Source organism: Medicago sativa, chromosome 5, assembly GCF_051527215.1.
Source record: "Medicago sativa cultivar Bolivia chromosome 5, Bolivia_mono, whole genome shotgun sequence".
NCBI classification, from domain to species: domain Eukaryota; kingdom Viridiplantae; phylum Streptophyta; class Magnoliopsida; order Fabales; family Fabaceae; genus Medicago; species Medicago sativa.
This window is the reverse complement of record NC_140753.1, coordinates 32,237,034-32,381,212: the sequence shown is the minus strand read 5'-3', so window position 1 is coordinate 32,381,212 and position 144,179 is coordinate 32,237,034. Positions and strand designations below refer to the sequence as shown.

The 144,179-nt window shown below is 36.3% G+C and overlaps 5 protein-coding genes, 5 long non-coding RNA genes and 1 pseudogene across 11 annotated transcripts; 7 read left to right on the top strand and 4 right to left on the bottom strand.

The window, feature by feature from the left end:
* The first annotated feature begins 1,744 nt into the window (after positions 1-1,744).
* On the top strand, positions 1,745-3,958 carry LOC146921834 (F-box/LRR-repeat protein At4g14103-like). The gene is made up of 3 exons (XM_085711394.1): positions 1,745-2,706; positions 2,819-3,115; positions 3,725-3,958. Exons 1-3 carry the CDS (start codon positions 1,747-1,749, stop codon positions 3,956-3,958), a joined length of 1,491 nt encoding a protein of 496 aa, XP_085567520.1. The 5' UTR covers positions 1,745-1,746.
* A 1,416-nt stretch (positions 3,959-5,374) lies between these two features.
* LOC146921833 (uncharacterized) lies at positions 5,375-7,468 on the top strand. The gene is made up of 3 exons (XR_015010804.1): positions 5,375-5,685; positions 6,901-7,021; positions 7,374-7,468. It is a non-coding gene; the product is annotated as an uncharacterized LOC146921833 (long non-coding RNA).
* A 6,622-nt stretch (positions 7,469-14,090) lies between these two features.
* LOC146921832 (uncharacterized) lies at positions 14,091-16,969 on the bottom strand. The gene is made up of 2 exons (XR_015012248.1): positions 16,765-16,969; positions 14,091-14,418 (listed from the first exon to the last, which is right to left on the bottom strand). It is a non-coding gene; the product is annotated as an uncharacterized LOC146921832 (long non-coding RNA).
* A 2,684-nt stretch (positions 16,970-19,653) lies between these two features.
* Positions 19,654-24,464, top strand: LOC146921831 (uncharacterized). Of its 2 annotated transcripts, XM_085715093.1 has the most exons (9): positions 19,654-20,323; positions 20,411-20,631; positions 20,863-21,175; positions 21,815-21,908; positions 22,044-22,158; positions 22,681-22,895; positions 23,157-23,333; positions 23,416-23,481; positions 24,058-24,464. In XM_085715093.1, exons 7-9 carry the CDS (start codon positions 23,211-23,213, stop codon positions 24,256-24,258), a joined length of 390 nt encoding a protein of 129 aa, XP_085571219.1. In that variant the 5' UTR covers positions 19,654-20,323; positions 20,411-20,631; positions 20,863-21,175; positions 21,815-21,908; positions 22,044-22,158; positions 22,681-22,895; positions 23,157-23,210; the 3' UTR covers positions 24,259-24,464. The 2 variants fall into 2 exon arrangements, with proteins under 2 accessions (XP_085571219.1, XP_085571218.1); XM_085715092.1 differs by lacking the exons at positions 23,416-23,481; positions 24,058-24,464 and having other exon boundaries at positions 23,157-23,294.
* A 22,460-nt stretch (positions 24,465-46,924) lies between these two features.
* LOC146921830 (uncharacterized) lies at positions 46,925-48,203 on the top strand. The gene is made up of 3 exons (XR_015012247.1): positions 46,925-47,200; positions 47,347-47,547; positions 48,066-48,203. It is a non-coding gene; the product is annotated as an uncharacterized LOC146921830 (long non-coding RNA).
* Positions 48,204-48,836: 633 nt separating this feature from the next.
* Positions 48,837-49,936, top strand: LOC146921829 (uncharacterized). The gene is made up of 3 exons (XR_015012246.1): positions 48,837-48,944; positions 49,104-49,196; positions 49,512-49,936. It is a non-coding gene; the product is annotated as an uncharacterized LOC146921829 (long non-coding RNA).
* A 14,709-nt stretch (positions 49,937-64,645) lies between these two features.
* Positions 64,646-101,821, bottom strand: LOC146921828 (uncharacterized). The gene is made up of 3 exons (XM_085711392.1): positions 101,680-101,821; positions 72,616-73,322; positions 64,646-64,753 (listed from the first exon to the last, which is right to left on the bottom strand). Exons 1-3 carry the CDS (start codon positions 101,819-101,821, stop codon positions 64,646-64,648), a joined length of 957 nt encoding a protein of 318 aa, XP_085567518.1.
* Positions 101,822-105,656: 3,835 nt separating this feature from the next.
* Positions 105,657-107,833, top strand: LOC146921827 (F-box protein At4g22280-like). The gene is made up of 3 exons (XM_085710794.1): positions 105,657-106,619; positions 106,726-107,022; positions 107,340-107,833. The coding sequence occupies exons 1-3, from the start codon at positions 105,660-105,662 to the stop codon at positions 107,358-107,360; spliced, it is 1,278 nt and encodes a 425-aa protein (XP_085566920.1). The 5' UTR covers positions 105,657-105,659; the 3' UTR covers positions 107,361-107,833.
* Positions 107,834-112,016: 4,183 nt separating this feature from the next.
* On the bottom strand, positions 112,017-113,071 carry LOC146921826 (uncharacterized). Its single transcript, XR_015010803.1, has 2 exons — positions 112,836-113,071; positions 112,017-112,380 (listed from the first exon to the last, which is right to left on the bottom strand). It is a non-coding gene; the product is annotated as an uncharacterized LOC146921826 (long non-coding RNA).
* A 3,745-nt stretch (positions 113,072-116,816) lies between these two features.
* On the bottom strand, positions 116,817-117,701 carry LOC146921825 (uncharacterized; annotated as a pseudogene).
* Positions 117,702-129,294: 11,593 nt separating this feature from the next.
* LOC146921824 (uncharacterized) lies at positions 129,295-130,887 on the top strand. The gene is made up of 5 exons (XM_085711391.1): positions 129,295-129,572; positions 129,737-130,174; positions 130,224-130,364; positions 130,612-130,762; positions 130,852-130,887. Exons 1-5 carry the CDS (start codon positions 129,295-129,297, stop codon positions 130,885-130,887), a joined length of 1,044 nt encoding a protein of 347 aa, XP_085567517.1.
* The last annotated feature ends 13,292 nt before the right edge of the window (positions 130,888-144,179 follow it).

Here is a 144,179-nt window from a genome sequence, read left to right as displayed (position 1 = left end):
CTTAGCATCTCGCTCCAGGTCACACACGAGCTACCGAATACTTGGGGAAGGTGCAAGAGACATCTTTGCCAAAATCAGAGACAAAGAAGCGAGAGGATTTTGAGATACTACCAAAATGGCACCTTTTGCACTAAGTCTATGAATGATAAACACCTCACCCGCATATAGATTTTATTGACAATCGTCAACAATGGCGGATCCAGGTCCCCAACTCAGGGGGTGAGAACTTTTTAAGTTAAGTTAATATTTATTGTTAAACATATAAATTTAAATTATATATATATATATATATATATATATTTATATATATATTAAATTTGAATTATTAGTGTATGAATATTATATTTAGAGTAAACCCTCAAATTACTATCAACTAAGTATCTAATTTTATAAATATTTTTAAAAAGTCTCAGACTCTATTAAAATTTACTCATATTGGGACTAAATTAATAGTAAATGGGTAAAGTTAGAGATAATACTATCTATATTAACTATGGAATTCGAATCTGAACTTTGCTTACGATTCAATTTTTCTATCTCATTAGTTCTTATTTTTTATTTGCTCAGCATACATAGGATTTATACTTAATATATTTTTGTTTACCTATTTTTCTTTTCGTGGGCGAATTCTATCCATTTCTTCATCTAAGATTTACATATACAACATATATCACTATTAAGCTAAGGTCAAGAGTAAATTGTGTTTTATTTAGATTAAAAAAGTAGGATATTTTTTTTTTTAAGAAGCTAAGCTAATTCTCCGAAATTGACACTGGGAGAATCGAATAAGAGATTCTTGAGAGGAGCATAGTCCAAAGTCCCAAGCCAAGATCACTGAGACAAGCTAAGTGATTGTCCAAGCCAAGATCACTAAGACAAGCTAAGTGATTGTCCGTTAGTCAAGATATCTTACCCGACTCAAGTTTGGATCTATAAGACACATTTGAGGACAAAAATTACTATAAAAAGACACATTTAAATAAATTTTTGTAAGTTTAATACATTAAAATACGAACGTGACAACGCCTCTAAATGACTTCTAAAACTTTGTTAATTCAACCTACACCATTTAGATTAGGGTCTTTGTTTTTAATTAAAACTATTTTCTATCATGTAACAATTATAGTAAATGTTACATTTTTTTTTAAATTTTTACTACTCATAACAGTAAATGTTGAATATGTTTTACAATAAAATGTGAAAAGGTAGTACAATACTTATAAACAATAAATTATTATTTTTTAATCCTAAAATAGAAAAATTGACAAATAGTTATCTGGTTTATTTGGTCAAAGAAATAAATAGAAATTCTTTAATTCATAAATGAAAATATTGACCCATAAATTTTTTTGATTCATAAATGAAAATGTTGACCCATGAAAGTTCTTTGGTTCATTGAATGAGATATAATATTTTTAATTAATAACTAAATATTAAAATTAAAGGAAAAAATATGTATTTAACATTCCATTTGTTTCCTTCCCCCCCTAAATATTCACTCGAACACTAGAAATCATGGAACATATTTCCATCTATTTTGTGTGAGTTCTTGCCGTTTGAAATTTCAACCCGCCACAAAAATCACCACTCAACAACAAGGTATTTCTCGTTCACGTTTTTTCTTTTTCTAATTTAAAGCTCTCTTTATAATTATTCATTTGTTTTTTGTTTCGTAGTATCACACTATATAATGCAGTTTTGTTGTTTCTTTTTAATGCTTCACAAAGGAAATAAAGAATATGCCTGATGGAGAGAAGGATTCTTCGAAGTACAAAGAGAAGAAGGATCTATGAGGTTAAAAACGATAAAAAGGATGAAAATGGAGAAATTGAAGACATGCTAAGTAATTTTCCTGATGGCATTCTCCTTCACATTTTGTCATTTTTGGACACAAAATATGCCGTTCAAACTTGTGTTTTGTCCACAAGATGGAGGTATCTTTGGAAATTTATTCCAACTCTTATTTTACATTCTTCAAAATTTTCAACTGTGAATCAATTTTCCAAATTCGTGTCTAAGATTTTGACTCTTCGTGATACCTCAATTTCATTGCATGCCCTTGATCTTGACCGTCATGGTCGTATTGAGCCTCGAATCCTTAAAAAGATTTTAAATTATGTTTCCTCACATAATACCCAGCTCCAAAAGTTAGAAATCTCTATACGTGGTGATCATCGCCTCATTATGAGAACTGTTTCTTCATGTCATGCTCTTACATCTCTTAAACTTTCAGTTTGGAATAGAGGTGGCTTTTGTGAAAATTCTGGAACCCGTTTTCCAAAATCTCTGAATTTGCCATCATTGACTAACTTAATTCTAAAAGAATTTATCTTTAGTTGTGATGAAAACAGTTGTGCGGAGCCCTTTTTCGCCTTTACCAAGTTGAATAGTTTGGTCATTGATCGTTGTATGTTTTGGGATGCGAAAATTCTAAAGATATCAAGTGACACACTTGTAAATTTAACTATGCACAAAAATACATTTTACTTTGACAAAATTGAGTTATCTACTTCGAGTCTTTGTACCTTTACTTATACTGGTTCTCTTATTCCGAGAATATGTGGGAGTGGTCTTTCTTCTGTTAAACAAGTATATATTGCTGTAACAATGCGTGAATATAGGGAGAAGCCTGGTATGGTCCTACGCAGTTGGCTACTAGATCTTGCCAATGTAACATCATTGACCATTTCTTCAACTACTCTTCAGGTATTTTGTCATGTTTTCAGGTTTTTTTTTATTTTACTTTCTTCTTAATTTTGTTAGAATTTAATTGACTTTCGTAAATGATCCTGATTCACCCTCATTCCTCATTTCTTAGATTCTCTCTTTAGTTCCTGAATTATTAGAGGTTAAGCTCCCTTCTTTGTGCAACTTAAAGTCTATGGAAATAAAACTGGAACCACTTGAAGGTTCTTGGGGATTATTCAACAAAGTGAAAGAGGAAATGTTAAAGAAAATTGCTGCCAAGTCAATGAAACAAGTTGCCGAGTTACGAAGAGCATGTTTGAAACCACCTCCCATACCAGATGGAATAGTAGCCTTCTTGCTTCAAAACTCGCCGTCCGCAAAAGTTCACATCACAACAAAGTACCCGGATACTTTTAAGATTAAGCAGGTAGTTATTAAAAAATTCATTGTTATTGTAATTATTTTTTTAAAAAAAACATAAGGTTTTGTTGAAGAGTTTATCCAATATAATATACAATATTCTTTATACTTGGTCATGGATTTGTTATGTGATTTGCTTTATCATTCTCATATTGGAAGTTAGGTTGCTTTGTTTTGTTTTTCTTGCAAATCACACTAATACAGTTTCAAAATAAAAGCATAGCTTTCATTATAGTTGATCTTGAAATTTTGTTGATTATATTTGATTAACTGATTATCATTAAAATTATTGAATTATTTCAAATTAAAAAAATATATCCTGTAATTTGTAAAATACACAAGCATTTCCAATAATGGATTCTATATTTCTATTCTTTTGTCGTGTGGTTCTGGGTACATCTTAAAATTGATCAGAATAGCTTGCACCGTTGTTCTTCATAAGTGGTAGATGAAATTTTTTGTGCAAATATAGGATGATAAATTCTTATGAATTATTTCAAAGTGAAAATTGATAATGTTATCTTTTCGTTATTTAGGATGATAAATCATCAAATTGATAAGGTGCAGAAGGTCCAAGAATGAGCATGTTTCCTACAATGTGTTTGAATTTATGAAGAGTCAGTGTTACAAGACAGATGTGGTGGAAGACTTATTAAGAATCTTACTCAACAAGACTATGGTGAACTCTATTATTCCTAGAAATCTCATGTCTGAAGATGAAGATTGTGTGCTTGAGTTGGAAGCATCTCAAGCTAACAACTGTGGACAAAAGAAAGAAGTGTTTAACCTCTTGGAGATTATGATGATCTATCTCATTCCTCATTGTCTAGATACTATCATCACTTCTTGATTTGATAGATATTATGTGTCCTTCCTTGTGTAACTCGAAGTCATTGAAAGTAAATAAAATACAAAATAATACATCATTACCAAAACTCCAGAAGTATTTAAATCACGTTTTCAATCACCTTCCATACCTGATGTGTTTGTGGATTTCTTGCATCAAAACTAGATGTCTTAAAAAAGTTGCCATCAAAACAATTTATTAGTGCTCTTTGAAGATTGTATTTAACCTAGTGTACTTTATTCATTAAACTTGATCATTGAAGGTTATTAATTTGCCTACTTTTTAGATACTTTTTAGCATCCTTTGTTTTAGTTGACCGATAAATTTTAAATATGTTCACTGCTTAGAGTCTATTTGAAAAATGTATTTGAAAAAGGTAATAGCTCTTTCAAACACGCATAGTTAAAAAAAAAAATCTTCGAAATATCAGAGGTTGATAAACTTTTGGGAAAATATACAAATACTTACACTTGATAAATTGGACAGTCATGAATATATTTAAGGACTGATAGAATGATATTCTAATAATCCATCATCATGTTTGTTGTGATTGCTAAAATATGACTTGAGAAATCACTTGTAGTTCTCACTTTTAGAAATCACTTGTATGTAAATGTAAAGTAAAGACGATGCATACTTAGTCAATGCATTAAAAAGATAGAGAAATTTGTAAAAGGTCAAATGCATCTAAAGGTCCTTTAAGTTTTTCGTTTTTCCCAAAGTGGTCCTTTAAGTTTCAAAAGTCCCAAACAAGTCCTTTTAGTTTTTGAATCGTTTCAAACAAGTCCTATTGTAGATAGCATAGTTGGTAATTGCTTCCTTGAACTCATCTTTGGTACCAAATCTGGCTCCTAACACCCACTTAAAACTAGTCATCTTTTTAGGCATGGCAAATGGTGGATAATGCTCTTTGTTGCTATCATCTGAATCATCACCATCATCCTCTACGGACTTGTTTGAAACGATTCAAAAACTAAAAAGACTTGTTTGAGACTTTTGAAACTTAAAGGACTTGTTTGGGACTTTTGAAACTTAAAGGACCACTTTGGGAAAAACGAAAAATTTAAAGGACCTTTAGATGCATTTGACCTTTGTAAAAACATACAATCTTCGTTCACTACAAGAAAAAGTGCAATTAGCCAGGAAACTATGCCAGGAGTAACAACTCTAGGCAAATTTACCAGGAGCAATGCCAGGGATGCCCCTGGGAAAATGACGTGGGACCCGATTCTCATAAAATAGTGGTTTGCTCCTCACAAATTGAAATAACCCCTGGCAAAATGTAAAGTGGGAAAATTGAAATTTAAATGGAGACAAGAGCACATGGAAGTGGCAGTAAGTTGCAGGGGATTTGTTTACTTTTCACTCTCTTATTTACTAGTTCATTTTTATTTTTCTATTGAAGCAACCACACACCACACATTTATCTCTCCCACAATCCAATTACACACTTCTCTCTAACTTCTCTCTAACCTTATTTTTCTCATCCTCTCATATTCCAGACTCATATACGATTTCACACCACCACAGTCCATTGGATTCTCTCTTTTTCCCTATGACCGCAACTCAATTTCGTGTTCGATATGCAACTCGCGATTCCCTGTTTCATCTTCTCCTCTCTCCTTCAATTCGCGATCTGCAACTCAGTTATTCTCTCTGTGATTTCGTGTGATTTCGTGTATCATCTTGTCCAATCTTTCTTCAACTCGCGAGTCTCTACACACAGTAAGGTAATGGACCTTAATTTTAGGGTTTTCTGAAATTTTCAATTTGGATCTTAGGATTTAGGGTTCAATTAGTTAATTAGTTAGTGTGAGATATTTTGATTTAGGGTTCAATTAGTTAATTAGTTAATGTGAGATATTGTGGTTTAGGGTTCAATTAGTTTTGTTCTGGGTTCAATTTCAGCTTTGTTTATTTGAAGTTATTCATTTGATTTTTGTGAACCTATAAAAGTGATGAAACTTACTGATGTTCAATTTGTTTTTTTTCCTGCTTCAATTTGATCTGTTTGCTACTTCAATTTGATTTTTGCTGCTATTCAATTTGTTCTGTACAATCCTCCTATTTGTGTTTTGTACACACTAACAAATTCACTAGATCCCCTCTTAATTATATGCCCCTAATTTTGCTTGTTTTTAGTCCATAGTTTGGACTTGTAATGCTGTATTTTGTTCCTTTTCTTGTGTTTTGCTATATGTTGGATGATTGATATGTTGAGCATTGTTGTTGATCTCTCACATGTCTTGTTTTTGTTTTTACATGAGACTATTGAAAGATTTTTTAAAAGAAAATCCCAACCAAGTGAGTAAGAATCTAGTTCTTACAACATATTCAATTAAATTTGTCGTTGATTTAATGAAATTCATTGTTACAAGGGTTCTCCCTTCCAAACCCTGTAATAGACACAAGAATTAACGGATTTTGCCAACTAGCATGACCTTTTGAGGATGATCTATGTTTTACAAAATATTCACTCATAAATCATTTATACGAACTATTACATCCCCTTTCCTCTGTTCACCTTTCTTGCAGTTGTAATTCACTTTGACATAATTTTTTCTTATTGTCACTTTGACATAATTGATTATGTGGTTTGTTGGCTCTGTGAATCCTATCAATAAACTGTTAATAGATTTGTGTGATTTTAGTTGTGTCATCTAGTCAATTACTTATACTAGTAGACTAGTGATTCTCATTTCTGGTTAATTATATGGATAGATGTACATGAATGCATGTTATTTTAATTTGAATGTTAGTTGTTAATGATAACCGTGAGCGAGCATTTATGTAAACAAATATATTTTAGATAACTAAAAATGTGTCATTTTTTTAGGAGTAAATGTTATTTTAATTTGCTGCCTTGGTGGAGATTGACCTTTGTCTGGTGGCACAACAACTGTTTAGCTCTTTTGAGGGCTGGTTTTTGTCTGTTTTGGCGATAGGTCTTGCTGGAGGCGTGGTTTCTGGTGTGGTTTTAGGGGAATAACAGTTGTTCATTTTCCGGTTATATTACCGCTGGCTTGAAGGATGATATGGAAAATTTATGGCTATTAGAATGAAAAGGTATAAAACATTATCAAGTGTGTGTTTGTACAATTTCTTTTACATTTTGTTAGTTATCCAATAGAGAAACTAGGATAGCATTCTTGCAAGAGGACTGTCTCACATAATGGTCAACTTTGTTTCAATATGGATTTTGAGAGTTCTATGTCTGTGAGTGTATAGGGATGGAATTGTGTTTTCTTGGTGTTTAAAGAAATGTGCTAGAGTTGATGTATGAGCGATGAGCTAATTGTTATGCATTTTATGAAGTGTCAAAGGAAATTTAAGAGATTGTAATTACTCTTCATTGCGATGAGCTAAGAGTTTGAATTAAATGTATTTTGATTTATCTAATTTTGAACTATGTTTATAGGAACTTGGATCAACTTGAGGTGTTATCGAAGAAATAGAAGAAGCTTAATCAAAGACTATAAGAGCCAAGGGTCTTCACAATCCATTGCTGTAACTAGGTTATCTGATTCTGTTTTTGTAACACCCATACTAGACGTATCTAGATAGCCTAGCATGTGCGTTAAATTGATACTGGATACATTAAAAATATACAACATAAAAATTTCCTGAATGAATAATATTTACATCAAGTCATGTTCGTATAAATAATAATACAACACAACTCATCCATACATAAAAATACATCCTTGATGTCCATAACGTCCTGCAGCTTTACGAACGAACCCTTGAAGTAATATCCATCCGGCTACGAACATGCATAACATCCGGCTTATCTGAAACAATAAGGATTGGGATGAGACATAATGTCTCAGTGAGTTCCCCTAAATCCTAGGCTATAGGCAACCTCAAGGGGAAACCTACGGTCACCACGTGTCTACATTACAACCTGACGGTTGATTATACGTGTGTGGGGACTTGCATGCTTAGACGGTAGTGCATACTAGAGCCGTCATAATCTTATCTTAACTTGTTATAGGCTGCACTTCCTATACGTGTCATGGCGGTCGAGGGGGAACCTAAAACAGCAATACCAAGAATACACTCTATGTATCGAGGCCTAAACATAACATAATCATGGCATGATACTAAACCGGACGATTAGGGGAAACCTAAGATCGTCATCGGTATCATGTTCATAGCTTGCTCTATACATAACTTGTTCTTGCTTGTAGCATCTAATGCTCTTGTTCTTAAACATAAACGTACATGGATTCATTCTTGCTTGATCATGAACATAATCATAAACATAACATACATAGTCGTATCTAAGTTCATTCATTAGGTTAGCGTTGAACAAACAGTCATTATCTTGATTCATTTTATTGATAGTCCCGAGTGGAGTAACCCCGAGATCAATCCCATACATGACCGATGTACGTACATCGGACTCCATCGGTGTCGTGCGGGTCCCTTGCGGATTGAACCGTTCCCCTTAGGTCGAGAACCTCCCGTATCCCCCTGGCGTGGATAACAAGAGACACGAGCACCTACGTCTTGTTCACTCAGTGACATGCGGGTCCCTTACGGCTTGAATCGTTCTCATAATGAGAACCCCTTGTATCCCCCTGATGTGGATAGCAAGAGACATGTCACCTACACTTATTAATCATGGTCTTGTCGTGCATATAAGTTAAACTTAATCGTACATACATGTTTACCTCGGAACCTTGATCGATCCGATTAGTGGTAACTTATACTTGTTCTTAACATGGTGGAGAGAAATAAATTATCAATCCACGACTTACATACTAGCTAAGTCATCCTAGCTCATGTGCGAAGAGATCATCATTCGCGTCTTACCTACATATGTATTCATATTCCTATACTTGACATACTTAGTAATTCATGCTATCCTGCTAGTTCTCAACAACTATGTCGAGGCTCTATATTCATGCCCTTTCTTAATTCATAGCTATCCGAGTAATATCGGCTTGAACTCTCTTGATTCACTCTTGTCATTCATGTTAAGATTGCCATGATTTTCATTTCAAGAATCGTTTGATGTTATGTGCATTGCCTAGATGTTGTTTTAGGGTTATAAAGTTATAAAACGTTAAAAAAAGGCTTCAGAACGCACCACCGACCCTAGGATGGACCAACAAGCCAAAGCATGTTGGCCAAAACCAGAGGGCTGCGCTAATAGCTCAGCTGGGGTGTGGCTCATCCTGAAGAATTTCGCTATTAGCGTAGATTTCGCTAATAGCGTAGTTCTTCGGGTCTGTGGCACAAAATTTTCAGTTTTAACCCAAAACTTGTTCAGTTTGATCCTACAATGCACCATAATCATCCAGCAACATATATATACATTTATAAACAAATTTCATGGCAATTTAACATCAAATCAACAAGAATTTATCAAAAGTCCATTAGGGTCCTAAACCTCTCATAAACATAAATCAATGCTTTCTAACATGAATTTACACAACCAAGGGAAGGTAAACTATCTATGGAACTCACCTAATCATGTTTGCTTGCTTTCCTTCAAGTTCCAAGCTCAAACCCTAGATTCCTCTTCATTCTTGATTCTTGACTTTCAACCCAAACCATGCTTAAATCCCTTCTTTCACTTGTTTCTTGCTTGCTAAGCCATGCTTGTCATGTATTGAAGAAGTTTGGATGACTTAGAGAGGAGAGGGAGGGCAGTTCATAGAGAGAAGGAGGAGAGAATTATCTTCCCAAAACCTAGAGAGAGAAGTGAAATGGGAAATGAGAGATTTTGGTGCCAAAATCACTTATATACTCCCTTGCGCGCAAATACTTAAATGCCCTTCATCTTAACACGTGTTTGCCTGACACTGACACATAAGTCCGTGCTTGACTGATATTACATAATAATATCATCCGTCGTACTTAACATTCTTCACCATATTCACTTTCCATGAACCTGAGTCCTCTGATACATTTAAGAGATAAAATTTCCATTAGCTGACGAGCGGGATATTACATTCTACACCCTTAAAAAAAAATTCGTCCTCAAAATTTAGTGATCGACTACCAATCATCATGGCAAAACTTATCATCTATGGTCTAAGTCAAACATTTTTCCATTCATACATATCCAAAGGGTTTACCGCATCATGTCTTCATCTTGTTTCTTAATCCACATGTAACTGAACATAGCCTTCTTGATCTCAATATCACTCAAACTTAGAGTTATCTTAGTATATCATGACTTGGAACTTACCTTGCTACACATAAACTTCTTGTCTCAGACTCGTAGCTTACCCACTTAACATAAACCATTCATAAAGGTATCTTATCATAAACATGAACATTCAGGATTTGCCTTTTTAACTGGAATCCTATCGGATACCAGGTTTGCCCTGCAGTGCTTACTTGCAACATAAAACATCTTGTCATGCATACATAATCTTATCGGGTAAACGTATAATTCATACATCAGTTACTCATGGTACCTTGAGACATGTGCCTCATTCTGATATTACTTATCTTGACGATTCAACGAATCTCTTGTCTCTTTTCAGAGTCTAAAAAAAAATCTTTCGATCTCATTACCATTCTCCTTGCACCCAAATTCATGGATGATTCATATAACTTGTCGTAAAGAGGTGAAATTAATTACGCCTATACATATAACATTCATCAACTCATCTTGTAACTTACATGCTCTTAAAACTTCCGACTTAGACCTCTTGCATTTGAATACTCTTATCATATACTTGTACATCTCATAAGACTTTTCGAAAAACTGTTGTTTACTTCATCAAATCTTACCTTACATGGTACCCTACATACTCTCAAGTGTCGCATCTTGTGAGATAATAACGATACTTGTTCTTACATCTTGATTAAGAAAATTTTCTAAACTTTGGTAATTGGGTCCTTGGAACGAATAATTGTATAACTTAAAAGAAAACATTACGAAATCATATTTTTAAAATAATCATCGTTCCAAAGTCCCTTACTACCCATTTTAACTTTAAAAGTTATAAATCGTAATTCGAAATCTTCGTAGCAAGTATCATGATCATTTAACAAGTTTGACATAGGAGAGTATGCACTTCCTCGTGCATAACTCATGGTTTATATCTCCATCCATAATGAAATTCTTGAACTTCAAAAGTAACTTCTTTCTTATTCTTTCTTGTCTTACATACATATCTTGGAGACTCACATAAATGCATAACATATATCTTATAGGATCCTTGATCCTCATATCATTATCTCATTCTAAGAACAATAAACTTGAAGTTTCAAAACATCATATCCGGTAACGATCACATATTATTTCTTATCATGCATAACACTTCTTCTTTTAATACCGGTTCCACACTTGATAATTCAATCATTACTCTGAGTCACAAAAGGAACCTTTCAACTCTTACATGTATTTCTCTTGTCATAGAGCATACTCTTACATGCATCTTCCTTATCATAGTACATATTCTTCATTTGTTGCGTCTCTAGCCTTTCTTATCATACTTGATGAAAATACATCCTTATACCTTTACCCTTTTCATGACTGATTATATAAGTCTCCTTTCTTACTTAACATTTCGAGAATTTCTCGCTTGTCCCATAATGCTTCTAACGAAGGCTCTTATTATCACATTCCATGTTCTATGATTTCTGTTAGCAACTACACCAATTAACTTTCGTTGCGCCACTCTGATTCCCACCAATTGGCCTTAACCGATACTCTAATCCATTGAGACGACTGAACTTCACATTCTTTTTCTCATATAAGCATCATCTTCTTGAACCTTTCTCAAAACCTTTCATGTGGCAACCATTGCCATAAACATGCACCTCACAATACCTTGCAAGATTGGATCTCACGGTAGACTTGTCGAATTACCATACTATTTTACTTGAAAATAGACCTTACCTTTTCACTGGTTGAGTTTACCTTATGACATATACTTATCATACTTAACTTGTTTCCGAGTACATCTCGAATTCCCATAGGGGACTCATCATAAATTCATACATACTTTTCTTGATCATACTCCATTGTATTCTTGTATTCTCACGTACTATGTTTTGCGTAATCAAACAAATGCTTGCTCGTTAATTTCTTTCTTTAAGAAAACATCATAATTTAACACACGGGTCATCGGCGTTGACGATTTCTATTTATATAAAAACGTAATAAGTTTGGCCCCAGTCGTTACTCTAAAATCACGGAATAAGTTGACAACACAACTGTGTCATCCAACCTTAGTTCCGGTGAGTTTAGCCCATTCTACGTGAGTCGTAACAACCGGTACCTACAAAATTTCTTTTAAATCCAAGAACGCCATCTCCAATCACCCATATGCATGTATTCATTTTCAAAATTTTGGCAAACTTTAGAATTCATCATCATAACGAGTCTTAGCAATTCGATTAAGCGAAACATAGATTCGGGGGTACTCATGACTTCATAAAACCTGAAATTCTTGTGACTTCACTTAACTCTTTATCCATTTACTTTATCCGTTCCATAAGCCGAAATCTTAAAACTCTTGACCCAAGCTCTTCGTCAGCTCTTGCCACATGTCGTTAACTTCTAATGTTACCTTAAACCGGATTGATTCCGTTAATACTTGTCCATGCATTCTCTTCCTTAGAATTTATAGGATGTGATGTGCTTTCGATACTTGATGTTATAGAGAATTTTTTTGTTGCATAAAAGATTGTGAAAACAGCTCCCAATAGCTACTAAGGCCCTAGAGAAGAAATGACAGTTTTTGGAAAAACTGAAAATTTCGCTCCAGGTTCGCTATTAGCGAAATCCTCTGGAGAAATTTCGCTATTAGCGAAATTTTCGCTATTGGCGTATTTTCTTCAGCTCAGTTTTCCAAAAATCATATTTTACATAAAAATCTTATTTTCTCAAGTATTCCAATGCATATCATTCCTTCCAAGTTTCTTAAAACAATTCTATAACATTTGCATGGCAAGCATTAACATCAATCGATTCAGTTCACAACACATTAGAAACTGATATCTTGTTCATCATAGCACATAACATAAACTCCCACATAAAACCTCCACTTCGTCCGCTAAGAACGACTTAACTTATTTCTCTGCCAACTCATTCATTGTTAGAACCTTATTCTCACTAAACACATAAATCTTTATCTTCCGTTCTCATATCTCAATCCCTGAGAGCTTACTAATTCCATCAACACATGTCGAATTCTCCTTAACTTGTAGTCTTGTACTTACGTTCCAGAACATATATTTCCTTTGCGTACAATAAGCTCGTTCCAACAACAACTCTTACCGAAGTTTCCGATCATAGTTAGATATTCCAAACTCTGTACTTACGGGCATACGACATATTACTAGCATCTTACCCAACGTTGTCGGAACATCCTGTCTTAACATAACTTTACATTCCCGGAGGATTCATACTTCTACTTACTTAGTTCACCGGTGATGGGCCAAACCGCAAGTGCACGGCCTATCGAAGTAATAGTAGTAAGAAGAGTATCGTTCCGCTAGGGAGTTGTGAATTCAATTAACTTTTAGAGAATGATTAGAAGAGAGAAAAGTTTATAAAAAGGGGGTTTAATTGCTGAAAGTAAATAACAATAATATAAAAGAGCCTTGGGATCATTGGTCCATCATAACAACAAACCCTTCACTAGACAAGACTTAAACATCTAATTTCATGGTTTACACCTTAATTTCTAAAGACCGGTTTCCCTTAGCCCCTCACCTTTCCGATGAAAGTCCGGTGAGAGTTTACTTCTAGCAACCAAGCCTATTTCGCTGACTTGATTACTAGAGGATGCATAGAGGATTGAAACTACTCTTGTCTCAATAATTGCAAAGACTATTTCACTGTTTTGCAATTATTGTCTAGATTCACTTGTTCCAACATCAAAACTCCGCTCTCGCTTTATGAATTGATGTTTGGGATGATGGATTAACGATTATCAAACCCTCCGCTTTCGCTTCCACAGTTTGATAATTGTTAATCCACGTTAATACGGTGAATCTAGATTAGAAATTAGGGTTACATAAAATTAGGGTTTAAGCTTGGTTTGTTTAGGATTACGTCAGTAGACTTATCCAACAATCCCAAGACAAAGAAGAGTCTACTCACTAACGTTCATTGTAGACATGGGGGAAGAAGAGAGAAAGCAATAAAGTAAAAGAACAATAATATAAAAGTGAACTTTTATTCCAAGAACAAAAGATGAATGTTTATGATGGAGTGCTACTCTATTTATAGCTTTACAATTGACTTAAAATCTAAGCAACTATAAGGGCAAAGCAGTAAAACTACAACAGAGTAACTTGGGCTTGAAGAAAAGCAGCAAAAGAGTATCCTGGAGGGTGGCACGGCCGTGCCACATGTTGGCACGGGCCGTGCCAAGCTTCTGACTTGGTAGAGACATATTTTTGTCTCGTATCTTCGTATTCTTGTACTGTATTTGCTCCAGTCCTCTTTCTTTTGCTCCAAGACACCTTCCACCATATATTCGTTCCTAAAATAAAATAAAAATCAATTTAAAGTAAAATATTCAAAAAGGAAATAAATATGCAATAAAATAAAATCAAATCTAAATAAAACTAAACTAAATAAAGCATTAAAATAGACTAATTTATGACTCATCAACCGGCCACCTACTGACATGATCAACCTCTTACTAATTTAATCCATGTTCTTACTTCTGAGTTCACACTTTCCAGTGCATCTTCATCACATACTTCGTTCCTCCTGGCTCCTATTCAGCTCTCAGGCATCCGTTCTAATCATCGAATGCTAAATTGAGTTGATCAGGCTCAACTAACATCAACAACAAGAACATTTAACCGGAACCCAATGGTCCCACTACCTTAGTTGTAACTTAATGACCCAAGGCACGGTCTGAATCGACCTGCTCTGATACCAATTGTAAAACCCATACTAGACGTATCTAGAAAGCCTAGCATGTGCGTTAAATTGATACTGGATACATTAAAAATATACAACATAAAAATTTCCTGAATGAATAATATTTACATCAAGTCACGTTCGTATAAATAATAATACAACACAACTCATCCATACATAAAGATACATCTTTGATGTCCATAACGTCCTGCAGCTTTACGAACGAACCCTTGAAGTAATATCCATCCAGCTACGAACATGCATAACATCCTGCTTATCTGAAACAAGAAGGATTGGGATGAGACATAATGTCTCAGTGAGTTCCCCTAAATCCTAGGCTATAGACAACCTCAAGGGGAAACATACGGTCACCACGTGTCTACATCACAACCTGACGGTTGATTATACGTGTGTGGGGACTTGCATGCTTAGACGGTAGTGCATACTAGAGCCGTCATAATCTTATCTTAACTTGTTATAGGCTGCACTTCCTATACGTGTCATGGCGGTCGAGGGGGAACCTAAAACCGCATTGCCAAGAATACACTCATCGAGGCCTAAACATAACATAATCATGGCATGATACTAAACTGGACGATTAGGGAAAACCTAAGATCGTCATCGGTATCATGTTCATAGCTTGCTCTATTCATAACTTGTTCTTGCTTGTAGCATCTAATGCTCTTGTTCTTAAACATAAACGTACATGGATTCATTCTTGCTTGATCATGAACATAATCATAAACATAACATACATAGTCGTATCTAAGTTCATTCATTAGGTTAGCGTTGAACAAACAGTCATTATCTTGATTCATTTAACGGATAGTCCCGGGTGGAGTAACCCCGAGATCAATCCCATACATGACCGATGTACGTACATCGGACTCCCTCGGTGTCGTGCGGGTCCCTTGCAGCTTGAACCGTTCCCCTTAGGTCGAGAACCTCCCTATCCCCCTGGCGTGGATAACAAGAGACACGAGCACCTACGTCTTGTTTACTCAGTGACATGCGGGTCCCTTACGGCTTGAATCGTTCTCATAATGAGAACCCCTTGTATCCCCCTGATGTGGATAGCAAGAGATATGTCACCTACACTTATTAATCATGGTCTTGTCGTGCATATAAGTTAAACTTAATCGTACATACATGTTTACCTCGGCACCTTGATCGATCCGATTAGTGGTAACTTATACTTGTTCTTAACATGGTGGAGAGAAATAAATTATCAATCCACGACTTACATACTAGCTAAGTCATCCTAGCTCATGTGCGAAGAGATTATCATTCGCGTCTTACCTACATATGTATTCAAATTCCTATACTTGACATACTTAGTAATTCATGCTATCCTGCTAGTTCTCAACAACTATGTCGAGGCTCTATATTCATGCCCTTTCTTAGTTCATAGCTACCCGAGTAATATCGACTTGAACTCTCTTGATTCACTCTTATCATTCATGTTAAGATTGCCATGATTTTCATTTCAAGAATCGTTTGATGTTATGTGCATTGCCTAGATGTTGTTTTAGGGTTATAAAGTTATAAAACGTTGAAAAAAAGGCTTCAGAATGCACCACCGACCCTAGGATGGACTAACAAGCCAAAGCATGTTGGCCAAAACCAGAGGGCTGCGCTAATAGCTCATCTGGGGCATGGCTCATCCTGAAGAATTTCGCTATTAGCGTAGATTTCGCTAATAGCGTAGTTCTTCGGGTCTGTGGCACAAAATTTTCAGTTTTAACCCAAAACTTGTTCAGTTTGATCCTACAATGCACCATAATCATCCAGCAACATATGTATACATTTATAAACATATTTCATGGCAATTTAACATCAAATCAACAAGAATTTATCAAAAGTCCATTAGGGTCCTAAACCTCTCATAAACATAAATCAATGCCTTCTAACATGAATTTACACAACCAAGGGAAGGTAAACTATCTATGGAACTCACCTAATCATGTTTGCTTGCTTTCCTTCAAGTTCCAAGCTCAAACCCTAGATTCCTCTTCATTCTTGATTCTTGACTTTCAACCCAAACCATGCTTAAATCCCTTCTTTCACTTGTTTCTTGCTTGCTAAGCCATGCTTGATCATGTATTGAAGAAGTTTGGATGACTTAGAGAGGAGAGGGAGGGCGGTTCATAGAGAGAAGGAGGAGAGAATTATCTTCCCAAAACCTAGAGAGAGAAGTGAAATGGGAAATGAGAGATTTTGGTGCCAAAATCACTTATATACTCCCTTGCGCGCAAATACTTAAATGCCCTTCATCTTAACACGTGTTTGCCTGACACTGACACATAAGTCCGTGCTTGACTGATATTACATAATAATATCATCCGTCGTACTTAACATTCTTCACCATATTCACTTTCCATGAACCTGAGTCCTCTGATACATTTAACAGATAAAATTTCCATTAGCTGACGAGCGGGATATTATAGTTTTTCAATTTTAATTATTTATAGAAGTATTGTATGATTCTGTTTTTAGCTATCAATGAACTTTTGGTGCTGAGGCTGGTGATGGAGTACCATTGAATCAATTGATCATTTTGATTATTGAAATTCATTCTCTTACTCACTAGCTTGATTTAATTCTCTTTATTTCATTTTGGCTATGTTTTGAAAATTAGGACAAAATTGTAGTATAAGCTTATAACACAATTTTTGATTGAAGATTCTGACTTTTATTTTTCTCCAATTTGAATTCCACTATATTCTTGAGATAGATTGGTTGATGTTACTGTCAAATAAAATTTTCTACTATATTTTGTTATGGGAACAGAATTGGAGCTAGAACTTAGTCCCCAATTATTTTTGTCATTAAAAACTGAATAGTTAGATAATATTATTATTTACCTCAACAAAAAAAAGATAATATTATTATTAACCTCAACAAAAAAAAAGATAATGTTTTTTAAAATTATTTAAATTATTAAATTTTTAATATTTTGATTTTTTTAACAAATAAAAAACGATTTATAAAAAAAAATTGTACACAATTTGCCAGGGGTTAACCCCTCGCAATGTCCCTACATGTTTTGAAAATGACTGATGTGATGCTGACGCTGTCTGCAAAAGCCTGAATTGACCAGAATGCGTCAGAAAAGCCTGCAATCATGCAGACACAATTTGCCAGGGGTTGAGTCAGGGCCTTTGCCAGGAGCTAAACCCCTGGCAGGGTCATTTGCGATGAGCAGATTTGCTAGTAATTCTGCTTCTCGCAAAACTCCTGGCAAACGTCCAATTGCCAAGGCTTTTAGCATTTTGCCAGGGCTTCTGCCCCTGACAAAATGCAACATTTCTTGTAGTGGTTGTCTGGTATTTGAGGGCAAAGACAATTAATCATTATGTGGTTTGTGTTCTGTGAGTGAAATCAATGAAGGAAACTAAGATAGGCTGTAGTTGAAGAAAAAAGTTTCGGAGTCTAAAGTTACGCAAAAATTCAGAATCGGATGACATGTTTTCCTGTAATATATTAGGATTACCTATAAAGATCTACTTGTTCAAACTGGCCTATGACTATTGAGTGTTCAACCTTTTTAAGGCTGGGTTTTTGAGTTTTAGGTTGAATGCACTAAATTATTTTCGGCTTACATTATGTGTATTTGTTGCTTTCATATAAGAAAACTTTTTTTTTGGGTGTTTGGATCCTCAAAAGTCGAGTTGTTTACTAAACGCCCACCACACTTATGCACAACGCCTAAAGGAACACACCAATAACAGTGCACCGCATCACATTCGAGCACGCCTCTGCGCAACAATCACCATACACGTGTCCTCTGACCGCTCCCTAATCACACGCCGCATATCCTCGAGACGGTTATTCTTATGCGCGCCTCTATAAGGGTGACTTAGCTTCACCCTCGAAGGACGATTTACTTTTCACCAAACTTTATTCACCCTCTTTCTCAGTTCCGTTACTGACTTAAGCGTTGGAGAGCTAACGTGCCTGCAGGCACCTTCCATTCCACCGCGAAGACTCGTCGCCACCGTACCGGAGCACTTTCCGTCACCGTTGCCTCTCATCCATCCTCACCTGACAGATCAGTCACAAATTCTGATTATATAATAAAATGTGTCACCATATGGACTACACGTGCTCTAATAAATTGTTGTAATGAGGGATTTGGCACAATTCAAAATATATCACTACAAGAAATTTAATATTTTGCGACACATACTTTACGACCCTTGCCTCAAAACTGCCTCTAATTATACCTTTGCGACTTTTTAACGGTCGCAAACAGACTTTTTTCTTATAGTGTATAATCCAAACTATTAATATATTTTTTCGATTATTTTTTCTGAACCGTTTTGAGATAGACATTAGAAGAACCTTGGTAATTTGTTGGAGTTTTGTGACTTTTAAAGGATTCAGATTATATAATATATATCATAGAAATCATTAAGAATCGATAATGTGAACATCGGCAAAATTGATGAGGGGGAACGAGAGATAAATAGTGTGGAAAAATAAATTCTCTTATAGTGTAAATGTATATTGAATTTGACTGTGGGATCCATTTTTTTATCCATTTTCTTACAATCCCTTATTCTTAAAGCTTATTAGGTCTATCTATAACTAAACCTAAAAATTTCCCTCTAATTACCTATCATCCTTATTATATAATCCTAAGCTACAATGTAAACAAAACTTGCAAACCCTAATCCTACCATTTGAGCGGGAAAATTCTGCTTTAACTACACTTAATGGAAAATTCGAATTTCAAATCCTTTCCCTAAACCTACATAATGGGCGGTAATTGTGCTTCAAATGTTCATTTATTGCATATTTCAAAATTCAAATCTATCTCATTGTAAATCACAACCAATTAATATCATTTATTTTCAACACTGGGTATTGCATATATCTCATTGGGAACCATAAATCTGACTTAACCCCTCTCTCTCTCTCTCTCTCTCTCTCTCTCTCTCTCTCTCTCTCTCTCTCTTCCCTCACACTCATTCTCTCAATTCCACCATCGACCCCTCCCACCAGAATATAGAAGAGCTCCGCTGTATCACCACCATCACCCGTGGCGGCACCAACTCTGGCCATTTTTTCTCCGCCGCAGCCGGTGTTAATTTCGACCCAACCCTTTCTTCTTGCTCAAATCACAACCCTACTCTTCTCTCTCAATTTTGCTCTTCTCTAAATCAGAATATCTGCTTTTCTACTTTAGGGTTTAAATCCCATCTCACATGGTGTCGAAATGGACGGGAATGAATATTGAAAGATGCATACCTTCACATGTTATCTTCCGTACAACAGAAAGTTCATGGTCCTTTCATAATTCTTTCCAATACTATAGAAAATAAACACAAACCGCGAAGAATTGCGTTGTTTCAAATTCAAATCACAGCAACACTATTCACTGCAAAAAAACAATGAACGCAAAAAGTATCTCATCGAAATTGAAGAAATTGTCGATTCCAATCAGTGATGCAATTTCCAGAATTCAATTTGCGCCTAATTCTAAAAACCTTCTCATTTCATCTTGGGATTCAGTAAGTTTCGTATTATTTTTTTGTGTTAATGTGAGGTTTTTTCCCATTTCGCTGAATTGAATCGAATTTGCAATGTGGGTTTTTCAGAATCTTCGTTTATACGATTTGGATGCTTCTGTGGTTAGATTAGAAGCGAATTCAGAAGCTGCTCTTCTTGATTGTTGCTTCTCTGAGGATGATTCCGTTGCTTTCTCTATTGCTTCCGTTTAAACTCTCACATGTACAGTGCCAATGAATATTGAAAATGACTACAAAGTGTATGGTGAAGCTGTGTACATATCATATAGAATTTCATATCTGGAATGTAGGTGAGAGTTTTATATATATGTGTATGATTTTGTTAATGGTAATGATTCAGGTGTATATAATGAATTGAATATGAGAAGTGAAGTGAATCGCCCTCAATCTTTCTCTCTATTCTTTTTGTTGAACTTGAAATCTATGAATCAAATCTTTCTCTCAATCTGGCCGCTTACTCAGTTGTTGAACTCGAATTTCTGACAAAGGTTCCCTAACTGTTATTTTTACGGTTATAGCAGATTCTTCATCACAAGGAATGATGTTTTCCGTAAGTCAATCGAATCTTCTAGCGAACAAGAAATGGAAGTTCATTCTATCGTCAACCGTTAACAAATGAAGCGACAGTTCCGTTAGTTTAGATTGGGCTCCGTTTCCTGTTGAGATGAATGGAGTATCTGTTATGGTTCCGTCCCCGTCGGGTTCAAAGCTTTTGATTGTGAGGAATCCGGGAGGGGATGGTGGTTGTAGGTTTGAAATTTGGAGTAATTATTCTCTTGAAAAGGAATTTTGTGTACCGCAATTGAAACATGGTTCTGTGTATGCTGATGGATGGTAAGTTTACTATCACCATTACTTCACATGTTATTCAGTAATCGATCTTAGTATTTGATATGGAATGGTTCAGATTACACATTCACTAGGCTTTGTTTGGATATACAATTGATAGCATAAGAGTTTATCATCACTTATATCAGTTTTAATTTTAAACAATATCGGTTGAGGTCAGTTAATACGTGACAGTGTTACAAGTTATTGAGCTGAGGCCCTATTTGGAAATACAACTTAGTTTATTTTGGTTCTGAATTGAAAAGAATTGATTTTGAGTAAATTGATGCTGACTAAAAGTGAGTTGAGAGTAAAGAAATGTGTTTGGATACATTCGTTTCAAAGTGGGTTGAACTATAAATTTGTGTAAAAATCAATTCAAGAATCAAAAGCTACTTATCTCAGCTTCAAGTAGAATTAACATGTCGGAATCAATCAATTCTACACCTTCAGAATCAATTTTGACCCCTCTAGAAGTTGAATCAAACATACAATTATTTGCAGCTTATAGCATAACACAATCACATAGTTATCAATTTTTTCTTATGTTGATACCATCTAATTTCTAAATTTAGATTGATATACTCGCTTCCTAATCATGATTTTGAGATTTTTTTAATACTCCATTTTTCCCTATGATGACAGCTCAAGAGAATGCTTGGAACAAGAAATATTTGTATTTGGAATGCTCTAGATGTTGCTCCATGCAAACCATGTTCTCACGCAAACCATGTTCACCGTAAGTTCATCATTAACGAATTTTATTTTTCGGTTTCGATTTTCTTTCATCAATGGTAATTTTTATCTCTGATCTCAACAATGTTGTAAACAATTTCTATATTTTTTAATACTGTTATTATTAATTAATCTGTAGGTTCAAGGTGCATCTGCAAGTAATGGATCACACAGGGTGTACGAGTTTTATTGTGTTTGACCGCAATGTGCAGACTTATGTTGGCATAAGCGTTCAGGATTTAATTGATGCACTGGTATATAAGATTTAGTACTTTTCAATGATTCACTGATATCAGCATCGCTTATGTTTATCTGATATTTTGATTTTTTTTTGTTTATACTGAATGTGAAAATGACAAAGTTGAAATGGTTTATATGAATGCATTTCATTTGATTGCTATGAATGTTATTTATGAATATCTCAATTTCAGTTTTTGAATAAGCTTAACTGTGAATTTGCTATAAAGTTATCGATTTACGGCTCATTGTATTTTGCGACAACGTTTATTTCAACCGTGATTAGACTATGATATGCTTAAAAATAGTTGACATTTGGAGATTGAAAATATATGATAAGTTGTGTAAACACCGCAATTTAGGAGATGCCTTTTATGACAGGTATTAATCACGGTTAAATCCTCGCTATTTAGAACGAAGTGCTACTAAATAGCGGTGATTATAAGTTTAACGAATACTAAACTTTGTATTAATTTAAATGCGGCTGTGCTATCGTTATCTGATATCATATTTGTAACCTTATTCCTGTGTATATGCAGCAAAACAATGCCGCTGATTTTCCTTCTGAGCTGGATATTTTCTATGGAAAACAGATGTTGTTCAAAGTTGAAGCAGCTGATGGAAATCTTATACATAATTGGCGTAGCGATGTTGTGAAGCGAATCACTGATGATGGGGATACGATAAAAAGGCTCATGATTCTTCATAATATCGTTATCTGATATCATATTTGCTATCTCGATACCATATCAAGGTGATTAGACTATGATATGCTTAAAAATAGTTGACATTTGGAGATTGAAAATATATGATAAGTTGTGTAAACACCGCAATTTAGGAGATGCCTTTTATGACAGGTATTAATCACGGTTAAATCCTCGCTATTTAGAACGAAGTGCTACTAAATAGCGGTGATTATAAGTTTAACGAATACTAAACTTTGTATTAATTTATATGCGGCTGTGCTATCGTTATCTGATATCATATTTGTAACCTTATTCCTGTGTATATGCAGCAAAACAATGCCGCTGATTTTCCTTCTGAGCTGGATATTTTCTATGGAAAACAGATGCTGTTCAAAGTTGAAGTAGCTGATGGAAATCTTATACATAATTGGCGTAGCTATGTTGTGAAGCGAATCACTGATGATGGGGATATGATAAAAAGGCTCATGATTCTTCATAATATCAAGGTGCTATCTCGATACCATATCAATATTCTAATCAACCTTTTTTACGAGGACTGTTTATAATCATTGCCTTTATTTTGTGCAGCCTATTACTGATGATGGTGTGTATGATGACAATGTTGTGACTTTGAGCGATTCTGTTCCAACTCAGGTATATTATTTGCATTAAAAATAATACGATCAACATGCAATGATAGCAAAATAAAGGTTGCGGTTTAGGAATTGTTGTTTACTGTCTTATTAATCAATGAAGAATCACCGCTATTAGGAACGAACAGCCACCAAGCAACTTTGCTGTTATGTTATAGTGTTGATTACAACTGTGTTTATAATGTGATGTCGCCACTCTACTTTTACGGTTATAAAATCTGCAGCTTATGTACAATTGTAGAAACACTGTCATATAGTCACTGATTTATACAGTGATATTATATAATCTAACATTTAAGGTATATAGAAACTTATAATAAAAATGTGGAACTGTTATTCAAGTCTGTAGCATTTGTTTTTAGTGTTTCATCAGTCAACGTAACAGCTGAGCTACTCAGAATTCTTTGCTAAGTTTTGTCTTATAGTAATCTTTGCAGATGAACACTTAATTTCCTAATGTTTTTTTTATTTAGTTTAAAATCACCGCAATTTTAAATTAAATTTTTTTGTTGTGTTTCCTATACTTTCAATTTTGATCTGCCTATGACAAACTAATTTTGTTTATCGTATCACGAAGGTTGAGGGCGTTGATTCATCCAAGTCTGCTGTTAATCAAAAAGAAATTGATGTCATCCAAGTGAATGATTGTGAGAAAGAGGATGAACAGACACCTTGCAGCAAAGTGATGGGGAAAAGATCAGCTGAGAATGGTGTTTTAGAACTGACGGCTTATGAGTTGGATGGCGACGAATCTGCCACAAAATCTGTCAAGCTCTAAATATTAGGAAGGAGTGTCATGTTGCAGTCCGTTACTACTATTATTTTTATCATTGTCTGGATGTTATTGTTTATGTCTTCTTCCTTATTTTTTTTGTTTCTTGAAGTACTCTTTGCTCGTGTTCCTTTAAGCGTCGATTATGGTGTATGACATTTCGTATCCGTATTCTTTTTAATTCGAATGTTATCGTTTCTTGAAGTATTCAATTACTTTAGTGTATGTCTTTTAACTTTATAAGGCACCATACCATCGTAAACTACGGCATCTATTCAATTTTATGACAAGGTCTTTTTATAAGCATACTACTAACTTATATACTTTTTTGTGCATTTCAATGTCGTTTTTTAATGCAGTTGTATATAACATCAATATTGATAATGCCACTTAATGTTTGTTAAGTACAACTAATATCCTCAATCGCGGTGATTAGGCATATGTCACTAATGTGATCCCATACAAAACCACTTCCTAAATAGCGGAGAGCATCTAAAACGAATGCAGTTTTTCTTTATGAGTGCATTTTCAAAAACACCTTCTCTTTTTATGCTTCCACTACCAATATTAGTTTAAAAGGAGATTTTCTACAATCTACCGACCTAAGGTTTTTTTTATTGTAATTTTATTATAAACATTTTATTTTGTACCACAAGCACATTAATTTCAATATATTTGCATGTTTTGTTTCCAATCGATATGACCCGTGCGGCAGCACGGGTGCAAGGTCTAGTTTATCCTTATTATCTTTTATATCTAATCCTAGCAGTCATCCTAACCCTAATCCCACTTACATAACCTAATTTTTTGGCTCCAAATCTTTTCAGCCGTTAGATTAATCTCTATTGCTTAATTAAATTGGCTCCAATTTTATATAATTAAGAGCCTTGCTGTTTCTCCCGATAGTTTTCAACCCGACAATTTCACGAGAGTGACTTGGCTCTTTTTTTTATAAAATATTAAAACAATTAATTAACAAAATAAAAACAAAACAAAATAAGCTGTCCCCATCCACCGCAAATTAACCAGCATCAAAACAAATTCCATGGTAGTAACTCCATAAGCAATTATTCACTCTAAATTAAGCAACACTCATATCCTTTTTATCAACAACATACACACAAGCAATAATTCTGAAGCAAACTTCCCTGTTGCTATCAACAAAGCACTTCCCTGTTGAAAGAGATAATTACCCAAATTCCATAGAAAATCGATTAAGGAGCAGTGACAGCAAAAGGAACAGGGGCAACGAAGTACGGCAAAGGAACGGTGTGACGGCGAAAGGAACCATGGCAGAGTCACGACAAAGGAACGAAGTTGATGAAAGAGAACACAGTGGAATTGGGAGAAACACGATGAGTGGTGGGTGTGGTGGTCGCCAGATTCATAGGGAGAGAATTGCAGGTATTGCGTGTGATGAATTGGGGAAGATTGAAATTTCATTTACATTCATGGACTCGTCATGTACACAGGTCATTCGGGAACCTCTCGGGACACTTTTATCGGGATGTTTAGCATTTTTCTATAATTAATTATAATCGATCAGACTACATTCTCTTTGTAACTTCCCCATGCCATTAATAACGATGTTGCATTTTCCATGCACTTTTCCAATTATCAACTACCTGTTGTGTCTATATATATGCAGTTTTCCATGCAAGCATTCTTTCACTCCTCGGTTCACATACAACACTGTAAGGATGACCTTTTTCTTTTTTTTTTCAATTACTGATTACCATTTCCAATAACTCACTAATTATCATTACACCCATTCATATTCCCTCATCGTGATTTTAATACCAAAACACTCAAACTCCAACTTTCATCATATTCTTCAAAAATTTCAGAATAGTAAGCGATCCCCTTTTATTTTCTTTCTTTTGCTTCATCTTTCTTTTCTCAATTTTGTTTGTTTCAACCATTCATTTGTGTTTTTCCATTCTGCAGTGAAAGAGACTGAAGAGGTTCATCAAACTTCAGGTATGGACATGATTTTGGGATTTCCAATCCATTTCATCAACAATGTTGGTGATATTTGAAGGGGTTGCTTCAAACATTGATAAAAGTTGTGAGAAGGTACCACCTAGAATCCCATTTATATGTTTATTTATTTCATATTATATTACATGATTTGTTTGAAGCTAATTTAGACTGATTTTTGATTTAAATCATTCAGAATGATGTTGAGGATAAGACTCCATCCACGTTGTGCAAATTAAAGGAAAGAGGATGTTTAGTGATTTTGATGTATCCACCACCATTGAAGAATGTTCTACTCAGCCCTTCAACCACAAAAATGCCGAAGTTTGTTGAGATTAAGAAGGAACTAACTGAGTAGATGTTTTTAATTTTGAATGCAGTTGCAATGGGATGTACTTGGGGTTTGATGTTGTGTACTCATTTGGATGTTTAGACTTTTTTTTTTTAAAAAAAGTATTTGGACTCTTTTTAATTCCATTCTGCTCAAATTGCAGCATCATGAGTTTTAGTTGAGTCTTGGGACTCATTTTTGGTTTAATTTCGTTCGGTTCAAGTTGCAGCCTTGGTATTATTGCAGTTGTTTTTCATTTTTTTTCTCCACATTAATTAATCAATTATGCTACACTATTATATTTAATCGATCCATTGATGCTAATTGTTTCTATTACAGCTGTGGTTAATTAGATACACTGCTATAATAGTTGAAGTTCATGTTTAGATTGAATGGGATTAAGCTAAATCATGACTTGCTAAATCATGACTTTTGTATGGCTTTTCAACTTTTATGCTCGGTAATTTATCAAATCACTTTTTAAATTTTTTAACTTTTTAACAAGTTGACAATATATATAATTCTTTTATAAAAACAAATTTTATACTTGAACATACTTAAAAATAACTAATCTCTATTGACGATCAAATTTTATTGATGATCGAATTCTCATTCAAAAGTTTAGAAGTCTTTCAAGTTTTCATATTCACTTAAAAATAACTAATCTCTATTGGGAAATTTGTGGACTCATATGGGTTATCTTCTCTCGACCGAAAATCTATAACTTTGTGATTTGAAAACTCATTTTTTTAATAAAAACATATATCTGTCCATACTTCCATACTTATTTCTAATCCTTATTTCTAATCTTTGAGTACAATGCAAACCTAATTTGCACACCCCTAACCCTAACTCAATTTGGCACCACCTAACCTGAATTAAATGTGGTTTACACATTTTGCTTAGCAGTTTAATGGCATCAGTTCATTATCCTTTGCTATGTTAAACTTACACAACATGATTTACGCACACTTAATTGATCTTTATGCTGACAAATGTACTGCCGCCCCCCTATATTTTACACACATGTGGTTGTAAACAACAAGATAATTAATATTCTTTTTTGTTTACCAATGCCCCACCTCTTGCACCTCTTGGAATTTTAGCCTTGAAACTGTATCAGCATTTAATTTTAAATTTTGAAAACTATGAGTTAATGCATTGAAAACGGTTGAGGCAATGACTGATTGTTTCTTAGTGTGCTCAATTCATCTTCTTTCAGCACATGAAGCAATTACTTTTCTCATGGTGCCATGGTGGTATCTTTCTCTTCCGTCCACTGTACCCACTCGCTCTCTAAATTTATTTTTATAAATTTTTTTTTGAAATTATTCATTCATTTTTTTCTCAAACACAGAGGTTGTTCAACCTCTTATCAAATCCAAATTTTGCTTGATGAACTTTGTCAACCTCACTGTCCAATCTCTTTTTCTTTTCTGATTAATTTAATATTCTGATGATAGTTATGGTTGAATTTTTTGTTGTTGATTTATCTCATCCCCCTTATTTCCTTTTTTCCTCCTTCTCCTGCCTCTAGGTCCATTGCGGTCACACTGCGAAAGGCCATGAATTGAGGTTGACGAAGCCAGGATGGCGGTGAAGTTTGAAGAGTGCCACCCGTGGAAGATCAAAGTCCCTCATTTTTTCATTCATCTCTATTTCGCATCTATATTTCCTACGATTGTGAATCCTCTTCTGTTTTGAACTTTTCTTCATTATTTACTCTGTTTCATATTTGCTTTTCTTTATTTTTGTAGTTGGGGGGACTCATTCCGCTTCTCTAAGATGCAACCAATTAGATGATAGATTTGTTTTTCTATATATCCATCTTCATGACCTAAGCCTTTTCATCAAGCCCCCATTTGCACAATATGTCATTTATGATTTTCAATTTTATTGTTACCCTTTATATGGCTCATATATTTGTTTTCATTTGAATCATTCTTTATCTCATGTAAACAAGTTGCATTGAGTTTTTCATTTGATTATTTATTTTGTTGTAATAAGTAGAGTGTTGATAAGATAATTTGAATTTTACATAGAAAGTCACTGTTACAATCTGTACCGAGATTGATTTTCTCTTTTCTAAGAATGTTTTGCTTTTACTTTTTTTTTTTTTTTACGATGTTTTGTGATACATAAACATATCTATTGTCCCTTCCTTCTTTGTCACACTATGTTCTTTTAATTCACCACAATGGAAATTCAATCCGAAGAGGAGCAAGTGAAGGATACATTTTTATCTCATTTTTCTATCTTAAAATGAAAACTTACATGCACATCTTTAAGATTAGTTTTTTTTTTGGTCAAACATCTTTAAGAATAGTTAATTGTTGGAAGAGTTGGAAAAAATGAACTATGTTTAATATTGGTATAAGTTAATGATTTGTGATGTCATTATCATTTTGATTAGTGTCTGGCTGTCTGCATGTACCTATCTACCTCAAGAGATCATTTTAAATTTGAAGCTTGAAATGGAAAGATTTGGTTGAGAAACTAATGTTGTATAACTTGAATTTATGGTCAAATTTCTACAAGTTTTTTTTTTCTCTCACTATATTTGCAAAGATGTTTGGAGTTTATGTATGATTATTGGGCAAGCTTAATGAAGCATTGTCCATGAATTCCTTACTACTTTCCTCTTTTTATTTAGTATATTTGTAGTTTTTGGAACTCAGTTCATAATAAAGATAGATTTTTTATATTAGTATGTCTATATTTTTTTGTGATAACACAGTTAATGGTAACAATAATGGCTCTTAGAGTCTTATTGTCTGTTACGTGTGTTTGTGGTTTTAATCCAATTATTTTTCGAAATTTGAAAATGATTATAGCAACTCTTATGAATAGTGTCATGGTTAAGACAAAAGTTTACAATAGCTTTGCTTTGTATTTCTTCAAAAAAAAAAAATAGTCTTGCTTTGTATTTCAACATGGTAAGACTCATTAAAATTGTTTTTGGTTTGAAGTCTAAAGTGATATTTTTTTAACCAATTTTCATTCAAGGTTTATATCTGGAACTTTTGAAAAATATGAAAGACATAAGTTATTTCCAAAATATTTCTAAATTAGCTCCTCAAAATACATTTTTTTTTAAAAAGAACAACGTTTATATGTTGGACTAGGTGAAGAGAAAACATATTTGAGTAACGATACTCCATATTGGTGCAACTTGGATAGTGATATAGTTGATGATGTTCATAAATTGTTGAACACAATTTCTACTTCAGGAATTCCAAACCGTAAGTTTAGATTAAAGTTTGAGTGCAAGTCATGCTATTAAGAAATGTAGATAAAAAATTAGGATTATCCAATGAAACAAGGTTCATAATAAGAAGGACGGGAAAAATATGTGCTTGAATGAAATGTGATATCTGAAAGCAAAATTTGTGACAAATTTTTTTTCCCATGCTATCTTTGACACCTTCTGATATAAGAAATTCTTTCAAGTTTCAATGAAGAAATTTCTTTCAGTTGTTTCATTTGCAATGACTATTAATAAGAGTCATGACGGTTGCTTAGACATGTTGGAATATATCTACCAACTTCTGTATTTTTTCTATGATCAATTATACGTTGCAATTTCAAGAGTTAGTGCAAGAGAATGATTGAAGATATTCATAACTGGTGAATACGGTAAAGAAACTAATGTAACTTTGAATGTGGTATATAAAGAAGTATTTCATAATTTATAATAAAATAGGTTAAATTCCTAAAAAAAAAATAGGTTAATGTTATACGACTTATTGTTATACCCTAATTTTGGACCTAAAAATACTAATCAATTTCTTCTTTTCTTGCATTTCAAGTCATTTGAACTATCTCTGATCAATTGCATCTTTCCTTGCATTTTATTTCAATGTTATTTGCAAAATTTACATGTAAGGGCATTTTAGTCATTTCCTATGTCAAAATTACTTTCAGTCTTGTAAAAATTTGTTTGAGTCTTTCCATTTGGTTAAAATAAGTCCCTGTTTCATTCGATGTCAAAATCCATTTCAAAATTTGCATGAGAAGTCATTTTTATGCCAGTTTTGCCCCTAGGGGCATTTTAGTCATTTCAAGTGTCAAGTCACTGTTTAAATCTCAAAAATTGTCTCTGGGACTTTCAGATTGGTTTAAATAGGCTTTTGTCTCAATCCCTTGTTAAAAATCCATTTTAATTTGCATCTGAGTCATTTTCAGTCACTTTTAGCCCTAGGGGCATTTTAGTCATTTCACACGAAATTTCGGCAGAGAGGTACTTTAAAGTACCTCATTTAGGCCATTTGTTCGTTTTAGTCCGTTTTGTCAATTTTAATCGTTTCACTTTACGTTATTTTCCGGTTACCAATTTTAATTCATTTTATTTTTTATTTTTAAGTCCTAAATTTCTAAGTTTGCATTTTAGTCCATTTTTGTCCAAGTCTTAGTCCAGTGCCACATGTCAGTCCTTTATTTGTCCACAAGTTAGTTACGCCACATGGCAGATTGCTATTGGTCCATGCAGTTACACAGTCAGCTATAAAAGCTGACTCAATGGTCAAAGGTCAGATTCACCAATCATTTTCTGCACAATCAGCAAAAAACACTTTCATTTCTTTCTCTCTCCAACTTTTCAGATCAAAGTCCACAAAATTCCAGAAACTGAGATGAATGTTCAAGAACATTCATCCCCTTCCTGAACCCTAACCACCCCAAACACCATAACCGAATCTGTAACCGCACAAAACCACCACAACAGAATCGCACAAACCACCGCAACAGTCACAAAGCCACCGCAAACAGTACGAATTTGAAGCAAAATTCACCAAAAGTTCACGAACAACATACATCCATCACCACCGAACCAAAATTCACAAGATTCATCATCAAAACAGAATCAAGGACGTGGATCACGAACTCCAGCGAATCAAGTTCACTGAAGCCGAATCCAGACTATCAAGCAACGTCTCAAACACAAACAGATCCGAATCGGTGAAAAGAGAGGGATTCGAGCAAACAAGAACTGCAACGAAGCTAAACAGAGGCAAAACGTTAAGAAAAGAAGTGTAGAAGGCCGATTTAAAGCTCAAGAGGTAAGAGTTCGTTCCTTTTGTTTATTGTAGATCTAGCGCTTTCAGTTCGTTGTTTGTTGAAAATAGTGGTAGATCCGAACAAAGGAGAAGAAGAGGGAGCTGTTAGCGAAAAAAAATTTTAAGAAAAAAAGCTCTGACGCGGCGGCGCTATGGCCGACCACCGCGTCGGAGCAGCTCAGGCCGCCGTCCTCCACCTTCTTCTCCGTTCGTCCTTTTTGCAGAGTGTCTCTCTCTAAACTCATGGTTAGAGAGAGAAGTGTTCTTAATTGTGTGGTTTTCTTGCAAGTTTGTGCTTATATATATGTTGTTTGATCTCACGCGCGCGCGTACACCATGGTAGCGTGCTCCCCTGGCCTTTGAACCATCAGATCTAGGTTTGAGAGAGTCTGGATCAATCCAACGCCCCTGATGCGTTTGGATGATCCAAGATCCATCTCTGTATGGGCCTGGATGTCTGTTCTTCACAGATCTATCGTTTTTGCCTATTTCCTGCTATGTGCACCACTGGATTTCGTTTTTACACCCTTGTTTGTCCAAAAATTGTTCACAAAAATCCTAGAATTTTTCACATGTGTTCTTGATATCTTTCTCAACATCTTTGTGATATTTTTTTGTGCTAAAGCCTCTGAAAAATAATTGAATCATTTTTTCCTTATTTTTGTTAGAATTAATAATTTTCTTGCATTTTTTAGTCAAAAAAAAAAACCTTTAAAAAAATTCCTAAGAAATTCATATAGGTTTCTTGATAATTTTGTAGCATTTTGTGGTAATTTTTACATGTCAAAATTGGTTAAAAAATGAAGTATTAATTTTCTTGCTATTCTTGTCATATTTTAGGCTAAAAATAAGTGAAACTTTGCTTGATTTCAATCCAAATTGCTTGTTGAATTTTAGTGACCTATGCCACTTGTTTTCATAAGGTTTTAGCTACTGTTTGTGTTTAATTTTGTTGCATAATTGTGAATTTTGGTATGTTACTTAGCTTACAAGTCATTAAGTAGTTAAATAATGTAAATATGCTTCAAACTTGTTTTAAAATGTCAAGTAAACCATGTAGCCTTAATTCCCATTCCAATACTTGTTTCTAAACCTTTAAAATGTAATTGGAATGTGAGAATTATAGGTCACTTGGTTCTTGCATCTTATGAACAAATTTTAAGCCATGTTTGCACTTATTTTCTACCTTTTACATTCTAATATTTCCTTTACTTCACTTCTTTGATATTGCCTTATGCTACTAACCTTTTCCTTTCATATTTCATATTCACCATAAGCATCATCATTGCATCCCATTTTCATCTCTATTTTCTTTCTTGCAACTTAATTTGTACCAAAAGTTAGAATGTAAACACTTAGGAAATTTTGTAATATTTTACTTTCATGCTTTTAATTTTCTTGGCAAAGAGGCCATAGAATGTATCTAGGGTATGATGTAAAGGACAATGGACTCTAATAATGTACACCGACACAAGCACCGACACATGCACACACATCACTATATAGTTAGAATATGCATGTTTAGATGTATGTTTAGGATTGTATGTTTAGATGTATGTCTAGGACTCATACTTAGAAAAAACCAATCTTCCAAACAAATGTGAACAACTTCACACAAAGCTTTTCCAAATAAACCTTGGGATCCAACATCCCATTGAATTTTCCTTTTTGTTTTCTTAATCAAAAATTCAATGAACTCTAATCCTACTTTGACCATATTTTGCAATTCACTAATCCAACCTCACTATTTCCCAATCTCATGCCCTTGAGGCCTCTTTCTATTCTTCCAAAATCCATTTTCAAACTTAAAATCAACCAACAAAAACAAAAACATTTTTGAGAGAGAACTACGGTGGATTTGATCCCTTAAACGGGTACGTAGGCAAGGAACAAAATTCCTTCAATTCAACTAAAATAAAAATCCAAAAACATTCTTCTCCCTCCAATTCTTCATTTAGCAACTCTTAGGTGTAAATAACATTTTCAAATAGCATTTAAAAATAAAGCGCGCGCGTAGAAATTAAAGACGGTTCCTATAGGTTACTATAGTCGTTATGGGTGCCTAACACCTTCCCGTAGCGAAAACAACTCCCGGACCTCGATTCTCAAGGGTTTTGCTTACTTTTTCCCTTCCCAAGAAAAAATAAGATATCACCGGTTTAAAAGGTTCAAACGTAATCAATGTTTGACACCCAAAAACCAAGATAAAACAGCTGGCGACTTCACTGGGGAGTTTCGAGAGTTACGCCTAGTCTTTATTTCCACGCTTGCGCTTGTATTTTTACTTGCTTCTTTTACTTGCTTTCCTATGTGAATAAATGTTTAATTTCTTGCAAACGTGTGGGGTGAGAATATCAAAAGTCCTGCACCCGGGCTGAGTGAACTTAGGATTTAGGAGGGATATAATCGACAATTCATTCCGGGGGTTGCCTCGTGTTTTGGATTATGCGATCAATCCCACATAGCTAAGGCATTTTGGAGGTGATGTTGTCGGCGCGGGTTGTCGCGTTTAGGCACTTTACTTCTAATTGTTCTATGACGCTATGAACCGTAGATAACCAAACCCATCCATGGCCATTTTCTAGGATGTAGTGCGGAGGCTAAACCGGGTGTTGTCTCGAGTTTTAGTCGTCACGCGATACTACACTCAAGTTAGACCTTCCACGTATAATCATGGAGCGAGGGTTGTCTCGTGACACCGTGATATACGTCAGAGAGGTTGCAGCTTGGGAACCTTTTTAGAACCCGGTTACTATTATCCTAAAGCCCTAGTTCCACCGGACACCGTGTCCACCCATGACTCCTCGACTTTGAACTTCAACCCACCATGTTTTCTCCGAACTTGAACATAATCATGCATACATGCATACATGCGTAAAACTTTTTCCCATGCATTTATCAGAAGACTTAGACAAGTCATCTTTTGAACATCACGGATGTGAACGCCAAGTGATACCATCTCAACTAAACTTTTAGTTTTGCTCAAGATTTTCAAATAAAACCGTGTTTCTCCGTGATGTTCACAACCACTTTGAAGAAGTCCTCTGACAAAAAAGAGTCTTTTCGCATTTGCATATCATGCATCATATGCATCACTCGTCGGTCACAAATGGCTTCCCGTGCTCATTGTCTCCTGGTTTTTCCGCCGCAGTCTGAAAGGTGGCTCGTGCTCGTAAGGTTTACCAACTGGCTAGAATTCTTCAAACAAGATTGTACAAGAGAAGAAACATGGCTAACCTTGAGGAAGAGAATGCCAGCCCCTCGGGCCAGCCCATTAAAGAGTCTAATCTGGACAAGGTTTTGAGGCTCATCAAAAAGAGTGACTATAAGATTGTTGACCAGCTGCTGCAAACTCCGTCAAAGATATCCATCTTGTCTCTGCTCATGAGCTCAGAGGCTCACAGGAAAGTGTTGATGAAAGTACTTGAGCAAGCTTATGTTGATCATGAAGTCTCTGTGGATCAGTTCGATGGAATAGTGGGTAGCATCACCGCTTGCAATAGCCTAGGATTCGGTGACGATGAGCTCCCCGAAGCAGGGAAGCACCACAACTTGGCTCTACATATCTCAGTACACTGTGGATCTGATATGGTATCCAACGTGTTGGCGGACACTGGATCATCGTTGAATGTAATGCCTGAATCCACACTAAGGCAATTGAGCCATCATGGAATTTCTCTGAGAGGAAGCAGCTATCTGGTTAAAGCTTTTGATGGATCCCGCAAAGATGTTCTCGGGGAAGTGGACTTGCCCATTACCATTGGTCCTGAGACCTTTCAAATAACTTTCCAAGTCATGGATATCAATGCCTCTTACAGCTGTCTCCTCGGAAGACCATGGATCCACGACGCTGGAGCAGTCACATCCACTTTGCATCAGAAGCTCAAGTTCATGAGAAACGGTAAGGTTGTCACCGTATATGGTGAGGAGGCATTTCTGGTTAGCCAAATATCATCGTTCTCTTGTGTTGAAGCAGGGTCCGCAGAAGGGACGTCATTCCAAGGCTTGACTGTTGAGGGTGCAGAGCCCCGGAGGGCTGGTGCTAGCATGGCTTCGTTGAAAGACGCCCAGAAGGCTGTTCAAGCAGGGCAAGCTGCTGGCTGGGGCAAGGTGATTCAGATCTTGGAAAACAAGCGTAAAGAGGGCCTTGGATTCTCCCCGACATCTGCTGTTTCAAAGGGAACTTTCTACAGTGCTGGGTTCATCAATGCTATTACTGAAAATGCTGTTGGAGGTGGTCACGTGCCTACATTTGTTATACCAGGAGGCACTGTGAGAAATTGGGAAGCCATTGATGTTCCTTTAGTCATGCATGCTTCCATGTAATGTGTTTTGTTGCTCATGTTTTTTGTTTTCAAAATAACAATCCTTTCGCTCTGCCCAAGGCGAAAGTGATATCCTTGTAAGGGCGTGTTTGTTTCGGCATTGCCGTTAATCAATAAAAGTTGTCGTTTTTCTCACGACTCTTTGTTGTTTTTACTTTTTAGTGCCTTTTTTCTTGGAAATAATGGTAATGCCAGAAAAAACCAAAACATCTGTATTTTTCTTATTAATTTCAAAAATCTGCATAGAAAACATTTTTCCTAAAAATCATTCCAATCATATTATGCAGATTGAACCATAATAAACCCGTTGAACACAGTGACCCTATGGTTCCTCCAAATTTTGAACTCCCTGTATATGAAGCTGAAGATGAGGATGATGATGATGAAGAGGTACCGTATGAGATCACTCGACTGCTTGAGCAAGAAAGAAGAGCCATTCAGCCTCACCAGGAAGAGATTGAACTCATCAACCTGGGTACTGAAGAAAACAAGCGAGAGATCAAGATTGGTGCAGCACTTGAGCCAGAGGTGAAAAAGAAGATCATTCAGCTTCTCCATGATTATCCAGATGTCTTTGCATGGTCCTATGAAGATATGCCGGGTCTAGATCCCAAGATTGTAGAACATCGGATACCGACAAGACCTGAATGTCCTCCCGTCAAACAGAAATTGAGAAGGTCTCGTCCAGACATGGCTCTTAAGATCAAAGCAGAGGTGCAGAAGCAAATTGATGCGGGTTTCCTCATGACAGCTGAATACCCTGAGTGGATTGCCAACATCGTACCAGTACCAAAGAAAGATGGGAAAGTTCGAATGTGCGTTGATTACAGAGATCTGAACAAAGCTAGTCCAAAAGATAACTTCCCATTGCCTCATATTGATGTGCTTGTTGACAGTACTGCTCAATCCAAAGTGTTCTCCTTTATGGATGGTTTCTCTGGCTATAACCAGATACGAATGTCCCCTGAAGATAGAGAAAAGACGTCCTTCATCACTCCGTGGGGAACGTTCTGTTATAAAGTAATGCCGTTTGGCTTGATAAATGCTGGTGCTACCTATCAAAGGGGTATGACCACTCTGTTTCATGATATGATTCATAAAGAGATTGAAGTATATGTTGATGATATGATTGTGAAGTCAAGTGATGAAGAGCAGCATGTTGTGTATTTGAAAAAGATGTTTGAAAGACTGAGAAAGTACAAGCTGCGGTTGAACCCTAATAAGTGCACATTCGGTGTAAGATCGGGAAAGTTGCTAGGCTTCATTGTCAGTCAAAAAGGCATTGAAGTTGATCCTGATAAAGTCCGAGCCATCAGAGAGATGCCGGCCCCTCAAACTGAGAAGCAAGTCAGAGGTTTCCTCGGACGTCTGAATTACATTTCAAGATTCATATCTCACATGACTACTACTTGTGGTCCAATTTTCAAATTGCTCAGAAAGAATCAGCCTGTTGTATGGAATGATGAATGCCAAGCAGCTTTTGATAGCATTAAAGAATACCTGTTGGAGCCACCTATCCTTGTCCCGCCAGTGGAAGGAAGGCCTTTGATTATGTATCTGTCAGTGTTAGACGATTCAGTGGGTTGTGTTCTCGGCCAACAAGATGAGACTGGTAAGAAAGAGCATGCTATCTACTATCTGAGCAAGAAGTTCACCGACTGTGAGACTCGGTATACAATGCTTGAAAAGACTTGTTGTGCTTTAGCTTGGGCTGCCAAACGCCTGCGTCACTATATGGTGAATCATACAACTTGGTTGATCTCCCGAATGGATCCAATCAAGTACATCTTTGAAAAGCCTGCTGTTACTGGAAAGATCGCACGTTGGCAAATGTTGTTGTCTGAATATGACATCGTGTACAAAGCTCAGAAAGCAATCAAAGGAAGCGTCCTTGCTGAGCATCTTGCTTGTCAACCTCTTGATGATTACCAGCCAATTAAGTTTGATTTCCCTGATGAAGAGATTATGTATCTGAAAGCCAAAGACTGTGAAGAGCCACTGATCAATGAAGGGCCAGATCCCAATAGCAAGTGGGGATTGGTGTTTGATGGTGCTGTTAATGCTTATGGTAAAGGAATTGGAGCCATCATTGTAACTCCGCAGGGGCACCACATTCCTTTCACCGCTCGAATAACCTTTGACTGCACAAACAACATAGCTGAATACGAAGCATGCATCTTGGGCATCGAAGAAGCCCTTGATTTGAGAATCAAACACCTCGACATCTATGGAGATTCTGCACTTGTTATTAATCAGATAAAGGGTGAATGGGAGACTCATTATGAGAAGTTGATCCCTTACCGTGACTATGCAAGACGTCTGTTGACATACTTTACAAAGGTTGAACTGCACCACATCCCTCGGGATGAAAACCAGATGGCTGATGCTCTCGCTACTTTGTCTTCTATGTTTCGTGTCAATCACTGGAATGATGTGCCTGTAATCAAAGTGCAGCGTCTTGATAGACCCGCTCATGTGTTTACTATTGAAAATATGCCAGATCAAGTGGATAGAGATGTGAATGATAAAAAGCCTTGGTATTACAACATCAAGCGATTCTTGCAGAACCGTGAATATCCACCTGGTGCTTCCAACAGGGATAAAAAGACTCTGAGACGATGGGCTAGCAAATTCCTTCTGGACGGAGAAATCCTATACAAGAGGAACTATGATATAGTCCTGTTGAAATGTGTTGACAAACAAGAAGCTGAGAAGTTGATGCATGATGTACATGATGGTACCTTTGGGACCCATGCTTCGGGTCACACCATGTCAAGAAAGCTGTTAAGAGCCGGCTATTACTGGATCACTATGGAACGTGACTGCAACAGACATGCCAAAAGATGCCACAAATGTCAAGTTTATGCTGATAAGATTCATGTGCCTCCACATGCTCTCAATGTTATCTCTTCCCCATGGCCTTTTTCTATGTGGGGCATTGACATGATCGGAAGAATCGAACCAAAGGCTTCCAATGGACATCGTTTCATTCTAGTGGCAATTGACTACTTCACCAAGTGGGTTGAAGCTGCTTCCTATGCAAATGTGACCAAACAAGTGGTTGTCAAGTTTATCAAGAATAACATCATCTGTCGATATGGTGTTCCTAACAAGATCATCACTGACAATGGTTCCAATCTGAACAATAGTATGATGCAAGCTTTATGCGAAGAATTCAAAATTGAACATCACAACTCTTCTCCTTATAGACCTCAGATGAATGGTGCAGTTGAGGCCGCTAACAAGAACATCAAGAAGATTGTTCAGAAGATGGTCACTACTTACAAAGACTGGCATGAAATGCTACCGTTTGCCTTGCATGGTTACCGTACTACGGTACGCAGTTCAACCGGGGCAACTCCTTTCTCTCTTGTATATGGTATGGAAGCAGTTCTCCCTCTGGAAGTGGAGATTCCATCTCTTCGAGTAATCATGGAAGCAAAGTTAACTGAGGCTGGATGGTGTCAAAGTCGGTATGACCAGTTGAATCTGATTGAAGAGAAACGTATGGATGCTATGGCTCATGGACAGTTGTATCAAGTGCGAATGAAGAATGCTTTTGACAAGAAAGTCCGACCTCGAGAATTCAAGGAAGGAGAACTTGTATTGAAAAGAAGAATAAGTCAGCAACCCGACCCAAGGGGCAAGTGGACACCTAACTATGAAGGTCCTTATGTCGTCAAGAAGGCTTTCTCTGGTGGTGCTTTGATCCTTACACACATGGATGGTGTTGAGCTTCCAAATCCTGTTAATGCCGATATAGTCAAGAAATACTTTGTCTAAAAAGAAAAGAACAGCGTGGTAGGTCGAAAACCCGAAAGGGCGGCCTAGGCAAAAATGCGCTTCCCGGTGGATCGAAAACCCGAAAGGGCGATCCAGGCAAAAGTTAGGGACAAAAAAATGATGAATATGAAAAAGCTCGCTGAGATTGTACGCAACTCAGGCAAGAATGAGCGCCTCGATGAGCCGAAAACCCGAAAGGGCGGTTCATGCAAAAATGAGGTTGACAATAAAAGACAAGTAACTATATCTGGCAAATCACCATCACCCCTTGGGGCATCTGCAACTGTCAATGATCATTCTTCATCAGAGGCTTCTGTACCTGTGAATTCAAAATTTCTATGAAATGTAGCGGTCATCGTGTTCAATGTATCACCAACCAATAAAATTACCATGTTCCAAGCTTTGTAAATCCGGGAAGTCACGCCTTTGGCTGACTTTCACTCTTCTACATCAATTTGAGCCTTTCTACTGTTTGCAATTCTATTTTCCCTTCTACTTTCAATGCTTTATACAAAATATTTTCCTTCTATTTGATAATGACAATGTCTGAAACGAACATTTTTGAAAATTGAAAATCTTTTTCTGTCTATTTTGAAAGCAAACCTGAGCAACAGGGTACATTTCAATGAAACATGCATGAATGAATGAGTATCAATGTCTATTTCAATACATGTTACAAGCAGGTTACTCCCCAGGATGATCTCTGGTCAATGGCAAGAATGAAAAAACAGAATGAAAATGAAAGTGAAAAAATGAAAAATGAAAGTGAAAAGCTCGCTAAGTTGAAAACCCGAAAGGGCGGCTTAGGCAAAAATGAGCACCCCGCTGATTGACAACCTATGAAGGCAATTCAGGCAAAAATGGGGCAATGAAAAGAAGTTATTCCCCGGTGAATCGAAAACCCGAAAGGGCGGTTCAGGCAAAAGTGGGGTTTGAAAATGAAAAAATGAAAGAATGAAAAATATAAAAGCGTTGACCACAGATGCGAACATCCAATGTTCACCCAGCACTGACACGCCTAGCAACGGCGACCTGTATCCAAGAACCTTCCAAGGGCCCTCCTCTACAAGTTTTATTGCCCTCAGCCATGGTTTTGATACGTCTTTCAACGACGGTCTCTCCAAAGAGGTTTTCCCCTGTGAATATGTTGCAGCGCGAGCCACTACGTGCCCAACCTTCCAATGTCTCATCTGCCTTTGTGAAACTTCTCTGTCAAACTGCCAATCAATCATGCATTTCAAGCATTCATACATGCATAATCATGCATTTTATGTGCTCATACATCCAATAATCTTGCTATACCATACATACATGTTGCATATCCAATTTTCAACTGCCAAATTCAATGCAAGTTTCAACTCTCCAACTTCAATTCCAATCATGTCAACTGTCAAATTCGAAGCAATTTCCAATCTCCAATGTCAATTCCAATCTCAACTTCAATGTCAAACTGTCAATTTCAACTCAATTTTAAATGTCAAATTCGAAGCAATCTCAACTCCAATTCCAATGTTGACATCCAATGACAACGTCAATGTCAACTCCAATTCCAATTCCAATATCAATCTCCAATTCCAATGTTGATATCCAATGACAATGTCAATGTCAATCTCCAATTCCAATATTGACATCCAATGACAATGTCAATGTCAATCTCCAATTCCAATGTTGACATCCAATGACAATGTCAATGTCAATCTCCAACTCCAATTCCAATGCCAATTTCCAATTCCAATGTCAATTTCAATGTCAATTTCCAATTTCAATCCAATTCCAATGTCAATTTCCAATTTCAATCCAATTCCAATGTCAAATTCCAATTTCAATCCAATTCCAATGTCAATTTCCAATTTCAATTCCAATTTCAATGTCAATGTCAATATCCAATGTCAATGTCAAATGTCAATGTCAAATGTCAATATCCAATGCCAATGTCAATGTCAATTTCAATTTCCAAGCCAATGTCAATGTCAATGTCAATTTCAATGTCAATGTCAATGTCAACTTTCAATTCAATCCAAACCAATGTCAATTTACTCTTGGGCCAACAAAAATGGTCATGTCTACGTTCAAATCAAGTCAATGACAATTTACCCTCAATTGGTATCTTGTTAAGCCAGACTTTCAATTGGTATCTTGTTACTGGTCAAGTGCCAGGTTCGATCCAAAAAAGAACCACTTGTACCTACTTGTATACCTATGCTTCCGGACAAACGGCAAGTTCGATAGAACAGTTTGTACCCAGCTTATGCTTTGTTATCGGTCAAACGACAAGTTCGATAGAACAGTTTGTACCCAGCTTATGCTCTGTTATCAGTCAGACGGCAAGTTCAATCTAAAGAACAGTTTGTACCCCAGCTTATGCTTTGTTATCGGTCAAACGACAAGTTCGTTCTAAGAGAACAGTCTGCACTCCCCCACATGATGTGGTGATAATCCAACAAGCAAGTTCGATCCAAAGAAACAGCTTGTATCAATCCTTTTGTCTACGTTTCCAGCCAAACAGCCAGTTCAATCCAAAGAACAGTTTGTGTCTGTCTATCTGTTTGTGTTTTCAACCAAGCGTCAAGTTCGATCCAAAGAACCGCTTGTATCTGCCTATATGTCTATGTTTCCGGTCAAGTGCCAAGTTCAGTCCCAAGAACAGCTTGCACCTATCTCTTGTTTTGTATTTCTTGGTCAAGTGACTAGTTCGACCCAAAGAACAACTTGCACCTTAGTATTCTACTCCCTGGTTTGTCTACCCTGTCAATGTCTATCTGAATCCCCAGTAACATGACAGGTTCCATAGACTCCAGTTGTTTGTCTTGCATTCATAATCAAGCATTACATAGCATTCATAACTTTGAAAATCTGAAAGCGTATTTTTACGTCCAAAAACAGTGCAAATGTTAATATTTAAGTATCTTCGTCCCGTCAACTCTAAGACTTCGTCTCTTGACTCTCCGGACAAAGAAACTTAAATAGGGGCAGCTGTTATACCCTAATTTTGGACCTAAAAATACTAATCAATTTCTTCTTTTCTTGCATTTCAAGTCATTTGAACTATCTCTGATCAATTGCATCTTTCCTTGCATTTTATTTCAATGTTATTTGCAAAATTTACATGTAAGGGCATTTTAGTCATTTCCTATGTCAAAATTACTTTCAGTCTTGTAAAAATTTGTTTGAGTCTTTCCATTTGGTTAAAATAAGTCCCTGTTTCATTCGATGTCAAAATCCATTTCAAAATTTGCATGAGAAGTCATTTTTATGCCAGTTTTGCCCCTAGGGGCATTTTAGTCATTTCAAGTGTCAAGTCACTGTTTAAATCTCAAAAATTGTCTCTGGGACTTTCAGATTGGTTTAAATAGGCTTTTGTCTCAATCCCTTGTTAAAAATCCATTTTAATTTGCATCTGAGTCATTTTCAGTCACTTTTAGCCCTAGGGGCATTTTAGTCATTTCACACGAAATTTCGGCAGAGAGGTACTTTAAAGTACCTCATTTAGGCCATTTGTTCATTTTAGTCCGTTTTGTCAATTTTAATCGTTTCACTTTACGTTATTTTCCGGTTACCAATTTTAATTCATTTTATTTTTTATTTTTAAGTCCTAAATTTCTAAGTTTGCATTTTAGTCCATTTTTGTCCAAGTCTTAGTCCAGTGCCACATGTCAGTCCTTTATTTGTCCACAAGTTAGTTACGCCACATGGCAGATTGCTATTGGTCCATGCAGTTACACAGTCAGCTATAAAAGCTGACTCAATGGTCAAAGGTCAGATTCACCAATCATTTTCTGCACAATCAGCAAAAAACACTTTCATTTCTTTCTCTCTCCAACTTTTCAGATCAAAGTCCACAAAATTCCAGAAACTGAGATGAATGTTCAAGAACATTCATCCCCTTCCTGAACCCTAACCACCCCAAACACCATAACCGAATCTGTAACCGCACAAAACCACCACAACAGAATCGCACAAACCACCGCAACAGTCACAAAGCCACCGCAAACAGTACGAATTTGAAGCAAAATTCACCAAAAGTTCACGAACAACATACATCCATCACCACCGAACCAAAATTCACAAGATTCATCATCAAAACAGAATCAAGGACGTGGATCACGAACTCCAGCGAATCAAGTTCACTGAAGCCGAATCCAGACTATCAAGCAACGTCTCAAACACAAACAGATCCGAATCGGTGAAAAGAGAGGGATTCGAGCAAACAAGAACTGCAACGAAGCTAAACAGAGGCAAAACGTTAAGAAAAGAAGTGTAGAAGGCCGATTTAAAGCTCAAGAGGTAAGAGTTCGTTCCTTTTGTTTATTGTAGATCTAGCGCTTTCAGTTCGTTGTTTGTTGAAAATAGTGGTAGATCCGAACAAAGGAGAAGAAGAGGGAGCTGTTAGCGAAAAAAAATTTTAAGAAAAAAAGCTCCGACGCGGCGGCGCTATGGCCGACCACCGCGTCGGAGCAGCTCAGGCCGCCGTCCTCCACCTTCTTCTCCGTTCGTCCTTTTTGCAGAGTGTCTCTCTCTAAACTCATGGTTAGAGAGAGAAGTGTTCTTAATTGTGTGGTTTTCTTGCAAGTTTGTGCTTATATATATGTTGTTTGATCTCACGCGCGCGCGTACACCATGGTAGCGTGCTCCCCTGGCCTTTGAACCATCAGATCTAGGTTTGAGAGAGTCTGGATCAATCCAACGCCCCTGATGCGTTTGGATGATCCAAGATCCATCTCTGTATGGGCCTGGATGTCTGTTCTTCACAGATCTATCGTTTTTGCCTATTTCCTGCTATGTGCACCACTGGATTTCGTTTTTACACCCTTGTTTGTCCAAAAATTGTTCACAAAAATCCTAGAATTTTTCACATGTGTTCTTGATATCTTTCTCAACATCTTTGTGATATTTTTTTGTGCTAAAGCCTCTGAAAAATAATTGAATCATTTTTTCCTTATTTTTGTTAGAATTAATAATTTTCTTGCATTTTTTAGTCAAAAAAAAAACCTTTAAAAAAATTCCTAAGAAATTCATATAGGTTTCTTGATAATTTTGTAGCATTTTGTGGTAATTTTTACATGTCAAAATTGGTTAAAAAATGAAGTATTAATTTTCTTGCTATTCTTGTCATATTTTAGGCTAAAAATAAGTGAAACTTTGCTTGATTTCAATCCAAATTGCTTGTTGAATTTTAGTGACCTATGCCACTTGTTTTCATAAGGTTTTAGCTACTGTTTGTGTTTAATTTTGTTGCATAATTGTGAATTTTGGTATGTTACTTAGCTTACAAGTCATTAAGTAGTTAAATAATGTAAATATGCTTCAAACTTGTTTTAAAATGTCAAGTAAACCATGTAGCCTTAATTCCCATTCCAATACTTGTTTCTAAACCTTTAAAATGTAATTGGAATGTGAGAATTATAGGTCACTTGGTTCTTGCATCTTATGAACAAATTTTAAGCCATGTTTGCACTTATTTTCTACCTTTTACATTCTAATATTTCCTTTACTTCACTTCTTTGATATTGCCTTATGCTACTAACCTTTTCCTTTCATATTTCATATTCACCATAAGCATCATCATTGCATCCCATTTTCATCTCTATTTTCTTTCTTGCAACTTAATTTGTACCAAAAGTTAGAATGTAAACACTTAGGAAATTTTGTAATATTTTACTTTCATGCTTTTAATTTTCTTGGCAAAGAGGCCATAGAATGTATCTAGGGTATGATGTAAAGGACAATGGACTCTAATAATGTACACCGACACAAGCACCGACACATGCACACACATCACTATATAGTTAGAATATGCATGTTTAGATGTATGTTTAGGATTGTATGTTTAGATGTATGTCTAGGACTCATACTTAGAAAAAACCAATCTTCCAAACAAATGTGAACAACTTCACACAAAGCTTTTCCAAATAAACCTTGGGATCCAACATCCCATTGAATTTTCCTTTTTGTTTTCTTAATCAAAAATTCAATGAACTCTAATCCTACTTTGACCATATTTTGCAATTCACTAATCCAACCTCACTATTTCCCAATCTCATGCCCTTGTGGCCTCTTTCTATTCTTCCAAAATCCATTTTCAAACTTAAAATCAACCAACAAAAACAAAAACATTTTTGAGAGAGAACTACGGTGGATTTGATCCCTTAAACGGGTACGTAGGCAAGGAACAAAATTCCTTCAATTCAACTAAAATAAAAATCCAAAAACATTCTTCTCCCTCCAATTCTTCATTTAGCAACTCTTAGGTGTAAATAACATTTTCAAATAGCATTTAAAAATAAAGCGCGCGCGTAGAAATTAAAGACGGTTCCTATAGGTTACTATAGTCGTTATGGGTGCCTAACACCTTCCCGTAGCGAAAACAACTCCCGGACCTCGATTCTCAAGGGTTTTGCTTACTTTTTCCCTTCCCAAGAAAAAATAAGATATCACCGGTTTAAAAGGTTCAAACGTAATCAATGTTTGACACCCAAAAACCAAGATAAAACACTTATTTAACATCAACATTTTAATATGGTATATTTTATTTTTATAAATTATAGTAAATTCGACCCATATGCAACGAGTTTGAGGTATTGGTGAAGAGGAACAACATATGCATTTACTTGACAAAAGGATGACATGCTCTTCGAGATTTTTATAACATTTTTTGCATGAAGATGGTGTCAAAATATTGCTGGTAGATGGTGTATGCGTTAACAGTACTTCGAACGTAGTATTTAAAGAAGTATTCCGTAATTTGCAGGCATGTAAAAACAAAATGAATATTTGTACTAAAAAATGATGACATTAACATTGTAAGTCGTAATTGAGATATTAAACTTTTCTTTCGTCTACTACATTTAGTATGTATATGACCCGTGCGGCAGCACGGGTGGAAAGTCTAGTCTAATCCTAAAGTACAATGCAAACAAGACCTAACAAACCCTAAACCTAGATTATGAGCGGGAAAATTCTGCTTTAACTACACTTAATGTAAAATTTGAATTTCAAATCCCTTCACTGTTACCCATCAAACATTGGTATTCCATCAAACATTCAATGCTCGCTTCTTTCCAAGGCATGCACATGGCTCAAAAATTGGCTTCAATGTTACCCACTCTTCTCAATCCAAAGGCATCTGAACCATCCATAACAAAACTATTTCCTTGCCTTTTGTTCTCTCTATCTCCTCTCCTCTCACGCCCATTTTTCTCAGATATTCATCTTCCATTTTCAGTCCCTCTTCTCTCTCACTCCAGTTACTCTTCTAAAAAACCAAGTGACGATATCACAAGTGACGAATCCGGAGAAGACGAAGATGGATAAGATTATGTTTTTATTGTGTGCCTCAACCTCTAAGGAACTGATTCTGTGGTTCTTGCTCAGTTCTTATTCCAATGATTAATTTCGTTAGCTTTTGTCGTTACCTGCTCAATTCACCATGTGTTTCCGGCAACAGCGTTCTTCTCGACACACGCTATTTTTTTAAGGTAAGACTAAGAGATGACCACCATTTTCAATTTCTTTCGGGTTCTTACATGATATTTGTTTTGTCCTTCCTTTAACCAATTCTAATCAACAATTTTAATTTGGTTATTGTGCAAACTCCTAATCCTAAGATTATTGTTTTTGACAGGAAAGCAGTCAGCAAGCAGGATCTTATCACTGCCCCTACCGAGAGTCGATTTCAGATTGATATTGAGAAGAATTGGGTAGAGTCATGCAAGGTAACTGGTCTTATGAATGAACTTGAAAATCTTCGCTCATCAGGATTTAAGAGCATTGTTTTCTGCCAGTCGAATGCTTTTCTAGACCTCTTGCAGATTCCCTTTACTCGGTAAGATTCTTTGCTGGTTTATTCGTTTTTTTTGAGAATTTGAGTGAATGTAAAATCATGAAAAGAGCTGTTCCCAAAGTCAGTCATGATTTTTTTTTTCTACATTGCGTCTTAATCATTCCATTGAAGTTGATATCAGCTTTAACGATTGTTGTGATCTTGCTACGTGCTTTATCTGTTCCTTTCTGTATCATGCTTAACCATCGGTCTGGTTTGCAGATCAGGGTGGTATGGTCCAGTTTTTAAAACTATGATTACGTGTTCAGGTTTCTTTTTTGATTCACTTTGACAAAAAACTATTGTTGGAAATTCCGCCTTCATTGCAGTCCGCCCCTAGCCACTTAATTGCGGCATTTTGGTTGCCTTGTGTTGGGAAAAAGTAATCAAACAATTCTCAGAAGACAGCGACATACATGCCTTAACATATTTTCTCATGTTTATCTGTTACCTAATCAGTGTAGTGAACTGTTTCAATGCTTTGACTATTAATAACCATCACCAGTTATTTCTTGCACCAGGTGTTGTTGATGTCACTTAAAGCTGGTGGAGTTGGTATAAATCTAACAGCAGCTTCCAATGCTTTTGTCACGGTAGGTGCATATCAGTTTTGTGTTGCTTAAACTGATTTGTATTTTTCTAGCTTCAGCTTTTCTAACACAGGGCAAATGAAGTATTTGAGTTTGTTGAATGAGAAAAAATAGGACATATGGTGAGACCGTGTGTTTCAACTACACAATGAGCTCTCTTTATATACACATCAAAGCAATTATAACAATAATATTTACAGGATATTCTGTTCTTTTTTACACGATATGATAGGATACGATACGCCGATCCTATATATATATATATATATATATATATATATATATATATATATATATATATATATAATAAAGTACATACATGGATCCTAATCTTATTTTCAATAGGATTCTTTTGAGGTTTTCTAACAAGGTTTCAGTTGATGCTTGGTAGAAACACTGCCTGAAAAAAACTGAAATCTAAATATGGATCTTTGATTAATTTGAAGCTGGGAGATAAATTAATGTAACAACGCAAATTTAAGTTAATATATCCACAATACTTTTACTGATTTCTATATAAATTTTACAGTTCTGGTATTCCTTTCAAAAGCTCTATAGATCAGTAGTCCTAAATTCATAATGCTAATTATAGTTAATCTGTGTGGATGTATGATTTTTACTCTATGTTCCTTCACAAATACTAATATAACTTATTTTAGTAGCTTGCTTTGGTAAATTATTCGAGACATTTGTTTTTCTTAGGTGAGATCTCCTCAAACCTTCCATTTTCCCCTGCAGCACATGTGGTTGTTTTGGTAGAGATAATATTTAAAATGTGGGAGCTGAAGTTGGTCCTGATTTTTTTTGTTGGTATTTTCAAGTCTCTGTTGAGTATTGGTTATTATCTTTGTAGATTTTATAGTTGGTCCTAAAACAAATTCAAAATATTGTCACACATTGGTATTTACATATTTTGTTTACTTCCTTTTGATGTGTTTACTTAATATCGTTTCCTTTCTCTCAAATCAGATCCCGGACCAACCGAAAGTCAAGTGTCATGTCAGTTCTATTATTGAGCTTTCAAAAGGAAAAACAAGTGATAAAAAACAAGGGCTACAAAATGTGAGTTTTTATTATCTAGATGAAATAATGTGAGTGAACTTATAACTATGGCTGCATGTATATTCTGTGCGTTTCTGTTTTGGTTGTAGGTCTCTTTACTTTTTTTTGAGTGTTGGCTGCATTTTGAGTTGTTTCCTGCAGCTCTGTGTTGCGCCCTGCAGGTCCGTTGTGAAATTTTTCTGGAGTTGGTTTTCCGGTTGGTAGCTGTTGTGTTTTGCATGGCTGAGTTTGCTTAATATTTGTTGAGGTTGTTTTGTGTTCATGTTGCAGTTTCACTTGGCACTGGTTTTTTAGTTAACAGTCTGTTGTTTTTAGGTTCTAGCAGGTTTTAGTTAACAGTCTGGAATTTCACCCTTGCATTTGTCCATTCCCGTGAACCGCATTACAAGACCGAGGGTGAATGGAAGCAATTTTGTTCAAACCGAAGACTAACTGTGGGGTCATTTATCAGGATTGGTGTATCAAGAATATTGGAGCTAATACTTCTTTCTTTATCACATTGGATTTTTAGATTATGCATTTGGTTGTCGAAGTGTATCAATTCTGAGCGTTTATTGTCATTTTCATTCAGATGTGATAAATTATGTACTTTGCCCTTATGAACTGATCCCAGCATGGCTTATGTTATTTGACTATTCTACTTTCATTTTCTTATTATGAAAATATGATGCTCCATTTTGAACTATATACAATGTAACGTAAAATCATTTTATAATTGTTGATTTACAATGACTTCAAAATGTGACAATGTTGATTTCAACCGTAATTATAATATGATATACTCGCTAATAGATGACAGTTATTCATTGTACAAGTTATGATCAATTGTAGAAACACCGCGATTTCGGAGCTGCTTTTTACTGTGCTATTATTCAATCTATAATCACCTCTATTTAGAACGATATTTTTACGGTGTCATTGTTCGATGTATAGTCACCGCTATTTAGAATCACAGCTATTTAGGACGAGATTTTTATTATTTTGTTCTTCGATGTAAAATCACTGCTTTTTAGAACCAACTGTCTTAACTTTGTTATTTTTCTTCACTTTAAAATCACCACTAGATGAATACAGATTTTTAATTGTCATTGCACAACTATTTAGTAAAATGTTTTACCTGTTCTATTCTTCAATTTAGAGTAACCCCTATATAAAACGGGATTTATATTTACATTATTCTTTGAGGTATAATAACCGCTATTTTCGTTTATATTTTAACTGTCTGATTCTTCGAGGTAAATTTATGCTATTTAAGACGATATTTTTACATTGCTATTTTAAGATGTAACATCGAAGCTATTTAGAAACGTAGTTTAACTGTTTGAATGTTCTTCAATTTAAAATCTGTCATTAATATAGCGTATATTTTTACTGTGTTATTAGTCAATGTAACATCACCACTATTTAGAAACATATGTTAAATGTGTTGTTATTCATCAATTGTAGATCAACACTAAGTTCCTCAATTTTCCGACTGTGTTATTATTAAGTGTGATTTCACCGCTATTTAGAAACATATTTTTACCGTGTTACCGCAGAGTTCAAATGGTAATGTTCCAATGCATCAATTAGATCAAGGATGTTCAGGGAAGCACAAAAAAATGCACCAGCACAACTACTCATTTTATGGCACTCTCAAGCATAAAAAAATGCATCAGCGCAACTATCATATTAAATGCGACGGTTCCCTTTCCCTCTCAACATCGTAATGTACCAACATGAACTTTTTTTTATTTTTTGTATTTTTACTATTAACATTGTATTTGCACCAAAAGCACATTATTTTCTATTTATTTGAATGTTCTATTTGCCGTCGATATGACCCGTGCGGCAGCACGGGTGCAAGGTCTAGTTTAATGCTAATCCTCTAAACCCTAAAATATTTCCCTCCTTCTATATGTTCAATTTGAAATTCAAATTCTGCATGTCATGTATTACGTTGATTCCACTTCCATTTTTCTCACAAATACTTGCATCTCCCATAATCAGACTAATTAATGCGCACTAATATTTCTCCTTTTTCCAATATACATTTTCATTCTACCGATGCACCTATTGTTTTTCTCATTCCCCACAATACTCATTACTGCTTCGGTCCTTCTTCCCATTGATTTTGTTCCTATTCTACTTGACACCTATTTCATTCCTTCTTCTTACAAACCTTTCCTTCAATACTACCTTCTTCAGTTTCTCCTATACACCCATTACTCATTCAATATTCCCTTTATTCGAATTTTGTACCTCTTTTCACAATAAGGTAATTTATGCTCAATACTCCTATGCATAGAATCTCTGTGATTCTTATTTTTAGTTTTTTTGGTTGTGGTTTTTCCGTTTCCTTCTTTCTTTGCCATTTATTTATCATTTAAGTTTGTTGTTGATCTCTCTTTCCCAGATTTACCGTTGTTTGTGGTAAGGTCATTAGTTTTGGGTACTTTGGTTCACTAGAATTTGGATTTTTTGTTTTTTGAATATGGCTACCATGTGTTAGATTGACGCATGTGTCAGTCTGTGCAAATCAAACTCAGCATACTCTTCAATTAATCAATTAAACTAATTTAGACATAGATTCTCCTCAAAAATTTAGTTGCTACAATTTTTTAAATTTCTCGTAAAGCATGATCTCAACAGCAAAATTGTTTGTACTAGCTCTCTATCTAGGTATGTAGTTTAAATAAAATCGTGATGAGTTATGGATTTTTTTCTCTACACGACACAAATATATGGTGTGACCATGGTCTTTCATTCACTTATAAACTTATGTCTAATTTGTAAGAGCTATTCTCACAGGTTCTTTCTTAATTAAGCGGTTTATTTTCTTCAACAAGAAATGAAATTTGACATAGATTAGATTTTACATATACATATATTTGAAAATATTAAACGGAGAATTTGTTAAAATTAATATGCTGATAAGAAACAACTTGCAAAAATCAGGTGTGCTCATATGTATACACTCATGGGCTGCTTTGGTATAGTGTGCTCATATGTCTACACTCATGAGATGCTTTGGTATAGTCTATGCGGATGCTAATTGAATATGAGGGTGATATATTTTCCAATGGCTGGAGGTTTGAGTCAACCATATGAAATGTTACAATTTTTTTACATTGTGCATATCAAGTTTCTAACTGGAAGGCTTATGATTAAGGTTGTAATGGACTAACCGTGGCCAACACATGCAAGATGGAGGCTGAGTTTCTGACAAGTAACACGTCAATTGATTTTAAATTTTGTGGTTTCATTTATTTTCTTTTATTTAGAGACATCTCATGAGTAGATGATGTTATGGTTTACTTAAATGGGGTTCATTGTATTAAATTGAAAGTCCCATTTTTTTATATTTTGGGAGTCTTTTAGAGTTTGATTTTATGATTATTTCTCTCAACTTTTTACATGTGAAGCATGGGCACCTATCTTTGATTCCTCATTGCCAGTTTAGAATGGTATGTTGCATTATATACTAAGTAACTAAACCTTTTATCTTACCTTTTTCTAATATTGTTGCTTAAGATGAACCCTAGCAAAACAAACTTCGTTCTATAATGTTTCTCTTTCCACTATTTTTTTTGTTTGCAGGCTATATGTTAAGTTGAATTTGATATAATCCATTTGTTTAGTTGAGAGTTTAGAATGATTTATGAATTTAGTTGGCCGGATTTTAACTTGCAACAGAAATGTTGCCTTTTCATAATTATGCATTGCGATTCGATAATGAAGCATATTATGTGTTTGTTTAAATCTCTAAACATGTCTTTTACTCATACTTTTGTCTCTTTGTAGTGTCTTGCAGGCGCTAACAACTTCAGATAGACATTGTGGTTGTGAGTATAATTAAAGGGTGAATTTAAGGTGTTTCAAGCTGGAATATGTGATTAAATATGTGATTAACAAACAAGGAATAGATGGAAGGGAAGTTACAACATGTGATCAATAGAAAAATTTAAACCATTATTACGTCTTCTTCTATAATCTAGAAAACACTAGATTTGCTTATTTACTTTGCTAAAGAAAGTGTTCACAAATATAAACAAAGTTGTCAATGATTTTTCTGGTGCAATCTAAGTTGGGATTAGTAAAAATCAATGAGAACTCACATATTTTGTTCTCTGCCCATTTGTGTTGAGAGACTTCATTTTTGCATAACTAATCCACATCATGTATATTGAATTTCATATTTATTAGTGTATATAAGTGATAAAATAATATCTCATGATTGTCATATATGTCTAGGTTCACTAATGCAATTTTTGGAGGTTTATATTGCGAGAGAAAGATAGGTTAATTTTTGGAGTTTCCGAAGTGGTGTCTTGGTATTTTACGCTGCTGAGGGGGTGTTTTTTTTGGGTGCTATCGTGGTTCTGCCACAGTTGGTGGGTGCTGTTGCTGCATTGACAATAGTCCGCGCACTGAGTGAGTTTTGTTGTGCTGCTACTGCTTCTGGCTGCTGATGCGGTTTGGTGTTTGCTTTAGGAGACCTGCCAGTTTTTTGTGGTGTTGGCTGTGTTGTTTCTGTTGTTTTGGTCCCTTGTTCTGTTATGGAATTAGGACTCTAGGGGGTTTTTATCGAGTCTTTGTCTTGGTGGAGAGGTGTCATATGTTATAAGGCCCTCCTTGGTGGAGAGGTGTCAAGGCCCTCATTTTGGTGCAGATCATGCAATACATAAGAGCAATGGTCCAGGCGACAAATAAATATTACAAGTGTTTTTTTTTTTTTACAAGAATACTATAAGTGTTTATAATTATGTATGTATAGTTTGTGATACATTGGTGTTGTACTTCAAGTATTTGGTGTAATTTAAAGTTGTAAATATACGCGGGGAAAAAGGTGTATGATGTAAACCTCATTATACTCATTATTGTGCCTTAACTTAATGAATTTATTTGTTGTTTTATTAAAAAAAAAAAAAATAACAAGTTTGATTGTATAATGACAGAGACATGGAATAGACTTTCAGGAAAGCAAATGTTTTCAAATATGAGACCTTTATATTTAACCAAAAATAATGAGATCTTTTTATCAAGTAAAATTTAAAAATAAAAATTGGGGACCTTATGTGATTGTTGTTTGGCCTTATTTAACATCAACTTTTATTTTTTATTTTTATTTTTATGATATACGTTATACAATACAAACTATATTATACAATCAATACGACCCGTGCGGCGCACGGGTCATCAATCTAGTAAATTTACAAGACATTGGGATCACAAGTCCCATGTTAGAATCACCTCAATAAAAAAAAAGTTCCATGTTAAAAGAGACTGGTCTTCTTTGTGTTCCAAAAAAAAAAAAAAAGAAGCAAAAAGGACGAAATAAAAAATAAAAATAAAGAAGAAAAAGAACATAACTGGTGCGTCTGAGCTGTGCTCAGAAACCAGATAGAAACCCTTAATCCATGGCACAACGAAAAACCATACAAATAGAGGAGTATCGATTATAAGTTTCAACACATTATATGAGTTCATTCTCTTTACCTTGACTGTAATGATAATATCATCCAGCCTCAACTCCTCAAAAAGATTTTCAAGTATGTTTCCTCTCATAATTTCCATCTCTGGAAATTTGGAATCTCTGTTAGGGGTGATAGTGGTTTCATTCACTAATGTGTTTCTTCATATTAAGCTCTTATATCTCTTAAGCTTCCGGTTTACCCTAAAGGTCGTTATATATAGTTTAGAAAAATCATTATTTCCGTATGATATTGCCAGCATTAAGATACATTAACTACCTTAAATCTAACAAAATTTTTTATTTTGAGGTGATGAAAGAGGTTGTGTTGAACCCTTTTTGGCCACTAAATTGTTGAATAGTTTAGTCATTTGTAATTGTGAGGTAAGGGATGTACGTGCACCAAGTCTTTGTATCAAAGAATACGTGGGAAAGGTTTTCCTTATATTTCTATATGTACTCTTGAGGTACGTGTTAAACTGTATTACTTCTTGTAACATTAGATAGCTTGCAGAGCAAGTTACTAACATTAGATAGCTTGGAGAGCAAGTTACCTTGTGATTCCATAGAACCTTATCATGTACTAGCTTCACTTGATCCAAAAGTTAGTTAGAAGTTTGTTAGGTTCATGAACTGCTATATATAGCATTGTTGTAACAGTTCACAATTCAATTGAATGAAACTAGAATTTTCTCTCACTTTCTCTCTTTCTTCTTCATCAAGATTTAGCTTTTTCTCTGTTTTCACCATGGATATGGTGAAGTTTAAGATGGTATCAGAGCTCCTCTGAGCTCTGCTTCGCATCGCCTCTTTCTTTCTTTCGGTTATTTTTTCTTCTTCTCCGATGGTGCGTGGTAATGCCGGTAACGCCGCCGCGAACGGTGGTGCTCATGGAAGCGCAGTTGTTCCTCCGCTTCTCGATCCGTCACAACAACCTGGTAATGTCTATTACGTTCACGCTTCCGATGGTCCTTCCTCTGTTGCTATTACTCCAGTATTGAACAATTCGAATTATCATTCTTGGGCGTGTTCAATGCGAAGAGCGCTAGGAGGAAAGAATAAATTTGATTTTGTGGATGGATCAATTCCAGTTCCTACGGAGTTTGAACCAAGTTTCAAGGCATGGAATCGTTGCAACATGCTTGTTCATTTGTGGATCATGAATTCTGTTGAAGAATCCATTGCGTAGAGTATCGTTTTTCTTGAGAATGCAGTAGATGTTTGGAACGAACTCAAAGAAAGGTTTTCTCAAGGCGATTACATTTGAATTTCTGAATTACAGTGTGAAATCTTTGGATTGAAACAAGATTCACGCTCTGTTTCTGAGTTTTTCACTGCTTTGAAGGTTTTGTGGGAAGAACTTGAAGCTTATCTTCCCACTCCGGTTTGTGCTTGTCCTCATCGTTGTACTTGTAATACTGGTGTTCTTAATGCTAAACATCAACATGAGATTACACGTTCTATTCGTTTTCTCACTGGCCTTAATGATCAATTTGATCTTGTGCGTTCTCAAATTCTGTTGATGAATCCTTTACCAACTCTCAACAAGATTTTCTCAATGGTACTACAACATGAGAGACAGTTCAAAGTTTCTATTCCTGTTGATGAATCTAAGGTTCTCATCAATGCAGTGAATTACCCTACGTCCCAAGGAAGAGGACGTGGTTATGGAGGTTCTTCATCCACCTCTGGTTCAAAACGTGTTTGTTCATTTTGTGGAAGAAGCAACCATATTGTTGATACTTGTTATAGGAAACATGGTTTTCCTCCAAATTTTGGCAAGAATTCTACCATTGTTAACAATTCCTCTCTTGAAGTGCATGAAGAAAGGGAGGATATGTATGATTCAAAGAGCTGCAAAGGGAGTGATTCTTTTGGTATCACAAAGGAGCAATATGAACAGCAGGTTAATCTCCTTCAAACTCAACAGAGTTCTTCTAGCAAGGTGAACCATGTCACTAATCATGTGACTTCAGGTATATCCAGACTTTCTTATGCTCTGAATCAGTCCAGTTTTGGTTCATGGATAGTTGATTCTAGTGCAAGTGATCACATAAGTTCATCTATTAGAGTCTTTGATTCTTATCAGTCCATTAAACCTGTTCATATCAAGCTACCAAATGGTAATATGGCTATAGCAAAATTCTTTGGGACAGTTCAGTTTTGTCCAGGACTGATTGCCAAGAATGTGCTATATGTTGCTAAATTCAAATTGAATTTGTTATCTGTGCCTAAACTATGTGTTGATAGTGACTACATAGTAAATTTTGATAATGATAAATGTTTAATACAGGAAATCAGGAACTTGAAGATGATTGTTTTGACTGATTTAATAGAGGGATTGTACTTTCTTGCTACACAAGCTTCCCCGTCAACCAAGCCTCAGCCTGTCATAGCCTCATCTCAAACCAGTTCAAAAAGTTCTTCTTTTCTGCCTCAAGAAGCCTTATGGCACTTCAGATTAGGTAACTTGTCCAATTATAGGTTACTTAGTTTGAAACAATCTTTCCCTTGTATTAAGATTGATGAAAATTCAGTCTGTGATATATGTCATTACTTTAGACATAGAAAATTACCCTTTCAACTCAGTGTAAATAAAGCAAACAATTGCTATGAAATGTTTCATTTTGATATATGGGGTCCTGTTTCTATTCAATCTATTCAGGGTCATAAGTATTTCATTACTGCTCTTGATGATTACAGTCGTTTTACTTGGATTATTCTATGTAAATCAAAATCTGAAGTTCAAAATCATGTTAAAAATTCCATTATCATGATAGAAAATCAGTTCAATTGCAAAGTTAAAACTATAAGGACAGATAATGGTCCTGAATTTCTTATGTCTGATTTCTATTCTTCTAAAGGTATTGAGCACCAAACAAGTTATGTTGAGACTCCCCAACAAAATGGGAGAGTGGAAAGAAAACATCAACACATCTTGAATGTTGCAAGAGCCTTACTTTTTCAATCAAAATTACCTAAACAGTTTTGGTCTTATTCAGTTTTGCATGCAATTTACATAATCAATAGAATCCCTACTCCTCTGCTGCAAAACAAATCTCCATATTTTCTTAGATTTGGTCATAATCCTGATCTAAACGGTTTTAAAGTCTTTGGTTGTCTTTGTTATGCTTCTACTCTTCAAAATCACATAACAAAATTTGATTCTAGAGCCAAAAAATCTCTTTTCTTAAGTTACAAGCAAGGTGTTAAAGGAGCTGTTCTTTTTGACCTCAACACCAAAATTATATTTGTGTCTAGGCATGTAACCTACCATGAACATATTCTTCCCTATACTAATCATAATCAACCTTTTCAATGGCAATACTATTCAAACAACCCTACTACTTCTGTCATTGAACCTGAACCAGTCAACAACACAAATCTTAACCAACAACAACCAGACACAATCAATGATACTAACCCTGACATTTATGAACCTGAAATAACCCCTAACATAGAAATTGACAACCATGATCCACCACCTACACATATTTTACCTAACCCTGATTCATTACCACTTAGAAGGTCAACCAGAACCATACAAATGCCTACCCATTTGTCAGATTATGTGTGCAATTCCTCTAAAGAGCAAGCTAATTCATCATCTTCAGGTATACTTTATCCTATTAATCATTTTCATTTACTCAATAGTTTGTCCCCTTCTCATCAGAAGTTTGCTTTAGCTGTTACTAATGCTCCTGAACCTACAAGTTACAATGAAGCAAGCAAACAAGACTGTTGGGTTAAGGCAATGGACTCTGAACTTAATGCTTTGGAACACAATAAAACTTGGATTTTTGTGGATCCCCCACCCAATGTAAAACCTATTGGAAGTAAATGGGTGTATAAAGTAAAGCATAAGGCAGATGGGAGCATAGATTGGTAGCAAAGGGTTATAATCAAGTTGAGGGGCTTGATTTTTTTGACACTTTTTCACCAGTAGCTAAGATCACTACTGTCAGAACTCTTCTTGCTTTAGCATCCATTAATTCATAGCATCTGCATCAATTGGATGTGAACAATGCTTTTCTACATGGAGATTTATCTGAAGATATTTACATGTCTGTTCCTCAAGGTGTTGTAAGCCCTAAACCAAATCAAGTATGTAAATTGTTGAAATCACTTTATGGTTTGAAACAAGCAAGCAGGAAGTTGTATGAAAAATTGACTGGCTTCCTAATCAGTCAAGGGTATAAACAGTCTACTTCTGATCATTCTCTCTTCACTCTTCATTCAGATTCCATGTTCACTGCACTACTTGTTTATGTAGATGATGTTATAGTAGCAGGCAATTCAATAACCGAGATCCATAGAATTAAACACACTCTTGACACAGAGTTTAAGATCAAGGATCTTGGCCAACTTAAATATTTCCTTGGCATAGAGGTGGCACATTCTAAGATTGGAATCAACATATGCCAAAGAAAATATTGCCTTGACCTTCTTCATGATACTAGATTACTTGGTTCAAAACCAGTATTAACACCACTTGATCCATCTATCAAGTTACATCAAGACACTTCAAAACCCTATGAAGATATTCTCAGCTACAGAAGACTTGTGGGAAAACTCTTGTATCTTACCACAACAGACCAGATATAGCCTTTGTGACTCAACAATTAAGTCAATTTTTGTCTGCTCCAACTATTACTCATAATGAAACAACTTGCAGAGTTGTCAAATATCTTAAGGGAACTCCTAGTCAAGGTTTGCTATTCAGAAGAGATTCAACCTTACAATTACTTGGTTTTACAGATGCAGATTGGGCAGGGTGCTCTGATACCAGAAGATCAACCTCTGGCTATTGTTTCTTTCTTGGGTCCTCACTTATTTCAAGGAGAGCTAAGAAGCAGCAAACAGTTTCCAGAAGTTCATATGAAGCTGAATACAGAGCCCTTTCATTTGCCAGTACAGTGGCTTCCTTATTTGTTGAAAGATTTGGGAGTATCATGCATTAAGTCACCTGTACTATATTGTGACAATCAAAGTGCAATTCATATAGTTGGGAATCCTGTATTTCATGAGAGAACAAAGCACTTGGAGATAAACTGTCATTTTGTTAGAGAAAGATTGCAGCAGGGTCTCTTCAAATTGCTTCCTATCAAATCCCAATCACAACTTGTAGATTTCTTCACAAAGCCATTGCAACCTAAAAGCTTTCATTCCTTTATTCCCAAGCTTAACATGTTAGATATATACCATGCTAAGCTTGAGGGAGGGTGTTAAACTGTTTTACTTCTTGTAACATTAGATAGCTTGCAGAGCAAGTTACTAACATTAGATAGCTTGGAGAGCAAGTTACCTTGGGATTCCATAGAACCTTAGCATGTACTAGCTTCACTTGATCCAAAAGTTAGTTAGAAGTTTGTTAGGTTCATGAACTTCTATATATAGCATTGTTGTAACAGGTCACAATTCAATTGAATGAAACTAGAATTTTCTCTCACTTTCTCTCTTTCTTCTTCATCAAGATTTAGCTTTTTCTCTGTTTTCACCATGGATATGGTGAAGTTTAAGAGTACGTTCTCATGTTTTCACACTTCTATTTCAATTTCATCTTAAGATTCTTTATTTTGTTTCTAAATTCCGTTTAAAATCAATTAACTTGCGTAACTGATCCTATTCACCATCATTCTTCATTGTGTAGATTCTCTCATCACTTCCTTATATATTAGAGGATAAGTGTCATTCTTTGTGTAACCTGAAGTTATTGGAAGTAAATCAAATTTACCAAAAGCATATAAAGCTTCTACTTAACCACATCCTTCCATATCTGACGGGATTGTGGATATCTTTCATCAAAATTAGCCATCTCAAAAAAAGTTGTCATCAACAACAATTTATTAATGCTCTTTGAAGAGTCTATTTAACATAATGTATGTTGTTATTTAAATTTGATCTTGGATTTTCAATATAGTTTATTTGTTTTTTATTTAGTCAAATGATGTAAACTTGGTGAGAAGAACTATCTGTTAGAAGTTTGAAGCAAAGTAAACATCAAATCAATAATGAAACCCATTTTTTAATGGTTTTTGTGCACATATTGAGAGTTGTGGCCACATGTTTCTTTGGCTCGTAAGTCATTTTGACCCGGTTTTAAAGTAAAAGTGTAATTTCAGTAAACTTGATTTAGTTACTTTTGAGCTTCTATTATTTAAGTTAAGTGATAAATTTGAAAAAGACCTATTGCCTAGAGCCTATTTGGAAATCGTATTAGATTGAGGTTGGTTATATCTCTTTCAAACATCCATGGTTGACAAAAAGTTTTCAAAATATCAAAAGATGATGAATTTGTGGGCAAATATACATATGCTTGTATTTAGTTAATGGGTTGTATGTGGTAAGATAAATTGAACCATGATGAAAATATTCAAGGACTGATAGCATAATTTTCTAATAATCCATCATTAGGTTAGTTGTGATTGCTAAAATATGATTTGAAAAATCACATGTAGTGCTCATTTGAGGACAATACTAAGGAGAAAAGTATTGTATGTAAATGTAAAGCAAAAATCATGCATACTTGGTTAATGTATTAAATAGAGATAGAAAAAATCGTATAAATAGAAGCTTAAAGAGAAATTCTCTTATTGATTTTGTTTCTCAACATTGACAAAGATAAGAAGTTAAGTTTATTAGTTGCACGGTGGAAATGTTCGTCCATGTTTGGTATGTAAGGTTCAAGTGTCGATCAAGTAGTAAGTAACTATATTATATTTGCTAAATACATCTGATCCAAAATGGGTCAAGTTTCAAATTTTAATATTTATAATTGGTAGCTTTGAATGGACAATTTACTAATGCCATAGGCTAGCATGAGTATGACATGTCGAGCACGATACATTCATAACTTTCTAAGGGAGCATACACTACATCTGTTTTCTTATCTGATTTTGCAATGGTGACTCAATCAATCTAGTCTTAGATTTCTTATATTTAAAAAAATTGTTCATGGTTTCATTATCCAAACTTACTGCAAATGAAAAAATTGAATGTAATGAGATTTAGTTTTTGTTACATTTATTGGTCTTTGGACGGAGAGTTAAAGGTTAGAGAGAGGATTTAAGATGATTTTGAGAAGTTTCTAAATACATCAAAATAAACATAATTGAAGTAGTAATAATGAGGAAATTGTACTTTTTGTTTATCCGCGTGTTGTTTTTTGAGTAAACCCTCATTTGGGTTCTTGAAAGTGTACCTCATTATCAGCCACGTCTCCAGAACAAGGAAACACAAAAAAAAAAAAAAAAATCCCCCAAAGTCTCTTCCGTTAGTCATTAACATCCAAAACGTTAACTGAGCGTTAACTTTGCAGATCTGGCCATTTTTCTGCCATCTCAGCTGCAATGAAGGCTTTCCACGCTGGAGGGACTAAATTGGAGGGTGAATAGAAAGATATCAACGGTCAAATTCCGTCCCTCCTTTATTGTCACCCATTTCATCTGCATTTCTCCCTCATCTCTGTTTTATCCTGGTTTTTGGGTATCAAACATTGATTAGGTTTGAACCTTTTTAACCTTTGATATCTCATTTTTTCTTGGGAAGGGAAAAATAAGAAAAACCCTTGAGAATCGAGGTCCGGGAGTTGTTTTCGTCATGGGAAGGTGTTAGGCACCCATAACGACTATAGTATCCTATAGGAACCGTCTTTACTTTCTACGCACGCGCTTTATTTTTAAATGCTATTTGAAAGTGTTATTTACACCTAAGGGTTTACTAGGTTAAGAATTGGAGGGAGAAGAATGTGTTTGAATTTTTATTTTATTGGACTTGGAGAAGTTTTGACTTCTTGCCTACATACCCTTTTAAGGGATCAAACTCCATGTAGTTCTCTTTCAAAAAATGTTTTTTGTTTTTGTTGGTTGATTTTAATTTTGAAAAAGGAATTTTGAAGAATAAGAGAGAGAGGCCTCATGGGCATAAGGTTCGAAAAATGTGAGGTGGAATTAGTTATTTTGCAAAGAAAAAAGCCTAAGTATGATTAAAATTCATTAAGATTTTTGTTTAAGAAAATAAAGGGAAAATCAATGGGATTTTGATCCCAAAGTTTATTTAGAAAATTATTTGAGTGAAGTTGTTCATATTTTTTTTGAAAAGAGAATTTTTGTCTAAGTTTCAAGGCTCCTAAACATACATCTAAGCATACATTCCCTAAACATACATCTAAAGTATCCGTGTGATGTGTGTGCATGTGTCGGTGCTTGTGTCGGTGTACATCATTAGAGTCCATTGTCCTTTACATATGCCCTAGTTTACATTCTATGGTCTTGCAAGAAATTAAAAGCATAAGGTAAAGTACAAGAATTCCTAGGTTTTACATTCTAACTTTTGCATGAATTTTAAATTGCAAGAAATATAAATCTAAAGAGATGGGATGAGAATGCTATGAATGAACTATGGATGAGAGGGTTAGTAACATAATATGGCATAATAGAATAGAAATTATAAGAAAAAGAACCACTAAAAACTTGACAAAAAGTGATAAGATCCTTAACCTAAAAGTAACAACATATGCCTAAAGTTTATCATAACATCAAAACAAGTATATGACCTATAATTCTCACACCAAAACAATTTTCTAAAGGTTTTATTACAATCAATGATGTGAGGATTATAAGAACACATTCAAGTCAAGAATTATGATATGTTTAGACATATTTGGCACTTTATCTTCACAAACAAACATTAAGTTGCCTTGTAAAGCAAATAATTAACCACACATATTCACATACAGCAAGAAGCACATCCAAACAGTGACAAATCAATCCCTAATCCACACATCCCAACTCACAAGCATACACTAAAAATTGGAGTCAAAATTATGCATATTTTCACAAGTTCTAACACTAAACATCACAAAGAAGCAAGAAAATCATCACATTATTTTTATTAACTTTTGATATGCAAAATCACCACAAAAACATCACAAAATGGATAAGAAACATGTATGAAATTTTCTAGAATTTTTAAAGGATTTTTAGGCTCAAGAACATGCAAAACTTCACAAATTTTAACAAGAAATAGTACACAACTAACAAGAAATACCACACATATTTTTAATCAAGATTTATCATGTAAAACAGATCAAGAATTACAAAAAAAATACAAGAAAACAACTAGGAAATTTTTTAGGAAGTTTAACAAAATTTTCAAGTGAAACAGGGGTGTAAACAACAATATGCAGTGTTAAAATAGCAAGAAAATAGGTAAAAACGAAATCCAGTACAGAAAGTAGGCCCAAGCCCACACACATATGGATTCTGGATCTCAAGGGAGCTTGTGGAACGTAGGATTGATCCAGGAAGGCTAACCCTAGATCTAACGGTGGAGATTCAAGGTCCATGGGTGAACCAGACTGGTTCAAACGAACCAGTCTGGTTCATACACCTATATAAGTATAACAGACCTGTCTAAAGTCATTTCACTCCTTTCTTTCTCTCTCTACGCCTCAGACTTCTCTCCCTTCTCTCTGAAACTCCGTCATCTTCTCCGGCGGATTTGACCACCGCCGGCGACGATCCGGTGACGGAACCCTAATCTTCTCCGATCTACATGGATCTAAACCCTAAACTACTCTATTTTTCATGCTGATTTCGAATACGAGCTTAGATTTGAGAAATAAACGGTGGAACTCTGTAGATCTACGTTTGATGTTTCGGTTTCAAATCTTTTTCAATCTTTTTCAACTTTTTTTGAAAGAAAAAGTTCTGGAATTTGTTGATCCACCTAGTTTCACCATTTATTTATGTTTATGAGCCTTCGATGAAGATTTGAAATAGAGACGAGAAGGTTTTATGAGTTTACCTGTTGGAAATTGGAGATTCGAACAAAGAGAATGGTAAGAAGGATGTTGATGCTTCCTTTTCGTCTCTGATGAATATTTTGATTCAAACTTCGAAAATAAATCGAAGTTTCTTCGTCTTCTCACTCTTCGTCTTATGCTTCTTCTCTGTGAATTGATCGAACTGGTTCTTTTCTTCGGTTCCTCTTCTTCTCACCTCTTCATCTCTGTGATCACACTGATTCGTCCTTGAGATGGATCGGTGTTAGAATTGCAGAGAACGTAGTTCGATGATGAAGATTCACTTTGAATCTCTAAGAACTGCGAGAAAAAAAAGCTTTAATTCGAACTGATTTTATTTCGCAGTTGTTGGATTGAGTTTTGTGTGATGAAATTGATAAGGATTTGTGATGAATTGGTGTGAATTTGTGTTCTGGACAGTTAGGGTTCGTGATTTGGGGATGAAGTTCTTCATGAACTTCATCGTGTTCTTGGGGATTTTCTGGGTTTGATTTGTTTGATTCTGGAGAGAGAATGAAAAGGTGTTTATTGAGTTGGCACTGAATGAATGGTCTTTTTTCTGACTTGTACAGTGATGTGGCCTTTTATAGGCTGCCATGTGTATCCCTAGACCAATAACAATTTGACACCTGGACTGGATTGAATAATGGCTCGGCCTTGGATTGTTTTGGACATAGGGACCTTTCTGCAAATTTTGGAACTTTGGTACTAATCTTTAATTTTAAAAAAATAAAGGACAAAAATGCAATTTGCAAAAAAGGACTAAAAGCAGAATTAAAAACCTAGAGGGACTAAAATGCAAAAAAGGACCAAAAAATAAAATAACTAAAATTGAATTAAAATTGGTAATTTTGACTAAACGTAAAGTGAAACAAATAAAAATAACAAAACGGACTAAAATGAACCAACTAAATAAATGAGGTACTTCAAAGTAACCTCTCTCTGTCAAAATTTCATGTGAAATGACCAAAATGCCCCTAGGGACTAAAACGACTCAAAATGACTCAGATGCAATTTAAAAATGGTTTTTTAACAAGGAGTTAAAGCAAGAGTTTATACAAGCAAATTAAAAGACTCAGAGACAATTTTTTAGAGATTAAACAGAATTTTAACACTGGAAATGACTAAAATGCCCTTAAGGACTAAACTGACTCAAAATGACTCAAATGTAATTTTTTTAAAAGGGATTTTGACATGAATGAAATCAAGGACCTATACAAACAACTTGAAATGACTCAGAGGCAATTTCAGAGATTAAAATGAAGTTGGGCACATGAAATGACTAAAATACCCCTTTGTTATGAATTTTGCAAATAATATTGAAATGAAGTGCAGAGAAACATGCAATTGATCAGAGACAACTTCAAAATGACTTGATATGCAAGAAAAACATTTGGATGGTTTTAAATGTAAGAAGACATAGACAAATTCACAGTTTTAAAAGATTTTTGAAGCTAAATTGGGAGATAAAGCAGAGTAAAATATCAATGCAAAACAATAGCAAATTGGCAATCTTTCAAGAGTAAGAGACATATATATATCAAAGATGAAAAAATAATTTGAGCAAGTATTTTTAGGTCCAAAATTAGGGTATAACAGCTGCCCCTATTTAAGTTTCTTTGTCCGGAGGGTCAAGAGACGAAGTCTTTGACTTGACGGGACGAAGATACTTAAATATTAACATTTGCACTGTTTTTGGACATAAAAATACGCTTTCAGATTTTCAAAAACATGAATGCCATGCAACATTTTGATTATGAATGCAAGACAAACAACTGGAGTCTACAGAGCACGTCTCATCACTGGGGATTTAGGTAGACATTGACAGGGTAGACAAACCAGGGGACAAAAGATAGGTACAAGCTGTCCTTTGGATCGAACTCGCCACTTGACCATGTAATACAAACAGAAGGTGAGCACAAGCTGTTCTTTGGATTGAACTTGTCACTTGACCCGAAACATAGGCATATAGGGAGATTCAAGCTGTTCTTTGGATCGAACTTGTCGCTTGACTGAAGACTCAAACAAATAGGCAGGTACAAACTGTTCTTTGGATCGAACTTGCCGTTTTACCTGGAGACATAGGCAAAAGGCTGATACAAGCTGTTCTTTGGATCGAACTTGCGGCTTGATCAATATCACAACATGTAGGTAGGTGCAAACTGTTCTTTGGATTGAACTTGCCGTTTGACCTGGAGACATAGGCAAAAGGCTGATACAAGCTGTTCTTTGGATCGAACTTGCAGCTTGATCAATATCACAACATGTAGGTAGGTGCAAACTGTTCTTTGGATCGAACTTGTCGTTTGACCGAACACATAGGCATATGTAGGTACAAGCTGTTCTTTGGATCGAACTAGCCACTTGACCAAAAACAAGACATATAGCAAGATACAAAATGGAAGTTTGATTTAACAAGATACAAATTGAGGGTAAGTTGACATTGACTTGAAAAATGGGCATGACCATTGTTGCTGGCCCAAGAGCAAATTGAGAGTGAATTAACACTGATTTGAATTGAATTGAAAATTGATATTGAAAGAGACATTTGAAAGTTGAACATAATCAGAGATACAAACATAGACATAGACATGGAGTTGAATTGAGAGTTTAACAGAGACGTAGACATTGAATTGGAGAGTTGAAATTGAGTTGAATTGGGAATTGAAATTGAGTTGAATTGAAAGTTGAGATTGAACTGAATTGAAAGTGGAGATTGGAGATGCGACATGTATGTATGGTTTAACAAGATCATTAAATGTATGAGCACATAAAATGCATGATTATGCATGTATGAATGCTTGGAAATGCATGATTGGTTTACAACTTGGCAGGAAAGCTTCACAGGGACAGACAAATCATTGGAAGATTGGGCACGTAGTGGCTCGTGCTAATAACATATTCACATGGAAATCCTCTTTGGAGGGACCGTCGTTGAGAGACATATCGAAGCCATGACTGAGGGCAATATATCATATCACATACAAAACCTGTAGAAGAGGGACCTTGGAAAATTCTTTGATACAGGTCACCGTTGTTAGGCGTGTCAGTGCTGGGTAAATATTAGAGGTTCACATCTGTGGTCAATGCTTTTCATATCATTTTCATTCTTCAATCCCATTTTAGCCTGAACCGCCCTTTCGGGTTTTCGATTCACCGGGAATAAATTCTCTTCATTGCCCCATTTTTGCCTGAATTGCCTTCATAGGTTGTCAATCAGCGGGGTGCTCATTTTTGCCTAAGCCGCCCTTTCGGGTTTTCAACTTAGCGAGCTTTTCATTTGCATTTTTTTCAAATTTTCATTCTGTTTTTTTTCATTCTTGCCATTGACCACAGATCATCCTGGGGAACAACCTGCTTGTAACACGTATTGGAATAGTCATTGACACTCATTTACTCATGCATGTTTCACTGGAACTGTTGCTCAGGTTTGCTTTCAAAATAGACAGAAAAAAGTTTTTTCAATTTTCAAAGATGCTCATTTCAGACATTGACATTATCAAATAGAAAGAAAACATTTTGTATACATTATTGAAAATAGAGTTTCAAACAACAGAACAGGCTCAAATTGATGTAGAAGAGTGAAAGTCAGCCAAAGGCATAACTCCACGGATTTACAAAGCTTGGAAAATGGTAATTTTATTGGTTGGTGGTATATTGAACACGATGACCGCTATATTTCATAGAAATTTTGAATTCACAAGTACAGAAACCTCTGATGAAGATGATCATTGACAGTTGCAGATGCCCCAAGGGGTGATGGTGTGTTGCCAGATATAGTTACTTGTCTTTTACTATCAATCTTATTTTTTCATGAACCCCCCTTTTGGGTTTTCGGCTCATCGAGACGCTCATTCTTGCCTGAGTTGCGTACAATCTCAGCGAGCTTTTTCATATTCATTTTTTTGTCCCTAATTTTTGCCTGGACCGCCCTTTCGGGTTTTCGATCCACCGGGAAGCGCATTTTTGCCTAGGCTGCCCTTTCGGGTTTTCGACCTACCACGCTGTTCTTGTCATTTTTAGACAAAGTATTTCTTGACTATATCGGCATTTACAGGATTCGGAAGTTCAACACCATCCATGTGTGTAAGGATCAAAGCACCACCAGAGAAAGCCTTTTTGACAACGTAAGGACCTTCATAGTTAGGTGTCCACTTGCCCCTTGGGTCGGGTTGCTGGCTTATCCTTCTTTTCAATACAAGTTCACCTTCCCTGAATTCTCGAGGTCAGACTTTCTTGTCAAAAGCATTCTTCATTCGTACTTGATACAGCTGTCCATGAGCCATAGTGTCCATATGTTTCTCTTATATCAAATTCAACTGATCATATCGACTTTGACACCATTCAGCCTTAGTTAGTTTTTCTAACATGATCACTCGAAGAGATGGAATCTCCACTTCCAGAGGGAGAACTGCTTCCATACCATATACCAGAGAAAAGGGAGTTGCCCCAGTTGAACTGTGCACTGTAGTACGGTAACCATGCAAGGCAAAAGGTAGCATCTCATGCCAGTCTTTGTAAGTAGTAACCATCTTCTGAACGATCTTCTTGATATTCTTGTTAGCGGCCTCAACTGCACCATTCATCTGAGGTCTATAAGGAGAAGAGTTGTGATGTTCAATTTTGAATTCTTCACATAAAGCTTGCATCATGCTATTGTTCAGATTGGAACCATTGTCAGTGATGATCTTGTTGGGAACACCGTATCGGCAAATGATGTTATTCTTGATAAACTTTACTACCACTTGCTTGGTCACATTTGCATAGGAAGCAGCTTCAACCCACTTGGTGAAATAGTCAATTGCCACCAGAATGAAACGATGTTCGTTAGAAGCTTTTGGCTCAATTCTCCCGATCATGTCAATGCCCCACATAGAGAAAGGCCATGGGGAAGATATAACATTGAGGGCATATGGAGGCACATGAATCTTGTCAGCATAGATTTGACATTTGTGGCATCTCTTGGCATGTGTGTGGCAGTCATGCTCCATAGTTATCCAGTAATAACCGGCTCGTAATAGTTTTCTTGACATGGTGTGACCTGTAGCATGGGTCCCAAAGGTGCCTTCATGTACATCGTGCATCAATTTCTCAGCTTCTTGTCTATCAACACATCTCAATAAGACCATATCATAGTTCCTCTTGTATATGATTTCTCCGTCCAGAAGGAATCTATTAGCCCATCTCCTCAGGGTCTTTTTATCCCTGTTGGAAGCACCAGGTGGATATTCATGATTCTGCAAGAACTGTTTGATATTATAGTACCAAGGTTCTCCATCATTCACATCTTCATCAGCCTGATCTGGCATATTTTCAATAGTAAACACATGAGCGGGCCTATCAAGACGTTGTACCTTGATTACGGGCACATCATTCCAGTGGTTCACACGAAACATGGAAGACAGAGTAGCAAGAGCATCAGCCATCTGGTTTTTATCCCGAGGGATGTGGTGCAGCTCAACCTTTGTGAAGTATGTCAACAGACGTCTTGCGTAGTCACGGTAAGGGATCAGCTTCTCATGATGAGTCTCCCATTCACCCTTTATCTGATTAATGACAGGCGCGGAATCACCATAGATGTCAAGATGCTTGATTCTCATATCAATGGCTTCTTCAATGCCCAAAATACATGCTTCATATTCAGCCACGTTATTCGTGCAGTGAAAGGAATGTGGTGCCCCTGCGGAGTTACAATAATGGCTCCAACCCCTTTACCATAAGCATTAACAGCACCATCAAACACCAATCCTCACTTGCTATTGGGATCTGGCCCTTCATTGATCAGTGGTTCTTCACAGTCTTTTGCTTTCAGATACATAATCTCCTCATCAGGGAAATCAAACTTAATCGGCTGGTAATCATCAAGAGGTTGACAAGCAAGATGCTCAGCAAGGATACTTCCTTTGATTGCTTTCTGAGCTTTGTACACAATATCATATTCAGACAACAGCATTTGCCAACGTGCAATCTTTCCAGTAACAGCAGGCTTCTCAAAAATGTACTTGATTGGATCCATTCGGGATATCAACCAAGTTGTATGATTCACCATATAATGACGCAGGCGTTTGGCAGCCCAAGCTAAAGCACAACAAGTCTTTTCAAGCATTGTATACCGAGTCTCACAGTCGGTGAACTTCTTGCTCAGATAGTAGATAGCATGTTCTTTCTTTCCAGTCTCGTCTTGTTGACCGAGAACACAACCCACGGAATCATCTAACACCGACAGGTACATAATCAAAGGCCTTCCTTCCACTGGCGGGACAAGGATAGGTGGTTCCAACAGGTATTCTTTAATACTATCAAAAGCTTCCTGGAATTCATCATTCCATACTACGGGCTGATTCTTTCTGAGCAATTTGAAAATTGGTCCACAGGTAGTAGTCATGTGAGATATAAATCTTGAAATGTAATTCAGGCGTCCGAGGAAACCTCTGACTTGCTTTTTAGTTTGAGGGGCCGACATCTCTCTGATAGCTCGGACTTTGTCAGGATCAACTTTAATGCCTCTTTGACTGACAATGAAGCCTAGCAACTTTCCCGATCGTACACCAAATGTGCATTTGTTAGGATTCAACCGCAGCTTGTACTTTCTCAATCTTTCAAACATCTTTTTCAAATACACGACATGCTGCTCTTCATCATTTGACTTCACAATCATGTCATCAACATACACTTCAATCTCTTTGTGAATCATATCATGAAACAGAGTAGTCATACCTCTTTGATAGGTAGCACCAACATTTATCAAGCCAAACGGCATCACTTTATAACAGAACGTTCCCCATGGAGTGATGAAGGACGTCTTTTCTCTATCTTCAGGTGACATCCGTATCTGGTTATAGCCGGAGAAACCATCCATAAAAGAGAACACTTTAGACTGAGCAGTACTGTCAACGAGCACATCAATATGAGGCAATGGGAAGTTATCTTTCGGACTGGCTTTATTCAAATCTCTGTAATCAACACACATTCAAACTTTCCCATCTTTCTTTGGTACTGGTACAATGTTGGTAATCCACTCAGGATATTCAGCTGTCATGAGGAAACCCGCATCAATTTGCTTTTGCACCTCAGCCTTGATCTTAAGAGCCATGTCTGGATGAGACCTTCTCAATTTCTGTTTGACGGGAGGACATTCAGGTCTTATTGGTATCCGATGTTCCACAATCTTGGGATCTAGACCCGGCATATCTTCATAGGACCATGCAAAGACATCTGGATAATCATGGAGAAGCTGAGTAATCTTCTTTTTCACTTCTGGCTCAAGTGCAGCACCAATCTTGATCTCTCACTTGTTCTCCTCAGTACCCAGGTTGACAAACTCAATCTCTTCCTGGTGAGGCCGAATGGCTCTTCTTTACTGCTCAAGCAGTCGAGTGATCTCATACGGTATCTCTTCATCATCCTCTTCATCTTCAGCTTCATATACAGGGAATTCAAAATTTGGAGGAACCATAGGGTCACTGTGTTCAACGGGTTCATTATGGTTCAATCTGCATAATATGATTTGGGATGATTTTAGAAAAATGTTTTTCATGCAGATTTTTGAAATTAATAAGAAAATACAGATGTTTTGGTTTTCTCTGGCATTACCATTATTTCCAAGAAAAAGGCACTAAAAAGTAAAAACAAAGAGTCGCGGAAAAGACGACAACTTTTATTGATAACGGTAATGCCGAAACAAACATGCCCTTACAAAGACATCACTTTCGCCTTGGGCAGAGCGAAAGGATTGTTATTTTGAAAACAAAGAAAAGCATGAGCAACAAGGCACATTACATGGAAGCATGCATGACTAAAGGAACATCAATGGCCTCCCAATTCCTCATGGTGCCTCCTGGTACAACAAATGTAGGCACATAGCTACTCTCAACAGCATCTTCAGCAATAGCATTGATAAACCCAGCACTATAGAAAGCTCATGTTGAAACGCCCGAGGTCGGGGAGAACCCAAGGCCCTCTTTACGCTTGTTTTCCAAAATCTGTATCACTTTGCCCCAGCCAGCAGCTTGCCCTTCTTGAACAGCTTTCTGGGCGTCTTTCAATGAAGCCATACTAGCACTAGCTTTCCGGGGATTTGCACCTTCAACAGTCAAGCCTTGGAATGACGTCCCTTCAGCGGACCCTGCTTCAACACAAGAGAAAGATGACACTTGGCTAACCAGATACGCTTCTTCACCATGTACAGTGACAAGCTTACCATTCCTCACAAACTTGAGCTTTTGATGCAGAGTGGAAGTTACTGCCCCAGCGTCGTGAATCCACGGTCTTCCGAGGAGACAACTGTAAGAAGCATTGATGTCCATGACCTGAAAAGTGATCTGGAATGTCTCAGGACCAATGGTAATTGGCAAATCTACTTCTCCAAGAACATCTTTACGAGATCCGTCAAAAGCCTTAACCAAATAACTGCTTCCCCTTAGAGAAAGTCCATGATGACTCAACTGTCTCAATGTGGACTCCGGTATTACATTTAAGAACGATCCCGTGTCCACCAATACATTGGATATCATGTCAGACTTACAGTGCACTGAGATATGCAGAGCCAAGTTATGGTGCTTTCCTGCTTCGGGGAGTTCATCGTCACCAAACCCCAAGTTATTGCAAGCAGTAATGTTACCCACTATTCCATCGAACTGATTCACGGAAACTTCATGATCAACATAGGCCTGTTCCAGTACCTTCATTAACACTTTCCTGTGAGCTTCTGAGCTCAGGAGTAGAGACAAGATGGATATTTTTGACGGAGTTTGCAGCAGCTGGTCTACAATCTTATAATCGCTCTTTTTAATAAGCCTCAGAATTTCGTCTAGATTAGATTCTTCAATGGACTGGCCTGGTGGGCCGGCGTTCTTGTCAATAGGAGCAACTGGTGGAGTTATTGTGGCAACAGGTGTAACCACCTTCTTTTGGAACAAGGGTGGACGGACCTTTCCGCTCCTTAGAGTTGTAATTTCTCCAGCAACGTTATCAACCGTAGCTGGGGATATCAAAGGCACTTCCACCCCATTCTCAATCATAGTTGCATCATACTTGTAAGGGATTGCTTTAGTAGAGGCATAAGATACTGGGCCAGGTAACCTGATCACTAAGGGTTCAACATCCCTTGTCTGAGATACCCTTCCAGCAGGAGAATCATGAAACACTGGCACAATCACACAAACATCACTGGCAATCAAGTGTTTATTATCCATTAGGCTCTGTATATCATCTTGCACCACACAACAACCCATAGGATTTTGAATAGATTCTGAACAAGAAGCATGATTGTGATTGAACAAACAAGCCTGACAAAGTTTGACATGTAGTGGCACCAAAGGAGTAGCGACATTACGGACATCTAAAGTAGGAGCTTCTCGAGGAACACGAACTCTTTCGAAAGCCTCGATCATGTTAAGGACAGCGTGGTTTGGAAGTGGATTTTCGAGAACATGAGGAACACTATTTTCAAAAGTCAACCGTCCTCTGTCTATCAGATCCTTTACGACATACTTCAGAGCATAGCAACCCTCCACATCGTGGCCTTGAGCGCCCTGATGGAATTCACATGTGAGATCCTGTCGGAACCTGGGAGGCAATGGCGTAGGCGGAGGCTTTCCTGGTCTGGTGACGCAGTGGCCTTTAGCGAGTAGAGTTGGGAGCAGATTAGCATACCGCATTGGTATTGGTGGAAAATAAGTCTTGGGCCGAGGACCCTGTTGTTGCTGCTGTTGCTGTTGAGCAGGAGGCTGCTGTTGTACTTGCTGAGCGATGGCATTAACGGGCACTGATGATTGACCCGGTGGCAGAGGATATTGCTGGTAGAATGGTGGGAAGAAAGGATGTTGAGAGTACTGCATATATTGGTAGGGTAGAGGTAACTGAGTAGCAGCTGTAGACTGGTTACCAGATACCATCCCTACTTCGGATTCTTTCTTCTTATAGTGGCCATTACCATACTTCTTAGGTGCACTAGCTGAAGATTCCCCCTTTTCAAGAACAATGATACCTTCTCTGACAGCCTCCTCTAGGCGAGTCCCCATAGTAACCATGTCGGAGAAATTATTCGGAGCAGAGACTATCATTCTTTCAACATATTCCTTCTTCAGAGTTTTCAGGAATGTCTGTGTCAGCTCTTCCTCATCAAGCCGAGGAGAAACACGGGCAGCTGCCCCTCTCCATCTCTGAGCATATTCACGGAAGGTTTCATCTGACTTCTGAGACAAAGACTTAAGAGAATCCCTATTTGGCTTCAAGCGGGTGTTAAATTCATAATGATTTTCAAAAGCAGCAGCGAGTTCCTCAAAAGTATGGATATTGTCTTTGCTTAAACCAGTGTACCAGTCTGCCGCATCTTCCATTAAGCTATCCTGGAAGCAGTGGATCATCAGCGCATCATTATCTGCGTAGTTGGCCATCTTTCGGACGTACCGAATGACATGGCTATGTGGACAAGAAGTTCCATTGTATTTTTCAAAATCTGGCACTTTGAACTTCTTAGGAACCTCAAATCGGGATACCAAGCATAGATCACGAGCCTTAGCAGAAACGCCGTTCCCACGGCTAGCTTTGACCTCGCGGAGTTCTCCAGCTAACTCTCTTAACTGTTTTCTCACAGCCTCCATTATAGGGTCTTGTCCACGCGGAGTGTCAACATCGATTACCTATTGCATAGTGTGTACAACAGGATCGGTAACAACAGTAGTCACTTGAGGCATAGAGGTAGGTGTAGAGGCAAAAGTTGTCACAGGAATCTGTCCTTGATTGCCAATACCAGAAATACCAGCCGCAGTATTAGGAGCATAGAAAGCTGAGAGTCCATAAGGGCGTCCATTGGGCATAACAAACCGAGCATCAGAAACCACAGTAGACAGTGGGATAGATGGAATCATTTCAGTAGAAGCTGGAACAGATGTGGCTGGTTGTTCTTGTGCAGTCATCATAGTAGACATAGCGTCATGAGCCTTAGCCAAGTCTTCTTTCATAGCAGCCAATTCGGCACGGAGCTGAGCGTTTTCTTCTTCAAAGTTAGCCATGTTTCTTCTCTTGTATAATCTTGTTTGATGAACTCTATCTGGTTGGTAAACCTTACGAGCACGAGCCACTTTTCAGACTGCGGCAGAAGAACCAGGAGGCAATGAGCACGAGGGAAATCCTTTGTGACCAATGAATGCATATGATGCATGAGATGTGTAAATGCATATGCAAAAAAGACTCTTTTTGTGTTATCGAAGGGTTTTAGACAAATTAGAAATTTGTAAACATTACTTAAACAAACGGGAACATTCAAACATCACCAGGTCTTACAAGATAACTCCCTTTGAAATACTAAGCCAAGGGATAGACTTTGAAATGTAAAACAATAGTAACAACTGGGAATAACAACAGGAAACAGAAATCCTCAGGCATAGGAAGTGGAAGAATCATCCTCAGACTCAGACTCATAACTGCAGTATCGGGCATAGAAGTTACGGGCACCCCTAGCCCTCTTGGAATCCCTCATAAGTAACTTATCCTTTTCTTCAATTTCTCTTCTAGCTTTAGCCAACTCTTTCTTCAATGTCAAAACCTCATGAGTCTTCTGTTCATCTTTTCCATCCAAAGTCATGATCAAATTCTCAGCCTCATAGTATCTAGTCTTCCACTGATGCTTCTCCCGGCTCTCCATAGCTAGATGCTCCTGATACATCTCCTGAGTAGGTGGGAGTAAAGGCAAAGACATGGTTGGAATAGATGCAGACACATATCTCATGGCGGGGTAAGGCATGCCAATCTTCTCGGCCTGGTTTATCACCCACTGAGTATAGGCCTCATGAGCATTAGAGTGGACCAAGCCTCTATGAAATCTTCTCTTATTCCTGTGGGAGCATTAGAGTAATGGAAGAAATAAGGAGATGTAGCAAGATAGATAAGCTTCTCTTTCATCGAGAAACCAAATTGTCGCAAGGCGAGCTCCGGGTTATAGTTGATTCCACCCCGGGTACCAAGAAGAGGTACATTAAGAAACTTCCCACCACCGAAGATGATTTCTTTGACTCTAGCAGCGGGAGTGAGCCAAACCACTTCATTGGGGGTGAGAGCCATGATCCTCTGTGAAATAGTCCAATTCTCTGGATTATCATGGAAAGACTTCGGAAGGTGCGAAATAAACCACCTATAAAGGAGAGGTACACAGCAAAGAATGTATCCACGACCCTTGCCGGATCGATCGTGAATAGCATGGTATGTGTCAGCTAGCAAAGTAGGAACCGGATTCTTAGAGTGGAAGATCATAATAGCGTTCATGTCCACGAAGTCATCAAGATTTGGAAAGAGGATAAGCCCATAGATGAGTAGTGCAAGAATAGCCTCAAGAGTGTCCTGACAAGTGGTTTTGAGGTTGTCTTTCTCAAGTAAATACTCCAAAGTGAACCCTCGGATGTGAGCCTTAGTGACAAGATTCTTGGAGACATCGGTGGTCTTGAGATGAAGATCACGGGCAATAACCAAAGGAGTAGGAGGATTATCAAGTCCCGTGAAAGGTACCCCCTTAGCAATAGATAGATCCATCAAGCAAGAATAAGCCTCGAGTGTGGGCACCAACTGAAAGTCGGGAAAAGTGAAGCACCGATAGTCCCGATCATAGAATTGCACTAGAGTGTGCACAAGCTTCTCATCCACATTAGTCCGGAGAATAGTAAGTAAATCGCCATAACGGTGTCGGAAACCAATCGGATCCTAGACCTTGAGTGCCAAATCTCTCAAACTAGCCAAATCCACTTCCTTGAACTTGTAGGACTTAGTCTTCCCCATTCCTACAATGTTTATAAATTCAATTCGTCTAAGCCCTTCGATAAATGCATGGAAAAAGTTTATGCATGTATTCATGTATGCATGTATGCATGATCACATTCAAGTACGGAGAAAACATGGTGGGTTGAAATTCAAAGTCAAGGAGTCATGGGTGGACACGGTGTCCGGTGAATCTAGGGCTTTAGGAGATAGTAACCGGGTTCTAAAAAGTTCCCAAGTCGCAACCTCTCCGACGTATATCATGGTGCCACGAGACAAACACTCGCTCCATGATTATCCGTAAGAAGGTCTAACTAGAGTGTAGCATCGCGTGACGACTAAAATTCGAGACAACACTTGGTTTAGCCTCCGCACTACATCCTAGAAAATGGCCATGGATGGGTTCGGTTATCTACGGTTCATAGTGTCATAGAACAATTAGAAGTAAAGTGCCTAAACGCGACAACACGCGCCGACAACATCACCCCCAAAATGCCTCAGCTATGTGGGATTGATCGCATAATCCAATACACGAGGCAACCCTCGGAATGAATTGTCGATTATATCCCCCCTAAATCCTAAGTTCACTCAGCCCGGGTTTAGGACTTTTGATATTCTCACCCCCACATGTTAGCAAGATTTTAAACAAATATTCACATAAGAAAGCAAAAGAAACAAGTAACAACAAAAGCGCAAGCGTGGAAATAAAGACTAGGCGTAACTCTCGAATCTCCCTAGTGAAGTCGCCAGCTGTTTTATCTTGGTTTTTGGGTATCAAACATTGATTAGTGTTATACCCTAATTTTGGACCTAAAAATACTAGCTCAATTCTTCTTTTCTTGCATTTCAAGTCATTTGATATGTCTCTGCTCAGTTGCATTTTTCTCTGCATTTTATTTCAATATTATTCGCAAAATTCATGAAAAAGGGCATTTTAGTCATTTCCTATGTTAAAATTTCTTTCAGTCTTTGAAAATTTGTTTGAGTCCTTTCAAATAGTTTGAATAAGTCTTCATTTCAATTCCATGTCAAAATCCATTTTAAAAAATTGCGTTTGAAGTCATTTTGAGTCAGTTTTGCCCCTAGGGGCATTTTAGTCTTTTCATGTGTTAAAACCCTGTTCAAATTCTAAAAATTGTCTCTGAGTCTTTTAATTCGCTTGTATAAACTCTTGCTTTAATCCCTCGTTAAAAAATCATTTTAAAATTGCATTTGAGTCGTTTCGAGTCATTTTAGTCCCTAGGGGTGTTTTGGTCATTTCACATAATATTTCTGATTCATTTTAATCTGCTTTGTTGTTTTTAATCGTCTCGCTTTACGTTAATTTTCAATTTACTTTTTCAATCCAATTTTAGTTTTAATTTTCATATTTGTTCTTGTACTTTTGTTATTTGCATTTTAATCCTTTTTAAGTGTGTTAAGTCCAAGTGCCACGTGTCCAAATGCTATTAGTCCACAAAAGTTTGTTAGAGTCCAAGTGCCACATGTCTCTATCCTATTGGTCCAAGGCCAATGAGCTAGCCTATAAATTGGTCAAAGAGTCAATTAATCATTCATTCAATCATTTTTTCTTTTCCACAAAAATTCCAAAAAATCACAAAACTATTCTTCTTTTTTCCCTCTTTCTTTCTCCACCGTAACTAACTATTTTTCCACCACATTCTCATCCCTAACCAACCTCTACCACCCTAACAAACTCCTTCACCACCACAAACCTCCATAACCACCACTCAAACCACTCTAACAAACTACTTCCACCACTTTCTTCATCTTCAACCTCTAACAACCTTCAACAACTCACAACAACCTTCATCATTTCATTTCTGGATTCATCTTTTGGCATCAACAACATCTTCAAAATCTGCATCCAACTCTCAGCACACTCAACCGTCCATCATCATCTTGACATTTCCGTTTCTGAACGGTTTCAACACCATAGCAGAAGCAAGGCGCGAAGAACCAAGCTCCAATCTGAGCTGTTAAAGAATCAGAGATTCAATCGGCCTCCAATCCGATCCTCGCAAGCAGAACAAACAGAATTCAAACCGGTTTCAACACAAGCATAATTCGACGTACCATTTCGGACTCATTCCATGAACCACAGCTTCAACCGGATCGGAGAAATGAGTGGAGTAACCACGTCGGATTCGTGAGGAAGAACGAAGTGGATCCAAAGCTTTCCGTGCGTTTCGTTCACCTCCGATCCAAATAGAGGTAAGTGTTTTACGAATCATAAATTGATATCCCTGTTTGTAAATTGCTATTACGATTTCTGCAATTATTATCATGTAAAAAACGTTCTTGCTAGTGTAGATCTAAAGGTTTGACAATTCTTCCCTCTTAACCTTGTCCGTGAAAACTCTTTGGATTTACGCGTCTGTGCTCGTTTCCTTTGGAATCCAAATTCAAGTATGAACATAGAAGAAGTAGGAAATAAGAAGAGGATTATGTGTTGTTGTTAGAAACTGGAAAGAAGAGAAGAAGAGAGCAGTGATCTTAGAGAGAGAGTAAGGTATAGCCGTGTTTTTGGAAAGAAGAAGAGGGAGTTTTTCTTGCGTTGGCTTTCCCTCAGGAACGCATATGTACTTCCTCCAACCTTATTTCACTTGACCCATGGCACTTGACCCATAATCCATGAACCTACCCGCCCCAACAAGCTGGGTATGCCTTGACCCAGATTTTTTCCCTTAGATATGGGCTTGGGCCCTTATGTGTTGTCACTTTCTTTTTTTGTGACTTTTTTGCTACTTGCATACTGTAAACTGTGAATGACACCTCCTACCATGTTAATCTTGCATAATAAAAATCCTAAAAATGCCTATTAGTTTACTTTGATATTTTGATTCTTGATATTTCTTGCATGTTAAATTTTGGTTAAGAACGTATGGGAAAAATATTTTGTTCATTGTTTGTTTTTTTTTAAAAAATGTTGCTAAAAATTTGTAAAAAATCTTTGAAGATTGTGTGGACTTTTCTTGTAAGTAATTTTGGTGTTTGAGGACTATCTTTTGGAAGGCAATTACATGTAAAAAATTCATTTCAAAAACATGTAGGATATATTCTTGTTTTGCTTGTTTTTTATTAACATTTTTTGTGAAGTTTTGATGTGGTTTTGAACTTGAAATTTTGTTACATAATTGTGGCTTTGAACATGTGATTTCTTGGAGTGAATTTGCCTATTAAATGTGGTATGTACTTGCTGTTTTGAGTTAGATTTTTGTGAACTTTGTGTTGTAAATAATGTGAAATGCTCTTGTGAAATAAAGTGCATAAAGGACTTGAAAATCTTATAATCTTTGGCATGTCAATTTTCCTTGATTCTCATATTTCTTTCCTCGAAATAAGTCACCTAAAATTTCCAATGTTGTGAGGATTTAGGTCTCAAACTTGCTTTAGAAGTATATTGAATTTCAAGTCCCTTTGTCACTTTTTTTACTAAAATTGTTAGTTTACTTTACTTGCAAGTTATATTTGTTTTACTATGCATTTGTCATTTTGTTTCTATATCATTGGTTCTACTAACCCTTTTGTTTCATGTTTCATAAGCATACTTCATTCTTCCATTTTAGTTTCATTTCTTGCATATTAATTTTTACCAAGGCTTAGAATGTAAACACTTAGGATTTTTTGTACTTTACTTCTTATGCAATTTTAATTTCTTGCAAGACCATAGAATGTATCTAGGCCAATGATGTAATAAGGACAATGGACTCTAATGATGTACACCGACACAAACACCGACACATGCACACACATCACTTTAGGTATATGGCTAGAATATGCATGTTTAGATGTATGTTTAGGATTGTATGTTTAGATGTATGCTTAGGTTTTACACTTAGAAAAAATTCCAATTTTCCAAACAAAAAAAACTTGAACCATCTCACTCAAATTTTTCTTTCAAATAAACTCTTGGAACACATTCCAAGTGATTTTTTTCTCTTTATTTTCTTAATAAAAGCACCAATGAAACTAATTCCAACTTTGACTTGTTTTTGCAAATAACTAATTCCACCTCACATTTTCCAAATCTTATGCCCTTGAGGCCTCTCTCTCTTATTCTTCAAAGTCCCATTTTCAAACTTAAAATCAACCAACAAAAACAAAAATATTTTTTGGAAGAGAACTACGGTGGATTTGATCCCTTAAACGGGTACGTAGGCAAGGAATCAAAATTCCTTCAATTCAAATAAAACAAAAATTCAAACACATTCTTCTCCCTCCAATTCTTCACTTAGAATACCTTTAGGTTTAAATAAACACTTTCAAAATAGCATTTAAAAATAAAAGCGCGCGCGTAGAAACTAAAGACGGTTCCTATAGGATACTATAGTCGTTATGGGTGCCTAACACCTTCCCGTAGCGAAAACAACTCCCGGACCTCGATTCTCAAGGGTTTTGCTTACTTTTTCCCTTCCCAAGAAAAAATAAGATATCACCGGTTAAAAAGGTTCAAACGTAATCAATGTTTGACACCTGAAAACCAAGATAAAACAGCTGGCGACTTCACTGGGGACATTCGAGAGTTACACCTAGTCTTTATTTCCACGCTTGTGCTTGTATTTTTTACTCGCTTCTTTTACTTGCTTTCCTATGTGAATAAATGTTTAAATTCTTGCAAACGTGTGGGGTGAGAATATCAAAAGTCCTACACCCGGGCTGAGTGAACTTAGGATTTAGGAGGGATATAATCGACAATTCATTCCGGGGGTTGCCTCGTGTTTTGGATTATGCGATCAATCCCACATAGCTGAGGCATTTTAGGGGTGATGTTGTCGGCGCGTGTTGTCGCGTTTAGGCACTTTACTTCTAATTGTTCTATGACGCTATGAACCGTAGATAACCGAACCCATCCATGGCCATTTTTCTAGGATGTAGTGCGGAGGCTAAACCGAGTGTTGTCTCGAGTTTTAGTCGTCACGCGATACTACACTCAAGTTAGACCTTCCGCGGATAATCTTGGAGCGAGTGTTGTCTCATGGCACCATGATATACGTCGGAGAGGTTGCAACTTGGGAACCTTGTTAGAACCCGGTTACTATTATCCTAAAACCCTAGTTTCACCGGACGCCGTGTCCACCCATGACTCCTCAACTTTGAACTTCAACCCACCATGTTTTCTCCGAACTTGAACATAATCATGCATTCATGCATACATGCATAAACTTTTTTCCATGCATTGTTATCGAAGGGATTAGACAAGTTGAATTTGTAAACATTGTAGGAATAGGAAAGACTAAGTCCTACAAGTTCAAGGAAGTGGATTTGGCTAGTTTGAGAGATTTGGCACTCAAGGTTAAGGATCCGACTGGTTTCCGACGCCGTTATGGGGCTTTATTTACTATTCTCCAGACTAATGTGGATGAGAAGCTTATGCACACTCTAGTGCAATTCTATGATCGGGAGTATCGGTGCTCTACTTTTCCGGACTTTCAGTTGGTGCCTACTCTAGAGGCTTATTCTTCCTTGATGGGTCTATCTATTGCTAAGGGGGTACCCTTTGCGGGACTTGAGAATCCTCCTACTCCTTTGGTTATTGCTAAAGATCTCTATCTCAAGACCACTGATGTCTCTAAGAATCTTGTTACTAAGGCTCACATTCGAGGGTTCACTTCAGAGTATCTTCCTGGGAAAGCCAACCTCAATACTACTTGTCAGGACACTCTCGAGGCTATTCTTGCACTTCTCATCTACGAGCTTATTCTCTTTCCAAATCTTGACGACTTCGTGGACATGAATGCTATTATGATCTTCCACTCCAAGAATCCGGTTCCTACTTTGCTAGCTGACACATATCATGCTATTCACGATCGTTCCGGCAAAGGTCGTGGATACATTTTCTGTTGTGTGCCCCTCCTCTATAGGTGGTTTATTTCGCACCTTCCGGAGTCTTTCCACAACAATCCGGAGAATTGGTCTATTTCACAGAGGATTATGGCTCTCACTCCTAATGAAGTGGTTTGGCTCACTCCCGCTTCTAAGGTTAAGGAAATTATCTTTGGTGGCGGAAAGTTTCTTAATGTACATCTTCTCGGTACCCGGGGTGGAATCAACTATAACCCGGAGCTCGCCTTGCGACAATTTGGTTTCCCGATGAAAGAAAAGCCCATCAATCTTGCTACGGCTCCTTACTTCTTCCACTACTCCAATGCCCCCACGGGGATAAGAGAGGATTTCATGGAAGCTTGGTCTAAACTTCGGAAGAAAGAGGTGAAGCATATGGGTGTAAGGTCTGGTGTTGCTCATGAGGCCTATACACAGTGGGTGATAAACCAAGCTGTGGAGATTGGTATGCCTTACCCCTCTATGAGATATGTGTCTGCATCTATTCCTACCATGCCTTTGCCTCTACTCCCACCTACTCAGGAGATGTATCAGGAGCATCTAGCTATGGAGAGCCGGGAGAAGCATCAGTGGAGGGCTAGATACTATGAGGCTGAGAACTTGATTATGACTTTGGATGGAAAGGACGAGCAGAAGACTCATGAGGTCTTGACACTGAAGAAAGAGTTAGCCAAAGCTAAGAGAGAGATTGAAGAGAAAGATAGGTTGCTTATGAGAGACTCCAAGAGGGCTAGGGGGGCCCGTGACTTCTATGCACGATACTGCAGCTATGAGTCTGAGTCTGAGGATGATGCTTCCACTTCCTATGCTTGAGGATTTCTTTTTTTTTTTACTGTTGTTATTTCCAGTCGTTTATGTTGTTTTACATTTCAAAGTCTATCCCTTGGCTTAGCATTTCAAAGGGAATCGTCTTGTAAAACTATATGTTGGTTGTTTGTTTCCCGTTTATGTTAATTGTTGTTTAGTAATGTTTACAAGTTTCTAGTTTGTCTAAAACCCTTCGATAACACATAAAAAGAATCTTTTTGCATATGCATTTACACACTTCATTCATCATATGCATTCATTGGTCACAAAAAACTTCTCTCGTGCTCATTGCCTCCTGGTTTTTTCCGCCGCAGTCTGAAAAGTGGCTCGTGCTCGCAAGGTTTACCAACCAGATAGAATTCATCAAACAAGATTTTACAAGAGAAGAATCATGGCTAACTTTGAAGAAGAAAATGCTCAGCTCCGTGCCGAATTAGCTGCTATGAAAGAAGACTTGGCTAAGGCTCATGACGTTATGTCCACTATGATGGCTGCATAAGAACAACCAGCCACATCTGTTCCAGCTGCTACTGAAGCAATTCCATCTATCCCACTATCTACTGTGGCTACTGATGCTCGTTTTGTTATGCCCAATGGGCGTCCTTATGGTCTCTCAGCTTACTATTCTCCTAATACTGCTGCTGGTGTCTCTGGTTTTGCTGGTCAAGGACAGATTCCCGTGTCTACTGCTATGCCTCAGGTGACTACTGTTACCGATCCTATTGTCCACACTGTGCAACAGGTGATTGATGTCGATACTCTGCGTGGACAAGACCCTGCAATGGAAGCCATGAAAAGACAGTTAAGAGAGTTGGCTGGAGAACTCCGTGAGGTCAAGGCTAGCCGTGGAAACAATGTCTCTGCTAAGGCTCGTGATCTATGCTTGGTATCCCGATTTGAGATTCCTAAGAAGTTTAAGGTGCCAGACTTTGACAAATACAATGGGTCTTCCTGTCCACATAGTCATATCATTCGGTACGTCCGGAAGATGGCCAATTATGCAGATAATGATGCACTGATGATACACTGCTTCCAAGATAGCCTAGCAGAAGATGCGGCAGACTGGTACACCGGATTGAGCAAAGACAATATTCATACTTTTGAGGAACTTGCTGCTGCCTTTGAAAGTCATTATGAGTTCAATACCTGCTTGAAGCCAAATAGGGACTCTCTTAAGTCCTTGTCTCAGAAGTCAGATGAAACTTTCCGTGAATACGCTCAGAGGTGGAGAGGGGCAGCTGCCCGCGTTTCTCCTCGGCTTGATGAGGAAGAATTAACACAGACGTTCCTGAAGACTTTGAAGAAGGAATATGTTGAAAGGATGATAGTCTCTGCTCCAAATAATTTCTCCGACATGGTTACTATGGGAACTCGTCTAGAGGAGGCTGTCAGAGAGGGTATTATTGTTCTTGAGAAGGGTGAATCCTCAACTAGCGCACCTAAGAAGTATGGTAATGGCCACCATAAGAAGAAAGAATCCGAAGTAGGGATGGTGTCCGGTAACCAATCTTCAGCTACTATCGCTCCTATTAATGCTGCTCAGCTACCTCTACCCTATCAATACATGCAGTACTCTCAACATCCCTTCTTCGCACCATTCTACCAGCAATATCATCTGCCACCGGGTCAACCACCAGCACCCGTTAATGCCGTTACTCAACAAGTACAACAACAGCCTCCTGCTCAACAGCAGCAGCAACAACAGGGTCCTCGGCCCAGGACTTATTTTCCACCAATACCAATGCGGTATGCTGATCTGCTCCCAACTTTACTTGCTAAGGGACATTGTGCCACCAGACCAGGCAGACCTCCGCCTAATCCTTTGCCTCCCAGGTTCCGACAGGATCTTACATGTGAATTCCATCAGGGTGCTCAAGGCCATGATGTTGAAGGTTGTTATGCTTTGAAATATGTTGTGAAGGATCTGATAGACAGAGGAAGGCTGACCTTCGAGAATAGTGTTCCTCATGTTCTCGACAATCCACTTCCTAATCATGCCGCGGTTAACATGATCGAGGCTTTTGAAAGGGTTCCTATTCCTAGAGAGGATCCCATATTGAATGTCCGCAATGTTGCTACTCCCTTGGTGCCGCTACATGTCAAACTGTGTCAAGCTTCTTTGTTTAATCACGATCATGCTTCCTGTTCAGAATGTCTTCAAAATCCTATGGGCTGTTGTGTGGTGCAAGATGATATTCAGAGCCTGATGGATGACAAACACTTGATTGTCAGTGATGTTTGTGTGATTGTGCCAGTGTTTCATGATTCTCCTGTTGAAACTGCATCTCAGACAAGGAATGTTGATCCCTTAGTGATCAGGTTACCTGGTCCGGTATCTTATGCCTCTACCAAAGCAATCCCTTACAAGTACAATGCAACCATGATTGAGAACGGAGTAGAAGTGCCTCTGGTATCCCCAGCCACAGTTGATAATGTTGCGGGTGAAATTACAGCTCTGAGAAGTGGAAAAGTCCGTCCACCCTTGTTCCAAAAGAAAGTGGATACACCTATTGCCACAATAACTCCACCAGTTGCTCCTCCTATTGAAAAAAACACCGGCCCATCAGGCCAATCTATTGAAGAGTCTAATCTGGACGAAATTCTGAGGCTTATCAAAAAGAGTGACTATAAAATTGTTGACCAGCTGCTGCAAACTCCGTCAAAGATATCCATCTTGTCTCTGCTCATGAGCTCAGAAGCCCATAGAAAAGTGTTGATGAAGGTACTGGAACAGGCCTATGTTGATCATAAAGTCTCTGTGGATCAGTTTGATGGAATAGTGGGTAACATCACTGCTTGCAATAACTTGGGGTTTGGTGATGATGAACTCCCCGAAGCAGGGAAACATCACAACTTGGCTCTGCATATCTCAGTACACTGCAAGTCTGACATGATATCCAATGTGTTGGTGGACACTGAGTCATCTTTAAACGTAATGCCTGAGTCTACACTGAGACAATTGAGCCATCATGGAATCTCTCTAAGGGGAAGTAGTTATCTGGTTAAAGCTTTCGACGGATCTCGCAAAGATGTTCTTGGGGAAGTAGACTTGCCGTTTACCATTGGTCCTGAGACATTTCAAATTACTTTCCAGGTCATGGACATCAATGCTTCTTACAGTTGTCTCCTCGGAAGACCGTGGATTCACGACGCTGGGGCAGTAACTTCTACTCTGCATCAGAAACTTAAGTTTATGAAGAACGGTAAGATTGTCACTGTACATGGTGAAGAAGCATATCTGGTTAGCCAAGTGTCATCTTTCTCTTGTGTTGAAGCAGGGTCCGCTGAAGGGACGTCATTTCAAGGCTTGACTGTTGAAGGAGCGGAGCCTCGAAGAGCTGGTACTGCTATGGCTTCCCTGAAAGACGCCCAGAAGGCTGTTCAAGAAGGGCAAGCTGCTGGCTGGGGCAAAGTGATTCAGATTTTGGAAAAAAAGCGTAATGAGGGCCTTGGATTCTCCCCAACCTCTGGTGTTTCAACAGGAACTTTCTACAGTGCTGGGTTTATCAATGCTGTTGCTGAAGATGCTGCTGAGAGTAGTTATGTGCCTACATTTGTTGTACCAGGAGGCACTGTGAGAAATTGGGAGGCCATTGATGTTCCTTTAGTCATGCATGCTTCCATGTAATGTGTCTTGTTGCTCATGTTTTTTTGTTTTCAAAATAACAATCCTTTCGCTCTGCCCAAGGCGAAAGTGATATCATTGTATGGGCGTGTTTGTTTCGGCATTGCCGTTATCAATAAAAATTGTCGTCTTTTCCGCGACTCTTTGTTTTTTTACTTTTTAGTGCCTTTTTCTTGGAAATAATGGTAATGCCAGAAAAAACCAAAACATCTGTATTTTCTTATTAATTTCAAAAATCTGCATGAAAAAACTTTTTTCTAAAATCATCCCAATCATGTTATACAGATTAAACCATAATAAACCCGTTGAACACAGTGACCCTATGGTTCCTCCAAATTTTGAATTCCCTGTATATGAAGCTGAAGATGAGGAAGATAATGAAGAGATACCGTATGAGATCACTCGACTGCTTGAACAGGAAAGAAGAGCCATTCAGCCTCACCAGGAAGAGATTGAGCTTATCAACCTGGGTACTGAAGAAAACAAGCGAGAGATCAAGATTGGTGCTGCACTTGAGCCAAAAGTGAAAAAGAAGATTACTCAGCTTCTCCATGATTATCCAGATGTCTTTGCATGGTCCTATGAAGATATGCCGGGTCTAGATCCCAAGATTGTGGAACACCGGATACCGACAAGACCTGAATGTCCTCCCGTCAAACAGAAATTGAGAAGGTCCCGTCCAGACATGGCTCTTAAAATCAAGGCTGAAGTGCAAAAGCAAATTGACGCAGGTTTCCTCATGACAGCTGAATATCCTGAGTGGATTGCCAATATCGTACCAGTACCAAAGAAAGATGGGAAAGTTCGAATGTGTGTTGATTACAGAGATTTGAATAAAGCCAGTCCAAAAGACAACTTCCCATTGCCTCATATTGACGTGCTTGTTGACAGTACTGCTCAATCCAAAGTGTTCTCCTTCATGGATGGTTTCTCTGGCTATAACCAGATACGGATGTCACCTGAAGATAGAGAAAAGACGTCCTTCATCACTCCGTGTGGGGAACGTTCTGTTATAAAGTGATGTCGTTTGGCTTGATAAATGCCGGTGCTACCTATCAAAGAGGTATGACGACTCTATTTCATGATATGATTCACAAAGAGATTGAAGTATATGTTGATGATATGATTGTGAAGTCAAGTGATGAAGAGCAGCATGTGGTGTATTTGAAAAAGATGTTTGAAAGATTGAGAAAGTACAAGCTGCGATTGAATCCTAACAAGTGCACATTTGGTGTAAGATCTGGAAAGTTGCTAGGCTTCATTGTCAGTCAAAGAGGCATTGAAGTTGATCCTGACAAAGTCCGAGCCATCAGAGAGATGCCGGCCCCTCAAACTGAGAAGCAAGTCAGAGGTTTCCTCGGACGTCTGAACTATATTTCAAGATTCATATCTCACATGACTACTACCTGTGGACCAATTTTAAAATTGCTCAGAAAGAATCAGCCTGTTGTATGGAATGATGAATGCCAGGAAGCTTTTGATAGCATTAAAGAATACCTGTTGGAACCACATATCCTTGTCCCACCAGTGGAAGGAAGGCCTTTGATTATGTATCTGTCAGTGTTAGATGATTCTGTGGGTTGTGTTCTCGGTCAGCAAGATGAGACTGGTAAGAAAGAGCATGCTATCTACTATCTGAGCAAGAAGTTCACCGACTGCGAGACTCAGTATACAAAGCTTGAAAAGACTTGTTGTGCTTTAGCTTGGGCTGCCAAACGCCTGCGTCATTATATGGTGAATCATACGACTTGGTTGATATCCCGAATGGATCCAATCAAGTACATCTTTGAAAAGCCTGCTGTTACTGGAAAGATTGCACGTTGGCAAATGTTGTTGTCTGAATATGATATTGTGTACAAAGCTCGGAAAGCAATCAAAGGAAGTGTCCTTGCGGAGCATCTTGCTTGTCAACCTCTTGATGATTACCAGCCAATTAAGTTTGATTTCCCTGATGAAGAGATTATGTATTTGAAAGCGAAAGACTGTGAAGAACCACTGATCAATGAAGGGCCGGATCCCAATAGCAAGTGGGGATTGGTGTTTGATGGTGCTGTTAATGCTTATGGTAAAGGGATTGGAGCCATCATTGTAACTCCACAGGGGCATCACATTCCTTTCACTGCTCGAATAACTTTTGAATGCACGAACAATATAGCTGAATATGAAGCGTGCATCTTGGACATTGAAGAAGCCCTCGATCTGAGAATTAAACACCTTGATATCTATGGAGATTCTGCACTTGTTATTAATCAGATAAAGGGTGAATGGGAGACTCATCATGAGAAGCTGATCCCGTACCGTGACTAGGCAAGACGTCTGTTGACATACTTTACCAAGGTTGAGTTGCACCACATCCCCCGGGATGAAAATCAGATGGCTGATGCTCTTGCTACTCTGTCTTCCATGTTTCGTGTCAATCACTGGAATGATGTGCCCGTAATCAAAGTGCAACGTCTTGATAGACCCGCTCATGTGTTTACTATTGAAAATATACCAGATCAAGCTGATGAAGATGTGAAGGATAAAAAGCCTTGGTATTACAACATCAAACAATTCTTGCGGAATCATGAATATCCAACTGGTGCTTCCAACAGGGATAAAAAGACTTTGAGAAGATGGGCTAGCAGATTCCTTCTGGACGGAGAAATCCTATACAAGAGGAACTATGACATGGTCTTGCTGAGATGTGTTGACAAACAAGAAGCTGAGAAGTTGATGCATGATGTACATGATGGTACTTTCGGGACCCATGCTTCGGGCCACACCATGTCAAGGAAACTGTTAAGAGCCGGCTATTACTGGATAACCATGGAGCGTGACTGCCACAAACATGCTAAAAGATGCCACAAATGTCAAATCTATGCTGACAAGATTCATGTGCCTCCACATGCCCTCAATGTTATCTCTTCCCCATGGCCCTTCTCTATGTGGGGCATTGACATGATCGGAAGAATTGAACCAAAGGCTTCCAACGGACATCGTTTCATTCTAGTGGCAATTGACTATTTCACCAAGTGGGTTGAAGCCGCTTCCTATGCAAATGTGACCAAGCAAGTGGTTGTCAAGTTTATCAAGAATAACATCATCTGTCGATATGGTGTTCCCAACAAGATCATCACTGACAATGGTTCCAATCTGAACAATAGCATGATGCAAGCTTTATGTGAAGAATTCAAGATTGAACATCACAACTCTTCTCCTTATAGACCTCAGATGAATGGTGCAGTTGAGGCCGCTAACAAAAACATCAAGAAGATTGTTCAGAAGATGGTCACAACTTATAAAGACTGGCATGAGATGCTACCATTTGCCTTGCATGGCTACCGTACTACAGTGCGCAGTTCAACCGGGGCAACACCCTTTTCCTTAGTATATGGTATGGAAGCAGTTCTCCCTCTGGAAGTGGAGATTCCATCTCTTCGAGTGATCATGGAAGCAAAATTAACTAAGGCTGAATGGTGTCAAAGTCGGTATGATCAGTTGAATTTGATTGAAGATAAACGTATGGATGCTATGGCTCATGGACAGTTGTATCAAGTGCGAATGAAGAATGCTTTTGACAAGAAAGTCCGACCTCGAGAATTCAAGGAAGGCGAACTTGTATTGAAAAGAAGGATAAGTCAACAACCCGACCCAAGGGGCAAGTGGACACCTAACTATGAAGGTCCTTATGTCGTCAAGAAGGCTTTCTCTGGTGGTGCTTTGATTCTTACACACATGGATGGTGTTGAACTCCCAAATCCTGTTAATGCCGATATAGTCAAGAAATACTTTGTCTAGAAAGAAAAGAACAGCGTGGTAGGTCGAAAACCCGAAAGGGCGGCCTAGGCAAAAATGCGCTTCCCGGTGGATCGAAAACCCGAAAGGGCGATCCAGGCAAAAGTTAGGGACAAAAAAAATGAATATGAAAAAGCTCGCTGAGATTGTACGCAACTCAGGCAAGAATGAGCGCCTCGATGAGCCGAAAACCCGAAAGGGCGGTTCATGCAAAAATGAGGTTGATAATAAAAGACAAGTAACTGTATCTGGCAAACCACCATCACCCCTTGGGGCATCTGCAACTGTCAACGATCATCTTCATCAGAAGCTTCTGTACTTGTGAATTCAAAATTTCTAGGAAATGTAGCGGTCATCGTGTTCAATGTATCACCAACCAATAAGATTACCATTTTCCAAGCTTTGTAAATCCGTGAAGTCATGCCTTTGGCTGACCCTCACTCTTCTACATCAATTTGAGCCTGTGCTATTGATTGAAACTCTATTTTTCTTTCTACTTTCAATGCTATATACAAAATATTTTCTTTCCATTTTGATAATGTCAATATCTGAAACAAACATTTTTGAAAATTGAAAATTTTTCCCTGTCTATTTTGAAAGCAAACCTGAGCAATAAGGTACATTTCAATGAAACATGCATGAATAAATAAATGTCAATGTCTATTTCAATACTTGTTACAAGCAGGTTACTCCCCAGGGTGATCTGTGGTCAATGGCAAGAATGAAAAAACAGAATGAAAATGAAAAAATTGAAAAATGAAAATAAGAAGCTCGCTAAGTTGAAAACCCGAAAGGGCGGCTTAGGCAAAAATGAGCACCCCGCTGATTGACAACCTATGAAGGCAATTCAGGCAAAAATGGGGCAATGAAAAGAACTTTATTCCCCGGTGAATCGAAAACCCGAAAGGGCGGTTCAGGCAAAAAATGGGATTGAAAATGAAAGAATGAAAGATTGAAATATCGAAAAGCATTGACCACAGATGCGAACATCCAATGTTTATCCAGCACTGACACGCCTAGCAACGGCGACCTGTAGCAAAGAATCTTCCAAGGATCCCTCTTCTACAAGTTTTATTGCCCTCAGCCATGGTTTTGATACGTCTCTCAACGACGGTCTTTCCAAAGAGGATTTCTATGTGAATATGTTGCAGCACGAGCCACTACGTGCCTAATCTTCCAATGTCTCATCTGCCTCTGTGAAACTCCTTTGTCAAGCTGCAAGCCAATCATGCATTTCAAGCATTCATACATGCATAATCATGCATTTTATGTGCTCATACATTCAATGATCTTGTTATACCATACATACATGTTGCATTTCCAATGTCAAACTTTCAATTTAAATCAGTTTCCACTTCCAATTTCAATCCAATCTCCCCTTTCAATTCAACCCAATTTCCATTTCCAACTTAATTAAATTTCAAATTCAATTCAATTTCAACCGTCAAATTCAATTCAATTTCAACTGTCAAATTCGATGCAATCTCAACTCTACAATCTCAATTTCAAATCATTTCAAATCTCAAATTCGATGCAATCTCAACTCTCAAACCTCAATTTCAATTCAATCCAATCTCGATTTCAGTTTCAACTCAATCTCAATTCCAATTTCAAATCTCAATCTCAACTTTCAATCCAATCTCAATGTCAATTTAACTCAATTCAATTTCAATCTCCAATTCAATTCAATTTCAACTCTCAATTCAATGTCTATGTCTATGTCTCTGATTAATCTCAGTTTCAATCTCTCTTTCAATCTCAAACTTTCAATTCAATGTCTTTGTCAATTTTAATCAACTCTCAATTTACTCTTGGGCCAACAAAATGGTCATGTCTATTTTCAAACCAAATCAATGTCAACTTACTCTCAATTTGAATCTTTCTAAATCCAACTTCCAATTTGTATCTTGTTATCGGTCAAGTGGCAAGTTCGATCCAAAGAACAGCTTGTACCTGCTTATATGCCTATGTTTCCGGTCAAACGGCAAGTTCGATCCAAAGAACAGTTTGTACCCTTTGCTTATGTTTTGTTATCGGTCAAACGGCAAGTTCGATCCAAAGAACAGTTTGCACTTACTTATATGTTGTGGTATTGATCAAGTGGCAGGTTCGATCCAAAGAACAGCTTGTATCTACCCTTTGTCTGTATCTCCGATCAAGTGGCAAGTTCGATCCAAAGAACAGCTTGTATCTGCCTATATGGCTATGGTTTCAATCAAGTGACAAGTTCGATCCAAAGAACAGCTTGTGCCTATCTTTTGTTTGTATTTCCTTGGTCAAGTGGCAGGTTCGATCCAAAGAACAGCTTGTACCCATCTCTTGTTTGTAATCTCTCGGTCAAGTGGCAGGTTCGATCCAAAGAACAGCTTGTACCCATCTATTGTTTGTATCTCTCGGTCAAGTGGCAGGTTCGATCCAAAGAACAGCTTGTACCTATCTTTTGTCCCCTGGTTTGTCTACCCTGTCAATGTCTACCTAAATCCCCAGTGATATGACATGCTTTGTTAGACTCCAGTTGCTTGTCTTGCATTCATAATCAAAATGTTGCATGGCATTCGTGTTTTGAAAATCTAAGAGCGTATTTTTATGTCCAAAAACAGTGCAAATGTTAATATTTAAGTATCTTCGTCCCGTCAAGTCAAAGACCTCGTCTCTTGACTCTCCGGACAAAGAAACTTAAATAGGGGCAGCTGTTATACCCTAATTTTGGACCTAAAAATACTAGCTCAATTCTTCTTTTCTTGCATTTCAAGTCATTTGATATGTCTCTGCTCAGTTGCATTTTTCTCTGCATTTTATTTCAATATTATTCGCAAAATTCATGAAAAAGGGCATTTTAGTCATTTCCTATGTTAAAATTTCTTTCAGTCTTTGAAAATTTGTTTGAGTCCTTTCAAATAGTTTGAATAAGTCTTCATTTCAATTCCATGTCAAAATCCATTTTAAAAAATTGCGTTTGAAGTCATTTTGAGTCAGTTTTGCCCCTAGGGGCATTTTAGTCTTTTCATGTGTTAAAACCCTGTTTAAATTCTAAAAATTGTCTCTGAGTCTTTTAATTCGCTTGTATAAACTCTTGCTTTAATCCCTCGTTAAAAAATCATTTTAAAATTGCATTTGAGTCGTTTCGAGTCATTTTAGTCCCTAGGGGCGTTTTGGTCATTTCACATAATATTTCTGATTCATTTTAATCTGCTTTGTTGTTTTTAATCGTCTCGCTTTACGTTAATTTTCAATTTACTTTTTCAATCCAATTTTAGTTTTAATTTTCATATTTGTTCTTGTACTTTTGTTATTTGCATTTTAATCCTTTTTAATGCATTTTAATCCTTTTTAAGTGTGTTAAGTCCAAGTGCCACGTGTCCAAATGCTATTAGTCCACAAAAGTTTGTTAGAGTCCAAGTGCCACATGTCTCTATCCTATTGGTCCAAGGCCAATGAGCTAGCCTATAAATTGGTCAAAGAGTCAATTAATCATTCATTCAATCATTTTTTCTTTTCCACAAAAATTCCAAAAAATCACAAAACTATTCTTCTTTTTTCCCTCTTTCTTTCTCCACCGTAACTAACTATTTTTCCACCACATTCTCATCCCTAACCAACTTCTACCACCCTAACAAACTCCTTCACCACCACAAACCTCCATAACCACCACTCAAACCACTCTAACAAACTACTTCCACCACTTTCTTCATCTTCAACCTCTAACAACCTTCAACAACTCACAACAACCTTCATCATTTCATTTCTGGATTCATCTTTTGGCATCAACAACATCTTCAAAATCTGCATCCAACTCTCAGCACACTCAACCGTCCATCATCTTGTTGACATTTCCGTTTCCGAATGGTTTCAACACCATAGCAGAAGCAAGGCGCGAAGAACCAAGCTCCAATCTGAGCTGTTAAAGAATCAGAGATTCAATCGGCCTCCAATCCGATCCTCGCAAGCAGAACAAACAGAATTCGAACCGGTTTCAACACAAGCATAATTCGACGTACCATTTCGGACTCATTCCATGAACCACAGCTTCAACCGGATCAGAGAAATGAGTGGAGTAACCACGTCGGATTCGTGAGGAAGAACGAAGTGGATCCAAAGCTTTCCGTACGTTTCGTTCACCTCCGATCCAAATAGAGGTAAGTGTTTTACGAATCATAAATTGATATCCCTGTTTGTAAATTGCTATTACGATTTCTGCAATTATTATCATGTAAAAAATGTTCTTGCTAGTGTAGATCTAAAGGTTTGACAATTCTTCCCTCTTAACCTTGTCCGTGAAAACTCTTTGGATTTACGCGTCTGTGCTCGTTTCCTTTGGAATCCAAATTCAAGTATGAACATAGAAGAAGTAGGAAATAAGAAGAGGATTATGTGTTGTTGTTAGAAACTGGAAAGAAGAGAAGAAGAGAGCAGTGATCTTAGAGAGAGAGTAGGGTATAGCCGTGTTTTTGGAAAGAAGAAGAGGGAGTTTTTCTTGCGTTGGCTTTCCCTCAGGAACGCATATGTACTTCCTCCAACCTTATTTCACTTGACCCATGGCACTTGACCCATAATCCATGAACCTACCCGCCCCAACAAGCTGGGTATGCCTTGACCCAGATTTTTTCCCTTAGATATGGGCTTGGGCCCTTGTGTGTTGTCACTTTCTTTTTTTGTGACTTTTTTGCTACTTGCACACTGTAAACTGTGAATGACACCTCCTACCATGTTAATCTTGCATAATAAAAATCCTAAAAATGCCTATTAGTTTACTTTGATATTTTGATTCTTGATATTTCTTGCATGTTAAATTTTGGTTAAGAACGTATGGGAAAAATATTTTGTTCATTGTTTGTTTTTTTTTAAAAAATGTTGCTAAAAATTTGTAAAAAATCTTTGAAGATTGTGTGGACTTTTCTTGTAAGTAATTTTGGTGTTTGAGGACTATCTTTTGGAAGGCAATTACATGTAAAAAATTCATTTCAAAAACATGTAGGATATATTCTTGTTTTGCTTGCTTTTTATTAACATTTTTTGTGAAGTTTTGATGTGGTTTTGAACTTGAAATTTTGTTACATAATTGTGGCTTTGAACATGTGATTTCTTGGAGTGAATTTGCCTATTAAATGTGGTATGTACTTGCTGTTTTGAGTTAGATTTTTGTGAACTTTGTGTTGTAAATAATGTGAAATGCTCTTGTGAAATAAAGTGCATAAAGGACTTGAAAATCTTATAATCTTTGGCATGTCAATTTTCCTTGATTCTCATATTTCTTTCCTCGAAATAAGTCACCTAAAATTTCCAATGTTGTGAGGATTTAGGTCTCAAACTTGCTTTAGAGGTATATTGAATTTCAAGTCCCTTTGTCACTTTTTTTACTAAAATTGTTAGTTTACTTTACTTGCAAGTTATATTTGTTTTACTATGCATTTGTCATTTTGTTTCTATATCATTGGTTCTACTAACCCTTTTGTTTCATGTTTCATAAGCATACTTCATTCTTCCATTTTAGTTTCATTTCTTGCATATTAATTTTTACCAAGGCTTAGAATGTAAACACTTAGGATTTTTTGTACTTTACTTCTTATGCAATTTTAATTTCTTGCAAGACCATAGAATGTATCTAGGCCAATGATGTAATAAGGACAATGGACTCTAATGATGTACACCGACACAAACACCGACACATGCACACACATCACTTTAGGTATATGGCTAGAATATGCATGTTTAGATGTATGTTTAGGATTGTATGTTTAGATGTATGCTTAGGTTTTACACTTAGAAAAAATTCCAATTTTCCAAACAAAAAAAACTTGAACCATCTCACTCAAATTTTTCTTTCAAATAAACTCTTGGAACACATTCCAAGTGATTTTTTTCTCTTTATTTTCTTAATAAAAGCACCAATGAAACTAATTCCAACTTTGACTTGTTTTTGCAAATAACTAATTCCACCTCACATTTTCCAAATCTTATGCCCTTGAGGCCTCTCTCTCTTATTCTTCAAAGTCCCATTTTCAAACTTAAAATCAACCAACAAAAACAAAAATATTTTTTGGAAGAGAACTACGGTGGATTTGATCCCTTAAGCGGGTACGTAGGCAAGGAATCAAAATTCCTTCAATTCAAATAAAACAAAAATTCAAACACATTCTTCTCCCTCCAATTCTTCACTTAGAATACCTTTAGGTTTAAATAAACACTTTCAAAATAGCATTTAAAAATAAAAGCGCGCGCGTAGAAACTAAAGACGGTTCCTATAGGATACTATCGTCGTTATGGGTGCCTAACACCTTCCCGTAGCGAAAACAACTCCCGGACCTCGATTCTCAAGGGTTTTGCTTACTTTTTCCCTTCCCAAGAAAAAATAAGATATCACCGGTTAAAAAGGTTCAAACGTAATCAATGTTTGACACCCGAAAACCAAGATAAAACAATTAGGTTTGAACCTTTTTAACCTTTGATATCTCATTTTTTCTTGGGAAGGGAAAAATAAGAAAAACCCTTGAGAATCGATGTCCGGGAGTTGTTTTCGTCATGGGAAGGTGTTAGGCACCCATAATGACTATAGTATCCTATAGGAACCGTCTTTACTTTCTACGCACGCGCTTTATTTTTAAATGCTATTTGAAAGTGTTATTTACACCTAAGGGTTTACTAGATTAAGAATTGGAGGGAGAAGAATGTGTTTGAATTTTTATTTTATTGGACTTGGAGAAGTTTTGACTTCTTGCCTACATACCCTTTTAAGGGATCAAACTCCATGTAGTTCTCTTTCAAAAAATGTTTTTTGTTTTTGTTGGTTGATTTTAATTTTGAAAATGGAATTTTGAAGAATAAGAGAGAGAGGCCTCATGGGCATAAGGTTCGAAAAATGTGAGGTGGAATTAGTTATTTTGCAAAGAAAAAAGCCTAAGTATGATTAAAATTCATTAAGATTTTTGTTTAAGAAAATAAAGGGAAAATCAATGGGATTTTGATCCCAAAGTTTATTTAGAAAATTATTTGAGTGAAGTTGTTCATATTTTTTTTGAAAAGAGAATTTTTGTCTAAGTTTCAAGGCTCCTAAACATACATCTAAGCATACATTCCCTAAACATACATCTAAAGTATCCGTGTGATGTGTGTGCATGTGTCGGTGCTTGTGTCGGTGTACATCATTAGAGTCCATTGTCCTTTACATATGCCCTAGTTTACATTCTATGGTCTTGCAAGAAATTAAAAGCATAAGGTAAAGTACAAGAATTCCTAGGTTTTACATTCTAACTTTTGCATGAATTTTAAATTGCAAGAAATATAAATCTAAAGAGATGGGATGAGAATGCTATGAATGAACTATGGATGAGAGGGTTAGTAACATAATATGGCATAATAGAATAGAAATTATAAGCAAAAGAACCACTAAAAACTTGACAAAAAGTGATAAGATCCTTAACCTAAAAGTAACAACATATGCCTAAAGTTTATCATAACATCAAAACAAGTATATGACCTATAATTCTCACACCATGACAATTTTCTAAAGGTTTTATTACAATCAATGATGTGAGGATTATAAGAACACATTCAAGTCAAGAATTATGATATGTTTAGACATATTTGGCACTTTATCTTCACAAACAAACATTAAGTTGCCTTGTAAAGCAAGTAATTAACCACACATATTCACATACAGCAAGAAGCACATCCAAACAGTGACAAATCTATCCCAAATCCACACATCCCAACTCACAAGCAAACACTAAAAATTGGAGTCAAAATTATGCATATTTTCACAAGTTCTAACACTAAACATCACAAAGAAGCAAGAAAATCATCACATTATTTTTATTAACTTTTGATATGCAAAATCACCACAAAAACATCACAAAATGGATAAGAAACATGTATGAAATTTTCTAGAATTTTTAAAGGATTTTTAGGCTCAAGAACATGCAAAACTTCACAAATTTTAACAAGAAATAGTACACAACTAACAAGAAATACCACACATATTTTTAATCAAGATTTATCATGTAAAACAGATCAAGAATTACAAAAAAAATACAAGAAAACAACTAGGAAATTTTTTAGGAAGTTTAACAAAATTTTCAAGTGAAACAGGGGTGTAAACAACAATATGCAGTGTTAAAATAGCAAGAAAATAGGTAAAAACGAAATCCAGTACAGAAAGTAGGCCCAAGCCCACACACATATGGATTCTGGATCTCAAGGGAGCTTGTGGAACGTAGGATTGATCCAGGAAGGCTAACCCTAGATCTAACGGTGGAGATTCAAGGTCCAGGGGTGAACCAGACTGGTTCAAACGAACCGGTCTGGTTCATACACCTATATAAGTATAATAGACCGGTCTAAAGTCATTTCACTCCTTTCTTTCTCTCTATATGCCTCAGACTTCTCTCCCTTCTCTCTAAAACTCTGTCGTCTTCTCCGGCGGATTTGACCACCGCCGGCGAAGATTCTGGTGACGGAACCCTAATCTTCTCCGATCTACATGGATCTAAACCCTAAACTACTCTATTTTTCATGCTGATTTCGAATACTAGCTTAGATTTGAGAAATAAACGGTGGAACTCTGTAGATCTACGTTTGATGTTTCGGTTTCGAATCTTTTTCAATCTTTTTCAACTTTTTTCGATAGAAAAAGTTTTGGAATTTGTTGATCCACCTAGTTTCACCGTTTATTTATGTTTATGAGCCTTCGATGAAGATTTGAAATAGAGACGAGAAGGTTTTATGAGTTTACCTGTTGGAAATTGGAGATTCGAACAAAGAGAATGGTAAGAAGGATGTTGATGCTTCCTTTTCGTCTCTGATGAATATTTTGATTCAAACTTCGAAAATAAATCGAAGTTTCTTCGTCTTCTCACTCTTCATCTTATGCTTCTTCTCTGTGAATTGATCGAACTGGTTCTTTTCTTCGGTTCCTCTTCTTCTCACCTCTTCGTCTCTGTGATCACACTGATTCGTCCTTGAGATGGATCGGTGTTAGAATTGCAGAGAACGTAGTTCGATGATGAAGATTCACTTTGAATCTCTGAGAACTGCGAGAAAAAAAATCTTTAATTCGAACTGATTTTATTTCGCAGTTGTTGGATTGAGTTTTGTGTGATGAAATTGATAAGGATTTGTGATGAATTGGTGTGAATTTGTGTTCTGGACAGTTAGGGTTCGTGATTTGGGGATGAAGTTCTTCATGAACTTCATCGTGTTCTTGGGGATTTTCTGGGTTTGATTTGTTTGAATCTGGAGAGAGAATGAAAAGGTGTTTATTGAGTTGGCACTGAATGAATGGTCTTTTTTCTGACTTGTACAGTGATGTGGCCTTTTATAGGCTGCCATGTGTATCCCTGGACCAATAACAATTTGACACCTGGACTGGATTGAATAATGGCTTGGCCTTGGATTGTTTTGGACATAGGGACCTTTCTGCAAATTTTGGAACTTTGGGACTAATCTGCAATTTTAAAAAAATAAAGGACAAAAATGCAATTTGCAAAAAAGGACTAAAAGCAGAATTAAAAACCTAGAGGGACTAAAATACAAAAAAGGACCAAAAAATAAAATAACTAAAATTGAATTAAAATTGGTAATTTTGACTAAACGTAAAGTGAAACAAATAAAAATAACAAAACGGACTAAAATGAACCAACTACATAAATGAGGTACTTCAAAGTAACCTCTCTCTGTCAAAATTTCATGTGAAATGACCAAAATGCCCCTAGGGACTAAAACGACTCAAAATGACTCAGATGCAATTTAAAAATGGTTTTTTAACAGGGAGTTAAAGCAAGAGTTTATACAAGCAAATTAAAAGACTCAGAGACAATTTTTTAGAGATTAAACAGAATTTTAACACTGGAAATGACTAAAATGCCCTTAAGGACTAAACTGACTCAAAATGACTCAAATGTAATTTTTTTAAAAGGGATTTTGACATGAATTAAATCAAGGACCTATACAAACAACTTGAAATGACTCAGAGGCAATTTCAGAGATTAAAATGAAGTTGGGCACATGAAATGACTAAAATACCCCTTTGTTATGAATTTTGCAAATAATATTGAAATGAAGTGCAGAGAAACATGCAATTGATCAGAGACAACTTCAAAATGACTTGATATGCAAGAAAAACATTTGGATGGTTTTAAATGTAAGAATACATAGACAAATTCACAGTTTGAAAAGATTTTTGAAGCTAAATTGGGAGATAAAGCAGAGTAAAATATCAGTGCAAAACAATAGCAAATTGGCAATCTTTCAAGAGTAAGAGACATATATCAAAGATGAAAAAATAATTTGAGCAAGTATTTTTAGGTCCAAAATTAGGGTATAACAATCTCCATTTCTCATACTTTGAAGAAACACCCATGTTCCCAATTTGAAACCCTAAAACCAGTTCATCTCTCAATTTCTCTTCACTGATTTTTGAATTCCTTACCCAAATTGAGATTGAACATGAACAACAACAATAGCAGCAAATCTCCTTCTGGTTTATGGAGTATGTCATCTTCTTCAAGAATGGATACAAATCGATCCACAATTCCTGTACCTGATTGTAATTGTGGCTTGAGGACAACCATGTTTAAGGCAAACACCCCAAAGAACCATCAGAGACCATTCTATACATGTCCATTTCACAAGGTATATTTGAAAGAAAAATTGACCTCTGAAATTCTATCTACACATTATACACCTTATATTCCATTGTTGTTTCTGATTTCTCCATTTATGCAAGTTCTTTGTCCTTAACCTTCTCTATATGTAAGTTGAACTGTGCAGGTGTAGTTGCTTTTGCACATGCCCATACAGCTCCCCTAAGTCTTTATCCTTCTATTGTTTTGTGAAATTTCTCCAAAGATGCATAGCACAATAGCTGTGATGAACACCAGGCATAACCTCTTGCATAACTGGTATGAAACCCAAGCATAAAAACACAGAGTTAGAAAAATTAAAGTTTCCCTCGTGGTTCCCTAAAATAGTCACTTACTGTCAATTGCATCCCTGTAAGTTACTTAAAATATTCAAAACAGTACAAATTGGGAATAAGTATGTACCTTTTGCATGTCACCCATAAAATTCCATCCATGCTCCTTGAAATCACCCAAGTCATCATGCAACAATGTCAAAAACCACTTCCAGTTGTCCTTGTTTTCAACATCAACTATTACATATGCAATAACAAAAATCTGGTTGTTGGCATCTTGACCCACTACTGAAAGCAACTGTCCACCATAATATCCTTTCAAACAACACCTATCAAGCCCAATAAAGGGCCTACACCCAACCTTGAAACCTTTTTTACAAGCATCCAAGCATATATAAATCCTTTGAAATTGAGGAGAGGCTTTAGGGATAGGTATTGTGTCTATGAAGCATGATGATCTTGGATTGCTCCTTCTTATTTCATGAGAATAATCCCATACCCTACCATATTGCTCCCTCAGACTGCTTTCCACCAATTCTCTAGCCTCTTTAATTGCCCTAAACAATTTTGAGTCATTGACATGTATACCAAACTCCCTCTTCAAGTAATCAAAACACTCACTATATGTGATGCTTGGTCAAATCTTAATTTGATGTTGGAGTTTGCTGACAACCCACTTTCTAGTTGCTTGCTTGTTCTTCAAACCTCTACAACATGTATCCTTAGAATAAAAAGTCTTCACTTGAAAGCTTTGATTGACCTTGCTCCTTGAACAATAGATTTCCCATTTGCATTCATCTTGGGCACACTTAGCTCTTGCTCTTTCTTTGTCATTCTTAGCCCACCTTGTGTTCCTTCCGTAAAAGATGTTGTAATCTTTCACAGCATCCTTGAATTTCATCAAATTATCAAACTCCATGCCCACTTCAAAGTGTATTTGACCAAATTGTGCAGCTGGATTAAACTGAGGGAATACTTCTCTCTCATTCCCCTCTTTATCACTACTAATTGGACTATTTAATTCTTCAGACTGGTATGAGTTGATATCATCATTTTTACTTGCATCATTATCATTCACATTAGCATAATTTTCTGCCACAGTAACATTAGCATTCTCAACAGAAACATTACCATCATCCACAGACAGATTAGCATTATTTTCTGCCACATCCTCAAGCTCATCACCAGAATTTTCACCATCCACATCAGCATCATAATAATCAAACTCAACAGCATATCCTTCCTCAGCTTCAAAATCATCCTCACCATCATACCCATCATCCTCAGTGTGTGTTTTAGAAGGAAAATACGTTGAATCCTCAGACTCATAACCAGACATAACATCAGTTGTAGCTGCATTTAAACCAGGTATCTCTTCAACATTAGGTTGGACATGAATATCTTCTTTCTCAGTCTCACCAACAACATCTTCACCATCAGGTTGGTCTTCACCACCATTTTCTTCTGGCATAAAATGTTGGTCTTGAATATCTTCAGTCTCAGCCTCACCCAACTTCTTCACCAACAGTGAGTAATGCTACTGGAGCTTCATCATCAATGATAGGATCATCCACATCATGCTCATAATACAAGTGAACTTCATTGTTGGATCCGATAGCAATGTTCACCATCCCAATAACATTAGTGCCTCTCTCCACTTCAAATAATCCTGTTCTGAACCCTAGCTCAGAATCCAAACACCAGATGTGTGATACCCTAAAATAGCGAGCAAAACTCTTCACAAGATCAACAAGCATAAAATGGTTGATGTAATCGGTACATATGTCTTCCCACACACAAAACTGCCCTCCAACGTAATCCAAATCATCATCAACAGAAGCGATGAAATGTCCACCATGATGCAAAATCAAAGTTGCCTTTGGTTCCATCTGATCAAAACATAACCATAAACACCATTAAACACCATAGACACTCACGATTATACACAAATCAAACCCTAAGTGTTTTTTATGAAAAATGTCAAGATTATATAATTGTTTTGTACAATAAACTACAATAAATAATGTTCTAAGCTAATCATCTTCATATTAATTAACACTTTATTTTACACATTAATCATATCTTACAAGTTTATACACAAAACTACCACAACAACAGCATGCAAAGAGCTTAACGGTGATGTTTTTCTACCTTAAACAAGTTGTAGCAAGATTCCTGAGCAGGAGGACAACGATGGTTCCAGGCAGAAGCTCAAAGACAAGGGTTCATTTTGTTTACTTTTAGAGAAGCGGAAGAAACAAACATAAACTTTTGAGGGGGGGAAATGACATTATTTCCCTTTTATATGAGCTTGCAAGTGATGTTTTCATTAGTTTCATTCCAGTCCTGTCTCTTTATTTCCTCTTTTGCCACGTAAGTCCATGAAGTGGAGAAAAAATGGACAGATCAGCAAAGTTAACACTCAGTTATCGTTTTGGATGTTAATGACCAATGGAAGAGACTTTAAGGGAGTTTTTTTTAGCATTTAAATTAATAGCTAAATGATATTTTTAATTAAAACTAGTTTCTATCATTTAACAATTATAGTAAATGTTACATTCTTTTTTAATTTTTACTACTCATAACAGTAAATGTTGAATATGTTTTACAGTAAAATGTGAAAAGCTAGTACAATACTTATAAACAATAAATTATGAGAAATTCTTACATGAACTCTTACCTAAGAGATCATTCTTACACCCAACCGATTAAAATCAAACATCTCATTAAAATAATAAAAATAATTAATATCATAATTTTTTCTCATTATTTTTAATATTTCTCTCTCCTTTTTCCACTTTCTTTAACCAACAAAAACCACCGACCACCATTTATTGTTTCCATTTCCTTAATTAAAATCACATTTTTTTTTAAAGTTAAAAACATGTGTCATATTTTTATTGGTTGGGTGTAAGAATAATCTCTTAGGTAAGAGTTCATGCAAGAATATCTCATAAATTATTATTTTTTTCTTCCTAAATTACTAAAATGGACAAATAATTATTTGGTTGATTTGGTCAAAGAAATAAATAGAAGTTCTTTCATTCATAAATGACAATGTTGACCCGTAAATTTTTTGATTCATTTGGTCAAAGATATAATTAAGAGTTCCTTTTTTTTTTTTTGTGGGGGAGAGATAATTAAAAGTTCTTTGGTTCATTTAATAACTAAATATTTTTTATTCATACTGCCAAAGTCCCGTGTACCAAAACAAAAGTGGAGTTTCATAGTAGCAACAAATATTCACTCAAACCCTAGAAATCGTGGAACATATTTCAATTTGATTTGTGTGAGTTCTTGCCGTTTGAAATTTCAACCCACCGCAAAAATCACCACTCGACAACAAGGTATTTCTCGTTAACGTTTTTTCTTTTTATAATTCAAAGCTCTCTTTATAATTATTCATTTGTTTTTTGTTCTGTAGTATCGCACTATATAATTCAGTTTTGTTGTTTCTTTTTAATGCTTCACAAAGGAAATAAAGAATATGCCTGATGGAGAGAAGGATTCTTCGAAGTACAAAGAGAAGAAGGATCTATGAGGTTAAAAACGATAAAAAGGATGAAAATGGAGAAATTGAAGACATGCTAAGTAATTTTCCCGATGGCATTCTCCTTCACATTTTGTCATTTTTGGATGCAAAATATGCCGTTCAAACTTGTGTTTTGTCCACAAGATGGAGGTATCTCTGGAAACTTATTCCAACTCTTATTTTGCATTCTTCAAAATTTTCAACTGTGAATCAATTTTCCAAATTCGTGTCTAAGATTTTGACTCTTCGTGATACCTCAATTTCATTGCATGCCCTTGATCTTGACCGTCATGGTCGTATTGAGCCTCGAATCCTTAAAAAGATTTTAAATTATGTTTCCTCACATAATACCCAGCTCCAAAAGTTAGAAATCTCTATACGTGGTGATCATCGCTTCATTATGAGAACTGTTTCTTCATGTCATGCTCTTACATCTCTTAAACTTTCAGTTTGGAATAGAGGTGGCTTTTGTGAAAATTCTGGAACCCGTTTTCCAAAATCTTTGAATTTGCCATCATTGACTAACTTAAATCTAAAAGAATTTATCTTTAGTTGTGATGAAAACAGTTGTGCGGAGCCCTTTTTCGCCTTTACCAAGTTGAATAATTTGGTCATTGATCGTTGTATGTTTTGGGATGCGAAAATTCTAAAGATATCAAGTGACACACTTGTAAATTTAACTATGCACAAAAATACATTTTACTTTGACAAAATTGAGTTATCAACTTCGAGTCTTTGTACCTTTACTTATTCTGGTTCTCTTATTCCGAGAATATGTGGGAGTGGTCTTTCTTCTGTTAAACAAGTATATATTGCTGTAACAATGCGTGAATATAGGGAGAAGCCGGGTATGGTTCTACGCAGTTGGCTACTAGATCTTGCCAATGTAACATCATTGACCCTTTCTTCAACTACTCTTCAGGTATTTTGTCATGTTTTCAGGTTTTTTTATTTTACTTCTTAATTTTGTTAGAATTTAATTGACTTTCGTAAATGATTCTGATTCACCCTCATTCCTCGTTTCTTAGATTCTCTCCTTAGTTCCTGAATTATTAGAGGTTAAGCTCCCTTCTTTGTGCAACTTAAAGTCTATGGAAATAAAACTGGAACCACTTGAAGGTTCTTGGGGATTATTCAACAAAGTGAAAGAGGAAATGTTAAAGAAAATTGCTGCCAAGTCAATGAAACAAGTTGCAGAGTTACGAAGAGCATGTTTGAAACCACCTCCCATACCAGATGGAATAGTTGCCTTCTTGCTTCAAAACTCGCCGTCTGCAAAAGTTCACATCACAACAAAGTACCCTGATACTTTTAAGATTAAGCAGGTAGTTATTAAAAAAAAATATTCATTGTTATTGTAATTATTTTTTTTTTCAAAAAAACATAAGGTTTTGTTCAAGAGTTTATCCAATATAATATACAATATTCTTTATACTTGGTCATGGATTTGTTATGTGATTTACTTTATCATTCTCATATTGGAAGTTAGGTTGCTTTGTTTTGTTTTTCTTGCAAATCACACTAATACAGTTTCAAAATCAAAGCATAAATTTTGCTTTAGTTATACCTCTTGTTAACTTTTTTTAATTCATATGAATGATTTCAAAGTGAAAATTGATAATGTTATGTTTTCGTTATTTAGGATGATAAATCATCAAATTGATAAGGTGCAGAAGGTCCAAGAATGAGCATGTTTCCTACAATGTGTTTGAATTTATGAAGAGTCAGTGTTACAAGACAGATGTGGTGGAAGACTTATTAAGAATCTTACTCAACAAGACTATGGTGAACTCTATTATTCCTAGAAATCTCATGTCTGAAGATGAAGATTGTGTGCTTGAGTTGGAAGCATCTCAAGCTAACAACTGTGGACAAAAGAAAGAAGTGTTTAACCTCTTGGAGATTATGATGATCTATCTCATTAATTCCTCATTGTGTAGATTCTATCATCACTTCTTGATTTGATAGAGATTATGTGTCCTTCCTTGTGTAACTTGAAGTCATTGGAAGTAAATCAGTTACAAAATACTGCATCGTTACCAAAACTATTTTAATCAGGTTTTCAATCACCTTCCATATACCTGATGTCTTTGTGGATTTCTTGCATCAAAACTAGATGTATTAAAAAAGTTGCCATCAAAACAATTTATTTGTGCTCTTTGAAGATCCTATTTAACCTAGTGTATTTTATTCTTTAAACTTGATCATGGAAGGTTAGTAATTTGCCTACTGTTCTAGTTACTTTTGAGCATCCTTTGTTTTAGATTGAGGTTGGTAATAGCTCTTTCAAACACGCATAGTTAAAAAAAAAAAATCTTCGAAATATCAGAGGTTGATAAATTTTTGGGAAAATATACAAATGCTTACACTTAGTTATTGGGATGTCTGTGTTAGGATAAATTGGACCATGATGAATATATTTAAGGACTGATAGAATGATATTCTAATAATTCATTATCATGTGAGTTGTGAATGCTAAAATATGACTTAAGAAATCACTTGTAGTTCTCACTTGTAGAAATCACTTGTATGTAAATGTAAAGTAAAGACGATGCATACTTAGGCTTTGTTTGGGAGTTAGGAGGGGAGGAGAGGGGAGGGTTTTGGAAAAAAGGAAGGAGTAAGTGGAAGAAATAGAAGACATTGGGAGGAGAGGGCTTTGGTGGTTAATTTTTTACTCATAATAAAAAATCCCCCTCATTTGGGGGAACTCAAAAATTGTAATGGGGGAGGGTTTTGGGGGGTTATGGAGGGTTTATATGAATTTTTCAAATCCAATCTATGTTGTTATTATATTCTTAAAATTAAAAGTATTTTAATCATAAGTATTAGTTTATCATTCTCTAGAAAACTGTTCTTTCAAAAAATGTGAATTTTTTGTCCATTTTTCTATATATTTTCAACCCCCCAAAGCCCTCCCCTCCCTTCCCCTCCAAACTCCCAAACAAAGCCTCAGTTAATGCATTAAAAAGAGAGAGAAATTTGTAAAAACATACAATCTTCGTTGTCTGGTATCTGAGGGCAAAGACAATGAATATTGAGTGTTCAACCTTTTTAAGGCTGGGTTTTTGAGTTTTAGGTTGAATGCACTGAATTATTTTCGGCTTACTTTATGTGTATTTGTTGCTTTCATATCAGGGAACATTTTTATTTTGTTCTCTAAATTTTCTCTAATCATGCAATTCCGAATCATTATTAAGAACTATTCTTGTGTTATAAGATGAGATGTGAGAAAATGGTCATTGATATGACATATGCATCCAACCATTTGATGGTTGAGGCAAACTTAATCTCTTTGATTCTTCAATCGAGGAAGACATTATTGCTTTCGTTTCTCAGCATTCACAGAGATAAGAAGTTAAAGTTTATTAGTCATACAATAGAAATATTTGTCCAAGTTTGGTTAGTAAGGTTCAAGTGTCGATCAAGTAGTAAGTAGCTATATTTTGTTTGTTAAATACACTTGAACCAAAAAGGGTTAAGTTTCAAATTTAATATTTAAAGTTGACATTATTGACCTCTTTCATTCAATAAAATTAAATAAGGGACATTAATGGATAACACTAGCTAATTTCTTATTGATTTTGCAGCAATGATTCAATTTAGTCTTAGATTCCTTTTATAGAAACAAAATTGTTCTTGGATTCAATATCCAAACTTACTGCAAAAGGCAAAATTGAACGTTAATGATTATCTTTTTTGTTACATTTATTGGTCTTTGGATGGAGAAGTGAAGGGTTAGAGAGAAGGTTTAAAATGATTCTGAGAAGTTTCTAAGTATATCAAAAGAAACATATTTGAAATTTTTAAGTGAAATTATACATTTAAATTTTACAACCATTGTTTTAAAGAATATAAAGTTTCTAATTATATTTTTAAGTGAAAATTTACAATCATTGTCGCAAAGGATATAAAGTTTCTAGTTCCTGCTTGACACATTAACATTACATTATACCATGCTTCAAAATATCTTTTACAATACGTAACATCTCAAGTGGTGTTGTCTTTTATTTCGTTATTTTCAATGAGCCAAACATAAAAAAAGTATTAATCTCATTGGCAAATAACGCGTTAGGGTCACTAAAGCAAAGGTTAGATTTCACATTTTATCTTATCTCCAAACAATTGATTGAATTTCATTGCAGATAAAAATGAACGAATCTATTGTCTTGTATTATTTTCATTGAATATGTTTTTAACAAAACTATATCATTCATACTTAAAATTATTAGTTTTTTCTATTTTTGCTACTTGTCAAAGTTTGACAGTTACGCACCATATCAGTCATGTCAGTAATTCTAAAATCAAACTCCACCCTTCGATTTCAAGCTTGAAGGTATAAAATCAAACGTATTGTATGTAAATGTAAAACAAAAATCATGCAAATGTGTCTCATGTCTACTTAGTCATAAAGAGAAAGTGGTAAAAAAACATAAAATCTTCTTTTTCTGGTAGTTGTTGGCCAAGCCTATTAATCTGTATATGGTTTGAATCTGGTAGTTCAATCTGATGAAGGAGATTAAGAAATGTTGTAAAGGTTTTGGAGTGTAAAGATACATAAAAAATCAGAATCTTGAGACATGTTTTTCCAAATAATGGTTGTGAATATTACCTATATAGATTTACTTGTTTTAAACCCATAACTGACCTATAAGTGTTATTTCATCTTAGGAAAGCTTTTCATGTTGCTTTATGAATATTCTTTACCAGTGCAATTCATACCGTATTAAGAGTTTTCAGTAGAATAAAGGGTAAAATGGGAAAAGGGTGCATCAATGGCTAAGAATAAGAAGATTAAAGGGGGCGAGAAGGCATTTGAATCAAATCCCAGCAATTTGATGACAAATAATGTTGTCTCTTTAATTCTTTGCTTGACGAGGAAGATATTAGGCTTAATTAATGATTTGGTCCCCTTATTTGTTGGTTACATTTTGGTCCCATAAGTTATTAACGTTACAATTTGGTCCCTTGAGTTACTTTTTGGTTTCGTTTTGGTCCCTTAACTTAATTTTTGGTTTCGTTTTGGTCCCTTAACTCTTCCTCCGTCAACAACTTTGGTCCTTTACGTTAGGATGAATGTATTAGCGTTAAGGGACCAAAACGAAACCAAAAAATAAGTTAAGGGACCAAAACGAAACCAAAAAATAAGTTAAGGGACAAAAACGAAACAAAAAAAATAAGTTAAGGGACCAAAACGAAACTTTTAATAGTTAAGGGACCAAAACGAAACCAAAAAGTAACTTAAGTGACCAAATTGTAACGTTAATAACTTATGGGACCAAAATGTAACCAACAAATAACTTAAGGGACCAAAAGAGTAATTAAGCCAAGATATTATTACTTTGGCTTAATTAATCATTTGGTCCCTTAAGTTATTTGTTGGTTACATTTTGGTCCCATAAGTTATGAACGTTACAATTTGGTCCCTTAAGTTAGTATTTGTTAGACAAATAAATCCTCACCGTCAGTCTTTTGCCAAAACGTTAAATAGGCACATGTGAAAGGTGATGTGACAACTTGCAATTTGTTTCCACCTTAGACAGGTTAACGGTTTTGACGGTGGAGAATTATTTGGCTGACGGAAGATACTTAAAGGGACCAAATTGTAACGTTAATAAATTATGTGACTAAAATGTAACCAACAAATAACTTAAGGGATCACATCAGTAGCTAAGCCTATTACTTTTGTTTCTCTGCCATTGACAAAGATAAGTGTTTGAAGTTTATAAGACACACATTGGAAATATTTTTCCAATTTTTCTCAGGCACTGTGATGCACGCACACAAACATGGATACCGTAAACGACACAAACACTGGTAATAATTTGAGAAAATGACATAATTTAGTGTAATTATATGTGTTGATGTTGTTTTGATGTTGGACAACGTGTGTTCGACGTCGGAACACACCTAATTCTTGGAGTGACAGTGCTTGATAGATTAGCCATCAAGTAATAAGTAGCTATATGTTTGGTAAATACACCTGATACAATATAAGTAGTCATCAAGTAATAGTAACAATTTTGTTAATCGTATTGTTACTGGATAGCAACGTAATTCCTTCACTTTAGCATTGTTTGTTATCCATAATCCGATGTTGCTTCCTCTTGGTTAATGTTATCACTACTATGCTCCTCGAAACTGACCTTGTCCTCAAAGTCAGAGATTTCATAAATAGAGGTGTATCAAGTGGTTTTGGAGGCGGCGGCAGGGGCGGACCTGGACTTCCAATATCAGTGGGGCTATATTTTTTTGTCAAATGATTAAATAATAATTTTTTTAATAAGAAGCTATATTAAAAGAGGTTGTAGCATCCAAATTACAAAGCAAATGCTCTATTTTCTATTTGTTGAAAATGAGCTAAAATTACATCATTACAAAATCATATCTATTTGTTGAAAATGAGCTAAAATTACATCATTACAAAATCATATTTTATTCTGAGATTCTCAACACTGAACTGAAGAGGGAACATTAACTTCTAAGTTCTAACTAACATGTTTCTTTACTTCAAACCAAAATTTCACAGACATAACATATGCCCTCGAATTTTAATAACCACGCAGAAACTTCTTAATAGCATTTTCAAAATAGAAGACTGAATTCCCAAGTAAACTTATGTCATGTTGATGTGCCACAACTAGTAGAAATCTTATGTATTAATGTTGAAGCAAAAGTTGTACCTATAACAGAAAAATAAAGCTAATATTGAAAGTCTGCCACTAACACCATTGGTAAAAAAAAAAAAACAAAAACAAACAAAAAAACAAAAGCTACACTCTATTCATCTTAATTGGATTTTCTTTACATGCTAATATCAATATAAATAAACTTAAGAATAAAGTTGCAGTAACAAGCAGTAAACAAGACTATGCTAGTTACTAGTTAATACATCAATAAATAACCACTTTTATGGATTACTAGTTACTACACTCTCATTCTCTCAATAATACAACCTAATTCAAGTTCAACTCCAAACAACCTAAATCAATTTTAGTAGCCAAACTAAACCCTAAAAGTTAAAATCAAATTCAATTTCAGTACTGTTATCACTACTACTCTTACTATCTTAATTCAATTTCAATTTCTATATCATGATTCAATTACTCTCACTACTATAATCAATTTCAAAACTGACCTGACTCCTGGGAGAGAAGAAGAGAGGAGATGGGCATGGGCTGACAGGCTAAGAATGGATAAGAGATGGGATGATCATGACCGGCTGAGAGAGGAGAGAATATAGGATGAATCGCAATTTTTTTTTGTTGGGTACTTGTTCGTGATTGATTCATTCACTTCTGAGGAGAAGGACAAAGCGTGTTTCTGCTGAGAGGAGAGGAAAAGGAAAACACTACTTCTGCTGATACTATAAGACAAAAAATATTGGGCTGTGCTACATATAAAAAAAAAAAAATGGGCCTGAGCTGGTGTGGCTATTGCCACACCCTGCCCTGCTCAGGTCCGCCCCTGGGCGGCGGTGACGACAAAATTTGGAGAACAAACCATTTCCGGTGGTGATTGTAAATATGATGGTTTCGGTGGTGGGGACGGATCTAGAGGAAGAGGAGAGATCGGAGATGGTGGCAGCTGAGTTTTGAGAAAATTCAGCCGCTTCAATGGTAGATTCGATAACTTAGATTGTGGTAGAGATGTCAAATTTGTGGTAGAGTCTTTGCAAGATGGTGCCCTTGGCGGTGAGCTGAAGTGGTGTTGACATGTTTTTGCTTAAGAGGCGCTACTCTTAGAAACTGAGTTTCTTCTTCATGTGGTTCAACTTCATTTTCCTAAACACATTCCTCTTTCAAAATTCCAAGTGTATGTAAGAGTTTTGCGGATGCTATTTTTAGAGTCTGTTGGAAAGCTTTGTTTAACTCAACAAAATCTCTTGTTGCTTTTTTTTATAGAAAAAGTGGTATATGTTGAGTATGGGTTAGGTTATGGGGATGAAAGTAAAACAGTGCAAAGGGTCAAATAAGATGGATTAGTGTAGGATGGGTGAAATGGGTATGCCATGAAAGGTGTCCTCTCAATGAAACGTTGATTCGATAAAGTAGAGTGAAGTCTTCGAGTCAGTGCCAAATTCTAAATTTTACTCCGTAAATACTTGTAATTTCTTGATAACTTTTAAAGCCTCTAAGAGTTATTTATATACCAGCATATTAAACTAAATTTTCTATTATAAATCCTAGCATAACAAACGAATTTAAGACTATTTTCCTATTATTAATAGATAATAACAATTTTGTTAATCTTATTGTTACTGGATAGTAACGTAATCCCTTCACTTTAGCATCATTTGGTATCCATAATCGGATGTTGCTTCCTCTAGGTTAATGTTATCACTTGCCCACATGTAAGCTTGAATTGATATAAATGTTTCTAGTTCCTAAATGAATATATGGTACTACTGCATTGGGTGTGGTTATCATGCATAAGCCATAACTTATGCACCATGCATAAGCCTGCATTAGTCCAGCCCATTATGCACCTAGCCCAACATAATTACTTCCTACACCTCAAAGAAAGACAGGTGAAGAAAGCAAACAAACCAAAACAGTGCATCACGACGTTTTCTCTCCATTTCCAACTTCAACCACCACCGGTAACAAACTTTCACCACCGGAAACCGTCTTCGTGACCGTCGTTCTGTTGGATCAAAATGTGTTTAACAATGAACTTTAAAGAGTTTTGATGATAACAAGGTATTAAAAATTGTAAATTGGACTAGCTAATATTTGTTCAAATGTACAGGACCATAATTAAAAAGTTACATCATTAAGAGGTTCTGAATGAGCAAATAAAGAGCAAAAGGAATCAACAAAATTGAAGCTTAGACACTCCTGAAGGCAATATGCTCCTGAAGAGAAAAAGCGCTCCTGAAGTCAAGCTGCTCCTGAAGTGAGTAAAGTGCTCCTGAAGACTAAAGCGCTCCTGACGGAATAGTGCTCCTGAAGATTAGTGCTTCTGAAGACAAGAGGTCCAGAAGCGCCACGTCATCATCAGAAGCTACATTATCAGAAGCTGCCTCATCAGAAGCCATTTCACCAGAAGTTGAAGATCAACTGAATTTGAGAAATTCAAGGATTCGAGAGTTGTTTCATGGATCGAAATTCATCAAAGGACAGCAAAAGATTAGTGGAATTTTGCAACGGTCATTTCAAAGGTGTTTGAAGGCATGTGCTTGCAATTTTGGACGAAAGCGTTGACATTGTACCTTTGTACGAACTGTACAACCACCTTCTCCACTACTCTGTTTTTGTGTCCACGCTACAAGACAAGAAAACAGCTCCAGAATACGGCTTCGCCTACAAAGATGTTCCTTTGGATAAGGAATGGATTTCAAATTTGTTCTTCATAGGACAATAACCAAATCAGGCAAAAGATTATTGGTGAAAGATCAAGCTTCAACAACGACTCTTTGATGTGCTGGCAATTTCACAACGTCTCTTTCACACCTCTATATAAAGGAGTGAAGACTTAAAGATTTGACAATGTTGAACGAAAGACTCACAACATTTTTACAAGTGCCAAAACTCTGCTGAAATTGTTCTGCATTCACTTAGAATTTCTGTGTCTCAAAGTTTCATCTTAGAAATTCTTAAGTTATTGAGTCTGTATCTGAGTTGTATTGTGAGCACCTCTGATTGTATATCAAGTGTTCAACCTTAAACAATTTTATGTGTAATTTTGTTTAGTTAGAAGTCTCTTGCAGTTGTGCTTGAGCAGGGAAGTCTCTTGATTGTGTTCTTGAGCATAGGAAGACTCTTGCAGGCAGGTGTGCTTGAGCAATTGTAATCAGATATTACATTCTAGTGAAATCTCCTTGGAAGTGCAAGGGGGGCTGGACTACTTCCGGATTGTGGAAGGAACCAGTATAATTGCTTTGTGTCTTTCTTCTTTTCTCTCTCTCTCTGTTTTATTCCGCTACGTTCAGATTCTGATTATCACTTCAGAAGCTGTTTCACTTAGCTTCTGATCAGTGTGTTCAGTTTTTAGAGAAACGAAGAATTTTTCAAAACACAATTCAACCCCCCGTCTTGTGTTTTTCTCATCTTCACGTTCAACTCGTCATTGTCGTTCAACTCAACAACATAATCGTTCACCACCGCATTCACGTTGGAAACCGCATTCACCACCGGAAGCAAATCACGTCGGAAACTGTAACAATCACGTCGGAAACTTCCACCACTTCAAATCACGTCGGAAACAAACTTCCATCACAGGAAATCGCATTCACCATAACCGCATTCATCAACTTCATCATCATCACCGCAAGCATCTTCATCATCTTCAACAAAACAGCAAAATGATGAAAACAAAACAGGTTTGAACTTAACTTGTTCTTTTAATTTCGAATTGGGGAAAATCAAGTAATTACAATGAGTTTTGAAAGTGTTTCTGTTAGTTAGAAATGGTTTTTGTCTAATTTGAAAAGTAATTGCATTTGTGTAACCCTAAATTGACATTTTAATTTCGAATTGGGGAAAATCAAGTCAAATAAATGGTTTCTGAGTGTTTAAATGTGCTTATTATAGTATGTTTTGTTTAAAATTTATGCCAAAACCAATATGCTGTGTAAATGGTTTTTCATGTTTTACTCTGAAACCATTTTGCTGTGTAAATGGTTTTACTTTGGTTCTTTTCCAAAACATTTGTAGATCTGTTTTATATGCAAATGATAATTGTTATAGTTGAGAATACATAACAAAATTAAGGAATCTTATACACAATGCATTTATATACACCAAAATGGTAGCATGATAAATCTTTGGTAAAAATTGTAGCATATTTATATGTTCTATTGCAGATAGATACGTATGTCTCAACTTCTTTGCTGCTCAGTGCTTGAAACTCTGCCATACTTAGCTTTCAATTTTGTGTTTAAACTCTTGTTATCAAGTCTAAGATTGGTAGAATTTTAGTGTTTATGATATGAAGCTTACTATATACCACTTTAAATGCATTCTAACCATTGACCGGTTAAATTTATCGCTCTTTTTACTTCTGTCACTCACAAATACAATATTTGAAAGGATCTAGTTGAGAATAATTACTGAAACCATAAGTATGGTTCAATGGTTTTGCTAGTGTTCTATGCGAAACCAAACTAACTGTCTAATGGTTTTGTAACAACCTATAATCATGAATACGTAACAATAAAGAATGTGAATGTTATAATTTCCAATAACAACTGCTCCACAACAAGTGCTCCTAAAAGATGCTAGCTATGTCTTCCGCAGCATCAACTTGGATGTCATAGTAAAAAGATGGTTTTGGGAGAGCTTCATTTATAAAGAATTCTTGAATTACAGTTGCTTCACCAACCACCATCTCCTTTTGACGAATTGTCATTAGATAGTCCTTTAAGTCCGAAAACCGAAAAGGAAGATTCTTCGTGCCTCCAACTCCTTGACCCATAACTTCATAACACGTTCTCATCGACATTCCAGCTTTAGAATTTATTAGAGCTAGTTGTCCTTGAACTTCATTTACTTCTCAAAATGATCTCAGGTAACACAAATGCTCTGGTTTATGTAATTGATGACAGTGAGCCGCATCCCATCTATATATCTTATACGCATTCAAAACTTCATCCAACTTCAAAGATATTCCAGCTTTACAACCAACCCTTTCCTCAGGTTTTTCTTTGACTTTCACAAACTCAATAACCAGTGGACTGTCTGATGTTGGCCTGTTGTTAGGATTAAGAAAACTTCCCTTCTTGAAACCTTGTTTGTTACAAACATAACGCACATAATGTACCTTATCTGATTTCTTATTTTGTGAATTGTTCTTCGACTTCAACATAGTCCTAATAGAAAATCCAGTGTTATATGCATAATTACCATAAAAATCTTCAATCTCTTTAATAGATTGAAAGACTAAAGACTTCCATGATTCGTTATTTGCTAGGGGAGTAACATTGAGAACTATCAGCATGAGTCAGTGATGAAGTTTCAACACTCAGTTGTCCACTCTCAAATGAAGTTGATATTAAATCCATCCTGCATTTTCGTCAAATAGTTATTCATATTCATATTCACATTCCCAAATACACATCAATCTTTATTCTTTATTCATATTCACCTATTTTAATACTTATATCATCAAGATGAAGAAAGCTAAGAAAAAACTACTGAAGAGGAACTTAATTGTTAGGAGTACATTGTAAAGAGCTCCTATAATGAGATGTAATGAACAATAGTTGTATTATTAAATGTAAAAAACCCTTGTAACATCTATCAAAAAAAAAACTCTTGTAACATTTTTCTGGAAAGGACGTGAATGCATTCACAATTAACTTTGTGTGAATTGAATTTTGAATCATCAAGCTAAATTTTACAGTGTCATGAATAAATGGAAAAATATACTTTTCCAAATGGATCTTTGTTTAACTTTTGTTGTGATATACATGATACAAATGTATAAAAACCAATTATTGCTATGGGTGAGGCACAATTAAGAACACTATTTAGGTTTGTTCGACTTGGAATGGTCTCGAAGGAGCTTCCAAGCGAATGCAACCACTTATCAAACTCATTATCAATGCAGTCTTATTAACAATTTCTCACTGAAGTGTAGACACACAAGGGTATATGACATGATAACAAAGGAAAGGCGCTTAAAAAACAAAGGAAGCTTCCTTTGGAGAGTGACTCACACAAAAAACAATGGCAAAACATATATATTTTCTCGTACATTTTAATGAAATATCCATCCATTCTAGTATTATCTCCCACATTTTGTTTTGTGGCTCATTAATGTCTTTCACAGGTAATTTTTTTCTCACTCTCTCAGCAACCATAGTTAAATTTCTAACTGGATTTTTCTCACTCTCTCATTATTTCATCATGTTCTTATCATACTTTTGCTCATGCTCCGGCTCAGGCTCGACATCAGCACAACATCCCCTGCCACTCCGACGCCTCGGAACAACACCATCCCCCTCCATTCGTTGGAGACGCTCTCTCCTACGGGAAGCATGCCCTATTTGGCATTAATATTGAAGATTCTTGGTTGTCTGAAGCTGCTTCAATTTTATCTTGTAAAATTGGTCGCATTCCTTTTGTGTACTTGGGCCTTCCTATTTGTAGGGATCCTAGACGCTTGCATTTTTGGGATCCGGTTATTGATCATTTAAAATCTAGGTTGTCTAAGTGGAAATGTAAAAATTTGTCTTATGGGGGCCGCTTGATACTAATTAAATATGTCCTGTCTTCACTGCCTGTCTCGCCCTTTCTTTTTTTAGAGCTACGGCAGGTATAATCTCTTCCATTGAATCTATCTTAATTGATTTTTTCTCGCTGGGGGTGAGGTATAGGAAAATTGCTTGGGTTGACTGGAATACTATTTGCATGAGTAAGGAGGTTGGTGGTTTAGGGGAAGGAGACTAAAGGAGTTTAACATTGCTCTTTTGGCAAAATGGTGTTGGAGGTGTTTAGTGGATAGGGACAGTTTGTGGTTTAAGGTGTTGTCGTCCCGTTGTGGAGTGGAGAGAGAGCGGCTTAGAGAAGGTGGTAGGATGAGGTCGGCGTGGTGGAAGGAGATTGTAAAAATTCATGAAGGGGTAGGAGTAGAGGGTGGGAGTTGGTTTGAAGAGAGCATTTCAAAACGTATTGGTAACGGTTTTTGGTCGGATTGCTGGGTGGGGACGGTCACGTTCATGGAGAGATTTAGGAGGTTGTTTGATTTATCGATTCACCAAGACCAAACGGTGGGCGCGATGCACGCCTTAGGTTGGGGAGGCTTGGGGGTGGAGGCGTCATTTGTTAGCATGGGAGAAGGACCTAGTGGTGGAGATTAGGAATTTGCTTTCTAACGTTACGTTGCAGGAATATGTTGAAGATGTCTGGATGTGGAGACCAAATACAAGTGACGGCTACACAGTTCGTGGTGTGTATCAAATGCTCATGAGGCAGGAGATGCACGATCATGATGTTGTTTCGGAGGCACCTTGGCATAAAAGTGTTCCTTTGAAAGTCTCTATGTGCGTGTGGCGCCTCTTCCACAATAGATGACCGACAAAGGATAACTTGGTGCGCCGAGGTGTTATTACTATTGACAACCAATTGTGTGTATCAGGATGTGGCCAAAATGAAACAATCGATCATTTAATTATTCATTGCCCTGTCTTTGGCAACCTCTGGCAACTTGTTAAGTCTTGGATTGGTGTGTACTCGGTGGATCCCCAACAGGTTACAGCTCATTTTTACCAATTTGCTCACTCCTCAGGTGGTTATGCTCCTCGTCGGTCATTGTTACATTTGATTTGGCTTTGTTGTATTTGGGTCCTTTGGAATGAAAGAAACCAGAGACTTTTTGCTAACAAAGTCAATTCGACCATGCAACTTTTGGAAAAGGTTAAGATGTCCTCTCTTAGATGGTTGAAAGCAAAAAATGTGTGCTTTCCCTTTGGTTACCATATGTGGTGGCAGCATCCCTTTGTTTGTTTGGGGATTGGCTGGTGTTTTAATTTTCATTTCTAACTCTGTTCCTAAGATCGGATTGTTGTAACTTTGCTTTGCTTTTTAGCCACTCCTTGTGCTAGGAAGCAAACCTTTTTCCTTGTGCTAGGAAAATTTTCGTAATAAGGAAGCGTTCTAACTCAGAATTTTCAAAACACATGTAGAAATGTTATTATCTTGATAAACGCTTCCTTATTACGAAAATTTTCCTTCATTTTTTTCTGACAATTTTTTCCTTAATTTTTCAGATTTGATAATTATATAATAATAGTAAAAACATAAACACTTAAAAACTTTTTTTTTTTTGATAAAAACTCGATTATTATTAATTTTCATCAAAAGGCAAGAATGGGACGTCAATATACGAGAATAAATAGAACTAATTGCAAGAAAAGCTCATTTAATTAAAAATATAATGTGACTCGATGAATCAATTACTCAAATAGATAACAAAATTTTGGATTGTGAAGAAATAAAATTGAATTATTTCATAACACAATCCCAGAAAACTGGCTTGTGAGGTGAGAATTGCCCCCACTTATAAACATATTATCAGGCCATCTCCTATCCAATGTGAGACTTTTAACACACCCCCTCACGACCAACACTACTGGGGGCTTGGTTCATGGACATAAATGGTGGGTGGTCTGATAGTGGAAACCTGATAGCAGGTTGCCCAATGGATCTTGAAGAGGCTCTGATACCATCTTAGAAGTCGTGGTTGGGCCTAACACAACCTGACAAAATCAACTTGTGAGATGAGGATTGCCCCACTTATAAATACATTGTCAGACCATCACCTATCTGATGTAGGACTCTTAACACATAATAAAATGGTGCTTATTGTTATTACCTACTCAGACTTGTGATATAAGATCATATTAACGCGATTTGTAGCTGAAATGCTTTTTTCCTTCACCTCTAATGATGAAATCGGATGTGAAGTTTATTTAGTGCTTTGTTTCCTTGCGATGCGCAAATTTTAGACCATCTTTCCTTACTTTCTCTCTTTTTTGCCGTTTTCTCCTTAATTTATTTGTCTTTATTTACTTTTTCTAATTTTCCTAATAATATATATTTTCCAATCACATTCCTTTCATTTTTAATTGAATTTTTTTTTTCTTCTTTAACTCCATAATTTAAAAAATAAAATTAATTATAATTTTCTTATTTCATTTTATAATTATACAAATTAAATTATGAAAATGAAAACTTAGATAGACACTTTAATTGAATTATTTCATAATAAAATTTTGCTTATTTTTGTTACCTCCTCAGACTTGTGATATAAGACCAGATGAATGCAATTTGTTGTATCGTAACTGAAATGCTTTTTTCCTTCACCTCTAATGATTAGATCGGATGTGAAGTTTATTTAGTGCTTTGTTTGCTTGCGCTACACAAATTTTAAATCCCAAGGCAGTCACTGTCATATAAAATACAACAATATATAGACCATCTTTCCTTACTTTCTCACTTTTTTGCCGTTTTTTCTCCTTAATTTATTTGTCTTTATTATTTACTTTTTCTAATTTTCTTAATAATATATATTTTCCAATCATATTTCTTTTATATTTATCTTCTTTAACTCCGTAATTTTTAAAATAAAATTAAATATAATTTTCTTATTTCATTTTATAGGTGGATTCTAGGGTGATGGATCAATTAACTCCCTCACCGATGGACCAGAACAAAAATATTATTTGATTAAATCAACGGTAAAGGTTTATTGAAAATAAAAGTAAGAACATTTACAATTTTCCACACACAATCTTACCATAACACTAACACCACTAATTCAACGAAACATTATTTTTCTTAGTCATCACCGTCAACCTCCATTCCAACTTGGTAGCAGTACCGAAAAAGAGATTCTAGACAAAAATTTGAGTATAGTTTTCAAAGTTTATGTTGTTTTTTGGATTTCCAAACTGTTAAATTTGAATTTCCAAATTCTATCATCTACCGAAGTTGTTACTAGGTTGAGTCACGACCAGGTCGCTCTCTTTAAGACGTTTCGTGGCACTACCCAAAGTTGTGCAAGGTAGACTATCAACCACGCCGCCTCCAGGATAAAACAAGCCCAGCTACAACTGTTCGATTAACTACTGCACTGTAGAAAAATCGTTCGAGAATTACACCCTCAAAATATGGTTCAATCGTTTGATCGAAGCCACTCGATACGGTACGTAACCGCTCTATTCGAAACCGTTCAAATTAATATGGTATTATTACCATTCTATTATGGTGCTGAGACCACTCAAATATGGTGTTACCACCATTCTAACTTCTCCAAAACATGAATATGGCACTACGACCACTCAAATATGGTGATACCACCATTTCTCTTTAAAATAATATATATATATATATATATATATATATATATATATATATACTGTTAAGATCATTCTTTAATATGATCTTAATAGTACTCTATATTCCGAAGAATCATATATTATCGAAGGGACTATGAACTTAAGACCAAGGGACTATGGTCTTAAGAACACTCTTAATACCGAAAGGGACAGAAAGGAGTAGAAGCAGAAGAAACTTGTTAAAAACAAGTCGGAGGGAGAAGAGACGAAAAAACACAGGAAGCATCGACTGTGAATTTTCAGTGTAAAGAATCAAATGGGGCGAGCTCTCCTTTTATAGGGAGAGTTTGTAACAAAAAACGAGTGACTTGGGGATTAAGTCTGCTTAATCCTTAAGCAAACACGTTTTGTTTCTTAATTGGATATATCCGGAAGTTTCTGGATATGCTTTTGGATCGGGTCGGATCGTAACAAATTTATTTGTTACGCGTAGCGCTTACGGATAATGATTAAATTAATTAATTAATTAATTTAACATTTTTCAAGTAACAAAAAATATATATATCATTTTTTTTAATCCACGACCCATATATAAACACTTACTAGTTGGGGTGACCCTCCAATGTGGGACATTTTTAAGTCACACCTACACACTAGTTCTTTCATAGTGTTTTTCTTTCCAATTTTCTTCACTAGAATTAACTAGTGTTCCAACAATCCCCCACTTGACTTCAAAATGGTTTCGAGAAATAACATAAAACGTTTCCATAAGATTTGTTAATATACAAAGGTGTCGCCAACAACTTGAACCTTAGCATAGTGGAAGATATTCTGATTTAACAAGAGTTGCTGACAGCATTGAACTCTATCTCAGACATAAAATCCACACACAAACCTTTTCATAGGTGTATTCTAAAAGCCCGTGCGTTTTAAGGCCCTGCACGTGTATCCCGGTTTTAACGAATGCTCTAGGAATTCTGCCTCGAAATTCCATAGGACTGGCCTAAGTTCCACATTCGTATAGGTGAGTCTATCAAGGGTACTCCTGTAGCTGTGTACCCCACTCAACATAGAGTATAGATCTCATTAAGAGTTACTATTACCTCATCCTTCTTTTGCTGCAGGATCATGCTTTCTATATTCTTTCTCTCATAGCATGTTCTACCACTTCATGACTTGTTTTTACCCATTGAACCTATTTCTTGGGATCTCCAGTCATCTAGGTCGGGTTACCATCACTTGTGGGCTATAGGCATTAGTCCCATCCTACTGGATGTTTCTTGGACTTTCTCTCTATTAAGTCCTTTCGTCAAAGGATCAGCTAAGTTTTCATTCGTACGTACAAAATCAACTCTAACCGCTCCATTTAGAGATACACTCTCTAATCGTGCTATGTTTTCGCCTTATCTGTCGTCTATTACCATTGTAATAACGATTCTTAATCTTTGCAATAGCCGCGGTACTATCACAATGAATTAACACAGCAGGTAACGGTTTTTCCCATAGAGGGATCTCAGCTAGCAAGGATCTTAGCCAACTTGCTTCTTCACTAGTTTTATCTAGTGTTCTCATCTCAGATTCATTCCATAGTGGACTGAGTCAATATCATTTGTTTTAACAAATAACTCCTCTAGTGATGCTCAATGTGCAAACACTAGTCGCTAAATATTCATCTGAAAGATGTTCAATTTATATCTTGTACCATTTAAGTACAATATGTTACTCCTAGTGAAGTAATCTTAGAGTCATAGTCTTCTTAAGACACCTCATGACTCTTTCTATAGCATGGCAATGCTTCCCATCCGTCTACTAGTAAACTTGCACAAGAGTTTCACGACATCGACAATGTCGGATCTAATACATTCAGTGGCATACCTAAGTGCTGCCAATGATGCTCGTATATTCTGTTTTTCTAATTCCATCTCAAGTGTTCTTACACTTGGATCATAATATGTGATTGCAAGTTTACGGTGAAATAATTACATTTCTTTAAAATCTTCTCAACTTTGTGAGATTTATCAAAAAAGTTATCTTTTCTGATCTAGTAATCTTGAAACCAAGAATTACTTCAATTTTTTTTTTGTTTAGGTCTTTCTTATCAATGTTGTTGATAAACAATGATTTTACATAATTCATAACATGAATCTTTAAATCAAATATGAGCAAGTCGTCTTCATAGAGACATATGATCGTGCAAATATTATTTGTCACTTTCATTCACTTTTTACTCATTCGATAACATTAGAATGTCAAATTTTTCATGCCATTCCTCAGGAGTTTATTTTAGACCATTCAAATAATTATCTAACTTACAGACCTTGTTTTCTTGTCCATGAATTGCAAAAATTTTCAGGTTGTTCCATATAGACTTGTTCTTCTAGTTCACCATAAAAAGGCAACTTTCACATCCATTTGGAGTACTATCGAGTTATAAATGGCGGCTAAAGGGACTAATACTCTTATGGATATGATTTTCGTGACTGGTGAATGAATGTAGAAGAAGTCTATATTTTTCTCTGTCTAAAACCTTTGACTACAAGGAAAGCCTTGTATTCATCAACCGTACCATCAGGTTTTAGTTCCTTTTTTTCCTCAAAAATCCAAATACAACCGATTGGTTTTGCAACTATGAGACAAGTCAACCAAGTGTCATGTTTTGTTAGACTCTAGAAAATTCATTTCATCGTTTATTGCTTTTGCCATAATTTAGCATCCAATGAGGATATAACTTCTTTAAGGCTTAATGAATCTTCTTCCAATGTATAAACCAAGTTCATACTCTTTAGCAATTTTAGCTTTCTTACCTCCTTGAGGTTCTATAACATCTTGTATGATGTTTTCATAACTATTTCTAATTACATGAATGTGATTAGATATAGTGCCCCCACTAGTTCTTAATTTTTAAAGGGAAATTTGTTTTGCCCCCACTAATGTCGTGCTCCCATTAGAGCCCCCACTAGTGCCCCCACTATTCTTTAGTTAAAGGGGTAAATATTTACATAGAATTCGACATCTTTTAATTTTTATGATCACTTTAACATTTAGGTCATAAAACCTATATGTTTCGTTATTTATCGCATAACCGATGAATACATATTCATAGGCTCTACTAGTGAGTTCAACTCTCTTGAGGTCCAGGATCTAAATATAGTCCAGACAATCCCAAGTTCAAAAATAAGACAAGTTGGATTGTCTTTTCTTCAAAAATTTCTTAATTAGAATTTTTGTTCTTAGACTTGGGTACTCTATAAATTTCAATTTTCGTTATAAAAAATTGAACATTCAAGCATATCAATTTTATTTTTCCAAAGTTCACAGTCATCAATAAATATGATAAAAATATTATTTTATCATTTCTATTTTATGTGTCATCAAATTAACACATATCATTATGTTTAGAGATTCATATCCTCTAAATTCTAATTTATATGAACTTTTGATTCATATATCTTGACTGCAATAAATAAAATTGTTTAATTATATAACTTTGGAATTAAGTCCAAGTTACTCAAGTTTTAATATTAAACGCTTGTTCACATGTCAAATATTAAAATCACACAACTAATAAAATAGAAGTATAATTTTAATTTTAAACCTACCATTAAAGGTACAATCTTTTACCAAAGAATGTATGATGTACAAGTCACTAGACCTGTTCTTATAGGATCGAAATCCAAAAATAATTGAGTGCTCGAATTTATATCCGTCTACCAAATATTGGTGCTCCAATAATAGTTATAATCAATAACTTATTAAATATATATTATTGCTTTAATTTACCAAAAGTAAATTAGTTCATGTTCTGTACAGAGGCAATTTTTTTTGGTAGAGTAGGCACACAATGCTTAGAACCGTAGCGTCCTTTTTTTTTTTTTCCTTTGTTATTGAATAAAAACAATACTTAACCGTGTCAGTAAGTTTCATCCAAAAAAAAATATTTGAGTTCATCAATAACAAATTCACGTTATTTTTTCGTTCAAATCTTTTCTTAAGTTTTGTAACAAACTTGTCTGTTTTGTGATTATGAATGATAATCTTAAACTTTTTAGTGTTGTTGTTATAACAACAACAAACACTTCTAGAATTCACCATAACAAAATAACGGCCTTGCATTATTTTATTTTCTGCTCCAAACAATTTTTTTATGTTTTGTAACAAACTAAACTTGTTTGGTTCTGTAACAAATAATTTGTTTTGTAACAAATTATTGTTTTCATCAAATAAATTTTTAGTGTTGTTGATTGAAACAACAATCACTTCATCGTTTCATTCGAAAGATGTAAATCTATAGCTTGATTTATCCTTAATGTATTTAGGGACAATTTAATCTCAATAAGTAACATCTCCGGTAGACGTAGCATATCGAAACGTCTTAAAATTGTTGTTTTTTGGATTTCCAAACTGTTAAATTTGAATTTCCAAATTCTATCATCTACCGAAGTTGTTACTAGGTTGAGTCACGACCAGGTCGCTCTCTGTAAGACGTTTCGTGGCACTACCCAAAGTTGTGCAAGGTAGACTATCAACCACGCCGCCTCCAGGATAAAACAAGCCCAGCTACAACTGTTCGATTAACTACTGCACTGTAGAAAAATCGTTCGAGAATTACACCCTCAAAATATGGTTCAATCGTTTGATCGAAGCCACTCGATACGGTACGTAACCGCTCTATTCGAAACCGTTCAAATTAATATGGTATTATTACCATTCTATTATGGTGCTGAGACCACTCAAATATGGTGTTACCACCATTCTAACTTCTCCAAAACATGAATATGGCACTACGACCACTCAAATATGGTGATACCACCATTTCTCTTTAAAATAATATATATATATATATATATATATATATATATATATATATACTGTTAAGATCATTCTTTAATATGATCTTAATAGTACTCTATATTCCGAAGAATCATATATTATCGAAGGGACTATGAACTTAAGACCAAGGGACTATGGTCTTAAGAACACTCTTAATACCGAAAGGGACAGAAAGGAGTAGAAGCAGAAGAAACTTGTTAAAAACAAGTCGGAGGGAGAAGAGACGAAAAAACACAGGAAGCATCGACTGTGAATTTTCAGTGTAAAGAATCAAATGGGGCGAGCTCTCCTTTTATAGGGAGAGTTTGTAACAAAAAACGAGTGACTTGGGGATTAAGTCTGCTTAATCCTTAAGCAAACACGTTTTGTTTCTTAATTGGATATATCCGGAAGTTTCTGGATATGCTTTTGGATCGGGTCGGATCGTAACAAATTTATTTGTTACGCGTAGCGCTTACGGATAATGATTAAATTAATTAATTAATTAATTTAACATTTTTCAAGTAACAAAAAATATATATATCATTTTTTTTAATCCACGACCCATATATAAACACTTACTAGTTGGGGTGACCCTCCAATGTGGGACATTTTTAAGTCACACCTACACACTAGTTCTTTCATAGTGTTTTTCTTTCCAATTTTCTTCACTAGAATTAACTAGTGTTCCAACAGTTTATGTGTTTTTTTAAGAACATAGTTTATCGGTTTAATTAGTGGCAGTTACCTTTCAACAAAAACACACTGAATGAAACTAGTTTACTTGGAGCTAAACCTGCTAAAACACCACTTTATCCTTCTGTAAAGTTACACCAAGATTCATCAAAGCCTTTTGAAGATGTTCCAAGCTATAAAAGACTTGTTGGGAAATTATTGTACCTGATAACAACTAGATATGACATTGCATTTGTTACACAACAACTAAATCAACTGCTTACTTCCCCTACTATGACTAACTGTGACACAACTTGCTGATTGGTCAAGTACTTGAAAGGTTCACCTGCGAGAGGTTTATTGTTCAAGAGAGATTCTAGTTTACAACTTCTTGGTTTCTTAGATGCAGATTGAGCTGGATGCATTGATACGAGTAGGTCAACTTAAGGCTATTGTTTCTTTTTTGGTTTCTCTTTGATATCATGGAGAGCTAAGAAACAACATATAATATCAAGGAGTTCTTGTGAAGCTGAGTTTAGGGCTCTCTCTCTTTTGCTAGTTGTGATCTCCAATAGCTTCTCTATTTGTTGAAAGATTTAAGAGTCATTTGCATCAAACCTCTATACTTTATTGTGACAATCAAAGTGCAATTCACATTGGAGCCAATCTAGTATTTCATAAACAAACAAAACATCTGAAAATTGACTGCCATTTTGTTATAGAAAAGCTACAACAAGGTGTTTTCAATTTCAAGCTTCTTCCAGTCAAGTCCAAATCTCAAATTGCGGACTTCTTTACTAAGCCATTGCCTCCCAAAAGTTTTCATTCATTCATATCGAAGTTTAACATGTTCAACATATTATTGGTTTAGTAATTCATGTTAGTTAGAATTAGTCTTATCTTTGTTTAGTAGTTTGTCTAGAAACTTGCACTTGAAGTAACTAACTCAAGTTGCTTGCATGTGAAGTAATAGGTTTGTTAGGAGTTTGTTTCAGTTTTTGTTACATCACTTGATGTATAAATACTTCATAGCTATTGTAAATACAACAAATTCATTCAATCAATAATATTCACAAGTTTTAATCTCAACTCTCTCTCTTTTTCAAAATAAGAAACCCTAGAAACCCTAATCCCAATTGTCTTCAATTCGATACACAGTTTTGTTGTTTTCATTCAAATCTTTACACATTGTTCCATCAAATTGGTATAGCAGAGCCTGGTTCGTTCGTTGTTGTTAGAGAATTCGTGAAGAATGGCAACTCATAACGGCAACATTCCTGCGCATCTACCAGTTTTTGAAGGCAAGAATTTTGATTAATGGAGCGTAAGGATGAATGTGATTTTCAAGTTTCAAGATGTACTTGAAATTGTGAATGAAGGTGTGACAACACTAGCAGCGAATGCAATTGATGTACAACAAACAGCTCATAGAGAATTGAAGAAGAAAGATGGGAAAGCAATGTTCTTGATGCATCAGAGTGTAAGCAATGATATCTTTGAGAAAATCATGCATTATGAAAGCGTGAAGGAGACATGGGATGCATTAGAGAAATTGTATTCTGGTGATGGTAAGTTGAAGAAAGTGAGACTTCAAGCTTTGAGGAGACAGTATGAAGTATTGACAATGGAAGAAGAAGAATCTGTTAGTCAATACTTTAATAAGGTGATCAATCTTACAAATTAGATGACAAGGAAGGGTGAAACTGTCACTGATGTGATGAAGGTGGAAAAGGTTCTTAGAACCTTAACATCAAGATTTGATCACATTGTAGTGGCCTAGAGGAATATAAAGACTTAGATTCTAAGAAGATAGAGGAACTGCAGGCAAGTCTTGAAGCACATGAGTTGAGGATGATTGATAGGAACATAGAAAGAGGTAAAAGTGTATCATCTGATCAAGCTTTACAAGCTCAGTATGATAAGAGAGGAAACTTCAAGAAAGGGAAGAAATCCTGGAATAATCAATCTCATAAGGATGGTGAAGGTTCTAGCAAGAGTCAAGAAAAGAATGATGCAAAGTCTGATCAGAAGAAGAAGAAAGATAAGAAAGATATTCAATGCAATAATTGTCAGAAGATGGGACATTATGCATCTGAATGTAGATCAAAGAGAGTGCCAAGGAACAAAGATGAGGCACAATTTGCTCAGAAGGAGGATTCAGATTATGAAGAAGTACTCTTGATGGCAAGTCAAGGAGGAAGAAGAAGGAAGTAATGAATGGTACTTGGACACTGGGTGTTCAAATCATATGACATGTAGGAAATCTTGGTTCTCTGAATTAGATGATTTAGTTAATAGAAAAATAAGATTTGCAGACAACAGTATAGTTTGTGCAGCAGGTATTGGGAATGTACTGATTCATGGGAAGGATGGCAAGAAAGCTTGCATCACTGATGTGTTGTATGTACCAAACATGAGAACTTTCAATTAGTATTGGTCAATTACTGCAAAAAGGTTACACTATGAAGGTGGAGGCACAAACCATGAAGGTATTTGATAGCAAGAATAGGTTGATTTTGAAAGCTCCTCTGTCAAAGCAAAGAACTTTCAAAATCAACATTAGTGTTATTGAAGATAAATGTCTGCTATCAGAAGTTAAGAGTGAAAACTGGCTATAGCATCAAAGATATGGGCTTATCAATTTCAGGGACTTGAATATGCTTAGTGAGAAGAAGTTGGTGCAAGGTTTACCAAAGATAAAGCTGCCTGATGTAGTATGTGAGATGTGTTGCACTGGAAAGCAGGCCAGAAATTCATACAATGCAACAGTACCATTCAATGCAACCACGAAACTTGAGGTAATTCATTCTGATGTATGTGGACCCTTTGAAGTGAATTCAGTAGGAGGAAATAGATACTTTGTGACATTCATATATGAATTTACTAGAAAGTTATGGATTTACTTGTTGGTCAAGAAAAGTGATTGTAATACCCGTTCTTTATTTTTATTTTATTTTTTTAAATTAGAACTTAATTTTGTTTAATTTTTAGTTTAATTCTTCTTATTTATTCATTTCATTATATGTATAATTTATTAAATTGGTATGACTAGAATAACCTACTACTTGTATACCCTAATGTCCTTGGCTTGGTAAATTGTATCCTTGATATTGCTTCTTGAATTTATCGATCGTATTTGAAAATGCAATAGCTTGCTAGTTGAGATTATTATTTATTACTATTATCATAATAGTAAGAGGGTGATTATATATATATATATATATATGGGTTATGATAGAAGACACCTTTTATGAAGGTGTCTTTTATCAAGTTACTCTATGAGCATTTGCGAAAAGACACCAACTTACTTTTATGAAGGTGTCTTTTAACAAAGTTATAACTAAAAAGTGAAAATCACACCTTAAGGTGTGACTTGTTAAAAGACACCACCAAAGGGTGGCTTGTAACAAAACCATATATATATATATATATATATATATATATATATATATATATATATATATATATATATATAATTTTTTTTTTGACAATATATATATAATTTTGTTGGTGAGTTGTTAATTGTAAAGGAGAGAAAAGAAAATAAGTAAGAGGAACGTGGTGTGTGGGTGCATTGAACCCTAAGATTAATTATGGGTAAGTAAATTGAGATTTGTTATAATTAGAGGAGAAGTTTTGGGAAAAATACTAAACATGTGGGGAAAATCAGTTATCGGTAGACTGAGTCATCCTTAGCTTTTGCATCAAGTCACTAGCATACACAACTCACTTCCCAGGTTACGTCTGTTACAGCTTATCCAACACACTGACCTCACGTCATTTTTCTGCATCATTATCAAACTCTCTCATTTATAAACCTTATCCTAGTACAAGTTTGAGGTAAGAATTACTCCACTACCTTTTCTGTCATACCTTCAATTCTGTTCCAACAATAGCGTCGTATTATTTGAAGAATATTCAGTATTCACCTTCTAGGAAACGTCATTTTTCTGCATCATTATGAAACTCTCTCATTTATAAACCTTATCCTAGTGCAAGTTTGAGGTAAGAATTACTCCACTACCTTTTATGTCATACCTTCAATTCTGTTCCAACAATAGCGTCGTATTATTTGAAGAATATTCAGTATTCACCTTCTAGGAAGTTTCATAAACAACCATACCCAATTTCGTGGATTTGGCTGTAGAATCTCCACACAAAAACAAAAAAACACAAGGAAAGCACTTAGAGGTAAGGGCACTTCCCCATGCTAATCATACTAGACTAATGGTTAGGTATTTTAGAGTAAAAATTATGATTCATAGTCGTTTAAAGAGAGAAGAAATTTAAATATAATTTTAATCAGTAAAGTTTGAATATCTGTGAGGGATAGAGTTTGGATAAATCATCGGTGTTGAATATTTTACTCCCATTCACTCATATGTGTGATTTTAGAAGTAAAAAAAAAAAATGAGTTTAAAAATAATTAAGATGAAATTTAAACATGCATAATGACTTGGTAGGTATGATGATTAACCGTCTTTGGAAAAAACGCAAAATTGAAATTATCTTTGGAAAATCACTTTTTCACAAAATAAATAGATTTTAGCCATTCTTTCAAAAAAAAAAAATTAGCCATTGTGTTATAGCTGTGACTAATTTTAAAAATTGGTAATTTGAGTCTCTTAGAACTAAACGAAAGTTAAAAAAGCTACAAATTTTCGGAACGTAATTTTTTGTTATAGTATTTTAAGTGGGGTGACGTTTAAAAAAATGAAACTTTTTTTTTATACTAAATATAAATGATTTTTTTTTCATACTTTATATAAAGGAAATATAAATTTTTAGTGTGAGTTTTTCTCTTTCAATTCTACCCTTTATATAAACTATTTTATTTACAATCCAATTCTTCTATATCTAATTGAATTTTTAAACATCTATAACTTTTAAGAAATAATCTTTGTACAATCACTTTTAGGACAAATTCTAATATGGATCAGTGGTCCAATATGTTCCACCATGGATCAGTTTTTGCAAGGAATATATGCCGTTAGATTGATCTTTGACCACAACAATCTCATACACTCTCCACACAAGATTACATCTTTAAGTATAATCTCTCTCTTAATTTATTAACTATCTGAATTGATTATTTCATTCACGTCTCCTAATTCTCAAATTCATTGTTATATTCTTAATTATATTTTAAATTAATTACAATAATTAACAAAAATTCTATCAATCCTTAATCATCTTCCTTTGACTAAAAATCCTTACTCACCATCATTAATTCATTTCCAAACATTCTCATTGTAGATCCACACAACACCAGATCATACTCATCTGCAACACTTGATCTGGAGCATCACCATCACCTACAACTCAAAAGTGGATCTTTTGGGTTTTTTTGAAATTGTTCTTGTTTCTGGGTTTTTTTTTTTTAAGCATTCTGAATGGTAAAAGTTTTTCTGGGTGTTGTTATTTAGGATTGTGAATTGATTGGAGTTTTTCTAAGTTAGTTGATTATTATTTTTGTTGGTTTCGTTAATTGGTGCTCACATATGATTTAGATGGGTAGATTCAATATTGAGGTTCTTCAACGTCACGTAGGTCCTGTCAAATTATCAGTTTAATTTAACTTCAATATTGAGGTTCATAAGATTGTTGCTTCCAGCAGTGTTTTGTTATGTCATTCCTTAAGTTATAAGGTTCTTTTTTTTGTGGTTGAGTTGGATGCATTGTGGGAAGGTTATCATCTTTAGGAAGACCTGCTGTTGCTTCTTCTTCAGCGCCCTTTTTTTTTTTTCAAGAACCTTAAAATCATCTGCGATTGGCTTGTGGCTTTGCAAAAGAAGTATGTGCAAAAATCGTTGAATTTCATTGTCTAGCAAGGAAGATCCGATCGGGTCAAATCTCGGGTCAAAACAACCCGTTTTACTGTTGACGGGCGAAGAAGATAAGATGAGTAAAAAAAAGTAAAACGGCAAGGCATGTTTCGAGTTTCGAACTAGCAACCTCACACTCACACAAAACAAATATTTTTTTTTTTTTTTTTGTACCGGACCACAGATACAACTGTTTATTCTTACATTTTTATTGTATTCAATTTCTATTTCTATTACCAGTTTTAACGAATACTCAATACAGTGGGGAAGGAAGAAAATGACTCTCTGTCTCTCTAGTTTTCTTTTCATAATGTCTAAAAAGCTAGCTTTTTGTGCAGTATAGGCTACGTCCCTAGTAAGCTGCAATGAACTGGCAAGTGCATGTGGCAATATATAATTGGACCAATTTTATTGGTAAATACAAAATTCAATTTAAATTCATTGATTAAATAAATGAAAGGTGTAAACTGTAGTCTATGACATTGACCCATATATTCGTGTAGTCACCTCACATTTTTACAATCTCCATTAAGGTAATACAATACTCCTTTCGTCCCACAATAGATGACCTAGTTGACAATGTATAATATTGATCTAACATATTTTGACCGTATTTTTCTAATAATATACAAAGATAAACATTATCATGTAAGATGTTGTTGGATTCGTCTCGATGAGTATTTTTAAAATATTAAATTTTCATAATTTTTCTAATAGAAAATTAAAGATATTAAAGATAAAAAATGTGCATTGATATATGTGTCAAAGTCAACTGGATCAAGTAATATGGAACGGAGGGAGTAATAAATACTATTATATATTTCTTATTTAAATACCAATTTTATTTAGAAATCAGAAAAGGTAAATCTAGAGTAATTCATCCTTCTTCTTCCCGGTGTTAATTAAGAAAATGGGACGAAACCGTCACTTTAGAACGGACGAAACCGTCCAAAGGAAAATCAGAAAATGGGATTTATATCAAAAAATAATACTACTAAAAAAGGTTATAGACATAAAGTATTACTGAAACGGCAATAGGTCTGTACTCCATAGACTATATGCATTGATTGCCTAGGAAATTGTCAGCATTCATTACTAGTAGTGATAGACAAGTAGAAGTAGAATAGATGACTAAATTTAAGTGGGTTAATTATTAAAGTTGAAATGTCAGAATACTACTCCCTACGTTTTAAAATGAGTGTCGTTTTAGGTGTTAGACACATATTAAAAATACAATGATTAAGAGAAAAACAATGATTAATTTACCAAATTATCCTTATTAACTATTGGTTGGTTAGTTTTAAAAGTAATACTTTGGAAATAGTGTGCAGAGTATTAATTGGAGGGTACAATAAAAAAAAAAGTTATTATTGCATTGGAAATAGAAAGTGACATTCATTTTTTTTTGCTAAAGCGGCACTCATTTTGAAACGAAGGGAGTACTATTTATACATGTTGCCGTTCAGAAGATAGGAACATTTATGTCCCCGTAGTAAACTAGTTCCTAAGTTTACTAGTTTCTGAAGGGATAGTTCGTCCGATCGACATACCTCCGGGAACCCGATCTGAGAAATTCAAGTTTCTATATCCTTTTAGGTCTAAGAAGGTCATTTTGAACGGTGGGATTGATTGTAGCTTATGTCGTTCAGATGATAGGCATGTTTAGGTCCTCGTAGTAAACTAGTTCCTAAGTTGACTAGTTTCTGAGGGGATAGTTTGTAAGATCGACATACCTGCGGGGATCCGATATGAGAAATTCAAGTTTCTATATCTTTTTAGGTCTAAGAAGTTCATTTTGAACGGTGGGATTGATTATACCTGTTGTCGTTCAGAAGATAGGCATATTTAGGTCCCCTTAGTAAACTAGTTCCTAAGTTCACTAGTTTCTGAAGGGATAGTTCGTTCGATCAACATACCTCCGGGAACCCGATCTGAGAAATTCAAGTTTCTATATCCTTTTAGGTCTAAGAAGGTCATTTTAAACGGTGGGATTGATTGTACCTTATGTCGTTCGGATGATATGCACGTTTAGGTCCTCGTAGTAAACTAGTTCCTAAGTTGACTAGTTTCTGAGGGGATAGTTTGTAAGATCGACATACCTGCGGGGATCTGATCTGAGAAATTCAAGTTTCTATGTCTTTTTAGGTTTAAGAAGGTCATTTCGAATGGTGGGATTGATTATACCTGTTGTCGTTCAGAAGATAGGCACATTTAGGTCCCCGTAGTAAACTAGTTGCTAAGTTGACTAGTTTATGAAGGGATAGTTCGTCCGATCGACATACCTCCGGGAACCCGATCTGAGAAATTCAAGTTTCTATATCCTTTTAGGTCTAAGAAGGTCATTTTGAACGGTCGGATTGATTATACATGTTGCCGTTCAGAAGATAGACACATTTAGGTCCCCGTAGTAAACTAGTTCCTAAGTTGACTAGTTTCTGAGGGGATAGTTTGTAAGATCGACATACCTGCGGGGATCCGATCTGATAAATTCAAGTTTCTATATCTTTTTAGGACTAAGAAGTTCATTTTGAACGGTGGGATTGATTATACATGTTGCCGTTCAGAAGATAGACACATCTAGGTCCCCATAGTAAACTAGTTCCTAAGTTGACTAGTTTCTGAAGGGATAGTTCGTCCGATCGACATACCTCCGAGAACCCGATCTGAGAAATTCAAGTTTCTATATCCTTTTAGGTTTAAGAAGGTCATTTTGAACGGTTGGATTGATTGTACCTTATGTCGTTCAGATGATAGCCGTGTTTAGGTCCCCGTTGTAAATTAGTTCCTAAGTTGACTAGTTCCTGAAAGGATAGTTCGTCCGATCGACATACCTCCGGGAACCGATATAAGAAATTCAAGTTTCTATATCCTTTTAGGTATAAGAGGGTCATTTTGAACGGTGGGATTGATTGTATCTTATGTCGTTCAGATGATAGGCACGTTTAGGTCCCCGTAGTAAATTAGTTCCTTAGTTGACTACTTTATGAGGGGATAGTTTGTAAGATCGACATACCTCGGGGGATCCGATCTGTGAAATTCAAGTTTCTATATCCTTTTAGGTCTAAGAAGGACATTTTGAACGGTGGGATAGATTATACATGTTGCCGTTCAGAAGATAGACACATCTAGGTCCCCGTAGTAAACTAGTTCCTAAGTTGACTAGTTTCTGAAGGGATAGTTCGTCCGATCGACATACCTCCGGGAACCCGATCTGAGAAATTCAAGTTTCTATATCCTTTTAGGACTAAGAAGGTCATTTTGAACGGTGGGATTGATTGTACCTCATGTCGTTCGGATGATATGCACGTTTAGGTCCCCGCAGTAAACTAGTTCCTAAGTTGACTAGTTTCTGAGGGGATAGTTTGTAAGATCGACATACATGCGGGGATCCGATCTGAGAAATTCAAGTTTCTATATTTTTTTAGGTCTAAGAAGTTCATTTTGAACGGTGGGTTTGATTATGCCTGTTGCCGTTCAGAAGATAGGCACATTTAGGTCCCCGTAGTAAACTAGTTCCTAAGTTGACTAGTTTCTGAAGGGATAGTTCGTCCGATCGACATACCTCCAGGAACCCGATCCGAGAAATTCAAGTTTCTATATCCTTTTAGGTCTAAGAAGGTCATTTTGAACGGTCGGATTGATTATACATGTTGCCGTTCAGAAGATAGACACATTTAGGTCCCCGTAGTAAACTAGTTCCTAAGTTGACTAGTTTCTGAGGGGATAGTTTGTAAGATCGACATACCTGCGGGGATCCGATCTGATAAATTCAAGTTTCTATATCTTTTTAGGTCTAAGAAGTTCATTTTGAACGGTGGGATTGATTATGCCTGTTGCCGTTCAGAAGATAGGCACATTTAGGTCCCCGTAGTAAACTAGTTCCTAAGTTGACTAGTTTCTGAAGGGATAGTTCGTCCGATCGACATACCTCCGGGAACCCGATCTGAGAAATTCAAGTTTCTATATCCTTTTAGGTCTAAGAAGGTCATTTTGAACGGTCGGATTGATTATATATGTTGCCGTTCAGAAGATATACACATTTAGGTCCCCGTAGTAAACTAGTTCCTAAGTTGACTAGTTTCTGAGGGGATAGTTTGTAAGATCGACATACCTGCGGGGATCCGATCTGATAAATTCAAGTTTCTATATCTTTTTAGGACTAAGAAGTTCTTTTTGAACGGTGGGATTGATTATACATGTTGTCGTTCAGAAGATAGACACATCTAGGTCCCCATAGTAAACTAGTTCCTAAGTTGACTAGTTTCTGAAGGGATAGTTCGTCCGATCGACATACCTCCGAGAACCCGATCTGAGAAATTCAAGTTTCCATATCCTTTTAGGTTTAAGAAGGTCATTTTGAACGGTTGGATTGATTGTACCTTATGTCGTTCAGATGATAGCCGTGTTTAGGTCCCCGTTGTAAATTAGTTCCTAAGTTGACTAGTTCCTGAAAGGATAGTTCGTCCGATCGACATACCTCCGGGAACCGATATAAGAAATTCAAGTTTCTATATCCTTTTAGGTATAAGAGGGTCATTTTGAACGGTGGGATTGATTGTATCTTATGTCGTTCAGATGATAGGCACGTTTAGGTCCCCGTAGTAAATTAGTTCCTTAGTTGACTACTTTCTGAGGGGATAGTTTGTAAGATCGACATACCTCGGGGGATCCGATCTGTGAAATTCAAGTTTCTATATCCTTTTAGGTCTAAGAAGGACATTTTGAACGGTGGGATTGATTATACTTGTTGCCGTTCAGAAGATAGACACATCTAGGTCCCCGTAGTAAACTAGTTCCTAAGTTGACTAGTTTCTGAAGGGATAGTTCGTCCGATCGACATACCTCCGGGAACCCGATCTGAGAAATTCAAGTTTCTATATCCTTTTAGGACTAAGAAGGTCATTTTAAACGGTGGGATTGATTGTACCTCATGTCGTTCGGATGATATGCACGTTTAGGTCCCCGCAGTAAACTAGTTCCTAAGTTGACTAGTTTCTGAGGGGATAGTTTGTAAGATCGACATACATGCGGGGATCCGATCTGAGAAATTCAAGTTTCTATATTTTTTTAGGTCTAAGAAGTTCATTTTGAACGGTGGGTTTGATTATGCCTGTTGCCGTTCAGAAGATAGGCACATTTAGGTCCCCGTAGTAAACTAGTTCCTAAGTTGACTAGTTTCTGAAGGGATAGTTCGTCCGATCGACATACCTCCGGGAACCCGATCCGAGAAATTCAAGTTTCTATAACCTTTTAGGTCTAAGAAGGTCATTTTGAACGGTTGGATTGATTATACATGTTGCCGTTCAGAAGATAGACACATTTAGGTACCCGTAGTAAACTAGTTCTTAAGTTGACTAGTTTCTGAGGGGATAGTTTGTAAGATCGACATACCTGCGGGGATCCGATCTGATAAATTCAAGTTTCTATATCTTTTTAGGTCTAAGAAGTTCATTTTGAACGGTGGGATTGATTATGCCTGTTGCCGTTCAGAAGATAGGCACATTTAGGTCCCCGTAGTAAACTAGTTCCTAAGTTGACTAGTTTCTGAAGGGATAGTTCGTCCGATCGACATACCTCCGGGAACCCGATCTGAGAAATTCAAGTTTCTATATCCTTTTAGGTCTAAGAAGGTCATTTTGAACGGTCGGATTGATTATATATGTTGCCGTTCAGAAGATAGACACATTTAGGTCCCCATAGTAAACTAGTTCCTAAGTTGGCTAGTTTCTGAAGGGATAGTTCGTCCAATCGAAATACCTCCGGCAACCCGATCTGAGAAATTCAAGCTTCTATATTCTTTTAGATCTAAGAAGGTCATTTTGAACGGTGAGATTGATTGTACCTTATGTCGTTCAGATGATAGGCACATTTAGGTCATCGTAGTAAACTAGTTCCTAAGTTGACTAGTTTCTGAGGGGATAGTTTGTAAGATCGACATACCTGCGGGGATCCGATCTGATAAATTCAAGTTTCTATATCTTTTTAGGTCTAAGAAGTTCATTTTGAACGGTGGGATTGATTATACATGTTGCCGTTCAGAAGATAGACACATCTAGGTCCCCATAGTAAACTAGTTCCTAAGTTGACTAGTTTCTGAAGGGATAGTTCGTCCGATCGACATACCTCCGAGAACCCGATCTGAGAAATTCAAGTTTCTATATCCTTTTAGGTTTAAGAAGGTCATTTTGAACGGTTGGATTGATTGTACCTTATGTCGTTCAGATGATAGCCGTGTTTAGGTCCCCGTTGTAAATTAGTTCCTAAGTTGACTAGTTCCTGAAAGGATAGTTCGTCCGATCGACATACCTCCGGGAACCGATATAAGAAATTCAAGTTTCTATATCCTTTTAGGTATAAGAGGGTCATTTTGAACGGTGGGATTGATTGTATCTTATGTCGTTCAGATGATAGGCACGTTTAGGTCCCCGTAGTAAATTAGTTCCTTAGTTGACTACTTTATGAGGGGATAGTTTGTAAGATCGACATACCTCGGGGGATCCGATCTGTGAAATTCAAGTTTCTATATCCTTTTAGGTCTAAGAAGGACATTTTGAACGGTGGGATTGATTATACATGTTGCCGTTCAGAAGATAGACACATCTAGGTCCCCGTAGTAAACTAGTTCCTAAGTTGACTAGTTTCTGAAGGGATAGTTCGTCCGATCGACATACCTCCGGGAACCCGATCTGAGAAATTCAAGTTTCTATATCCTTTTAGGACTAAGAAGGTCATTTTGAACGGTGGGATTGATTGTACCTCATGTCGTTCGGATGATATGCACGTTTGGGTCCCCGCAGTAAACTAGTTCCTAAGTTGACTAGTTTCTGAGGGGATAGTTTGTAAGATCGACATACATGCGGGGATCTGATCTGAGAAATTCAAGTTTCTATATTTTTTTAGGTCTAAGAAGTTCATTTTGAACGGTGGGTTTGATTATGCCTGTTGCCGTTCAGAAGATAGGCACATTTAGGTCCCCGTAGTAAACTAGTTCCTAAGTTGACTAGTTTCTGAAGGGATAGTTCGTCCGATCGACATACCTCCGGGAACCCGATCTGAGAAATTCAAGTTTCTATATCCTTTTAGGTCTAAGAAGGTCATTTTGAACGGTCGGATTGATTATATATGTTGCCGTTCAGAAGATAGACACATTTAGGTCCCCGTAGTAAACTAGTTCCTAAGTTGGCTAGTTTCTGAAGGGATAGTTCGTCCAATCGAAATACCTCCGGCAACCCGATCTGAGAAATTCAAGCTTCTATATTCTTTTAGGTCTAAGAAGGTCATTTTGAACGGTGAGATTGATTGTACCTTATGTCGTTCAGATGATAGGCACATTTAGGTCCTCGTAGTAAACTAGTTCCTAAGTTGACTAGTTTCTGAGGGGATAGTTTGTAAGATCGACATACCTGCGGGGATCCGATCTGAGAAATTCAAGTTTCTATATCCTTTTAGGTCTAAGAAGGTCATTTTGAACGGTGGGATTGATTATACATGTTGCCGTTCAGAAGATAGACACATCTAGGTCCCCGTAGTAAACTAGTTCCTAAGTTGACTAGTTTCTGAAGGGATAGTTCGTCCGATCGACATACCTCCGGGAACCCGATCTGAGAAATTCAAGTTTCTATATCCTTTTAGGTCTAAGAAGGTCATTTTGAACGGTCGGATTGACTGTACCTTATGTCGTTCGGATGATATGCACGTTTAGGTCCCCGTAGTAAACTAGTTCCTAAGTTGACTAGTTTATGAGGGGATAGTTTGTAAGATCGACAAACATGCGGGGATCCGATCTGAGAAATTCAAGTTTCTATATCTTTTTAGGTCTAAGAAGTTCATTTTGAACGGTGGGATTGATTATGCCTATTGCCGTTCAGAAGATATGCACATTTAGGTCCTCGTAGTAAACTATTTCCTAAGTTGGCTAGTTTATGAGGGGATAGTTTGTAAGATCGACATACCTGCGGGGATCCGATCTGAGAAATTCAAGTTCCTATATCTTTTTAGGTCTAAGAAGGTCATTTTGAACGGTGGGATTGATTATACATGTTGCCGTTCATAAGATAGGCACATCTAGGTCCCCGTAGTAAACTAGTTCCTAAGTTGACTAATTTCTTAAGGGATAGTTCGTCCAATCGACATACCTTTGACAACCCGATCTGAGAAATTCAAGTTTTTATATCCTTTTAGGTCTAAGAAGGTCATTTTTAACGGTGGGATTGATTATACCTGTTCCCGTTCAGAAGATAGGCACAGTTAGGTCCCCATAGTAAACTAGTTCCAAAGTTGAATAGTTTCTGAAGGGATAGTTTGTCCAAATGACATACCTCCGGCAACCCGATCTGAGAAATTCAAGTTTCTATATCCTTTTAGGTCTAAGAACGTCATTTTGAACGGTGCGATTGATTATACTTGTTGCCGTTCAGAAGATTGGCATATTTAGGTCCCCGTAGTAAACTAGTTCCTAAGTTGACTAGTTTCTGAAGGGATAGTTCGTCCAATCGACATACCTCCGGCAACCCGATCTGAGAAATTCAAGTTTCTATATCCTTTTAGGTTTAAGAAGGTCATTTTGAACGGTTGGATTGATTGTACCTTATGTCGTTCACATGATAGCCGTGTTTAGGTCCCCGTTGTAAATTAGTTCCTAAGTTGACTAGTTCCTGTAAGGATAGTTCGTCCGATCGACATACCTTCGGGAACACGATATAAGAAATTCAAGTTTTTATATCCTTTTAGGTATAAGAGGGTCATTTTGAACGGTGGGATTGATTGTATCTTATGTCGTTCAGATGATAGGCACGTTTAGGTCCCCGTAGTAAACTAGTTCCTTAGTTGACTACTTTCTGAGGGGATAGTTTGTAAGATCGACATACCTCGGGGGATCCGATCTGTGAAATTCAAGTTTCTATATCCTTTTAGGTCTAAGAAGGACATTTTGAACGGTGGGATTGATTATACATGTTGCCGTTCAGAAGATAGACACATCTAGGTCCCCGTAGTAAACTAGTTCCTAAGTTGACTAGTTTCTGAAGGGATAGTTCGTCCGATCGACATACCTCCGGGAACCCGATCTGAGAAATTCAAGTTTCTATATCCTTTTAGGTCTAAGAAGGTCATTTTGAACGGTCGGATTGATTGTACCTTATGTCGTTCGGATGATATGCACGTTTAGGTCCCCGTAGTAAACTAGTTCCTAAGTTGACTAGTTTCTGAGGGGATAGTTTGTAAGATCGACAAACATGCGGGGATCCGATCTGAGAAATTCAAGTTTCTATATCTTTTTAGGTCTAAGAAGTTCATTTTGAACGGTGGGATTGATTATGCCTATTGCCGTTCAGAAGATAGGCACATTTAGGTCCCCGTAGTAAACTAGTTCCTAAGTTGACTAGTTTCTAAAGGGATAGTTCGTCCGATCGACAAACCTCCGGGAACCCGATCTGAGAAATTCAAGTTTCTATATCCTTTTAGGTCTAAGAAGGTCATTTTGAACGGTCAGATTGATTATACATATTGCCGTTCAGAAGATAGACACATTTAGGTCCCCGTAGTAAACTAGTTCCTAAGTTGACTAGTTTCTGAGGGGATAGTTTGTAAGATCGACATACCTGCGGGGATCCGATCTGATAAATTCAAGTTTCTATATCTTTTTAGGTCTAAGAAGTTCATTTTGAACGGTGGGATTGATTATGCCTGTTGCCGTTCAGAAGATAGGCACATTTAGGTCCCCGTAGTAAACTAGTTCCTAAGTTGACTAGTTTCTGAAGGGATAGTTCGTCCGATCGACATACCTCCGGGAACCCGATCTGAGAAATTCAAGTTTCTATATCATTTTAGGTCTAAGAAGGTCATTTTGAACGGTCGGATTGATTATATATGTTGTCGTTCAGAAGATAGACACATTTAGGTCCCCGTAGTAAACTAGTTCCTAAGTTGGCTAGTTTCTGAAGGGATAGTTCGTCCAATCGAAATACCTCCGGCAACCCGATCTGAGAAATTCAAGCTTCTATATTCTTTTAGGTATAAGAAGGTCATTTTGAACGGTGAGATTGATTGTACCTTATGTCGTTCAGATGATAGGCACATTTAGGTCCTCGTAGTAAACTAGTTCCTAAGTTGACTAGTTTCTGAGGGGATAGTTTGTAAGATCGACATACCTGCGGGGATCCGATCTGAGAAATTCAAGTTTCTATATCCTTTTAGGTCTAAGAAGGTCATTTTGAACGGTGGGATTGATTATACCTGTTGCGGTTCAGAAGATAGGCACAGAGCTCGTTTGCTATAGTTTTTGTTCTGGACCGGTCAAAAGGATTACTGGCCCATATCTTAGGCCCAATATCCTTCAAAGCCCAAACTCCACGTTTGGCAGTATTGCTCACGACTTACCCCTTCTCCGCGA

What these genes read in the sequence shown, in the direction of transcription:
- LOC146921828 (XM_085711392.1), bottom strand. Translation starts at nt 101,821, where the DNA reads ATGGTTGTCCTCAAGCCACAATTACAATCAGGTACAGGAATTGTGGAT. An exon ending in CATGTTCAATCTCAATTTGG is followed by an intron (nt 73,323 to 101,679) that starts GTAAGGAATTCA and finishes TAACTCCACCAG; the next exon opens with TTGCTCCTATTGACAAGAAC. An exon ending in ATGGTGAAGAAGCGTATCTG is followed by an intron (nt 64,754 to 72,615) that starts GTTAGCCAAGTG and finishes TTTTTCTCGCAG; the next exon opens with TTCTTAGAGATTCAAAGTGA.
- LOC146921834 (XM_085711394.1), top strand. Translation starts at nt 1,747, where the DNA reads ATGGAGAGAAGGATTCTTCGAAGTACAAAGAGAAGAAGGATCTATGAG. An exon ending in TTTCTTCAACTACTCTTCAG is followed by an intron (nt 2,707 to 2,818) that starts GTATTTTGTCAT and finishes CTCATTTCTTAG; the next exon opens with ATTCTCTCTTTAGTTCCTGA. An exon ending in ATACTTTTAAGATTAAGCAG is followed by an intron (nt 3,116 to 3,724) that starts GTAGTTATTAAA and finishes GAATTTATGAAG; the next exon opens with AGTCAGTGTTACAAGACAGA.
- LOC146921824 (XM_085711391.1), top strand. Translation starts at nt 129,295, where the DNA reads ATGAATGTGATTTTCAAGTTTCAAGATGTACTTGAAATTGTGAATGAA. An exon ending in CTTCAAGCTTTGAGGAGACA is followed by an intron (nt 129,573 to 129,736) that starts GTATGAAGTATT and finishes ATCACATTGTAG; the next exon opens with TGGCCTAGAGGAATATAAAG. An exon ending in GCTTGCATCACTGATGTGTT is followed by an intron (nt 130,365 to 130,611) that starts GTATGTACCAAA and finishes TATCAATTTCAG; the next exon opens with GGACTTGAATATGCTTAGTG.
- LOC146921827 (XM_085710794.1), top strand. Translation starts at nt 105,660, where the DNA reads ATGGAGAGAAGGATTCTTCGAAGTACAAAGAGAAGAAGGATCTATGAG. An exon ending in TTTCTTCAACTACTCTTCAG is followed by an intron (nt 106,620 to 106,725) that starts GTATTTTGTCAT and finishes CTCGTTTCTTAG; the next exon opens with ATTCTCTCCTTAGTTCCTGA. An exon ending in ATACTTTTAAGATTAAGCAG is followed by an intron (nt 107,023 to 107,339) that starts GTAGTTATTAAA and finishes TTCGTTATTTAG; the next exon opens with GATGATAAATCATCAAATTG.
- LOC146921831 (XM_085715092.1), top strand. Translation starts at nt 21,151, where the DNA reads ATGGTTCTGTGTATGCTGATGGATG. An exon ending in TCTGTGTATGCTGATGGATG is followed by an intron (nt 21,176 to 21,814) that starts GTAAGTTTACTA and finishes CTATGATGACAG; the next exon opens with CTCAAGAGAATGCTTGGAAC. An exon ending in AGGATTTAATTGATGCACTG is followed by an intron (nt 22,159 to 22,680) that starts GTATATAAGATT and finishes GTGTATATGCAG; the next exon opens with CAAAACAATGCCGCTGATTT.